The sequence below is a fragment of the Acomys russatus genome, chromosome 21 (assembly GCF_903995435.1).
Source record: "Acomys russatus chromosome 21, mAcoRus1.1, whole genome shotgun sequence".
Lineage (NCBI taxonomy): Eukaryota > Metazoa > Chordata > Mammalia > Rodentia > Muridae > Acomys > Acomys russatus.
Window position 1 is genome coordinate 29136479 of NC_067157.1, and position 144179 is coordinate 29280657.

General features: G+C 43.8%; 1 protein-coding gene and 1 pseudogene across 2 annotated transcripts; both read left to right on the forward strand.

Annotated features, from left to right (window-relative positions):
- Window positions 1-1502: 1502 nt before the first annotated feature.
- On the forward strand, window positions 1503-117512 carry Akap7 (A-kinase anchoring protein 7). 2 transcript variants are annotated; one of them, XM_051164049.1, is made up of 8 exons: window positions 1503-1650; window positions 12773-12904; window positions 18531-18670; window positions 29883-30019; window positions 34226-34386; window positions 55023-55135; window positions 72607-72754; window positions 116525-117512. In XM_051164049.1, the coding sequence occupies exons 1-8, from the start codon at window positions 1545-1547 to the stop codon at window positions 116719-116721; spliced, it is 1134 nt and encodes a 377-aa protein (XP_051020006.1). In that variant the 5' UTR covers window positions 1503-1544; the 3' UTR covers window positions 116722-117512. The 2 variants fall into 2 exon arrangements, with proteins under 2 accessions (XP_051020006.1, XP_051020005.1); XM_051164048.1 differs by lacking the exons at window positions 1503-1650; window positions 12773-12904; window positions 18531-18670; ... (2 more) ...; window positions 55023-55135; window positions 72607-72754 and adding an exon at window positions 89425-89541.
- Window positions 117513-121143: 3631 nt separating this feature from the next.
- LOC127204962 (60S ribosomal protein L7-like 1) lies at window positions 121144-139339 on the forward strand (annotated as a pseudogene).
- Window positions 139340-144179: the final 4840 nt, after the last annotated feature.

The following is a 144179-nucleotide window of genomic DNA, read 5'->3' on the forward strand; positions in this document are numbered from 1 at the left end:
CAGCACTCACTTCTTCCAGGCTTTGTATAGTGTTGGGGTTTCTGGGATATGCTCTGTTACACAAAGCCCGGGGAGGGTGGAGGTGAAGCGCACTCTCTGCAAACTGGCCTCTGGACTCTCTTACATGGTAGTTTTCAGTTTGCTGTCCCTGCTTTCCAGTCACATAAATATACCTTTAAAATGGCAAAGGGGGGGGGGGGGGAAGAATCCTTACAAAGACAAATGTACATTCTACTTCCAGACAGAAAAAGAAAGGTCACAGCATTGCTTCCTTGTCTGTAGCTCAGAGAAATGCTTCTGTCTAAGTGGTGTACCCCCTCCCTAAGCTACCCAGCCCTGTGAACCTAGGCTGGCCTTTGAAGATCTTTCTGGAGCAATCTCCCTTTCTTCTTTTTGGTTCTTTCTCTGTGATTAGATAGCCTGGTCCTTTAAAAAGACCGTCTTACATACAGATCTACAAAAAGGGGCTGCTCTTCATTACTTCCTCTCTTCCAGCTCCTAAGTGCCACAGGTGTGGAGAACTGACGGCTAGAGGTCACAGTAACCCCCTTTGGGGTTTCCCAGTGTTTGGTTTTCATGTCAACTTTCAAGTGTTTTCAGGACAGGGTCTCACTGTGTAGGTCAAACTGACCTGGAACTTGCTATGTACCCCCTATGTAATGATCATGGGGGGGGGGGGATAAGCCTTTTAGACAGGTAAAAATAGCTTAGTCAGGATCCGAACTTCACGCAAGGCTGCACCTGATAACCAGAACCCAATGACGTCACTCAGTCAAGATAACCAGACACAGCCCTAGAACCCCATGACCCCATTGGCCAGTATATTAACAGAGACCAAAAGCAACGTTCTGCTTCGCACATCTGGAGAGACGCCACTTAGATCTGACCTGTTGCTGGAGAGTACCTGCCAGGGTCCTGACCTCTGTTGGAGACAGTTATGATACATTGTCGCACAGGTGAGCAGCCTTGGGGAGATAGGCTTAGGACTCTATTTAGGGATTTGGAGTGTGAAGAAGACTTTCAGCACAACAAAGTACAACTTTTGTTATACTGAGTAGCTACAACTACTCTAGATGATTTCATCTAGCTATTCTAACTTCTAAGCTATTAAACTGCCATTAAAAATTTCTGACTGCGTCCCATTTTGGCTTTTTTGGGGGAGGAAGTAAAGCAAAGTAAATAAAAGCATCTCATTATAGTGACATACAAGGAAGGCCTCGCTCTTGTACATTTCACTCTTCCCACATATTTTGCAATGAGAACTGCGTCTCCAAAAGCTCTAGGCTAAAGCAAACAACACGGGTTCTCAAGAGACCGCAGGCCAAGGAATGCTTGTCGGGTCGCGGTCTCGCCCCTCGAAGCGTGAGACGGGAAGGGCCGCGCCGCAGGAAATCACCGAGGGCGGCCAGAGGTCGGAGCCCAGCGCGGCCCAGGGACCGCCCCGCTCTCCCGCCCCGCCCTCCCGAGCCCGGCTCCAATCCGGGTACCGGCGCCCTGGCCGGCTCGGCCCCTTCCGGCTCCTCCCGAAGCGGCGGGTGCCGGGGATGCTGCGACTGGCGGGGCTCCGCGCCTCCGCCCTCCTGGCCACCCTGCGCCCTCCGGGCCTGAGCCTCCGCCTCAGCACCGCGACCATGGAGCGCCCCGCCGCGGGTGAGAGCGCGCTCACCCTGGGACTGGCCTCCGCTCGTGGGGCGTGCTCGCCCCCCCCCCCGCTCCGCCTCCCAGGCCTCCCGTTGCCCCACGCCCCTCGCGGTCGCCCCTCCCCTCCCGCACCCCGACCCGGTGCCGCTTGCAGCCCTGCAGCCCGGTGCACCCCGGTTGTCAGTGCTGTTTGCTTGCAGCGCCGGTTCTTGGTGCACCACTCCGCACTGCAAGTGGCGAGGAGTGTGATCCCAACCAAGAGTTGAGGTTTCTTTTACCTCCTCGGATCTTGAGACCCATGGCCCAAAGTTTTGCAACACACCCTTTCTTAACTGTGTTAATCTCCATTAAAAAAAAAAAAAAAAAAAAAAGCAAATAGAAATATTAAGCACCATCTTGTATCATTTAGGGTTTTATTCGAGGTTTGGAAAGAAGCATTTTAAAACTGGCGCCAATATGCTGGCGCATGGAATGAACTTCAGTTTGGGTTAACTTTTGCTGTGTGCTGAATTTGGATAGGAATTAGGGGGTTGGACTTTGAGTGAAAGGAACCAAAAAGTAAGTAGGGGGAAATAGGCGTTCTGCCAGATCGTTATATACTAAATATATACAAAGCATAAGAATATTAAAATAGCGTGTACAAGCACGCTAAATATGTAAATAGTTTATATGTAAATATGAATTATGTAAATAGTGTAAGTGTTTATCATGTGAATGGAATGTCCGCATCTTGTGGAGGAGATGCCCAAAGAGATGTGTCCTTGCCTGAGACGATTTATTTTATTTTAAATTTTTATTTACGTAGTGTGGCTTCGCAGCTTAGGATCCTTTTAACATAGTTTACATCTTTCCACATAGTAACAAAGCCTAAGGTGTGTGTCTGTGTTCCTGGGACCTTCCATTTATGTAGTATTGATTTGACAATTTCTCCTTAATAATTTGGATTGTTCCCTTTTCATGACGAGAAAACGGAAGCATGACGGGTAAGTGGCTTGGTTGGCATGAAGATGAAGTATTTCCAGATACCTACTATGCTACTGCTTTTAGTAGCTAATCAAAGTAGCTAGACCACTGTGAATGACAGGCCCTTTCCATGGCTGTTTAAAGGGACCAGAAGATAATCTTTTGTAATAGAACCATATTTTATTATTCAGATAGGAAACCTATTTGGTGTGACTTAGTTATTTTTGTTTGCTTGACTTTGATGATAACGTTTGCTGAAGTGTAACTATGATTTGAATATTTGAATGCATTTAGATGTGTGATTTTTAGAGGCTCCTTTAAATACACACATTCATGGTTTTTCCTACAAAAGTAATATTCAAAGCTGAGTTTGAGGCCATCCTGGTCTACAAATTGAGTCCAGGACAGCCAAGGCTACACAGAGAAATCCTGTCTAGAAAAACTAAAACCAAACCAAACCAAAGAAAGTAATATTCACTTTAGAAATAATTCGGTACAGTGGTTAAAAAGCATTTAGCAGAGTGAGGTGAGGCTAGCATTCAGAAGTACTTTTCAGCTTTTATTCTTCCTTTTCCTAACTGTGGATCTTGGGAGCATGCAGTTTTCCATCTACTTTTTAATTTATGTTGTGATTGTCTGTTTTGCAATGCTGGGGATCAGGCTGGGGGCCCTGAGGACGCTAAGTCGCTGTTACCGCCGAGACTCACCCTTGACCATACATATCTGCGTGCTAGAGTCACTTTTCCCCGTCACACTCTTCGTAACGTTGTTGTCAGTCACTGGAGTGAGCATGCCACGCTTGTTTCTCTACTTGGCATTTAAATTACTCCCCCTTTCTGCCTTGGGCGAGGTTGTGAGGAGCCTTGTTTGGGTGTATATAATAGAAACCCTGATTTCAGAAAGAAGAACCTTAGGCCATCATCCTTGCTGCTGTCAGTGTCTGGTAACAGCTGCAGGGAGGGCATTGGTTCCAGAACTTGGGGGGTCAAGTGAGAGAGTTACTTGGTCCAGAGGGCAGCTCCCGCGTGCCTGGTGTGATAGTAGCTTCCCTCACAGCATAGTTGTGTAAATTGAGTGAGTTACTTACTCCCCAAAGTGCTTCTAGCTGAGCGCGCCTGGCAGCGAGTGCTCATTGAAATGTTGGTTGGTGTCGGCCGTGCTAATTTCCAGTTTCGCATCATCGTTGTTATTAGTGATTATTTCGACTTGTGAAAAAAGATAAATTTTGTTTCAGTGACAGACCAAACCTTGGTCGACTTGATTACTGTGAGCTACTGGGTTGCCATATAGCTCAGCCGGAGGATGGCCTCGAACTCCTTGTCTTCCTACCTGTCCCTACCTTCTTGGGATTGCAGGTATGACCCAACATGCCTGGCCTAGACGACTTCATTTATTTATTTATTTTGCAGTTGAATCTCAGCCTGTTACATGCCAAACAAGGCCTTCCCCATGGTGGTGCCCCCACCCCAAGCTTCATTAACTTTTAATTGGAGACAAACCTCACTAAGTTAGTTGCATAGGGTGGTTTGGAATTTACCATCCTGTCTTAGCCCATGAGCCCCCCACACACACCGCACCCCCTCCACCTCCCCTCAAAGTACCAGGGATAACAGGCCTGCGCTACCAGGCCCAGTTTAGTTAAGCAACATTACAGCGGCCAAAACAATGAGTCGATGGCTTAAATGCATGAGGATCAATTGTTCCAGGGCTGTTTTCCCAGAGTAAAGTCTTTACACCTGTGTAAGAGGAAGTGTGCCTGTGGTGAATGGAATTCCAGTACTTAAGGACCAGGTTCAAGGTTTCTTGAAATTTGGTTTGAGAAATGTGGTTCTATGGAACGATCTGCACTTCTCTTGACATGCATGAGACACGTCTTTGGTAGCTGAGGCAGGAGGATCACCAGTTCAAGACCAGCCTGTGGTATATGGAAAGAGCGAGTCTCACAGGCGAACCAACACAGAAGCTAGGATGTGGGGAAGGGCAAACCCTTGTTGGCTGTTGGTGAGAAGGTGGATTTGTGCAGTAACACTGTGGAAATCAGCATAGAGGTGCCTTCAGAACTGAAATAACAACTGCGTACGGCCCAGCTGTGTCACTCCTGCATATGGGCCAGCTGTGTTACTCCTGGGCTTATGCTCAAAGGATGCTTCAGTCAGTTAAGTATGCGATCCCTGCTATGGCATCCATGTTTATTCCTGCACTGTTCACAGGAGTCAGGCAATGTAACTAGCCTAGAGGTTCATCAACAGATGGGTGGAGAAAGGAAACGTGGCACTTTATGGTCTGCAAAATTCCGCAAGACAGAACTTTTTCAGGTGTAAAGAAAAATGAACTCACGACCTTTGAAGGAGAATAGATGCAACTGGAAATGGTTATCTTAAGAGAAATAAGCCAGACTCAAAAATAACTTCTCTCTGCCGGGCAGTGGTAGCGCACATCTCTAATCCCAGCACGCGGGAGGCAGAGGCAGGCAGATCGCTGTGAGTTTGAGGCCAGCTTGGTCCACAAAGCAAGTCCAGGCTTTCGAGAAACCCTGTCTCGAAAAACCAAAAACCAAACAAAGAAAAAAAAAAAAAAAAAAAAAAAACCCAAAGCCTTCTTTCATGTGTGGGACTTAAATTAAAATTTTATATGTAGATATATGTATGTATTTATGTATGCATGTTTGTAAGTCATGGAACTAGAAAGGGGAATCATGCTGGGTACGAAGAGATTCTAAATTGGTGAACAATATAGCACATAATGAGATAAATATATGTAACAGGAAGGCAGAGAAGGAAGATGGGGAAACAGCTGGGGGAAGGCAAGGTGGACCTGTTAGGAACAAAATAATGATGTATGGGTGACAAAGCCATAGCAGAACCCAATAATTTGCTAACCTCAAAACTAAAGCTATAATTCCAGTGTCATAAAGAGTAAAAGGGTGGGGGGGGGGTGGGAAGACTTAGTTATAGGCAGCATTCTCTTTTTGGAGTTAATAAGTCTTGTCTACAATAGTTGCCTCTATTTCTTTACAACAATGGGAAGCAGATTGTATTTTAAGTTCTTGGCTTCTGTCAGTTTTGATATAAAAAAATTGCATTTAAGTTTAATATACTTTATTTTAAAAGGTGGGGTTTTTGGCCACTATTGCATACCACCGTAATCCCTGAGAAGGAGTTCAAGGCCATCCTTGGCTACCTGTTGAGTTTGAGGCCGGCTTGAAGTATAGGAGAGCTTGGAAGCAGACATACAAACAAACGTAAAAGATGGAGAATTCTATAGAGTAATTCTTTTTCTTATGTTGGTGGGTTTCTAGGTTTGATTTTGGTGTGTGGGATTGAACGCAGGGCCAGGCACAATAGGCAAGCGCTCCGGGGCTGAGCTGCATTGTCATCCCTCCATTTCTTAGTTTTTATTTTTATGCCCTTTAATTCATCCCGTGAAAACGAGAAAACCTGCCGTGTTCACGGACTGCTATTAAATACCATTGTTTTCATGATTATCGAGACAGCTGTGCTACAATGACATAGAACCACGCCCACGTGTGTACTTTCTTTGTCCAGGCATTCAGTAAATATTGGCAGGGTACCTTTGGGTGAGCTAGCTCAGTGCTAAGAGAGGAAGAATCGGAGGGGAACCAGCTGGGCTACTGAAGGATCATTGGGGAGGGTGACCACGTTTCCTGATAGACTCTGAAAGGTCTCCGTTCACCAAGTATGCTGTTTAGGGCCGGGTAGGTAGTTTGGTTTCTTTAGAATCTCACAGAAAGGACAGACAGGTGGACAGCTGCAGCATCGTGTATTCCTGTGGACCAAAAGAATCCCTGGGTACCTGGAAGGAGTTTGAATCGCTAACATTTGGTAGTGGCGGCCTTTTGACTTCACAGTTGATGATAATGTTTTAACCGCCGTCTATTGTTTAGAGTGGATTCAAGGGATAGGAAAAGTGAGAGTTTAGGCAGTGGTTTTCACACTTCCCTTGCTCATTGGAATCACCCAGGAGCTTTTAAGGAATTCTGGAGGCTGGTCTACACTGCTATAGACTTGGTTTATCTGGCTTGTGGGGGGGCAGGGAAAGGGGCCCATCCCTTGATGGGTTTGGTACCCATCCCTTAATGGGATCTTCGCTGCCGCTGTGAGCGTCTTCTTGGCTTTATTGAGCGGACTCACTTAGCGTGAGCTCTGCTTGCTCAGTAGTGACGCTTAATTGATCTTATACCAAGAGTTAAACTGGATCAAGGACTTCTTAAAGAATGACTTAATTCACCATGTTGTTTAATGATTCTCCTTGGCAGGGTTGGAGAGATAGGTCAGTGGTTAAGAGCATTGGCTGCGCTTCCTGAAGACCTAGGTTCAATTCCCAGTACCAATATAATATCTTACAACTGCCTGTAACTCCAGTTCCAGGGCCTCCCACAGCCTCACACAGCTACAACAATGCACAGAAAACAAAACAAAAATAAAATAAACCATCAAAAAAAAAAAAAAAAAAAAAAAAAGTCAGGTGTGGTGGTGCACACCTGTAATCCCAGCAGGCAGGGAGGCAGCAGAGGCAGGTATGTATCTCTGTGGGTTTGAGGCCAGCCTTGTCTGAAAGAGTGAGTCCAGGACTACTCAGAGAAACCCTGTCTCAAAAAACAAACCAAACAAACCAAATGATTCTCCTTGCCTTCAGAATGTTATCAGAGGCCAGAAGTCGGTTTCCTCAGTTTCATATATTGTAAAGAATGTGTGCTGTAAGTGTTCGTTTTAAGTGGCAAATACTGTAAGGGGAAAACAGGCCTTAAAACACACCTAGTCTGCTGCACACCATTGCTTAGCAACACAGCCCACTCTAGAGTATGGGTTCTTTCACGGTCATGGGGCTGCCTACTGCTCCTCCCTCACACCCTCTCCCCCAGCATCGCAAGAGGGGGCCATACCTCGTGTCACTAGCCTGGGAAGAGATCAATACTCAAAATTTGAGTATGCTTTCTACTGAGTGTTCACTGCTTTCCCGAACAGCAGTCAAGAGAGAAAGTTGAGCAGAGAACAAGATTCTGACCACATTCCTCAGACTCTGGATGCTGACCCCACCCCATGCCCTGCCTCTTTGGCTGTGAGAACCTGAACCTCACCCCATGCCCTGCCTCTTTGGCTGTGAGAGCCTGAGCCCCACCCCACACCCTGAACGCCCTGCTCTCTAGAGCTTCCCTCTAGGCACAGCAGTGGGAATGGTAGCCAGCTTCTGTACCATCATGAGGTTGGAAAGTTGTACTTGAAGCCATCGTAAGTCAGAAGCTTTCCATACAGCACGTAGACATGAGAAGTGGTACTGACATGTGCGTATCATACTGGGAGTATTTCCTGTCAATACATGCTTGGATTGAGACAAAATTAGGAGAGATATAGTTGGGTTTATTATTTTTTTTTAAAGATTTATTTATTATTATACAATGTTCTGCCTGCATGTAACACACAGTAGAAGACAGCACCAGATCTCATTGCAGATGGTTGTGAACCACATGTGGTTGCTGGGAATTGAACTCAGGACCTTTGAAAGAACAGCCAGTGCTAGCCAGTGCTCTTAACCTCTGAGCCATCTCTCCAGCCCCCTAGTTGGGTTTATTTACTCCGCACATTCTAGTTGCTATGCAGTCGTCTTATGTGTTATAGGTAGTTATATATGCATGTTTAATTGCATAAGTACTTTATTATAGGTATTGCTATTTAGAGTCAAGATCTTAGTCCATAGCCCAGGCTGGCTTTGAACTCAGCATTCTTCTCTCAGAGCTATGTGTGTGCTCCCATGCCTGACTTACAAGTGCTCTTTTGTTAAAGTTTTTCTGAGTAGAAGCTGTCTGGTGGCTGATGTTTGGGTTACTTGTTAGTCCCTGTTCCAGTAACTGATAAAGTGCTGGGTTCGCTTTTACAGAGAGCAAATGCCTCTTGCTTTATATATCATATATTGACCCACTGCCATGCTGGCTCTGTGATTTGGCCACCCACTTCAGACCCAAGCACGTTTGTCTCATTCTGTCATTCAAATCCCCTTTCCTGAGTCAGGCTGGTACCCTGACTCAGTGGCTTTGGGAGAAGGACAGCAAGACAGGCCAACAATAAAGCATTGACTAGCTGAGGGGTAAACTGTTCCTATCAGAGGTCACTGTTGTTTATCTCATGGTATAAAGATGTCTATAGTTGCTCAGCAGTGAAGAGTACTGGCTGCCCCTGAGTTCGATTCCCAGCACCCATATGGCAGCTCAAAACTGTCTGTAATGTAGTCCATAGGATCCACTACATTTTTCTGGTATGCAAATGTACATGCAGGCAAAGCCCTTATATATAATAAATAGATATTTTTAGGTGGGTGTTGGTGGCACACACCTTTGGGAGGCAGAGGCAGGTCGGTCTCTGAGTTTGAGGCCAGCCTAGTCTACAAAGCAAGGTTTATTTTATTTTATTTTATTTGTGTGTGCTGGTGTCAGATCTTGGAGTTACAGACAGTTGTGAGCTGCCATGTGGGTTCTGAGAATTGAACCAGCAGGCAGTGCTCTAAACCACTGAACCGTCTCTCCAGCCCCCGCAAGTTTATTTTTTTAAGATTTATTTATTCACTATTTATACAGTGTTCTGCCTGCAGGCTAGAGGAGGACACCAGATCTCATTACAGATGGTTGTGAGCTACCATGTGGTTGCTGGGAATTGAACTCAGGACCTTTGGAAGAGCAGACAAGTGCTCTTAACCTCTACAGAGCAACCTCTGCAGCCCCTACAAAGCAAGTTTTAAGATGACCAGGACTACACGGAGAAACCCTGCCTCAAAACAAACAAAAATAAACAAATAAATAATATCCTTGGTAAAAGCAGTTAACGTGTAACGTTCTATTTGCTCACAGTAACAAGAAAAGTACATTGATACTGATTAATGCAAATGTTTGGTGACTTCCATGACGTATATGACTACTTAATGGGTGAGCCGGTAGGGCAGATCAAAGGAAGAAGTGACATACCACTGACAGTGCTTCTCCTGCGGAGAAGACTGAGCCTTCTGGGGCCAGAAATCATGTTGCCTCAGCAACACAGTTTATCGGGGACTCCTTAGCTAGTTTCTGCTGGATGTTGTAAATATTATTTCAACCATTTGCTCTGGGTCTGCGCTTCTCTCTCTGTGTTGCTTAGTCATTCAAACCCGAAAGCATGGCTGTGACAGTGTCACTATCTGGACGGAACAAACCACACAAAGGGTTTTTGACTGTGCTGTGGTTTTTGTAGAGTTTGCCCAAGAACTCATAATGCCTAATGGTTTATTAGCGTGTGTGGGTATTCGTGATTGACTGTAGTTTCCTGTGCAGTTTGGATTCAGCTTTCTCTTAAAAGGGTGGTACCTTTCAGCGCCAGCCTCCAGCCAGCCAGCTGCCATCCTCCGGAGACTGGCAGTGCCCACTCAAAGAGCACCAGGGCTTGTTGACTGTTGCTGTCCCTTCCTAGGAGGAGGGGTAGGCCCCTGGGCTCTCATCTGTTTATCCAGCCATTTCTCCCAGTCAGCTGTATGCAATCCTGCCATAATTGCATATAGTCTCTCTTGGGTTTAGGGAAGAGGAGAAGGCAGAGGAGCAGGAGTGTATATATTTAAAAGCAAGACCAGTGTTGCCTGGGCCAGCATTGAACTCATGCTGTACAGAGAGATGTGAAGTTGAGAGCGTCCTGCCTAAGTCTCAGCTGTGATTACAGACCTGAACTGTCCTGGTTTGCAGGCCATATTCTTTCTTTCTTCCTTTTTTTTTTTTTTTTTTTTTGTTTCATTATATATTTAGTTTTTATTTATTTGTTTTATTTAGTGTGTGTGTGTGTGTGTGTGTGTGTGTGTGTGTGTGTGTGTGTGTGTTGCTAGGGCTTAAAACTAGGACCGTGTTCATATGAGGGCCTATACTTCCCCAATACCCTGTAAGACTAACATTTATTTATTATTATTAAGATGATGATGACAATAATGCACAGGCGCATGCATGCATGTCTGTATAGTGCAGGATGCAGGTCCTTAAAGACTCTAGAAGAGAGTGTGATGTCTCCAGGTAGTGGGTAAGTGGCTAGATGTGGGTGCTGGGGGCCTGACCCTAGGAAATGATTCTCGAGCCATCTCTCTAACGCTGCAAGCCGCCACCTCCTTCACATTTACTTATTCTCGTTTTGTGTGTATGGCTGTCTTGGCTGTAAGTTATGTCTGTGAACTAGATGTGTGCAGTGCCTTCAGAGGTCAGGAGAAGGAGTTGGGTCCTCTGGAACTGGAATTAACAACAGCCTGTTAATTCCAGCATGTACGTGCTGGGAACTGAACACAGGTCCTTTGGAAGAGCAGCCAGTGCACTTAACCTCTTGAGTCATCTTTCCAGCCACATAAGCCTTATCTAATGGAATGTGTGCTGCAGTTACTGCATTTGAAAATAGACAATTAGAACAGAAGGAAACACATGGTTTTGTTTTTGCTTTTAAATGATACACTGGTTGAAAATTATGTACATATTCCATAATTTTGTTACGTCCAAATGACATAGGGGCATGGTGACTAATGTAGGGGAGACCACCAACAGATAAACTTAGCAATTAACGTATCTGTTCACGTCTTTTCTTCCTTAATCCTCCACCCATGACACTGTGGGTGTTCTACTCACAACAAGAAAACAAAAGCCAAACATGAAATGTGACTTTTAGTACGTGGCATGGGAGGGCTGTTACAAAACGCAGTGAGAACGATTTGCTTCTCATTGTTGAATTAAAAAAAAAAAAAAAAATGCATGTTAGAGCCATCATATATTTAAATTGTTGTTGTCTATGTGGGAGTCTGTGGTGTATGTTGTGCACACCGTGGTCTGTGTATCAAAGTTGGGGAGCAATGAGAACTGGTTCTCTCCATGTTTGCATGAGTTCTGGGATCCAACTCAGGTTGCCAGAATCTCGTGGCAAGCCTTTACCCACAAAGCCATCTCGCTGGTCTCTTGAGTTAAGTATTTTTTAACGAGATTTCCAGTGTTAAATGTAATGGTGGAGTGGAAGAGTTTATGGAGGGGGGAAAAGGCAAGAGCTTATACAAATTAAAAACAGAAAATGGGAGTGGGAAGGAGTGGGAGGTAAAGTGTAGGCAGGTATGGGAGGAGGGAGAGAGGGAGAGGGAGACTGTGGTCAAAACATGCTGTTTACATATGAAAATGTCACAGTGAAGCCTGTTATACATAATTAATATATGCTAATAAAAACAAAACAAAACGGGGTAAAACTCCCCCATATAGCTGATAGTATTGAAAATAAACATGAGAGTGAGGGGGCCTGGTTAAGTAAACCTAACTGACCTCATCATAGGCTCTGTTTCTCCAGGCTAGCATACCCTGAGTTTCTGTTCTCAGAAATAGAAACTTTGGTACAGGGAAAACCACAGAGAGTGGACATCCAGTCAGAATTGGCCAGGATATCTGCCAGTTTAAGTGGGCATGGGGGGTGGGTGGAGTGAGGGGGTTGGGGAGGTAGGGGAGTGGGTGGGATGGGATGGGGGGCCTGGGGGCTAATTCATGATGAACTCCTGATTCAGCACCACCCCATCCTCAGTGCAACTGGAACCAAGCTTCTGATTTACACCAATAGAAATGAAAATGACCTAATTGTATCTGGAATTCCCCTAACTGAGTTTAAAGAGAGCCTGCAAGCTCACCTTGTGGTCACCATTGTGCCTAAAGTGGTGATCCCAGCATGCTGGATTTATGCAGAAATAAACCCTTCTTGCTGTTTGCGTACTATCTGGGTCTGGGGTCTTCCTGCAGTGTGTCCCAGACCCTAACAAAAGGACACGGTAAACAAGCAAACAAACAAACTTTGTTGATTTGTTGTCAAAAGAGATTCAAAAAATATAGTTTTTAGGATTAAGAAAATTTACCATAAAAGATGGAAGATTATTGATTTACTTGTCATCTGTGCCAGAGTGGAAAACTGTGTTTTAGAAAAGGATTAAAGCCATAGAAGCTTCCTGTTTAATGTAAAACCGTAGCTTTACAAACAAGACTATGTTGGAAGAGCCAGTCATAGCCTTTCTTTATGGAGGTTACTATGTAGTGAATTACTTAGCCGAGTTGTTTTGATTTTAGGGCTGGAGATTAACAAATAACGATTCAGTAATACTTGTTTCTTTCTTTTTTTCCTCTCTCTCTTGTTTGTTATAGGAGAAATAAATTCCAATGAATGTGGAAGTGTGTTAAGAAAAAAGGAAGTGCCAGGGGAAGCAGAAGCCAGCACTGTGGATTCTCTGATGGACATGCCGTTTGCAACTGTAGATATTCAAGATGACAGTGGAAGTAAGTGCTTTGTTAGAAACCAGTGGGCAATACATTTAGTTAAGCCTTTCCTCTTTACATGTGTTCACTTTACATACTTTGGGTCCGTTCATATTGTACTTGTGGCGTCTGTGTCTGGCCGCTGCTGGTGCGATCAGTGACTACCGTGCACCAGGAAGAAGGACTGCGGTGCGTTTGTGGCCTTGATGCAAGCAGGATTTTTTTTTTCTCTTTCTTTTCAGCAGGATTTGGTATGGTTTTTACCATAGCAACACTATCTATCCATGTAAAATGGGGCCCAGGCCATGCTACTGAAATCTGTTCTTAATGATGGAGCATTATACCACTCTTTGATACTGTAGGTCTTAGGAGCTCTAAAACTATTTGAGTGTTAGCCTGTCTTTCTTCTGAGGGAACATGGCTTTCAGAGTCTACGCTCCAGTTTAATGCGTGGGTCCTGGGAGATAAAGGGAGAAGCAGAACTGTGTTTTCAGTTTTGATTATTGACTTTTCTTCTTGTGTGACTTTGGTCATTTAAAGTTTTTGAGTGGGACTTTAACTGAAAAAAAAAAAGCACATTTAGTTCCTCATTGCCTGCCTCATAATGAGGCTGTGCCAATCAAGAGAAAATGTGTATAAGAAATGAGTTAAAAATATGGTGATATTCTCATAGGGTATCAAGTCTCTTCTTGGCAACCTGCTGTCCTTCCTCTGAGTGCCACCAGGTCCCCCCTCCAGGGGGCATGGTCAAATGTGAGGCACCAGAGTACGTGAGAAAGTCATATCACACTCTCCACTCAACTGTGGAGAATATTCTGATCATTGGCTAGATCTGGGTAGGGGTTTAAAGTTTACCTGGTGCCTTAGGACAATATACAGGGGGAGGTAATCCCCCTCAGTCACAGTCATAGGGGAGGGGAATAATGGGAAAATGGGGGGGGGGAGGGAGGAATGGGAGGATACAAGGGATGGGATAAACATTGAGATGTAACAAGAATAAATTAATAAAAAGAAAAAAAATATGGCGATATACAAGAGTTACTTTAAAAACCTTCGTGTGTGTGTGTGTGTGTGTGTGTGTACAGTTGTATGTGCTGGTTCACATGTGTGCATATGGAGGCCAGACAGTGACATTAAGTGTCTCCTTTAATCCCTTCCTACCTTTTGTTTTGTTTTGAGACAGAGGCTCTCATTGATCCTGCAGCTCACTGTTTTAGCTGCCTGTCTCTGCTCCCCCCAAGGCCTGGGCTCACAGTCATATCCTGCTGGTCCTGGCTTTGATGTGATACACCAGGGACTAAATACAGGTCCCTATGCTTCCCCACCGAGCCGTCTTACCAGCCTTCAAAACACACTTATACCAAGAATGAAAAGAAGACATTTCACTGGGTGAGGCAGAGCCAGGCAGATCTCTGATGAACCACCAGATGTGGGTGCTGGCAACCTCTGGCCCTTCTTTGGCTTTCTCCTGTGTTTATGGGAAGTTAAATAGTGTTCTGGTGCTGTATAGACAACAGCCTTAAAATGCCAAGTGGCTGGTGCAGCTGGGTCCTTTGGCTTTCTTGGGGTGTGGAAATTGAGGGTTAAGTGCTAAGAGATTCTTGTTGATAGCAACTCTGACAGAGCCATGAGGAAAGTCATGCTAAGGAGAAAGCACTCCTCCTGACATTTTAGATGATGGGTTGTCTTTACGGGGTCTGGTTGGCTGAAATGGAGTTTTGCATTTTTTGGGGGGGTTGTTTTTATTTAAGAGGATGCTTTGCTAGAAATATATAGGAATATTAAATGTAAGAAATAAACCATAAATGTATATATGAAAGAAAATCTGATGCATGGTTAGGAGATAGAGCAGCCTGGATTACACCTTTTATGGTTGGTTAGGCACCGTCTAGTAGACACTTGAGCTTGCTGAAGAGGGCACTAGGACTCAGGTAGGTTTCTCCTCTCTATAAGAGAAGCACACTGTGGCATAGCTGGTGAGAAATCCAGGAAACATCCAGAAAATGTTCAGAGTTGCTCTTTGCCTCTGACAGTGGTGTGGGGGTTAGCATGGGAGAGTCATTTTGCTCATGGAAATAGCCCAGTCGGCTTCCCACAGGAGATGGGGGAGAGCTTCAGGTCACCGATTCTAGTCATTTGAGATGGTCAATTCTTAACAATCAAGGAAAAGTTTAAAAACTTACATTTATTTATCTGTGTGAACATACATGTACATATATATGTATATATATACATATATTTATGTAAGTATGTATGTATGTTTATGTATGAGTGTGCACACATCAAAACACATGTGTGGAGGTCAGAGGACAACTTGAGACAATTGGTTCTCTCTCTCCACTATGTAGATCCTGGGGATTGAACTCAGATCATCAGGCTTGGTGGCAATACCTCCTAAGCCATCTTACCAGCCCTTAAACTCACTTAAATCAGGATCCAAAAGAAAACATTTCACTTGAGGAGGTAGAGGCAAGCTGATTGCTTTGAGTTCAAGGCCAGCCTGGTCTACAAAGTGAGTCCAGGACAGCCAAGGCTACACAGAGAAACCCTGTCTCTTGGGAGTGGGGCAAGGGTGGGGGAGAAAAGAAAAGATTTCTTTCCTGCCTGTGAAGTTCACTTCCATAGAAAGTACCAATCCTCCTTTTATGTTTTTGAAATTTGTTTTGTTTAGATGTGTGTGTTTTCAGACAAGGTCTCACGGAACTCAGAGTGGTCTCACAATCGCTGTGTGACAGAGGCTGGCCTTGAACTTCTTGTCCTCTTGCTCTCAGAAGCACTGGCGGCATGAACACGCAGCACTGTGCTGCCTTCCTCACATAGAGCGCTAGTGTAATTATTGGAGGCTTTTGAGACAGAGGAAATTACCACTTTATTACCATTAACTAGTTAAATTATACTTAAAAATTTTAAACATATCAAACTAAATTCATCTGAAAACTTTTGTATAGAAAAGACTGTGTCTTAGTATAAACAGATATCTGTGAGTATTCAGTATCAGTTAGAAAGAGATAAATTATGCTCTGTGTCCTTTATAGAGTTAGTTGGGAGTGCAAGTACAACATACAGTAATATGTCATGCATGACACATGGCGTGTTCTAAGATTTGCTTTATTGGTTCTTTATGTGTTTGTGCTGTGAACATCATGGAGAGTGCTGCAAACTAAGATGGCTGTGATGCCATTAGGTCATTTTTTAATTAAAAAATGTTTTTATTTTTTTACGATAGTGACTCCATGAGGAGCCCAGTTGGCCTTGAATTCAGAGTAGTCCTTCTGCCTCAGCCTTCCCAAGTCCTGGAATTACAGGTGTGTATATATACTCCCAGCCTACTTGAAATAAAAAAAAAAAAAAAAAATCTGCTTAAATAACAAGAAAGGAAATATCAAAACAAACTCTAATTTATTCTCAGCATTTTAATTAAGATCAAGTGTGAAAACAACCAGACCACAATAACAGATGGAACACTTGATTAAATTAATTTCTCTTCTAATTCACTCCTTTGTAGTTTTTGAAGGAATAAATAGAGTCGAGGAAAAATTAGATAATTTACATAAGATGACATGTAGCGATTTTATTAAAAAAAACAAACAAACAAACAGAAGCCTGCCATTGAGAGTAACAGCCTTTGTCAATGACATCAAGTTTGTCAGTTTACATTAAGTGACTGCTGAATTCATTATGAAAATGAACAAGCATAACAAATGAAGTCTCTGGGTTTACAAGCTATGTTTCCATGGACGACTTTTGACTGACCAGCAGGATTGCCATAAAATAATCTGCTGAAAGATCCAGGGCGCGTGGCCGAAGTTTTCTGCATTCTGAGACTTCAAGTCACCAACTTTTAATAATTTTATCTGTAAGCTAGGTGATGGTGTAAATATTTGCTTTTCCTCTTTTCATGGGAAGCCATCAGATGGAATAACAGTCTGTGACCCCAGTGCTGGAAGGAGAATGGAGACCAGGGAGTGAGAATGCAGGGTGATTCCACTGTGTTCTCACTGTATCACTGGCAGATACAAGCAGACTCTCTGCAAACAAGAGGAAGCATGGCAGTGGCTCAGTGTCACCTGGGGTTGACCATGGCAACAGGACACTGAGTTAAGGGGAAGGAGCCCCAAATAAACTGTGAGGGTTGTAACACTGTGCCATGCGCACACGAGTGGTCACCCTTCAGAGGAATGTTTCTGGGACTTTTCCAGAGGGAACTGAATTGTGGTTTTAACTTCTTTTTAGAATCGTTGTGAACTGATAGATGTTGATCATATTCGATATAACTCACACTCCTGAATTTGTTATTCAATTCAGTGCCCAAAGTATCCGACCTTTAGCCAATGGAAAGATTATACATGGACACCAGAGACTGTCTGACACGACTCCGTTTGCTACAGTTTGGACCCTGAATGTCCACAGTGTCCTCATGTGTTAGGTCATCTGTGGGATCTTTCACTAGGAGGAAATGGGGCTAGCAGGAGGAAGTTAGGTCATAGGGAATGTATGAAATAAACAAACATAAATCAACTGACAATTCGCTTTCCTAGTGGTACAAAGTCTATAATTTCAGACACAGTGGCTACTGCATATAATCCTGAATTTGAGAGGCTAAGGAAGGCAGGGATGGGGATGGGGGGTGGGGGGTGGGCGTGGGGGGCTGGGGTAGCAAAACTCTTCCTCAGAAAACAATATAAAACAAAAACAATGGGGGAAAAAAACCTTTGGCAAGTGGTAAAGATTGCTTGTTAGTGGTGTCCAGGATGTGTAGTGAGAATTTTGTAAATTCAGTTTCTTTAAAAAACAAAGAAGTAAGCCAGTCGTGGTGGTGCACACCTTTAATCCCAGCACTCGGGAGGCAGAGGCAGGAGGATTGATGTGAGTTCGAGGCCAGCCTGGTCTACAAAGTGAATCCAGGACAGCCAAGGCTACACAGAGAAACCCCATCTTGAAAAACCAAAAGAAAACAAACAAACAAACAAACAAAAACCCACAGAGAAATGTTAAGGGAGTATGTTTTTGTTTTAATCCCAGGTGTGGGGATAAGAGGCTTCTTCACAGCAGGTGACTATGACTTGCCTCCTGCTCTAGCTGGGGTGTGGTTTTCCCAGCTGCCAGTGTGTGACCTTTTGGGATTCTGGGAGAATATGCTAGGGACCTGAGAGGTGGGGCTGCTGTTGGTGGCTGGTGGGTGGTTGGATGCTGTTGCTTGCTGTTGGTCAAGTAGTTGCTGTGTGCAAAGAAAGAAGAAGAAGAAATGAGATATCCTGGCAGCGAAGATCAACTTGCCTCAAGGAATTCGATGCTTCTAATCGGTAGGCAGAAGTCTGTCTGACCTTCTGCTTGTAAATAATGTTTTGTTTTGTTTTTTTTAAATTGTCCGGGGTGGGGGTGGGGGAAGGATACAGCTATATCTTTTCACTGTTCTGTCAGAGTTAGATAGCTGCTGCATAGACCCTATGGTCTGCAAAGCCTGAGCTGTTTATGATTCACATCTTTATGGAAGCGCTTGCCAATTCCTGCTTTCAGTTTGAAAACGAATTGTATACAGGATTGCCGCTTGTTACAGACACTGTGTGCTGTCTTCTTCCTCTCAAAATTAGGTTACCTTTGATTAAATGTGCGAGATGCTTTCTCACTCTGCTTTGTTCTCCCCTAGTCCCTGACGGGCCTCAAATAAACTCAAAGAGGAGCAAAGAAAACGAAGGCAACAAGAGTGATCACAGAAAGAAGAGGAAAAAACCCACAAAAGATTATCAACCGAACTATTTCTTGTCTGTTCCAATCACCAACAAAAAGGTGACAATTTCCAAAGAATCTACTCGTAATATGAAGTTTTATTCTAAACTATTTTAAAAATATATTAGATGTTTGTTGTCCTGCTTGCTTTAATATTCTAATAATATTTGATGACATTATAGTAGGGCCATGTGGGGAAACTCACTGTGTAGGTTATAGAAAGTTGTTTACATACAGTTTTGAAAAAAAACCTATTATTTAAATAATCACATTTAATGACAACATGGCCAGACAGAAGCCATTAGGAGACCAAATGGTAGCCAGCTAGAGAGAGTTCCCTGAAGGCACATGACTTGTGACTAGAAGCGAAGCCAGGGTTCTGTGCTTTCGATTTGTTGCTTAGAGATCATTCTGGTAAAGGGTACCCCAGTGTGCTTCGAAGAGGGTGATCAGAGTGTGATATTATCACCCAGTTGTCCTAATCTGAAAGCCATCTGCACAAGGTCTGTGTCAAGAGCCTTCCCAAAGTCTTGCTCAGTGTATTGAATCACTGAGCCTTTAGAATCAGAGAGCAGTGAATGTGCGGGAAAAGGGACCTCAGAGTCTCTGGGAGGATAGGATATGGGGCTTCTTGCTGCCTAGTCCTTTCTATGATGAGGATCATCACAGCATCATTTCTTTAAACATTCTTCACTGCTGTCGAGGCTGAATATCCCCAGCTCAGAATGCTGGAGACCAGGAATGTGAGACACTCTGGACCAGTGATGGATCTTGTATGCACATGATGGATCTTGGGGTGAGATCCAAGTCTCAAGAAGGAACGCATTGGTTTTTTTCAGTACTTGCTTTCATCCCATATCCTGAAGGTAATTTAATGCATGATGTCTAGTGTTTCTGGGTCTACAACTTGTCCGATGGTATCAGATGTGAAAATTTCCTTTTGCGTTGTGTTTTGTATTTGGAGCATTTTAGATTTTAGATTTGGGGTTAGGAACACTTGGCCTGTGCCAACTTAAGATTACATCTTAAACTGAGTATGAATCTATTAAAAATCTGAAAAAATTAGTGTTGCAGAAAGTGGGATCAGCTAATGAGATAAAACCTGGGAGGAATATTTCATTCTCAAGACTGCTTTTACATCTCAGCCTAAGGCTAGGGCACATCTGAATCCCATTGTGACTTACATATATTCTCTTTGACTAGGCTAGCAGTTCTCTTTTTAAAAATTAATTAACTTATTAATTCATTCATATTACATCTCAATCGTTATCCCATCCCTTCTATCCTCCCATTCTTCCCTCCCTCCTACTTTCACCCTATTCCCCTCCCCTATGACTGTGATTGAGGGGGACCTCCTCCCCTTGTATACGATCATAGGGTATAAAGTCTCTTCTTGGTAGCCTGCTATCCTTCCTCTGAGTGCCACCAGGCCTCCCCATCCAGGGGACGTGGTCAAATATGGGGCACCAGAGTTCATGTGAAAGTCAGTCCCCACTCTTCACTCATCTGTGGAGAATGTCTGGTCCCTTGGCTAGATCTGGGTAGGGGTTCAATGTTTACTGCACGTATTGTCCTTGGTTGGTTAGGCTTGCAGTTCTTAACCTTGGGTCATGACCCCTCTGAGGGACAAACAACCCTTTCACAGGGTCCACCTCACCTAAGGCCATGGGATAACATGGATATTTGCATTACGATTCATTAATAGTGGCAAAACTGCAGTTATGAGGCATCAACAAGAATAATTGTATGGTTGGGGGGTCACCACAACATGGGGAACTGTATTAAAGGGTCACAGCATCAGGAAGGGGGGAGAACTGCTGGTTTAGGCATTTTAATAATGTTGAGGATCAAACGCAGGGCCACATATTTGCTAGGCACCAAAGTAGACCCCAAGCCCTGCTGAGAATCTCAAATCAAATAGATAAACTCCGGGGAAAAAAAACCAACCACATTTTGTTGGGCCATTCTAAGAAATACTTGGTCTTTGAGACAGAGTTTAACTAGAGAGAAGACATGTTAAGTAAGAAGACGAAAATGACTTCATATTCACACTCGGGTTTTACTAGCAGCAAGGTAGCCCTTGGAAGTGTGTAGTGATACACAACTTGGAGTGTGTGAGCAACTGCACCACTGTCTTTAGATGCTTGTAAGCTGTTTGGGTTGGCTTTCTCCTGCTTTAGGACTATGTGTACATGGACACTACTGAGCTAGAACAGGAAGTGAAATTCTGCTGCTTGAGTGGGCGGCTGCATGGAAGCCAGGCCCTGAGGACACCAAATGGTAGACAGTTGGAATGACTTCCCTGAAGACATGTGACTGCTGGCTAGAAGAGAAGCCAGGTGTTTTTGTTGTTGTTTGTTAGTTTGTTAGTTTTGATTTGTTGCTTAGAGATCAGCCCAGCAGAGTCTCCCAAATGTGTTCAGATATGAGAGTGATCAGGGCTGTGACATCTCTCACCTCATTATCTACAGGATGGATTTGGACCATCTTGATGGAGCGGCAGGCGTCTCTTCCTCTCTAATACAGGAGAGCTGGTCCTTTGTCAAGGGCATATGAGTAGCTGCACGCCCCTGCTAGAACCTCCAAGTGCGCTCTCAACGTGTTTGATTTGAACTTCTCTGTTTTAACTTTGTTTTATTGATTATTGTACTTGAGACTGAACCCAGAGGACCTCCAAAACGTTAGGCATGTACCATGAAACTATACCCCAGCACTCTTCTTATTTTTCTGTAGAGAGAGTTGCCTGGGCCAGCCCTGGACCCATGGTCTCTCTGCTTCAGTAGCTAAGATCTATCCTAGGGCGTCTCCATCACCTTGCGGTCAATGCTTGATCCTTTCCTCTTTTAACGGTGTGTGTGTGTGTGTGTGTGTGTGTGTGTGTGTGTGCGCGCGCGCGCGTGTGCGTGTGCGTGTGCGTGTGTGTGTGTGTGTTATGGGGTGGTGTATGAACATGGAGAAGGGGACCAAGTGGAGCAAGAAAGAGAAACAATTTCTTCTACTGGGATTTGGTCCATAGGGGGATGTGGGAGGAAGGAGTCTTGTATGGCTTGGAGTTCACAGACCTGGTGACCTACCACTGCCTTCCAGTAATTAGATTATCAGAATTCCAGCTTTTTCAGGGGACAATGCTGACCTCAAGTGCTCACTCCCCAGGCTCTGTGCTGAACACACCAGCCACCACCTTCCTTCAGGCTTTCCCCATTGATAACCAGGGGGAGAGTTGTACTCCTGACCCCATCCTTTAAAGGCTTTGCTGTTCTTCCCATTTGAGCCTCTCTTGCCTTCTTGACCAGGTCACCTCCCATATTCTCATTCCAACCCATAGCTAGAGGTGTTTATAGTTTCTGCTTGTCACCTGTCATTCTTGAGATTTCATTGTTTCCCCTACAGTATGCCATATTGTATTCTCAGTGCTAAGACTCTCCTGAAGCAGGCCCATGCATTTGTACACACAGACTCCACCCCCACTGTCATTTGGGAGATTCAAGAGCATGCCCACCATACCAAGCTATAGTCAGAACTCTTCTTCTTCTTCTTCCTAAGTCTGGTGCCGAGGGATGAATCCAGGTCCTCACACACGATAGGCAAATGTTTCAGTCCCAGCCCCCAAAGTCTTAAAAATCATAAATGCAAATCCTGATTTCATAATATGATGTCAATAGCAAATTATTTTAGAGGGGGTAGGGCGGCTTATAGTTGTGGGAAAATGCAGCTTAATTTAATACTGCTGTCTTGGGAGACTTTTAGAGAGCAGCAAGTTTTTAATAGGGATATGAGGAAAAGATGTAAGGATTGGACAATAGTAGGACATACGTAACAGATCGTGTGCCAAGAGCTTTCTCTGTTTGTTTTAAAGTATCTAATGTTCATTTTTAAAAAATTTTAAAAACTTACTAGGCCGATAGGGAGGCCTGGGAAAGAAGGCCCATTTGTCACGTTGTTTCGGTGGAAGACAGTATTCAAAGTTCCAGTTTAGTGACCTGCAAACAGGCTCTTGGAATCCAGCACATTCGCAATGAATTGCTCTACTTTTTGGCCTCAGCTTCTTGGCACCCAGTTTTAAAGAAAGAGGAGGGAAAAAAAAGCATTCAGAATTACACGGCTCTTTGATTTTTCAACATGTTTTTGCTAGTTTGGAATTCCTTATTATGGAAAACTTTCATTTCATATTTTTAAGAAATAGGATTAGAAAATACATTAGGATTGCAGCAAGCTAATATCCCAACTGGTAGCATAGGAATACATGTTTTGTGATTACTAGGTAACCACATATTAATTTAAAAGAAGAAAAAAATTGATAGCTTATAGTAAAATTGTTTTAATGCCTGTGACTGTGTAATTATTTATTTGCCTGTTGCGTGTGTGTGTGTGTGTGTGTGTGTGTGTGTGTGTGTGCGCGTGTGTGTGTGTGTGTGTGTAGGGAGGGTTATGAGCTTTTACATGAGAGGTAAAATGCTTGTTGCTTGTCTCTGTAACAAAGTATCTGAGGTTATTGTCTCATAGAGGGAAATGTTATTTTGACTCCCATATTTGGAAGTTGCAGTTGTTGACTGGCTTTACTTTTGGGCCTCAGGCAAGGTAACACCTCAGGCTTAGAGCCCTTGCTGGGGCAAAACTGTTCCCCTCTTGGCAAAAGAAAAAGGATTGAATTGGGATACAGAAATCCTTTCAAGGACACTCTCTAGTGATCCACTGACCTCTGACTAGGCTCTTAAGAGTCAACTCTCCAAAGCACCACCTTGGGGAGCAAACCTTCAACACCAGGGCCTTGGGATGTGGGGACATTCAATGATCTAAGCAAGTGTAAACAAGTCAGCATTGAAAGACATGCAAGGGGGCTGGAGAGATGGCTCCGAGGTTAAGAGCACTGGCTGCTCTTTCAAAGGTCCTGAGTTCAATTCTCAGCAACCGCATGGTGGCTCCCAACCATTTATGAGATGTGGTGGCCTCTTCTGGCCTGTAGGTGTATATGCATAATAAAGAAATAAATCTTTAAAAGAAAGACATGCAAGGATCCTCAGACACTATCAAAATGAGGCGTATACCAAGTTTTTAATAAGGTTTTTGTTTGCTTAATGGACAAATTTCCTTCAGGACTTTAAAAATCACCCACTCCTGTGTTTCTTCATTTATAATGCGAAAGTTGCTAGTCTTAATGAAAGTATGGAAGATTAGTGGTTTCAGTCATCAAATCGTAAACTTTTGAAGTGATCTTATATTAAACACTTGGTAAAGATCACTTTCCTGATTAAGGCTGATTATTATTATTTTTACTTTTATTCTACTATTGCTATATTACTAGTTTTTCAAATACTTTTCATGGCCATGGACAGGCAAGGAAGTATTTGGCCGTGTGCATTTTGCTTACATGTATGTCTATGTACCACGTGCGTGTTTGGTGCCCACAGAGACCACATGAGAGCACCTGATCCTTTAGGACTGGAGTTTCTGGTGGCGGTGAGCTGCCATGTAGGTGCTGGGAATCCCATCCAGGTCCCCTGGAAGAGCAGCCAGTGCTCTTCACCTCTGAGCCATCTCTTCAGCCTCTGAGAGTATCCAACTATGAAGGAAAGTTAGGGAACATGTCTATCCCATGCAGTTTTCCTCCTTGTCTTAGAAATCGAACCTAGGCCGTCTTGTGTGCTAGGCAGGTACACTGCCAGTGAGCCCTACCCGAACTTCCAGATCTCACATACTGCTAGGTCTCTAATAACTCTTAATAAGATAACAGCTGTACCAGTGATGTGCTAACAGCTTGGAAAAATGCTAAAAACAAGATGAGGTCAAAGACATTCTTCTACTGTGGACTAGGATGTAACACGTCCCTCATGGTAGAAGCTAATTTATACCATTAAAAAAAAACTTATAAAGCCGGGTGTGGTGGCGCATGCCTTTAATCCCAGCACTCGGGAGGCAGAGGCAGGTGGATCGCTGTGAGTTCGAGGCCAGTCTGGTCTACAAAGTGAGTCCAGGATGGCCAAGGCTACACAGAGAAACCCTGTCTCGAAAAACCAAAAACCAAAAACAAACAAACAAACAAAAACAAAAAACCTTATACATGCATTGAGTCAGTTAGAAGGTTTCAAAGATATAAAGATGAATTTTCTAATTGTATTACTCTAGGCATGGGGACTACGGTTCAGTGGTGAGGTTTAATAGTTGAGTGTCCACTTTTCTCTTAACTCAGTGCATAGAGTACTTAAGATTTCAGTAAAGTTGTATCTGTAGAAGTGTTTTCAACGCTGTATTAAGTTTGACTGTTAGTCTTAGCTTTGAGAGTGGACTTTGTGCAGTTACACAGTGGTAGGGGATTATGACGGTGGGTAAGGTTTAATGGTTTTGTAGAATTTTAAACAGTGACTGTAAAAATTAGTTTCTTTTAATAACATACAGTCTCTTAAAGATTGTAATTAGGAATAAAAAGCATTTAAAAAGTCTTAAGGTGATAGCAGGGACTCTATGAATTAATTGGAAGCATCAAAGCCTCCTTTGAAATACATTGCCTGATTAGATTAGCTTTGCGGCTTCCTAGGTTTGAGCTTAATCCTACATTACAAGTGCTACATGGCTTCATGGAAATAACAGTCTTCAAAGCATATTACAGGTTTTGGTTTTTAGTTTTATAATTATCGAATACGTCCAAGGCACCGATGGCCTAAAACCATCTCACCGTGTATGGCATTGTGATACAATATGGAAGATGAGCACCAAGCCAGCTTTATTTGGCCTAAAGCTTGTTCCTGGCTATCTTCCCATGGAGAAGGTTCTGGCAGAATTTTTGTAAGTTTGTCAAAAGGGCATGCATGCCTTCAAGGAGAAGTTTTGGACCTAGATCTGCAGTCTCCCGCAGGTCCTGAGAAACCTCTTGGCAATCTCTTGGCTGCTGGTCTGCGAGCCCTCGGGTTGTCTTTACTCTTCCAGGTGGGAGAGGAGCTCCTCCTGCAGTCACGTGGTGACCTAAGCAATGGACCTTCCTTGATAGATTGGAACGTTTCCATGGTGGCCCTTTGGTGCTGGTTAAAGTACGTGCTGTGGGAGAACTGGGTTGTTTCACATTCTGTTTTTGCTGGGAATGTAGTATCAGATTCCCTGCATAATAAATGGATTTTCTCATGAATTGCAAGGCTGACCGTGAAATGCCAGAGATAGATGAGGCTTTAGTTGACCCACATGGCATACAGTCCATGTCTATGGCTGATCGTTAAAGGAAATAAAATAAAATAAAACAAAACAAAACAAAACACTGGCTTTCATCAACTAGATTGCAACAGAAGGAAAAGCAGCCGTCTGTCTACCCCTGTGAACTGTTTAGGACCTGCAGGCGCATCAGGTAACAGTGTTACGGTCCAGAACTGCCCACAATCTTGGAATTACGATTTCACTTATTGCAGAAAAAAGTCTTAGACAAACCCTCTGCTTCCTCTGCCAGCTTTTTTGCCTGGTAGGATTGGAGTGCTGCTGGCATCAATTGGTGATTTTGATACCCATGCCCACACGATTAGTGAAAGCCGTTGGAGTGTCTACTGCTTTAGGGAGTTTAGGGTAATTGAGGCAACGCCAGACTACTTGAGTATTTATACTTTACCTTGTGCTGGTTGAGGAGGAAACCCACACATGACTCGGGTTTCTATTTTATCACTTCCTGTTTGTGAGGGCCAGAGTAGCCCTCCCACTCTAGTGGGTCAAGGGACATGAAATCAGTTCTTCCTCCAGAGAGAACTTCATGTGTCCCCTCAGGGTAGAGAGCTCTTCCCTCCCACTGCCACTTGGCAGGAAGGTAGGCATTTCTGAGATTGATGCAGACCTGGGAACTGGTCTCACAGAGGTTCTCTGGATTTGATTTGAACATCTTCCCCCATGAAAAGACTGCCGAGAGGTTTGTTGATTTATTATAGTAGAGTGCAAAGCAGGGAAGGGGGCTTTACTTCCTCCCAACAGTGTGTTCATGATTTCCCGTTGATTTCCATGTGAGCTTGCCCAGGTTCACTGAAGTGTGTGACCAGGGGTGACGTAATGGAGAGTCCAGTGGGCACACGTCACGCATCAGCGTTGACCTTCATTTCAATAGTCAAGACCCTGAGAGTTGACCTGATGGAGAAGTGTCTGTACCAACAGAAGAGATTCTTTGGAAGGCTGGGCATACTGGGCAGTCTTGTTCTCTGTTACTGTGACTCTTTAAGGCCGACAGAAATCTATAGGTAAAGGGTTTCTTGGTTTAGGACCTCTTGAGATAAGACATTGCTGGGCGTGGTGGTGCACGCCTTTAATCCCAGCACTTGGGAGGCAGAGGCAGGTGGATCTCTATGAGTTTGAAGCCAGCCCGGTCTACAAAGAGAGTTCCAGGACAGCCAGGGCTATTTACAGAAAAACCCTGTCTCCAGAAACAGAGAGAGAGAGAGAGAGAGAGAGAGAGAGAGAGAGAGAGAGAGAGAGAGAGGAGACTTATGAGGAGAACATGTTGTTTTTTGTGTCCCTATAGCTTTTTAAAAAGATGGGATATGATAACAATAGAAATGTAATCTGAATTAATTCATTAAATAAAAAATTACTATTTATTTATTTTTATTGTATTTTATTTAGGTCACACATGCACATGTGTGTGTGTGTATTTGTATACATCTGGTGATCAGACCATAGCATGTAGGAGTCAACTCTCTTTTTCCATACATGGTTGATGGGGATTGAACTTGGTCCTCAGGGCTGGTGGCAGGTATCTGTACACGCTGGCCGAACTGGCCCATGTCTTCTTCTTACTGTTCTTCTAAACTGTTCGGCTGTAGTTCAATCCTACGACTCTCTGCAGGTCACCAAGCCCTTTGACAGATATCCATAAAAGTCACCTCAGTACCAATAAGAAACACTTCTGCTTTGGATCTGGTTAGCTCCTGCTTTGGTGTGTGATGTCTTTATTTACTTCCAAGTTTTTCATTTTGTCATAGGAAAGTTTTAGAGAACTAAAAAAGGATCTGCTCTTGAGCTGTGCTTTATTGAAGACACTGAACGAGGGCCATGGCTAATCCAGTGGTGTAATCAGGGAGTGAGTCATCTGTGTTTTCCCCGCTCACATGGAGTGAACAATGGACCATTCAGTCTTCTGTGGGAAGACAATGGAGTGGCCTGTATGGGCCTGTCAGCTGTGGGCCTGGTCCCTAAGCAGCTTCTGTTCAGGTTATTCCACCTGCTGGAGCTATAACGCATCTGGTGCCTTCCTTAGTTTGGGTCCTCAATGTTCCTGGAGGTCACTGACATTCCCTCTTGAGTTCTAGTTCTTGAGAGTAGCGGTTCTCAGCCTTCCTAACAGTGTGACCCTTTACTCCAGTGCCTCATCTTGTGGTGACCCCTACCATGTCATTATTTTCGTTGATACTTCACTGTTAATTTTGCTAACATTAGAAACTGTAGTGTAAATGTCCGATACGCAGATAGTCTCAGGTGACCCCTCGAAGGTGTTGGGAACCACAGGTTTGGAACCACTGTCAGAGGAAAATCTAAGTTTGAGTAAGGAACTGTTCATGAATTGGGGACACCAGCCTTAAAGGGGGCTCACTGTTCCAGTTTCCTGGATATTTATAGGGAAAATGTGGGAGTGAAATAAAGAAGCTGGTTGCACTTACAGAGTTGCCTTTTAAAATGGTTCACTTTGCTGGAGCATCCTGGTTATGTCATCATTGTATGCTAGTCAGATGCTTATGATTGGCTGAAGTTAACTTATGTTTCTATCTAACAAAACCAGAAATGACTAGAAATGACTCGAGTTCAATTTTGGTGATTTTTTTTCCCACTTAAACTTAAGTTGAAGCTATTTTTAATCTCCTTGGACAATTTTAAGGCCAGGTTGGCTCCACTTTCCCAGGGTTCATGGAGATAGGTATAGGCTGTAGGGGGATAGGAAACAGGAAATGGCCCCCTGGAGAGAGAGAGAGAGAGAGAGAGAGAGAGAGAGAGAGAGAGAGAGAGAGAGAGAGAGAGGCTTTATTCTGACCACAGAAGGCACAGTGGGAATTTGTAACAAGGAGCAGCGATAAGGTCGGCAGATAGAACATTGCTAAGGGGGAACACAGCCCTTTGACAGAGCTGCTGATGAAGGCAGGCCATAGGGAAGGTAGTCAGGGTACCAGGAACGGAGATTTTCTCAAAAGTGACTTCACAAGACTCTTACCCAGAAAGGGTCCCACAGGGACAAAGAAGAGAACCAGTGGGCCCAGTTAAGCAGCGTACTCAAATCCTGGTCTAGGACCAAGGACAATGTCTTAGGATTTCCTCGGTGCATTCCACAGATAATGTGGCTATTGTTCCGGGTAGCACAGACACCCCAGCATCAGAACAGCTTGCTATGGTCATGACCCAAGCTCCTTAGCCCTGCCTTTCTTGTTTTGTTTTACTGGATGCCGCTACTCTTGCCAGCCCAGCGTTTCCTTTTCTCTCAGCAATTCTGCTGTCCCAGGGCTTTTTACAAATTCTCCTGGGCCTTTTCTTGGGGCTTGCTATTTTATTTCAGATTACTCTCCATTTTGGTGACCTTCATGGGTTGACGAGAATAGATGGCTCTAACAGGAAATGGAGGAGGGAGAGATACCATCCCTCTTCCTGTTTCCAAAGAATAGGTACAGAGAGGGAAGGCAGATAGCAGCCCAAAGCGGTGGGCTTTCCCTGGAATGCCTACCGTCATAGTTTGGACTTCCATAGTCTGTCTCCATGGTGATGCCCCGCCCATCACAAGTTAGGAAAAAAAATGCCAGCAACCGTTCTTGTTGGAAACCTTCTTATCCCAGAGAATCTTAAAGGCAAGTGCAGTCCAACATATTCACTGTGGGACAAATAAATATTACTTCTAACAGAAATGGAATGTTGTCTGCTGATTTGACCTTTCTGTGGAAGAATAAAGCTTTTCTCTTAGGAATGATCATAGTTAGTGAGTCAGACCCATATTACAAGGACACATTTCTAAATGGATGTGTGGCCGTGGGGAGTTTTCCCACCCAGTCAGTGACCCAGTCTGCAAAGAAAGGGTGTTGTGCTCAATCTTTGTAAGACAGACACGTATTTGTGTCTTTCTACATTTATATTTCATACCAAGCTGTCCAAATCCCGTCCCTAGCAAGCATGCGAACACCTAGGTGATTGCCATGTTTGGTTGTTGTAGAATTTTGAGTTCGCTTTAAATTTGGTAGTTGGTTGCTTATGTTTCTTATTGGTTTAAATTTTTCCTTATAAATTTTTTACTTAAGTCTTTGTTTTTGTTTGTTTGTTTTTGTTTTGTATGTTTGATTAGATTACCACTGGAATTAAGGTCTTGCAAAATTCGATACTACAACAGGACAAGCGACTGGCCAAAGCCATGGTTGGCGACGGCTCCTTTCATGTCACCTTGCTAGTGATGCAGTTATTAAGCGAAGATGAAGTAAACCTGTGAGTAATGTTTTCCATGTTATTATGCTACTGTGGGTAAGAATAGAGAGCCCGAGGAGATGGGCTTCTAAAGAAATGTTCTTTACCCATACTGTTGTGATTGATAACGCATGTATGGAGGGACTTTTATGTACATGTATGTATAACATAGGCTAACCTCAGACTTGGCATGTCCAGTGTGGCCTTGGGCTTCCCATTTTCTGGCCTGAGTTGCCTGAGTGTGGAGGTTTCAAATATATCCCACTGGACTCTGTTTAAATAGTCTTAATTCAGAATTTTTTCCTCCATTGTTATCGGTGGTAACTCTTGGCTACACAGGATCACATGGATGCGTTGCCTATGTTAATTATGTAAAACACTCCAGAGTCTGAATCTAGAGTCTAAGTAGAGACTCTAGGTGAATATTCTGGAACAATAACCACTTTCTGTTAGCATCCCGACTTACACTTGCTGTCCCGGTAGATAGGGCCAGCATAAGCAAGAGACCTGAGCATGTTACCCAGCATGGAGTAGGCACCCACTCTTAGCTGTATGTCATCAGAGCTGCCATTTTCCTGGGGTAGGGTAGACAGTTTCTGGTTCAGCTTGCCTCAGCCGTTCTTAGCACCATGGTGGTCCATCCCACACCTCGCACCCCCATTCCATAAAGGTCAAATGTAAGCCACTGATTACTCTAGTGCACAATCCTTTGCTGTCACCTATGGATTTGCTGTCTTAAGTCCAAGCTTAGGCTCTTTGGGAAACCAAAGCCAGGATGAACCGCACCTTATTTCCGTTTCTGCCTTCACCCGTATGGCTCCTGAGGGAATGAGGAGCGAAGCTTGAGTTGGGAAGAGGGTGAGGGAAAGATAGAATAAGAGAGCACACCATGTATTGGTAGTTCACACTTGGCCACATTATGATGACTGTAGCTAAGTTCTTGACACAGTAGACCCCTCTGTGGATAACTAGCAGTCTTCTGGTCTTTGTGGGCTTCAAGGGAGAGAGAAGCCGAGACTGCACTTGCTTTATTTCAGCTTAGCACTCTACCAATCATAAGACAAAACCCAAATGCTTTGATACTTTTCATGGAAGACAAACCAAAGATGAGGTGCGAAGAGAGAATAGTTGAGAGGGGTCTCGTCTGTGTGTCGGGACAGCAGTGACCTGGGTCCTTGGGTGTGTCTGCAGAGTCAGCTGTTCTCTGTCTTTCCACGTAGATGTATCTGCGCATCTGCAGATCTATTTTCAGGATTGGCTCACATGGGCGTGAGTTGTGGTAGTCTGAAATCTATTGGGAAGACTGGTAGGCTGGGAGTCAGGGAAGTTCGTGTTACAGGCTAAAGCTAGGGGCACTCTGGGAATAGAATTCCTTCTGCACCCAGTTTCTTCTCTAAGGTCTTCTGCCTGCTCACATTCTGGCGGAGCAGAGCTGTCAACTCATGAGAGGTTGTGTAATCCAAGGTGTGGCCTTTGCATGGGCATCTAAATAGAAAACGGATGAAGTTTTCTGGCAAGACATTTTTTTTTTTTTAATGTGAACGATTTTTAAAAAGCCTCTCATCTAACATTTTTCTTTTTCATCCCATATTGCATAGTTTGTTAAGTATCTGGGTTATCAGCGGCTAGGCCATATTAATATTTATTCTTCAAGCCTAGTATCTTATTTTAGGGTTTAGTCAAGTACTTACTAATCAATGGGTTGGATGTTGAATATTCAGAGACATTTTTGAAAATCATGAATTGGCTTAGGCATGCATCAGGTAAGGTCTTTTTGTGTCTTCAGAGTGTAGAAGAGACAGTAGGACTATATTAGGCTAAAGCAGCCATTGGTAGATTAGGTGGTTGTCCTATTTTAATTTGAGTATAATCTTCAGTTTCAGAATTCTGTTTTGTACATGAATATACTTTTAAAAATATTTAAGAACCTTTATTTAAATTAAAGAATAAAACTAAATGTAACGAGCTCTTTTATAAAGCTCTCTCGAGAAAATATCCCACTTTTAAAAGGATCTAACAGGGTTGCTTCCCAAAAGACCCTCAGCTTCCTTTTACTCTGGATCAATAGCGTCTCATTAGGTATACACTTTGCTCTATACAGCCAGACAACCGAAAGCCTGCCCTTTTTAGCTCACCCATGTCTCCTTTACAAGCAGCCTCCAGAATTCATTATTTCTACACAGTCTTAGTCTTTTTTATGACCTGGTGTAGTTTATAGTTCCATGCCACCTGGATGTCTTGAATTTACCCCCTCCCCCACCCACTTATGGCAGGCATGCACCTGCTCTGTGGCCATGTGCTCTGCCTCCCAGGACTCAGTGAGGTATTGGATCAGAAGGGTGTAGTGTCCTGTGGCCGTGAATGCCATTAGGACGCCTGACTAGGGATATAGACTTGGAGGTTCAGGGAGGGGTGCGACAGCTAAAGGCAGTGCTGCAGCATTGCGTCGTCACCAGGACACGACAGTGAAGTACGTGAGTAGAAACACTCAGAGTTTGGGTGGGAGATTAGTTACAACAGGGAAGCACTGCAAACTCTATTTCTCCACGTATTTGTTTGGTGATGAGGATAATTCATTGATAGTTAAAAAAAACCTTATCTATTGTTATGTAGCTAGTGTTTTGCCTGCATGTACACCTTCATTCCAGATGAGGGTGACCAGATCTCACTATATATGGTTGTGAGCCACCGTACGGTGGCTGGCTGGGATCTGAACTCAGGACCTTGGGAAGAGCAGCCAGTGCTCTTGACCTCTGAGCCATCTCTCCAACCTTGATAATTTTGTTAGAAGTTTGAAAATCCTCTCCAGGCCTCCTGCACTCATTTTTTTTTTTTTTTTTAGGCAATTGCTGCCCTCTAGTGGGAATTTAATTTTTTTCTCATAATAAGGTACAGCCATCAAAATTCTTCTCAGAATGGAAGTTATTGATCATAAATTTAAAGCTGTGCAAAATTTGATAATATCTAACTCAAAATATAAAGATAAATAAGGATTTGAAACACTAAAGTGGTCATATGTCAATGTAGGCTAAAAACTATCACAAGCATTTAGGTCTAGTTGGGAAATATAGTCAAACTTACATTTTGAGTCCAATAACAGTATATCATATCCTCAAGAGATAATGCTTGTTTGTGTTTTAGTGGAAAGGATTTCAAACAGTAAGTCCTTTTAGTGAGTATTAGTACGTTTATTTTTAATAAATCTAGGACCTGGGCTGGGGTCATGATTTAGTTGGTAGAGTGCTTACCTAATCTTTGTGACACAGCCTGGGTTTGCTGTGAGGCCAGGTGTGTGCCTGTCCCTCCAACATCTGGGAGGGGGTGGCAGGATGACCAGGAGTTCAGAGCCAACCTTCACTACATGGGATTCTGCTGTCACCCTCACCCCTGGCAACACCGCCACCAAACAGAAGTTTAGCACCTTCCGCACTACCTAGCAAAGCTCTCCTGTTTAGTAGGTTGTTTGGTGGTGTAGCATTAGTTTAAAAAATAGTAAAAAAATGTAGCTTTTTGAGTTGTAGTTGTCCCCGCACAGGGTCCTAGAGCTTGGCTCTAGTACCCATACACAGTGGACGTGTTCTGCAACTGAGCTGTCCCCACACTTTGAGTTATTCTGACAATTTTTCTTGGGTAGCAATTTCTTTTTTGTTTTGTTGGTTTCATTTTTTATTCAACATCTTACCATAGTCTGGGTCTTATATGGTCTAGGTTGGCCTCAAATTTGCATTTCTCTTGTCTAAGCCTCCAGAGTGCTCTGTTTACAGGTGTGTGCTGCCACGTCTGATTTAGAAGTTTCTTGATGAATAATGAAATAGTATCTGTTTTTATGTCTTCAATAGTAATTATAATTAGGAAAAGACTTATATCACTTCTTCTATAGTTAAGCATTAATGTTGGGGGCTCAGTGGTTAAAAGCACTGGCTGCTCATCCAAAAGTCCTGAGTTCAAGTCCCAGCAACCCCATGGTGACTCATAACCATCTATAATGAGATCCGATGCTCTCTTCTGTCATGCAGGCATACATTAAATACAGTGCGTATGTATATAAATAAGTAAATCTTAAAAAAAGAATTAATGTTGGTTTTAACCATAGGTTCGATCTAAAAGATTTTGAACTTTCAAATAGTTATCATACATGTATATTTCCTTTATAAGATAGATTTCTTTGTTTTTTGGCTTTGTCTGTTTTGTTACTCATTGTGTTGCTGAAATGTTGTCTGTCTCTAGCGGCACAGATGCGCTTTTGGAACTGAAGCCTTTCATTCAGGAAATCCTTGAAGGAAGGAACTTGACTTTGCCCTTCCAAGGGATTGGCACTTTTGGAAGTCAAGTTGGCTTTGTGAAGCTGGCAGACGGGGAGCACGTCAATGCACTTGTGGAGATAGCGGGTAAGACAGACATCACCACACTCAGGATACCTCATGCTTGTGTTTCCCAATGGTTGTCATGGAGATTTGGCATCTTCTAATGTGGAGAGCCAGTATGACCTCGCTGCACATGTACTGCCTTGGGGTTGGTTGTGTAAGGCATGGCTAAAAGCCTGGGATGTTCTGGGGCTTCCAAGGGAAAATGCTAGACTGGATTCAAGTGTGAACTGTGAGTGCAAATTGTGCCTTTGCTTGTCATGGGATTTGACATATAATTGGCACTTGATATGTATCGGGAGGATGAGAGACAGAGGCCTGTGGGTACTGCCCTCTATAGTACAGAGACCCAATCAGTGCATCAGCCATGTTTTCACTTAAACAGCTCCCTCCTCCCCCTTTGGCCATTATTTGATGAGGACATGAGGGCCTGAGGCCTCATAGTTATTAGAGGCCATTTATAGCAGATGCACTCTATCATAGTACAGTGGGGATTGGATGGGTAGGTGAGTTTTGAGTTTTGTTCGGAGGTAATAGGTTCGGTGTTACGCTACAAACTACATGCAGTGCTATGTAGGGTCATCTTGTGCCGTCCTGTATGGTCACTCCTCCTTGGGCTGAAACATTCATGAAACAGTGAGTGATGGGTGGCATTGAAGAAACTCATAATTTCTTCTTTTCTTGGGTGCTGTTCTTCACGTGGAATGAGAGGGGGCCGATGATGCATACCTGAACTTACATGCCGATGGCTTAGAGGGACAAGAGAGCATGGACACTGCCAGGAGAGAGCTGGTGGTGTCTGATGCTGTACTCCCTGGTTTCTATTAGTTCATTAAGTGGAGTGGAGTGAAGTTGCTGTTGGAAGAATGAGGCCAGAGGGCTGAAGATCAGTGTAGTAGTAGCCCACAAGTGAGAATGCTGTAAAGGTCAGCAATGGTCAGAGAACAGTGTATTAAATTTTGAGAATTCAGGGAGTTATTCTTAACAGAGATTAAGGGACTCTTCTTCCTTTATTTTCACAAAGAGGAACACGTGCTAGAAGTTCAAAGACAAAGGAAAACTATTAAAGCTCCTTATAGAGTTCAGTAAGATCACTAAAGTATCAATATAAAAATATGGTAGATAATTGAGGCCGGTGACATGGCCCCATGAGTAAAGGCACTTGACAAGGAGCCCAGCTACCTGAGTGGGTCCTCTTGGCTCACTTGGTAGAAGGAGAGCACCTACTCTTGAAAGCTGTCCTCTGACCCCCATACAGTCACTGTGGCATTATGCACAAATGCAGATAAATGTAAAAAAAAATAAAAGTAGATAAATTGAATTACACTCTCTGATGGGGCATCATTTATAACAGCAACGAAGTTGTAAGAATGTGAAATAAGAAACCTACCCAAGGATATGCCAGACTTCTGTGGAGAGAACATTTTAACTGTGTCTTGGCTGGGTGTGTTTATCAAATGTTTTCTTCATTTTTTTCCTTTCCTTTTTCATCTGTTGTGAGAGCCTGTCTCCACAAGAAATATATTTCTAGACTAAGCCAGACCAATAGAAAATTGCAAGCTTACTTAGATTTAAAAAGAACCATGTCTCTGTAGATGTGATATGGCCAAGTTGCTTTCAAAATGTTTTGCCTTCATGAATTATAGAAATTTTATCTGTGTATTTAAAAGTAAATGCTGTTAATTAGATTTTAATATGTTAAGTAGCAACAAAAAAATTGATTAGAAAGGTTTTTGTTTTTGTTTTTGTTGTTGTTTAATCTTGTTTTGAGACAAAGTCTCCTGTAGGCCAGGCTGGCCTCACACTCACTGAGTAGTTGAAGATGGCCCTGAACTTCTGTCTGATCACCCTGTGTCCTTTCCAAGCTCCACCACGCCCAGTGCTCAGGTCGGACCTGGGCTTCATGTGTGCTGGACCAGTACCCTAGTAACCACACTCCATGCTAGACCAGCACCCTAGTAACCAAGCTCCATGCTAGACCAGCACCCTAGTAACCAAGCTCCATGCTAGACCAGCACCCTGGTAACCAAGCTCCATGCTAGACCAGCACCCTAGTAACCAAGCTCCATGCTAGACCAGCACCCTGGTAACCAAGCTCCATCCCCACCCGCCCTTAACTTACTTTTTAATCTTAGTATCAGAATTGTTTTCTTAAACAAATTGGTTTTTACTTGATGAATATTTAACTTGTGTTTTCTGAGATAGACTTGGTTGCCAAAAAGCTTACATTTTAGCTTATTTTAATACAGACTATGGGACACTTCGTCTGTCTTTCCCGCTTTACTATTTCTTTGTCTCATTTCTCTTATTTTGTGATCATTTATTAGGCTATACAGATTTTTGATCTTTAGAGTCATCTTAAGTCCTGTTTTGGGGTAGGATAGGACAAAGTATGTACAAATAACTGAATAGACAACAACATTTAGAAGCCAAGTAGGACGGAAAAAAAATTAGCTGGCCAAAGGGAAGGCAGCTCTCAAAGCTGTGAGGGCGCATCCTTCCAGAATTGAGGCCCACGGTCAACAAACTCAATGTAATTTTTCTGACTGACTCAAGAAAAAAAAATGCTAGACTTAAATCTTTTCTTTTGTAATATAAATACCACTGAAACATTTCTCATTGGTCACTCAATCATTGTCCTTTTAAATGAGTCAATGGGTGCTTGCAACATTAAGAATTCCATCCATTCTCTGCAAATATTCTCACAGAAATATTTTCCAGTATCGATGAAAGCTCCATTGTGTGGTGAGGAATGTGAAACCGCGCCAGCTTTAACGGGAACAGGAGCCATGGATGTTCACTTGTCATTTTAGCAAAGGCCGCTGCCCCTGTAATTCCTCTCTTTATTCCAGATGCACCAGGGATTGCTGCTTAGAAGTTTTTCATATTCTAAGAAATCTCATCAACACAAAAAGCAGAAAATGGAAGGCAAACATCACCTCTTGGTCGACTTTGCTTTGAACGTGCTACACGAGCACTGTACTGTTGCTTCTGCTCATAGTTTTCATGTATACTTAGGAGAGATCCACATGTTTTAATAGTCATGGGAGATTTTTATTTATCGTCACAGTGAAGCAAATGATTTTGTTTAGTTATGTTGTTGTTTTGAGAGAAGGTTTTGTTGTGTAGCCCTGACCAGCCTGGTACTCTGTAGCCCAGGCTGGCCCTGAACTTGATGCAATCCTCCTGCCGTAGCTTCCCAACTGCTGACATCATATCTGTGTGCCAGCTGTTCAGGGTTAAGCTTCACAATGAGAACGCCGGGCACCGGAGTGTAGTTGTTACCTCCGTTTATGGCAGGGTCCATGTAGTCAGAATATAGACATTTTTCCCCACTATTTTATTTCTTTATATTCATTGGATTACTTTTGGGTATTGGGGGTCGAATGTAGGGCCTTGGCCATGTTAAGTACATGTTTGATCAGTGAGTTCCATCTCCAGGCTCTAGATTTAGTTTTAAAGGAATTCTTCAGGGCCAGGCCACCTAAGTCTAACAGAATCTTTACCAGGATCTCTCTCTGGTCTCCCTTATTAGTTCCCCAACCCCTGAAAGAAGCCAAGGAAGACATTCAGGTAGGTAGGGCTTGGTGCAGAGTAATTCAAAGCCTTCTGAGGATGAGAGTGGGCAGTGGCCCAAGGCACTGCTGACCTATCTCCAGGCTGGCCTCGAACTCACAGAGATCCTGAGTGCTATGCTAGGATTACAGGCCTGTGCCACCACTGCCCGGCTTCAGTTAAATTCTTAAAGTATTGCACGTTTATTATTATTTTTAAAATCACTTTAGAACTGTATGCAGTGGCATATGCCTGTAATCCCAGCACTCTGGGAGGCAGAGGCAGGTGGATCTCTGTGAGCCAGCTTGGTCTACATAGGAAGTCCAGAACAGCCAAGGCTGCACAGAGAAACTCTGACTCCAAAAACAAAAACAAAAGACTTTAGATGCTACCATTTGAACTTATTACTGAAAGTTATCAGAATAAAGAATATTAAGAAGCTAGTGCAAGCCGGAGTCCAGCATTATGGACGCTGTGGCTGAAGGGCGTGAGTTAGAAGCCCGGACGACACAGTGGGAGAAATTCATGTGTGCATTTAAACCTAGAGTCTAAATTAATGAGCTTTATCCAGTGATGGGATTTAGGATATCATGCCCTAAAATAATATATTTGTGTGTGAGTGTGTGTGTGTGTGTGTGTGAGAGATGTCTTGTGTCTTTAATCATTCTTCTCCTTTGTTTTTGAGACAGGCTTACCTTGAGCCTAGAGCTCTCTGAGGTGCAAAGCTGCCTGGCCAGCGAGCACTCCAGAGATCCCTCCATCTCTGCACAGCCAGCTCTGTGTGCAGCCATGGCTGGCTTTTTCCATGGATGCTGGGGATGTGAACTCAGGTCCTGAGGCTCGGACAGTAAGCACCTACCCACTGGGCCATCTCTCCAGTGCATACCCTAGAAAATTTTTATTTATTTTAATGATTTAACTTATTTTTATTTTACACGCATGAGTATCTTACCTGTGTGTCTCCACACCATGTATGTGCCTGGTATGTGTGGGGTCAGAAGAGAGCAGCTCATCTTCCGGAACTGGAGTTACAGATGGTTGTGAGTTACCACGTGGGTGCTGAGAACTGTACCTGGGCTCCCTGGAAGAGCAGCCAGTGCTCTTAACCACCGAGCCATCTTTCTATCTTCAAAAGCATTTTAGACCAAGGATTGATTTTGAGAAGCCGGTTGGTCACTCCCTGCCCTCCTACCTTTCCTCGGAAGAAGGCTGTGCGCTTAGGAAGCAGTTTCTCACTGTCCGGCTAGGAGGTTGTCTGGCTTACATTTGAGGCTTTGTCTTTCTTACACCTGGAGGAAAGAAGTGTCCTTATCTCCGAAGGCACAGGGATACAGAGGGCCTTGCTAAGTTCTCCTGGCCTGACACCATCAGATTGCACTTTTTATCTAATCATTCTTTTTTTTCCCCTCTAGCTACAAAATCAGACCTACCTTAAAAACCACACAGGTTTACTTGGTTTGGGGGGAGTTGGAAAGAGTGTGGTCCTCAATTTCTTATGGAGGGTCCCAAGTCACGTAAAACTTCTACTAAATGCAATGGTATGCTTTCCCCTCATTGCTTGTCTTTTACTCTGAGCCCTCAACATTACAAACTAAGTGTCCGCCCCGCCCCCGCCCCCGTTGGCCTCACGTTGCGTAAGCAGACCTGCTGCTACCACCACTAACTCTCCCTATCCCTCCAACGTGTGGTTAATTTGTGTTCTGGAACCTGTGGGCTTGTGGTGGGGGCTCCCGGAGAGGCATCGGTTATTTGAACTCAGGAGCTCTGGTGTACATCTTCCTACCTTCATCTTGTTTTCCAGCTGCAGGTCCTTTCCTAGCACGAGCCTGTAGCCTGAGGGATCATAGAGATACAGAGCCTGGAATCTATATGACATTTCTTTACGTTTACAGTGTTGAAACTGCTCCAAAAAGCTCTTTGCTTAGAAACGGGTGTGGAATTTTATTTATTTATTTTTTAAGCTAAATGCAATTTTGTAAAGAAGGTTATTAGATTGAGAGATTGCTAAAACTTTAGCCTGCTCAAATTATAATGGCCTTTGCATATTTTTTGTTCAAAATGAGAAAAGTGCCTTGGTTAGCATGACAAATGATTCCAAGTACATTTATCTCATAAAAGAGAAAATGAAATTCTTTCAAATGCTCATTTGAGCATTGTGCTTTCTCTTATTTTGACTGTCATTTTCCCTCAGGCTGGAGAGGACAAATTGTCTTTCCGATTGTCTGTAAGGAATTTGTTCTGTTCGCAGCGTTTCTGAGCCTGCCCAGGCTACTGTGCTGCTGCAGGATGGTTTGGACTCTCAACTACAGGCTGCTGGTGTTGAGGGGCTTGCTGACTCTTCATCCTATGGTCTGCATTAGGCTCTCTTTGGACATGTTAGAACAACTTTGCCACGTTTCCTTCATGTACCCAAAGACCAGGCTGTCCGCCCTCCCCGTCCTGAGCCGGCGGGACTGGCAGCACCTCAGTTTTGTTTCTGCCTCTTTGCGAGCATCAGCCTCCAAGCTTCTTCCTTCTTTCCTTGTTTTTCTTGTAACCTTTCACCTTGTCTCCTTTTTCATTCAGTTGGTTTTTTTCTCCTCCCTCCCTCCCTCCTTCCCTCCTTTCTTTCTTTCTTTCTTTCTTTCTTTCTTTCTTTCTTTCTTTCTTTCTTTCTTTCTTTCTTTCTTTCTTTCTGAGACAGGGTTTCTCCGTGTAGCCTTGGCTGTCCTGAACTTTGTAGACCAGGCTGGCCTCGAACTCACAGAGATCCGCCTGCCTCTGCCTCCCGAGTGCTGGGATTACAGACATGTGCTACTGCACTCAGCCATTCACTTGATTTTCAATTGAACTTGCTTTGTGGCTGTTTTAAAATGTATTATAAGTAAATATATACATATATATATATATTTAAAGATTCATTCTATTTCACTTTGTTTTGTATGTGTGTGTGTACTCTGAATGTATGTATGTATGTATGTATGTATGTATGTATGTATGTGTACCATGTGTGCGAGTGCCTGTGGAGGCCAGAGGAGGGCACTGTACCCACTGTGTGTTAAGTTCAGGCTGTGGGTGCTGGGCACTGCACCTGGGTCCTCTGTAAGAGCAGCGAGTGCTCTTAACCTCCGAGCTGTTTCTCCAGCCCCTCTAAATTCACAGGTAGCAATTCACTTACTTTTAGCAAGCCTGTGAGGTAGGCCTCCCCGTCACGTCACCCTTGCTTGCCTGATAGAGAAAATGAGGTTAAGTGACTTGTTGGTCAGTGGCAGAGGTGTCATGTGCATTTAGCAAATTTGGCCAGGTCCTGTGCAGGGTAATTGTATGGTTATCCTTCTGTCAGCTTGTAAGTAGCTGCTGGGCTCCCCATTTTCTGGGAATGACCTTTTGCCCTCTCAGCGTAGCTATGCTTTTTTCATGTTGATTCATTTATATATTTTTTAACATATACATTCACATTACTACACATATATAAAATAAACTGCATACAGCAAGAAGAACCATAGAACAATCAGAAATTACACTCAGCAAAGCTTTTAAAAACATCTGAAAATGCTAGTTTCTGTTGGTGCGGAGGGCCAGGTACACCCCTGTCACTCCTTTGCCCTGGTATTTGGCCCTTTTACTCTTGTCCTGACTTCACAGAAGCTTCCCTCAGTGGTGCTTCATGGCATCTGGCTTTGGTATCTTCCTCTCCCCTTTCTACTGTTACCTTGTGTTTCTCAGCCTGTGCTGTGACTCCTGCTTGGGTCTCTGATAGGACACAAACTGTCTGAGCATGCTGGCCCAGAGTGAGCTTTGGGGGCCAGTCAGAACAGACTTGATGGCCCACACAGCCCGTCAGCAGAAGACAAGCTGTTCCTCCTCAGACCTCCTCCTTCTTTTCTTGTGAAATGGCGCGTTTCCAGCTCTTGACATAAGAAGAGCTGATGCGTATGAAACAGGGCAGTGTTTGGCACATGTACACCGTTAAATAGCTGGTGGCTAATTCATGAGTGACAAACATGCTGCCCCTGACAGCACATGGCGGCTACATCATTAATGACAAACACGCTGGCCTGGACAGTGCAGCACAGCACTGGGTTTTCTACTGGCACCGTGGTGCCTTTGACTATTACAATAACAGACGTCAGCTGCGGCTTAATACCTTTCTTCATGTTCCAATCCGCCAGTCCCAGCCTGGGGGTTGTTCAGCTACTTAATCCTTTTTTTTTAGTTGTTGTGTATTTTCAACCTTTTAATCAGCTCTTTTCTCTCAACATTATTGACCCTGATTGCTTCTTTCCTCACAAGCGTTTGAAGCACCTCTTTCCCCGCCTCGTCCGTTTATCTCACAATGGCCTGTTTCTGATTCTACTTGTTTCATTGCTGTGTCCACAGCGCTGGAAACTTAACATATTGTAGCAGATAAATCAGCACAAAACTATGTTCTGTAAACATAGAGGTATGCCTGTTTGACATTCAGCCTTAGACATGCACTCTCTTCTCTCATTTACATTTGTGCTTAAATCTTTGTCTAAGAATTAAGTCAGTTCCAGGAGTTGTAGCATACTCTGAGGGTGATGTACCAGAAATCTCCCCGACTTTTCCCTTGGATGAAGAGGTGACTCATCAACATCACCTTGATGAGGCTTAGAATCACCATGGAAACAACTCCGGATACCTGTGGTGGTTGGAATGGGATGCTCCCCATAAGGCCCTTTGTATTTTTGAACACTTCTTTACAGGTTGGTGGTGCCTTTTGGGGCTGCTTAGGCATGGCCTTGCTGGAGGAAGCATGTCAGTGGCGGTGGGCATCGAGAGTTTGAAGGCTGCCACATTTCCAGGTTGCTCTCTGCTTCCTGCCTGTGATTAGAGATGTGAGCTCTCCCTTGTTCCTGCTGCTGCACCTGCCTACTGCCACGCCTCCACACAGTGACGGTGATGGAGCTGTGAGCCCAGACAAGCCCTTCCTTCAATCAGTCGCCTTACTCACAGTGGCTTATCATAGCAACCGGAAAGTAACTAACATAGTGCGCCTGCGAGGGATTTTATATCTTGGGCTAATTGAGGTGGAATGACTCCCCGTGAAGATGGGTGGTACCATCCCACGGGCTGAGGTCCTAGACTGGAGTGCTGGCTGAGCTCCAGCATTCATCTGTCTGCTTCCTGGCTGTGCGCTGTGACTAGCTGCCTCTGGCTCCTGCTGCCCTGGCCTCCCCGTTGTGATGGCCTCCAGCCTCAAACTGTGAGCTGAAAGGCGCCCTTTGCCCCTAAGTGGCTTTTGTCAGGTCTTTTAGCATAGTAATTAACACGGGGCTGAGAGTGCATTTACTATAGTGTCTGTTAAGGTGCATGGTCAGGAACTCTGCTGAATGTTTTGGGGTGCAGCCTGACACTTTCTTTGTGTTCCTCTGTGGTAGGACGAACCCACTCGTTATGCGAAACTGCGGCTTTGAAGGCTTGCTTTTAAGAAGGAAATGATTTAAAATTCTGTTTGACAGATTAACATAGTAATCAACTGGAACCGAGAAGTATAAAGTTTTTTAAAGTTGAAGTTGGCCTCAACGTTATGTCTCCTTTGTTTTGGAACTGCTCAGATCCCGTGTGAAAAGTATCTAAAACCGAAATGGACGTAGGCAGTAGAAATCGGTCTCCTTAGACTAGCAACACTGACAATGACAGAGAGCCTTGGGTGCTTTTATTTCTTCGAAGTTTTAGGTGACCGGAGAGTGGTTCTGAATTCCTTTTTTTTTTTTTTTCCCAGCTGTATTTCTCATTATATGTGATGTAATTGTTCAGTAATCTACATTGATCCAAGAAAGTGTCTCACAACTGAGAATTGTGGAAAGGAATTGTTTGGTGTTGTTAGACGTATTACTTTACCACAAGTTGGTTTTTACCACTTCTGTCATAACCATAGGGTGAGACAGAGCAGGCTGTGGACCACCCAGTTTACTTTTAACCTGTGAGTTTGATTTAGATAATGTTTGTAATCATTGGTTCCATGTTTGAATGTCACCGAGTTAAAAGAAAAAGGCATTAACATATTTATAAAAATAAAAGCAATTAGTTTATTTATACTGTGGCCAAAACTGGTGAGAGAAAAATTTTAATCTGCCTCAGATTAACAGTGTGACAGTGTGACAACTAGAGAGAAGATGAAACAAAGGCGGGGCACTTTATGCATATGTAAATTCAGCTGTAGGCCCCCGTTCCTCCCCAGAACAGGGAGGGCATGAGCAGGGATTTTGAGGTAGGTCGTTTTTACTTCCACCATGCAGTTCCCTGCAGGGATAGAGTCCTCCGCCTTAGCGCCATATTCATAAATTCCCCTTAATCGGAGGCCATTCCTCAGTCTTCAAGGGGTTGAGAACCGGTGCCATCTGTGTCTGTCTGTCACTGATTATGTGTGGATCCTGTCACTAGCCCTTGAAGCGCTAATTAAAAAAAAGAACTTTATGACTGCTCGCAGCTTAAAGAGATGTTCTGCGCTGAAAGTAAACGGGAAACTAGGTTGAGGGCTGTCTGATAGCGCCCCTAGTGGAAGGATGGGTGACAGGCATAAGGATGCTCCTCTGATTCTCAGCCGCCTTGATAATCTCAGAATGAACTGTGTGCATGCGCACATGCGCGTGCTTCGCACATGCGTGTGAGCTTGTGCAGGGGCATGCAGCAGCCAGAGCAGGCTATGAGTGAAATTAAATTTTAAGAAAGTTAAAGCTATCTCAGCGCAGTTAATCTCACCACTTGGGAGGCAGAGGCAGAAGCAGGCAGATCTCTGTGAGTTCTAGGCCAGCCTGGTCTTAAAAAAAAAAAAAAAAAGAAAGAAAGAAAGAAAGAAAGAAAGAAAAGAAAAAAAGGGAAGGAAAGAAAAGAAAACTAAAGCTTCCTTCAGCATCTTCCTGTTTTAAGTTCTCTTTGGGTAAAGGCCAGTTTACAACTCAGATTAAATAAACTATTATTTTCATACTCTATGTTTCATTGATGCAGCCTAATATAATAGCATGTTCTACAGATAAGTACAACTGGTTCCTGAGTTACTCTCTGTGTACACACGACTGTAATAATTTTGTGACTGTCACTCGTCTGTCGCTCTCCGCCTTATTGCCTGGAGACAAGGTGTCACTGAGGCAGAAACTCGCTCTTTCAACGAGGCTAGCTGGGGAGCTCCTCATGGGATCTGCCTGTCCCCTCCCCTGCTGAGGCTGCAGGCACAGGCAGCCATGCTTGGTTTTTGTGTGGTGCTGGCTGTTCATTCACACTCTGGCTCTCACGTTTGCAGAGTTTTCACTGACAGAATCATCCCCCTGGCCCTGGATGAGCTTTGTTCTTTGAAGTCTGTCATCACTGGGTTCCTTGTGAGGGGTTGGTGTGGCTCCCGAGGGTCATGGTCAGTCTGTTCCTACACAGGAGGAAAAAGAGTGCAGGGAAAAAAATAGCTCTCACTGTCCCCAACCCCCAACCCCCTTGCCAAATTAGAGCAACAAAATATGCTTTAGGAGAATGGCACTTAAGCTAGGTTAACCTGTAGTCCATTATCTATCGGAACAGAAGGTGACAGTTGTTAAAAACTGACAACAGTGAAACCAGGTTATCTGTAAAATCTGACTAATTCTATCAGAAGAGCTCATCTCAGAGCTACTGTTGGAGTAGCACTCAGGAGACAGGCAGGCGCACTGTTTTACAGCTAACACGTTATAAAAACATGAAGAAATGTGGTAGTGATTATCTAAAAAGTTCCAAGTTTAATCCTTTCCTAGAGTTTAATCATGCATAATATCAGGAATTAATTTTCATAATTAAGCTGCAGTCGCCCTTGTTCTGTTTATAGAGATGACATTTTTAGAATTCCCTAGGCACATGCTGGAGGGCTGTAGACTCTGGGTACAGGGTGGAAGAATCACTCTTTACTCATTTGGAGCACACATATCACACATAAAAATACTTAACATTTAAAAGTATAATGAAGGCATGAAACCTGGAGGGAGACCGTGTCAGGGGATGAGGGGAAACTGGAGCGAGGAGGTGGTGGGTGGATATGATCGATACACATTGTGTTAACATGTAAATGTCAAACAACAACAACAAAAAACTAAAAAAAGAACCCATATATATATAAGCAACTCCATTTTAAATATGTTCTGTAATATAATTTAGTTTTCAATGTTTATAAGTGGTACAGCTGAGAAATTTAAAACAGCTATTTTTACACATCTTGTATTAAAATTATAATTTTAAAGTTATTTTGAGATGAAGATGATTAAAGCAAGATTGCTGACTTACAGGGACATGACTCATGCTATCATCATAACTACATGTGTATAGATAGCATTTAGTAACTCAGCAACCTGGTTTTGGCTATTTTTAGAGCACATTAAGACAGTAATTAAATATCATTATATTAGGAATGTTGGGGCGTTAAAATTTTATAAAGGTTATATTAATAAAGCACACACTTTAAAAATAATAGTACCTATTTAGTCTGAGTTACAAATTGTGTTTCATTCAGAAGACCTTATGGATAGACAGATGCTTGGGTAAGGTCTGGCTTTGTTCTTTTAATAGAGCTCTTTTGTAAATTTATTAAAAGCAGCCAGTACATTTAAACATGAAGAACTAGTGTGCGCTGGAGAGATGGCTCGCTGGTTGCAGAGGACCTGGGTTTGATTCTCATAGCATCTTCTGTGGTTCATAACAGCACAGGACACCAGCCTCAAGGGATCTGATGTCTTCTTCTGGCCTTTCCAGATAGCTGCACACACATGCGCTCCCGAACATAAAATCATTTGTTTTTAAAGGACTGGCTTCTGGCTTTTTATGTGTGTTGAGGTTTGAACTTAGAGACTATTGTAAATGGTTTACTGGTCCTGGCCACCTTAGTCATATGCACACCTTCTCTCTTACCGCTTTTTTTATGAGCTCCATGCAATGGGGTAGAACTCTTGTAACACACTTAGATCTTCAGTTACCACAAGGCATAATTCTTGGAGTTTTAAATGATATTATCCTGAAAATCAGAACCCATATAGGTACTATCATCATTTAAGCAAATAATTTGTTAGTTTCCCCACTTACTTTACGGATAAGGACAAGAATGATAAGATTAGTTTTCTTCAACTCAGAATTCCGCTAGGCTGGGTGTTGTGGTGCACGCATGTAATCCTAGCATGTGGAAGGCAGAGGCAGGAGGATCAGAAGTCCAAATTGATCACATAGCAAATGAGGCCAGTCTGGGCTGTGAGACCACACCTCAAAACCCAGTAACCAAACTGAAGCAGCAAAACAAAATACTAAAATACCAGAGAACACAAAGGGGCTGTTTTTGATAATGTCTGAGTCCTAATTACCAACTCTAGCCTGTGCTTGCCTGTCCTCAGTGGCAGCTTCAGTGTTGACCAGTTAGCATCCACAAGCCGTCAGGCGGGAGGGAGGCCTGAGTCTTCACTAACACCCTGAGACCTGGGTGTCAGAAGCATTGAAGTTTGGCCTTCACATGTTACCGTTTTGTTTTTCTGCAGAAACAATTAAAGATGGCATTTTCTTTCTTTTTTTTTTTTTTAAACAATCTAGAGCTCAGAATGTATATAGTCCAGTCACAGAGCTTTTGCCAAGCACACACAGATCTCCAGTTCAATCCACAGCATGGAAGCAGAAGGAGGAGGAGGAGGAAGAAGAGGAGGAGGAGGAGGAGGAGGAGGAGGAGGAGGAGGAGGAGGAGGAGGTCTAAAAGCAGTGTGCAGGAAACAGTAGCAGCTCCAGTATCTCAGAAAAGCAGACAGGTCGCTGTAGTCCTTGCTAAGGCTGTTGGCATTAGACACACAAAATGCCTGATTGGCAAACTGAGAAAGCTGCAGCTACCAGCTCCATTTGGAATAGTTTTTGTTTTTTGTTTTTTGTTTTTTTTTTAAAGAGAAAGTCAAGCTGACATGACATGATATTCAGATCCCTCTGCCTCAGCATCCTATGGCAGGACTATATATGCCACAGTGCCCAGCTGAGATTTTCATTTGTGTAAAGGAAGTGTACTTGATAAGTGAGCTACAGGGATTTTACATTAAAAAGTAAGTTTTATTTTCAGCTGGGCAGTGGTGGCACACACCTTTAATCCCAGCATTTGGGAGGCAGAAGCAGGTGGATCTCAGAGTTTGAGGTCAGCCTGGCTCTACAGAGTGAGTTCCAGGACAGCCAGGGATACACAGGGAAATGCTGTTTTAAAAACCAAAACAAAACATTTTTAATGTTTTGCCTTAATGTAAGCCTGTGTATCATTATATTCCTAGTGCCTGCAGAAGCCAGAAGAGGGCATCAGATCCCCTGGGACTGGAGCTGTGTGTGGTTGTTAGCTGCCTTGTGGATGGTGCTAATTGGCCGTGGGTCCTTTGGAAGAGGAGCCTGTGCTCTTACCTGCTGAGCCATCCCTAGTTCCAACTTATTTTAGATGAATGGAAAATAATATTCTTAATCATCTTAAATCTTTATTGCTTATAATTTATTCCTTCCAAAGGAATATGACCACACTGATTCTCTGAAGCCAAGATTATTACCCTGCTGTCAAACCAGATAAAAACACAACAAAAAGGGAAATTTATAGACCAGTTGTTCTAATGGACATAAGCACAGAAATTGTCAACTAAATACTGGCAAACTGAATTCAAGAGTGCATTAAGAAAATCATATACCATGAGCAAGTTATTTTTATTATGAGGATGCAAGACGGTTCAGCATAAGCAAATCAACAGATGGAAGTATAGCATATTAATAGGCTGAAGGACAGAAATCATGGACCACTGTCATTTAAAAAAATAACTTATTTATCTTACTTAAATTGGTGTTTTGCCTGCATGTGTGTCTGTGAGAGGGTTTCAGATCCTCTCGAACTGGAGTTGTGAGCTGCCGTGTGGGTGATGGGAATGTTCGAACTCAGGACCTCTGGAAGAGCAGCCAGTGCTCTTAACTACTGAGCCATCTCTCCAGCCCAGTACTTTCATTCTTATTGTGGTATATCTGCCATGGAGCATAATTACTAGGGTCCTAATTACAGTGTTGTCATATAAAGAGCCTCAGAGTTTGAGGAAATGGTGAAAGGGAAGGCAGGAAAGCATATGTGGTTTGCAAAACTGGGTATGTAGTTAAAAGTGAAGGATTCTGATAAAATCAGTTTAATAGTTTACTTTGCAACAATGTTTAGTAACTTCTTTATTTTTTTCTTATTTTAAAAAATTATTTGTTTATTTAACATCCCGATTACAGCTTTCCCTCCTTCCTCTCCCCCAAGCCCCTCCCTCTCATCTCACCTCCCTGCCATCCTCCTGGCCTCCCTGTCTCCTCAGAAGAGGCTCACAGAAAGGGAGGCCTCCCACGAATGTCAACCCATCTTGGCATATCAAGTTGCAGTAAGACTAGGCACATCTTCTCCTTTTGTGGCTAGCCGAGGCAGTGCAGTTAGGGGACAGGGATGCAGAGGCAGGCAACAGAGTCAGAGACAGCCCCTGCTCCTGCCGTTAGGACTTCCACATGAGGACCAAGCTGACCACTGATGCATGTGTGTCGAGGGCTTAGGTCCACCCCGTGGATGCTCTCTGTTTTGTGGTTCAGTCTCTGTGTGGACTTCTTTATTTTTAAGTATGAATTTATTGTTGCCGTACTTTTAAAGAATCCATTTTAATAAGAGCTATAAAGATAAATATAATCTAGAAAAACAGATACAGCTATGCATCAAAATGTTGGTCATTAAATTGTTTCAGTGTTGAGCAAGAGCTAGTATTATAAAGCGTATATAAACATTTGAGTGTGTGTGTGTGTGTGTGTGTGTGTGTGTGTGTGTGTGTGTGTGTGTGTAGGACACACTATAGCAGTCTTTTCTACTATGTGGGTCCTGGGCCTTGAACTCAAATTTTCAATGCTTGGCACAGTGCTTTCAGGTCCATTGAGGCATCTTGTCACCCCATAAAGCATATTTTGAATAAATTTTTCTTCAGACAACTCTTTTCATCTTCATACCTGAGATAAATTGTATTTAGGAAGCACACTGAGATGAGGTTTGAAGGGTGCCTCATATATTTGTTGTGTGATTTTCAATTTAGTGCGTGAAGGAATTTCTGTCTTACTAGGCAGAACTGACAGCCTCTTTAACTACTCATGAGCTCCCCTCCAGAATAAAAGTGAACAGAGAGGAAAAAATGACATGTGATTTTCACATTAGTGTAAACCTTTTATCTCAAAAGGGATTTATGTATAATGTCTACACAGGACCCAGGGTAAGCAATAGATTATGCTTCTACTAGGAGCAAACGCTTTAAGAAATATCTCTCAGAAAGAAGACATTTCCTTCCCCGATTCCATACACCTAAAAAGTGCAATGTACAGAGAAAATGCTCCAATGAAATTAAATGTTCTCTGTGACAAATCTTCAAGAGTATTTTCAATAAATATCATAAAATATTTTAGGCCCAGAGAGATATGAGAGAAGTCGTGTCAAAATCAGACGAAACTAAAACCAGTAGATTTAAAAACATTTTTTCAGATGCATTTGATCGTTATATCAATAAGGTAACATGTAAAAATCTAATGCAGAAATCAAAGAGTGGCTGAGATGCCCCTGCCTCTGTGTGGACTTGGCTAGCTGGAGTCTGTTCTGTCCACTGCAGTTTCTGGTAGCTCTCAGCACCAGACAGTCCTGGGCCTGGACAGTCCTGTGGAGCCCTGTGTGTTGTGCACTTGCCCTCAGGAGATCCTGTACTTATGGGCCTGTGTATGTACTCAGGAAAGAAAATCAGCAAGTGGCTTTGTGTGGCCACATCTTTCTGCTGGTTCTGTTCCCTGGGTGATAATTCTTTAACAGGTAAAGACTGAAATCCCAATCTTCAAATTATGCCTTAATCTCGTGGGCCAAACTTTAGGAATTTGGCACATTAGCCCACCACAGTATGGTTAAAACATAGAACTTTGCCGGTGTTCAAGTGGTTTTGACTTTAGGAAATAACACTTTTGTGTAGTTTAGCCTAATGCTTCAACTCTGATTAGTCTTTTTAAAATTTTTTTTATTAATTTATTCATATTACATCTCAATTGCTAGCCCATCCCTTGTATCCTCCCATTCCTCCCTCCCTCCCGCTTCCCCCCTACTCCCCTCCCCTATGTCTGTGACTGAGGGGGACCTCCGCCCCCTATATATGCTCTTAGGGTATCAACTCTGATTAGTCTTGTAACAGCTGAGAACATATCAATACAAGGAGGAGCAAAGGGATAGTAATTGTTATGAGTGCCTTGATTGCTTCATGACGCAGTCTTGCTGGGTTCTGGGCTGTCTGCTCTGCCTGGTTAGACACACCCTGGCTTCAGTGGGGACATCTGTGGCACCCAGTGGTCAGGAGAAGAGAAGAGGTTTTGATGTCTTGGGCTCCACAGACCTTAGGGCACCTCGTGATGTTTAGCATTCTCATGGCTACTAAACTCCTCCCCTATTCCAGTTAGCCAGAGCTGTGTCTATTCTCAGCTAGCAGGCACTGCTTTGCCAGCCTTTTAGTGTTTTGTTGTGGTACACCCTTTATTACTGTGGAGGAGGGAGGAAAAGCCATTTGACGCCAATGCGTGGCAGAAGGGCTTTTAGACATGTCCCAAACTCACACAACATGATCATAGTATGTGTCACAGCATACATCGGCATTTAGTAAGCATTTAAAAAGTAAACAACCACAGTGAGGGTTTCACACACAGCTGGACAACGTGAGGAACGATTGAAGTTTCTTCTCCCTTCTCCTGTTGTTCTCCATACCCTGCCCAGTCATCCTTGTGAGAAAACAGTGAAAGCAGAGAAAGATGTTGTAGTTTCCACAGTGATGTGGTGATCACATTTTTTGGGGGGCGGGCACCTGATCCTAGAGAAGATACAGTTGTAGATGTAGTTAGAGGCCAAGCAAAGGCGTGGCTTCTCCCCGTCATCATCTTGTGACCAAAACCAGCAGAAAGCCAGAAGGAGGCTGGAGCAAAGCCAGATCTCCCTGCACTCCCAGCTGTCAGCTGAGAGATGCCATTTCTGTCCTGGGTGGCCCCTCAGTCCCTTCCCTTCTCAGCCCACACTTTACTTCCCCTGTGTTCAAGAGTTGCAGGAAGGCAGTGAAGGACCTCTGACGGTCCTGGGGCTGCTTGCTGTGCCGTGCCAGGAGGGCCAGACACTGCAGAAAGCCCTCGCGCGTGTGGGAATCAGAGGGGACCTAGCCGCAGAAATCAAGCATGGATAGATGCCACGTGATACCTGAAGACCCAGATAACCTGACCCCCACCCATCATATTATGATTCCACGAATGGCCGTCTCCAAGGACAGTTCAGTCCAGGGGGAAGAGTTAGAGGAATTGTGTGGAATTTCAGAATGTTCACTCTGGTCAACATACAGTTTGTGTCACACAGAAATTGCTCTTGCCGAACCCCAACCCCCGCTTTCCTCATTATTATTAGAATAAAATTTAATGACGCTGGACCCCAGCACTGAGAATTTTGCCATCCGTAAATGAGATTTTTTTTGATTTTGTAGTATGGTAAGCGTTCAGCTGTTCCTGTTTCCAGACTCTGCTAGTCTCTCTGAACTGCAGCCATGTTCTTTTATTACCTTCACATGGGCCTTTTTTTTTTTTTTAAACAGCAAAATCCTTTATTTTCTTAGGAAAGATGATATGAGCTCATGCATCTGTTTTAAGTTCTCTGGACAAACCCTGAACTCTTACACTAAGGAAGACTCGTTTAGGAGGAGGTTGCTACCCTGGACTCTGTTTCCATCCAAATAGTTTTGCTTATTATACGCATCATTGGCAACTTCTGGTCTCCATCCAAATTGGCATCTGCCACTGAAGCATGCGCTTGGCTCCAGTACTGCATGGAAAACACCCTTCATTATTTGCTTTTACAGTTCTCCCCGTGTATGCATGTGTGTATGTGTATTCGAGTACATGGCCTTGCCACAGCACATATGTGGAGGACAGGAGACACTTTGTAGCAGTCAGGTCTCCCCAGGCTTGGTGACATCTTGCTGGCCCAACATCTTTCATTTTTAAGGAGTTCAGCATCAGGGTTTTAGAGCGAACCGTGACCAGAGTAGCAGCTAGCCCCATTCAACCCCACTTCCGTGTCCACTACTAATGAGGAAGGCTATCTTGAGCACTGACTCACATGGAGTGTCATATGTGTGTGCGTGCTGATGCACGTGCCGGTGGGTGTGTCCACACGGGGAGTCCAGAGAGGGACGTTGGGTAACTTTCCCCGCCATTCTGTTGAAACGGGTTTTGCCCGCTATCACAAGGCTCACCTGTCTGCATAGCTTCCCTTGGCAACCCTCTGTCCCCCACATTGCTGCAGCTCCAGGCCAGTGCAGCCCCTGTCCCCTGCCTCCCGCTGCTTTTTGGGTTTCACTGTGTTAGTCCTCCCTCCGTCTACTCTCGGGTAAAGAGAGAACCATAAGGCGTTTATTAACAGGTTTTCAAGAGCGGAGTTTTGCACATGCATGAAAAAGAATTCCAGCTTCCAATTTGCATGATCTAGCATGTGGCTTGTGTACTGACAGCAGGATCCGACTGCTGTGAGGTCAGTGTGTGCTGCTCTCACTCTTTCTGTCAGCTGTGTAATAGTCTTCTCGCTAAGGCGGTGTGGTCGTTTATCAGCCATATCTTTATTGGTGTAAGTCGTACCTAGCCTATGAAAACTCAGGACAATGTTTCAGTACTTTTTTGTGTGTAGAATTTGACATACCGCTATCTTTTTTTCTTTGTGTTATTCAAGTGGAGTTGCTGGTTCAAGATGCTATGTAGTTCGTGTCTTCAGAGTTATTGGCCAGGTCTGGGTCATGGTATCTCCACCACCTCTGTCCTCCTCATCCCTTCCCTCCAATTCTCTCCCTTCTGCCTTCTAGACGCACACATGTCCTTACCCTGCCTTGCTCATCCTTTCATGGTCCCCTTTCTACTGCCATGTCTTAGATGCCCCTCCCCCACCCTGAGATTTGTCCATTTGGCTACTGGAAGAGGAAGACTTTCCGAGTCTTGCACACACTGCTGCTGCTACCTCCCACCCTTTGGAATGCATGCTCCCCCAGCCCAGGCACTTCCCTTTTACACATGTGCCCTTGTACACATGTGCCCTTGTACACATGTGCCCTTGTAACATGTGCCATTAGCCCCAGACTGACTTCCGGGGAATGCTATGCCGATCCCTGCAGTTTGACCTTGAGGTAGGTGACATGCTCCTGCTCTCTGAACCCAGGCTGTTGTGGTCTCTCCTTTTGTTTTGTTTTGTTTTGTTTTTCATCCTGGAAAGTTTCTGGGCTCCATCTGGGTGTTCTCTTCTTGTACCCCCAAGGTTCTAAACTGGAGTAGTCAAAAGGCTTGGCTCACATGTTTGTTTCTTATTTTATAATGTGTGTGTGTGTGTGTGTGTGTGTGTGTGTGTGTGTGTGTGTGTGTGCAAAACAAGTCCTCTTACCCACTGAGCCAAGCCCTGTTTCTTATTTTGTTGGGAACAGTGCTTTTCTTTATCTTGCTCAGAAGTTATGGGTTTGGAAGGTAGGGGCAGACCAGCCAGTCTTTTCTTGCCATGTAAGGAAACCACCGATATGGCCATTGAGAGGCAGCGTCATGCGGGGAAAACACAGGCTTTATTTATGTGAGATGCTCTTTTCACGATGGTGTTTTGTGTACTGTACTGTGCCTTTGCAATCACTGGAAGTGTAGTTGTCACAATATTTGTTAACACACTGTATTTCTTCCTATCTCTAAGAAATAGCAAATAGCTATTTTTAAATGTTTTTTAAATTAAAAACTGTTTTTCATGCACTGTATTCTGATCATGATTTCCCTTCCTTCATCTCTTCTCAATCCCTCCCTACCCCTCCAACTCCATGCCCCCCCCCAGAAACAAATAGGCAAATAAATAAACAAAATGAAAACAAAGAAAAAAAGCATGAGAAACACACACACACACACAGAGACACACACAGAGACACACACACAGGCAACCCATAAAAAAACAAATTCGAGACCATATAAGATCGATTATCTTTTTAGCACAATTGTCACTTCTTGAATCAGCCTCTTAATGACTAAGGATAACTATGTGTTTGTCACAGTAGCCATTTTTGTGCTCTTTTTGTTTTCTTCAGAGACTGCGAAAAGAACATTTCAAGAGAAAGGCATCCTGGCTGGAGACAGCAGAAGTTTTAAGCCTCACTTGACCTTTATGAAACTGTCGAAAGCACCCATGCTCTGGAAGAAGGTGAGAGCTCATCTCTTTGTGTGGTTGGCCTTGTTTTCCAGGGCACAGCAGGCTTCTGCATGCTTGCGGGTGTAAGTGACGTCTTGTGTTTTTTTGGCGCCCTAACCTTCATGTTTCTGGGACTCCAGGTGAATGTAGTTCTATCCCAAGGAGGTGAAGATCTTAGTGTTCCTAGGAGGCTGTTACAGCTGTGCCTCATTTGCTGCGGGGCTGTGAGGAGCACGCTGACACACCCCTGGCCGCCGTGGCTTCTTTTGAGACCACTCCCAGAAGAAACCTCTAGATGGCGCCAGAGCTGTTGTGCTGCTTTTCCTGCTTATGGCTTCTGCTTCCTTGAGCTAGCTCTCTGGGCTTCCTGTGCTGCTAGCCCTATTCTGTTCTCTGGCAGCTCACCGTAGTCCGCTGTTCAAGCCCAGGCTGAAGGGTGCTCTAGGACTCTGCTTTTTGTAGGTCTTTCAGGGATTCCTAAAGACAATCTTGCGCTTCCAGCAATCGCCTCCACTCGAGACCTAGAACAAGGATACCATGGACTGGTATCCGTGGGACCCTTCCCTTCCCTGCACTTCTCCCCGTAAGGTTGGGCTACAGTGACAAGCTAAGACAAGGGTTTTTTTCCTTTAGCACTTGGTGGTTCCTCACCCTCCCCCCAACCTCCCCACGGCCACGCACACACGCACGCACCACGTACACACGCAGGTCCTCACGGATACATACAGGCACTCACTTTTCCTTGATATTTCCAGTTCAGCCTAGGAGTTCCTTAGGCTGGTCTCTGTTATACCAAAATTTCTGAAATGATCCTACAGATCAGCATCCACTCCCTGCTCGGCATTCCCTCTGTTCCTGTTAAGGCTCTATGAATGAAGATCCGCCCTGTGCTTATGAGCTTTCTACAGACTGTTGTTAAAGGTGTCCTCAAAGAGACATCTTGCGTATTTTTGATAGCTATGTGAAAAACGCATTAATATCGATGTAAGGCATGATTACAAAATACGCTTAGGTAAAATGACTATTGTAAACGATCGTTTTTGCAGCCTTGAGTAACAGCCAGCAGAGCGTGCTGTAGACTGACCACTGCCCACTTATCTTCTTGTTTCGCTTTCAATGGACCGCCTTCTTGCAGGTGCTTTCACACTTAATCCCAGAGTGACAGATCAGTGGTGAAGGTAATTGCCCTATTTCAACACGTTGCTTTGTCTTTACAATATTAACCCACGATGGGAGCATCCAGTCACATTTACCAAATGGGCATTTACATGCTCAAGGGTCTAGAGCTCAGCCTTTCAGACTGTTCCTACGTGATGCCTTGGCACTTGGTTGCTCTGAATTGACTTCCTCCCCCGGAGAGGAAAGAGGGAGGCTCAGCAGGTTTAAATGCCTCCAGTGAGGTCACATTCTTGAGGTTCAGAGTCTCTGTGTCTCAGAGCCTGTGTTATGCTCCACCTCATGGTCTTCCCTCCCTCCGGCCACCAGCCAACGCCAGTTCATTTAAATTCATTTCTATATATGGGGCGCTTCTGTTACAAACCGTAGTCATTCCGTAAATATTTATTCGGTAGCTATTACATGCCAGGGACTGGTGGCCTAGACCTAGATTGGTAATCAAAATGGAAAAGTTTCTGCTTGAACAGCATATAAACTTGAAACCAAATTTCATACTCTATAGATTAGAAGTCTTAATCTATAGGAAACAGATTACAGTAGTCTCTTGTCAGTGGAGGAGGTGTTATAAGGGCCCCAGTAAATGCCTGAAGCCACAGGTAACATTAATCACTATGATGTTGTTTCCCCATTTGTGTGTTCATCAAATGCCAGCATCACTACTATGTACTTTGGGGACATCATTAGGCAAAAGTAAGAATTATTTATGCAGGCAGAGTCGACGGCTGAACTCTGCCAAGACAGGGTAAGCAATAGTCCTCAATAGTTCCTGCCTTGCGAATAAGTCTGGCAGAGACATTGGGCCAGAAGGCCGAAGATGAGGCTCCAACGTTATAGAGAGTGTTGGGTGACTGTTCAGGCAGTAAACAGTCCCAGTCAATTTATTCATTTTGGAAGCTGCTAACCTGCACTGCTGGCTCACTCAGGAATTTCAGTCTTATTCCTTCTCAAGTCTCTGAGAGGTGTTAAAGAACAGAAAGTTTAGTTTTACAATCAAGTTTAGTTGGTTAGGGGATAAGATCTTTTTAGATCAAGATAAAGGATTTAAATTAATAGAGATGAGATATGATAGATATTGAATTTCATTCAGAAATTTAGACCCAACCAGACAGGAAAGATGTTTACTTCAAGTTTTACAAATACAAATAGCCAAATCACTATGAATGTAACATTTATAGAACTCATGATTGTCACATGGTTCTCCCTGCTGCATGTGGTTTGTCTTATGCATATGTAATAAAATAAATGTATATGAAAAAAATTGATAAAAAGAAAAGAATTATTTAAATGAGTGGAATGTGATGTTGAGATAGCCGGTCTGATAGTTGACATGGGTACTGAGTGGCTAACAAGAGGTCCCTATGTACATTGTAGCTACGCTGGCGAAGGGTTGATTCCCATCATGCGTGGGGCGGCGTAGCACAGGGTTTCACAGTGCTCAGAAGGACACACGACTCAGGACTTCTGCATTGTCTCTCTCTCTGGAATACTTGTCTACTGAGCTCTAGTGCTAACTCTTGCCTTCCCTTTTTGTTTTTGTGGCAGGGCCTCACTAAGTTTCCCCTCTGGCCTTGGAGTCATGGTCGAACCCCTTCTTTAGCCCTCCAGAATTACAGGTCTACACCCTCAGGGAAGCTAATTCTCGAATTTTCTATTCAATGCTTTTAAAGTGTGGTTAACCACAGAGAACTGAAAATTTACCTAAAAGGCAGGGCCTCTGCCTGCTTGGTGCTTGTCCGCACTTGCCATTCGCTGCAGCCTGACTGGCACGCTGCTGCTCTCCTCTGGAAACCTCCTCCTGGGCGGGAAGGAGATGACGTCAGCAGCCTCCAAGGCATCCTGTAATCCAATCAAGTTGAGCCTACAGTGGGCTATCCTGGGCTGCAATCACAAACTTCCAGTCTTATTTCATCAGATAAGAAAGTAAAAGAGAGGAGTAAGGTAATAGTTGCCTGTCCTACCTCCGTATGTGGTGCCAATCTCTTTAAGTACTTTTTTAAAATTAAATTTTAATTTAATTTTATTTATTATTATTATTAATAATTTATTTAATTTTGGTTTTCCGAGACAGGGTTTCTCTGTGTTAGCCTTGGCTGTCCTGGACTCCCACTTTGTAGACCAGGCTGGCCTTGAACTCACAGCAATCTGCCTGCCTCTGCCTCCCGAGTGCTGGGATTAGAAGTGTGAGCCACCACGCCACTACGCCTGGCTCCTTTTTTTAATAAATTATCTCAGTTGTAAAGTAATTGTGCCATACAGACAGTTCAATATATATAATCCTATACAATGGAAGTAATGAAATTTTGTTCATTTTGAGGTAGGGCTTCACCTGAGATCTCACTTGAGTCTCTTGAGCATTGGGTTTGAGATGTGTAACCACACCTTGCCACAGATAAAACTTCACTCAGTGAAGTCTAAGGCCAGATGGAATTCTAATCTCTTCTGAAACGCCCTCCCCGCCGTCTGTCAGCGCACCACGGAGTCCGTCGCCTCTGTTCACCTGCTTCACGGCTTCTGTGCTCAGTTTCCATCTCTTGATAAAAGCCTAGCTAAGGCTTATGATAGTCTAATGATTGCAGATGGCACCTGAAAAGGGAAAGCTACCAGAATGTAAACTTTGCACACCTTTAAGAAGCTAGAAACTGCCGAGACATGCTGTGCCAAAAATTAGCCAGGCAAACTCCTGTGTTCCTGCAGTGTCAGAGTTTATTGAAAAGCATTAACTTCACAGGCTTTGCAGGGTTCATTTTTGGCTGCAGTTTGTCACATGATCTCAATTTCTCTAGGCAGCTGGCAGCTGGAAAACAGGGTTTAATCCAGTCTTAATTACCGATAGTAGCACTTTGGTCAGACATTTCAAATTATATCTGTTTATCTATATTTATATATGTAGAGTATGGAAATAGATACAAAAGAGTTAAAGAGGGACATATCCAAAGAGTTCAAGTAGTTAGTTACAGAGGCCTTATGGGGGGCAGAAACAGGCAGCTGATGATACGGAGGCAGAAGCTGCGCTGGTGTAATAACGACCCAGGTTGGAAACTTGCAGCTCTGGCGTAGTCATGCTTGAACTGGGTGTTAGGATTGAGTCCAACTGTGATGGTGAAATGTAGACCTGAGGAAGCTGCAGAGCTGTAGGACGCGACTGGTCTGGATGGGAGAACGGGTAGGATGAACAGCACTGTCAGCACTGAGGCGGAGCTAAGTTGTTGCCCTGAGGACAGCAGGAAGTTCTCAGCCCTGCAGCTGTTGGTGGCCTCATCCATCTTGAATCAAGTCTTAGATTTTTATTTTTTTTAATGATACCCAGGTGAGTGTCTGGCGCATTTGATAGTTCCTGGCCTGTTGTTTTAATATGTTCATGTGCTTCTATGGCTGCAGTCTCCTTTACTAAGCTTGTAGGTGATGCTTTTTTACTTTTTAAGACTACGTTGGTCATCAGGGAGTGCCTCACGGGTGTTTCTGGATAGGTGTTGGTGTCTATAAAATGCGGCTGGTGAAATGTAGTCACCCTGGGCATGACACAGCTTGAAAACCACTGCTTTACACCTTGTGGAGTAACAAAGCAGGGAGCAGCCTGATGGCACAGAAATATGTGGGGAACGGTAGACAGGAAGCCAGCTCACTGCTGTATTGACTCCCCTTTGGTCCCTGCTTGTCTTAGAAATGACACAGTTAGCCTAATGGAAATCTTCAGAGTGCAGTGGTGATTCAAAGCGAGTGCTTCAATTAGCATTTTTCATAAGTTTTCTTCCAGATGTCTTCAGGGTTTCAAGAATGACACGGTGGAGCAGATGTCAATGGTGATGTCTTAAGCAAAGTTAATCTGACCCAGGATCTCCACACTCAGCACGTGTTGTGGGTTGAGGTGGCTGCTCTGTGCTTATGTAGCACGTCTTCACGTAGTAGCACGTCTTTATGAAGCATAGCACGTCTTCACGTAGCACGTCTTCACGTAGTAGCACGTCTTCACGTAGTAGCACGTCTGCACGTAGCGTAGCATGTCTTCATGTAGCACGTCTTCACGTAGCATGTCTTTACGTAACACGTCTTCACATAGTAGCACGTCTTTACGGAGCGTAGCATGTCTTCACGTAGCACGTCTTCACGTAGCACGTCTTTACGTAACACGTCTTCACATAGTAGCACGTCTTTACGTAGCGTAGCATGTCTTCACGTGGCTGAGCTCCCTTCAGCTGGGAATTCTGTCTTCTGTAGAAAGAAGAGAGTTGAAGAACCACGTGCTGATTCTTAAAACCACTGCTGGTCATGTTTTATTGTCCAGAGCAAATCTTCTGGTCTCTTGTGAGTTCACAGAGTTGGCTGGATCACCTTGCAGGGAATTTTTTTTTTTTTTTTTTTTTTTACGCAATTGTATAGTCATTTTTCCAAATGTGTTTGACCAGGAAGTCCTTTTTTCACTATTCATTTTATTGCACCAGTGTTTGGTAGAGTATGGTTTAAGAATTTAAAAATTATGCTTGTCTGTATATGTATGTGTTTTAGTGACTTTCCTATTGACGGAGGCAGCTTCTAAAAGTAAGTGTTTCATTTGGAGCTTAGGGTTCCAAAGAGTTAGAGTCCATGATCCTTACAGCAGGGAGCATGGCAGCAGGCAGGTAAGCATGTGCTGAGGTGGTATCTGAGAGCTCACATTGTGATCTGTAAGCACAAGGCAAAGAGAGGAGGCACTGCCAGCTTTTGGAACCTCAAAGCCACCACCCCCCAGTCCCCTGAGGACCAGTGACGTACCTCCTCAGGCCATAGCTCCTCATCAATGTGGGACCAAGCATTTAAATGTATGAGTCTATTAGAACCATTCTTACAAAAACCCACTAAAGCTTGAGTGCACGTATGCTTCTGTGTATTTATGGGGGGGGATGGGATGCAGTTTTGTGTGCATGCATACAGAGGCAAGAGACAAGAGTATAGCCTTTTAAGAGAAGAAGAAGAAGAAGAAGAAGAAGAAGAAGAAGAAGAAGAGGAAGAGGAAGAGGAAGAAGAAGAAGAAGAAGAAGAAGAAGAAGAAGAAGAAGAAGAAGAAGAAGAAGAAGAAGAAGAAGAAGAAGAAGAAGAAGAAGAAGAAGAAGAAGAAACAGCAGCAGCAGCTTTTAGCTTTTGACATTTTGGCTTTTTCCTTCTGGGACGTTGGCTAAGTAGCAAAACCAACCGGGTGCTTCTTCTGCCTCTCTGAGCTAGTCGGTTTTCACCCCTCTCTTTCAAAAGAAAGTGTAGTGTTGGGTGTCATCCTTAGAAATGATGTCCACACCCTTTGAGACAGAGCCTCTCATTGGTTTGAAACTTACCAGTTGGGCTAGACTGACTGGCCCCAGGAAAGCCTAAACCAACTGGGAAAAAAAATTCAAAGGCAGAAATAATGTAACTAGGGATGGAGATTAGTATTACTCTGAATTTTAGGAGGAATTAATTGCCATTAATTCTAAAGTCCAGCCTAGTTTCCATGAAGTCTTGGAGGGAGGAGACCTCATGTCAGCCACAGAGGATGGGTTCACCACAGCAAAGGACATGAACAGCGTGAGGAAGAAATCAATGTCAAAAAGTAGCCCCTCCTCTGTGCTCCCAGATTTCGCCATGATTCAGCTAGCCTTTGCTGTGCTTAGTCTTAGATTTTTCCTAATAGTCTGAGCTTGGACCTGGAATAGGCTGGGAGCCTTTTTGGAAGGCTCTGAACTCACACACCATAGAGCAACAGAGAGCCCTGCCTTATGCCCATAGTGGCGACTGCCAGAGACACTTGCTGGCCCAGTCTTTCAAGAGAACGCAAAGGCAGTGAGCAGGAACATAAGTGCTGGGTAGTGAGCTAGCGTGGGTTCCCTGACAGCCAGTTTGACGGGCAACTCCAGCTCATGCGCACTAACAGCATCCCCCCTGAGAGGCCAGATTGCCGATAACGTCCAAGGTGTTTTTGGTCAGAGGACTAAATGTGGCTTGAGCTTCCTTGCCTAACCTGGTGTCCCTCTGGAGTCATCTTTCCAGCTCTCCCTTCTCCACTGTGTTCCCAGTCCGTTGCACCTCAGGAGCCTCTGCGCATGGCTAGTGAGTGCCGCACTTCAGGCATGCTCTGTCTGCATCATGTGCTGTAGAATGGCGGGATGCTTCAAAGCCAAGCAAGCCAGGAGCACTGTCACTCATGGTGTCAACTTCAGGCAGGTCCCCTGCTCACTCTGGGTGGAAATAATGGTCTTGGTAGCTTAGGCTTAGTTGAAACTTTTTTGTTTTTCATTTAAAAGTACAGTGTCTTGAACATTTTTACTCAACTAGTATTTGAACCCACAGACAAAATTCTAATTTAAATTTATTTTTTAAAAAGCATTTTAGAATTTGTATAAAAAGGTATAATAACAAAGTATTCAAACTAATTAGAATTCCCTGTGGTTGCTTTGAGTTTACTAAATATAAAGGTTCTGTCAAAAATTTTACCATGAGTGATAGGAAAACAGTTTTTTTTTTTTTATAAGAAGCAATTTTCAGGGATTTTGGAATGTGCAACAGCTGGTAATTAAGTTCATTTTCCTAATCAAGGATAAAAGAGAGAATGGAACGTTATAATCTTGTAGGGGACTGGCATGCATCCACAGTGGCCAGAAACCAATGGAAGTCACGTGCAAGCAAGCCAGCTGAGGTTATTTGTAAGGTTTGTTGCTGGAGTGGCTGGGCAGGCTGGCTGGCTGCGTTAAGTATAACCACCCAAACAATGAAAGAAGCGCTGTGTTTTTCTTGAGAGGCCCTTCCAGATATGAGCCGAAATGAAGGTTGAAACACTGAAGCGTGATTAGTTTATGTTAAAATCACACTCCCACTCCTAAATAGATGAGCCGGTTTATTGTCACCATTCACTGGAGTCTTACCTTACGATGAGAGACACTTTAAAAAACAGAACAGTAGGGCCTGAGGAGATGGCTCAGGCAGTCGAATGCAAGCACGAGGACCTTAAGTTGGGTCCCCGGCACCCATATAAGAAAGCCAGCCTGGCACAGCTGTAATCCTGGCACTAGCTAGCCACATTTAGCTACCAGAGTCCTAGGTTTATCCTTGAAGCCAACCAGGCAGCAACGTTTTTACTTGTTGGCAAAGTCTGTGCCACCATCTTGAAGGCCTAAGCATAATATTATTTTTACACTGCCCTCAGGCCGATGGCCAGAGCATAAACGAATTGCCCCCTCTCCTTCCCGCTGAGTTAGATGCCTATAATTGGTTGCGCAACTTCGTTTAGAGCAGAACCAGAGACAGGTTCAGCTTCCAGCTCCTAGCCAAGCGACTGCTCGGTTGGCTCCCCCTAGTGGTCTCACGCTTTAGCATTCCTCCCTCCCTGTTTAAAACCCTCCCACTTTTCTTGAATTGCACCTCGCACCTTCGCACTGGCACCTCCGTGCCCACCAGACATTCGGGAACTGGTAAACCAGTGAACTCAGGTCTAGGAAGGGGTCACTTGCAAAGAGAACAGATGGGGAAATCCACCACACACAAGCTTCTTGTGCCCGACGTGTACAAAGTGAGAATGGGGCAGACACAGGAAGGGTAGGTCAAGCTTGGCTGGTCTAGCTTTCCTTGGTGCCATTCTCCTAGCTCGCACGATGGCACACACTGCGCATACACACTTTATGTAATTTCTTTAGCTCTAACAACCTATAATATTAATTTACCTTACTTAAGCTTTCTTTTCCTACTAAGTACATTACTTATTTTAGTACTGTAGGGGTATTTTAAAAATGGAATGAGCCTTTAGTTTTTAGAAATCTTTAAAACTGAGCGTGGAATGTATCAGTGAGCCCTCAAAGCATTTTTTTTAAAAACTGTTCTTTTAAAAAAATGAAATATAATCTGGCTTCAAAGATACACTCTGACCCCAAGTACCTTAGAACATGTATGTAGTCTGGGTAGTTATATCTGGAGCAGAGAAGGGGATTGTTAATAATTAAACATTTAAGTTTGTATTATCGACAAAACAAAGGTTACAGTGCATGTTGAAAATCAACTTACTTGCATAGCAGTCTATGTTACCAATGAATACTGAAAATCAACTTCTCACGGCTGTCTATGCCATGCTAAAGGAAAGTCCTTGGATATGTTTCTTGTTTGACCTAGAGAGAAACATTCATTTTTAAGTTGGTTTCAGGACTTAACCCAGCTCCTGGGTCATCTGTTTAATGCCTGTCATATTTAACTGCTGCCCCCTGCCCAACCATACGAAACTATATTTTGTTTGCTATAATATTCAGGGACTATTCAAGCAAATAGGATGAAAAAGCCCAATGCATGGAGTGCCTTTGCTCCCGCCTCTTAGGACAGGTGGCATGCAGCCCCATGCCACCAATTCTGTCACCCAGAGCTTGAAGAGCTGGACCGTGGGAGCCTTTTCTCTGTGAGACTGGGGCTTCCGATGTCAGTGCACGGAGGGAATTCTCCTGCACATTGAGGACGGGTTGTGTTAGCTGAAGTCAGGAGTTCTGTCGAGAAAGACGGGGGTGACGGGGATGACGGGGATGACGAGGATGACGGGGATGACTGATGGGGATGACTGACGGGGATGGCTGACGGGGATGACTGACGGGGATGACTGACGGGGATGACTGACGGGGATGACGAGGATGACTGACGGGGATGACGAGGATGACTGACGGGGATGACGAGGATGACTGATGGGGATGACGAGGATGACGGGGAGTGGAGGAGGTGGACGGGTGATGCGTGTGAGTCTGAGAAACCGATGCTCATGAGCAACTTAACACTAGAGGGATCTTGGAGAAGGCATATCTGAAAAAAAATCCCACCCTGAACTATGTAATACTCTAGATTAAAATGCAGAATTGATAGCCATCATGTGTTCAAGAAACCGATGTTCTGGAACTCAGAGATCTCTGTTGGCAATTTACAGTAAGAAGGGGCCCCTTTTAATGGGTTGGCTCGTTTGCATACCTGTTCTGTGTTTAAGCAACATCTATGGGTTCTTTTGAAAGTATATTGTTTTATGATTTTTATTTACGTGAGTGTTTATGTGAATGGATATCACATGTATGTGGCTGCCCACAGTAGCCAGAAGAGGGGAGTGAATCCTTTGGAATGGTAGTTACAAGACTTTGTGAGCCATCAGACATGGCTGTTGGGAACCAAACCCAGGTCCTCTGGAAGAGGAGCAAGTGCTTTTAACTGTTGCTCCTTCTCTGCAGCCCCTGGGAGTTCTTTCAGCCTCTCTTTCTTATTCATCTTGAATGAGAATCATTTACTGTGCAAACATAGTTATGACTTGATCTATTAATAGCAGTGCAACATATTAAAGGCAGCTATTTCAGAAAGCTAGAGGTTCCCAAAACTAATTTTGACATTGGCTTGATTGTATACGGTTGTTTCTCAAGGATGAGTAACATTCTTAGAATTTTAATATCTTAGAGTAAATAGCGCAGAACTTAGGTATCACTCTGCTCTTTTCACACTGTCTGTGGTTGTCACTTGTCCTGACCACACACTCTCTGTGTCCCCTGTCCTGTCCACTAGCTCTCTGTGACGCAGTTTCCTTATCTGGGGATAATGATTGTTCTGGTCTAAAGGCCACCGTTTGAATTTATAGGAAATACTCTTTCTTACTACTGCTAGGTGATAGACTTTTTTTTCACCATTGTTTTCAGATTGATCTAAAATAATAAAGTGGCATCATTTCTTTTTCTGTTTTCATCACTCCTTATGTTTCTATCTGTAAACTTAGTGACAGGTACCAAGTAGTAGGCAGGCTATCAGGACCTTGGCCAAGCAGGAAATGGAGTGGAGGTCAGCCTCACTGCATGGCCCGGAACTGAACGACAGGAAGAGAAGAGTGCAAGGCCCTTCTCGCCCAGGGTGGTGTTGTTTGCTGGGTTAGAATCCCCACGATGCTCCTGAGCCAGTAGCTGGGGCCATGAAAGCTCATACCTTCCCATGGTGGTCGTAAGCAAGCTGGGATGGGCCTGAGTTTGCTCAGTTGTTCTGACTGAGAGAAGAAGGCCAGGAAGCCTGTAGTTCACCAAGGGCAATTGTCAAGATGCAGATGTAACTACATGTGTAAGCATCAGGCCTTGTAGTTGTAGTAAGAGGGACATGGTGATGGGGAATTTTAAACTAATGTTTTCTTCACATCTCTATGCCAATTCCAATATCCTTATAATTTTGAGTAACAGTAGGTTAGTTTTTGTTAGGGATAGTGATCAATAAAAATAATTTTAAAAGTTTTAACAGGCCACTGAAGGAATGCAGCCCTCTCCCACTCATGAGAAGAAGTACAAATGTTACTATTGCTTTTTAAGCAGCTGTTGGCCAAAAGGTTACACTAGTTTTGTTCAGCTCTTAATTTACATTTGTAACCTTGGTTTTAGGTCATTCATTGTTAAGAATAGAAATTCATAGGAATTTATTGAGTTGTCTCACATATTTCGTTAAAAACTAATTGTATCCAGGAATAAAGAGTAGGAAACTATAGCAGAGGGCCTGCAGGTTAAGCTTATTGTCAGCAGGACAGCTCCTTCCTTTGTTTTATTTGCAGACTGTTCACATAGATTGTGATTATTATAACAAGTAACAGTAAGGACGTTATCATCTGTTGCAACAACTCTTATCCTTCATAATAAAATTACTGTTTCATTGTTCCGAGCACAGCAACTTTGTCACAGATTGTGAGCTAATGTGAGTTTTCCTGTCCCACACCTCTGACTGCATTCATTATGTGAATGCTCTGCAGTGTAAGTCTGAACAGCCTTTGGCACATTTTAAATTATGCATATCATTGAGTTGATGGAAATGATGTTGTGAGTGCTTCCAGAGTAAATAATCTCCATTATTCATCATCACATTCAGCCATCAAATGATTCTAAATATACTTGCCAGGCTCTCATAGTATTTCTGAGGAGCTGGCTGTTTGGGTGCCAAGTTAGCATCGAGTGCAACAGCTTACAATGTCACGGCATGCTGCACCGGAGGCCAACAAATGGTGTTGACCATCACTCATCATCTCTGTGGCTGAGAGGATCTACAGGGAAGTGAATCTTGAGTCATCACTAATAATTAAGACAACCTTGGAGACTTTGATATTTATTTCCACCAGGCAATTGCTTCAAAGTATAATATTACCTGCATTTACTTATAGTAGAATGTTTTTTATTGCTGACAACTTCTTACATGTAAACAGTGTATCTTGATCATTAATACCTACTCCATAACATTCGTATTTAACTTCCTGCTTCTTCTTTCAGTGTCATAGTGCATAATGAATTTGGTACTTATATTGAGCACATATGAAGCTCTTAAAACATACATGGACTCTGTTAATTTCCAGGGAGAGTAACCCTTATATGAAGTACTAGACTATCACCCTGCATACTTAGAATACCGGGTTTGCAGCATCCTTAGCTTGCTGTTGACAGAGACATCCCTCATGGAGTTTCTCTGCATTTGAAGCAATTTCAGCTCACTAGATTTCATTATAGGCTGTGTCTTTCTGGACTTAACAACTTGACGCTTTTCTTTGAGCTTTCGTAACATGTTAATGCCTTCTAGCTTTAAACAGTGGGGCACCTTGGGAAGAGTAGAGTGAGCCTGTGACAAATAGAATTGGGAGTAAATTCATGAGCCTGAATATAATGCCACCACACCCAGTCCCTGTAACTTTGAATGGTAGTATCTCTGAGAGACTATTTTGGCAGTCCTATAGATCTCTTACAAGACTAGGACCATTCTTAGCCCTACCTTAGGCGATGTCTGATTTTGATATAGTCACCAAGTTCCTCAGAGTGATGACTTTTCTTTTCTTATTTGTGTAGGTTCTGAGACAGGGTCTTCCTATGTAGCACAGACTGGTCCATTTATTATAAAATAAAAAACATCATTTGCTGGAGCTGGATGGTGAGATGAATTCAGAGTTTATTAGAAAAGAGACCGGCGACCCAGTACATTCTCCAGAGAACAAAGATTATGCTGGTGTTCCAATGTAGACAAAATTAAGCAATCCTCACATATTTCTAAATTCTTTATTAAAATTTTTATTTTGACAGGGAGCACGAGCTTCAGACTCTCCCAAGGCCTCATGCCCTTCCTGTATAAGTTATGAGCTGTGGAATTCATTCTTGTTTTACTTGCTAATAAAAGCCAACACCTTAGGATGCACATTAGAAGTTAGTTGGGAAGAAGTTTTGCGAAATAGTTGGTGCTTGTCATGTGCTACATTTCATCAGCCAAGGAGATTAGTTTACAGGCCTCTTGTGTCTCCCTCATTTCTATTGGGCCAGTGATGTGACTTGGGGGGTGAGGGTGCTTTCCAAAAAGCCTGAGAACTTGAGTTCAGTTCCCAGGTTCCACACACAGGAAGGAGAGGAACAACTCCGTCTACGTTGCCCTCTGACTTCCAAATGTACACTGTGGTTTGCCCCCTCCATATTAATAAATAAATACAAACAAAATTTAAAAAATGACATTTTATAAAAAAATGAAAAGAGAACCCAGCAACTGTGAAGTGCTGGCATTGTGATCCTGGGACCTGAAGACCTTTTTCTAAGCTGCCACTCTCTGCTGAAGCAACCGCTGCCCTCCTCCTCCTCCCTCTCACCTCCCTAAATGCACCTGTACACACACACATGTACACACACACATGTACACACACATGAACACTTGCATACATGCACATACACAGACATGCACGAATGCATACACACAGAGAGAAACATTTAAAAAGACAAGTGAAATAGTTTTCATTGTTTCAGAACTTAAAAAAAAATAGAGATAGCCAATTTTATTTAAAAACAAACAATGAAAACCTCTATTGGCTCTAAAAGCACACATCAACCCCCACACATGGATGATGAGTGACTTCACTTCTACAAAGGTCAACTGGGAAAATCAGAGTCTGAAACTAAATCATATGATCCACCAAACGAACATAAGACACATCCTGCTGTGTCTGGAGGCCTTTTCCCTTTATCCTCTCTGGCTCTTACACACTTTCTGCCTCCTCCTATTCTGCAGGGTTCCCTGAGCCCTGAGGGGATGTATTTGATAGAGAAATCTCATTTAGGACTGAGTGTTCTGAGGTCTCTCACTCTCTGCACGTTGTTCAGCTGTAGGCTCCATATTTGTTCCCATCTCCTGAGGAAGGCACTGATCTGTGGGTCTAGCAGAATGCTGCTAGGAGTCACTTTATTGTGGCATTCCTTTAGCACAGCACTTCTTAACCTTCCTAATGCTGTGGCCCTCAGCACAGTTCCTCATGTGCTGGTGACCCCCAAACATAAAATTATCCTCTTGGTACATCGTAACTGTAATTTTGCTACTGTTATGAATTGTAATGTACATTTCTGATATGCAGGAGATCTGCTATGTGGTCCCAGTAGGGGTTGTGACCCACATGTTGAGAACAGCTGCTTTTGCAGAACAGCTGTATTTGCGTTTCCCCCAGGTCCCTGCCTGTCTGATGTCAGGTCCTTGGGTTTCATCTCATGGAGTGGGCCTTAAGTGTGATCATATGTTGGTTGGTTACTCCCACAAGCTTTGTATCACTGTTGCACTAGCACACCTTGCAGGCGGGTCATCATAGTATATTGAAGGATTTGTAGCTGGGTTGGTGTTTGCCTTGGTAGCATGTAGAGTACCTTCCAGTAACATGAAACACTAGTCCCTAGTGGTGAAGGCTCTAGGTAGGTACCATCTCAACGTAGCCATGTTCAGTGAGTTTTGTAGGCATTGTCTTCAGCAGTAGGGCCTTACTTCTAGCTTGTGGAAAACAACCAATAGCCCTGGCAGTACCCTGGGTTGTTTGGAGTTCCCGCTGGAGCCCCTTTGGCCAAGAACTTAGTTAGATAAAACTCATTTCTTATAGTGGAAACTTCATTTGGAGATGAGAGATGTCCAGGTGGGGTCCCATCACCTCTGTTATTGGGCCACTTCATTCAGATAGTCTTCATAATGTATATATTTTAGGAAGTTTCTACTGGACTAGGTTCCATATGCCTTTTATCTGTCCTTTTCTGCATTCCCTGTCACAACCCTTCTTCTTCCCTCACCCTCACCATTTGGTCCTCCCATTCCAGCTGCTCCACCCTCATCCATCCATAACTGTCTAGTTAATTACCCCATCTTAGAGAGGTCCATCTTGCCCCTCCCTAATCCCCTTACTCCCTACCTCACTTCTGTGGTTATGTGCAGTGTAGCTTGCTTATTGACGGCTTAGCAACTAAAACCAACATATAAGTGAATACGTCCCACGTTTGTCTTCCACAGACCTGGGCTTTTGACCGGGTGTGTTTTGAATTGTCTGGGTTACCTCAGTCAGGTTGATCCTTTTCTAGTTCTGGCCACTTAACCTGCAAATGTCATGGTTTCATTTTTGAAAAAAAAAAATAGCTGAGTAATATTCCATTGCATAAATGTACCACATTGTCTTTATCCGTTTGTCCACTGATAGACGTCAAGGCTGTTTCCGATTCTGGCTGTTATGACTAGAGCAGCAGTGGACATGGTTGATCAAGTGCCTCCACAGTAGGATGAGGCATCCTTTGGTTCCATGCCCGAGGATGGCATAGCTGGATCGATAACCAGGAAGATCTATAACCAGCTTCCTGAGGGGCTGCCACATCAATTTCTATAGTTTTCACTTGTTTCTACAGCTGCACACGTTTGTACCCCCACCAGCAATAGGTGTGTGTTCTCCCTACCCCACATTTGCCAGCATGAGCTGTCACTTGTATTGCTGATCTTAGCCATTCTGACTGCTGTAAGAGGAATCTCAAGGTAGTTTTGAATTGTATTTCCCTGATGATTTAAAGATGTAGAACATTTCTTTAAGTGTTTCTCAGATATTTGAGTTTCCTCTTTTGAAAATTCTTTGTTTAGATTTTACCCCACTTTTAAATAGGGTTATTTGTTTTCTTATGTATAGGTTTTTTTTTTTTTTAAAGAGTTCTTCATCTAGTTTACGTAGTAGTTAGTAAAGATCCTTTCTTATCCTATAGCCTGATGCTTTGTCCAAATGACGTTTCCTTTGCCATACAGAAGCTTTTCAGCTTCATGACCACATATTAGTTGTTGTTTTTAGTGCCCGTGCTATTGGTGTTCTGTTCAGGAAGTTGTCTCCCATGTTGGTGTGTTCAAGACCACCCCCCACTTTCTCTCCTATCAGGTTCAGTGTATCTGGTTTTATGTGGAGTTACTTGATCCATTTGGAGTTGAATTTTGTGCAGGATGATAAATAATGGATCTATTTGTATTCTTTTATGTGTAGCCATTCAGTTTAACCATTACCATTTGTTGAAGACACTGTTTTGTTTTCAGTATACATTTCTGGCTTCTTTATCAAAAATCAGATGTCTATAGGTATGTGAACTTGTTTCTGGATCTTCAACTGAATTCCATTTATCAACTTATCTGTTTTTGTGCCAATACCACATTTTTTTAAAAAACTATAGCTCTGTCATACAACTTGAAATTGGGGATGGTGAGACCTCCATCAGTTCTTTGCCTTTTGGGGGATTGTTTTAGTTATCTTGGGGGCTTTTGTGTTTCCATGCAAAGCTGAAAATTGCCCTTTAAAGTTCTATGAAGAACAGTATCAGAATTGTGAGTCCAGGACAGCCAGGACTACAATAGAAACCCTGTATCAAAAAACAAACAAACAAAAAAAGTAAAAATTAATAATAATAAAAAAAAAGTAAAACGCAGAGACTGTGTCCCGGGACTCTGAGGTTTAAGTGTTAAGACACTGCATGATGTTGGGGAGGGGGGATGTTGTTTCTTCCTGGAGGACTACTGCAGTACCACAAGCGCCTGCTGCAGTTTTCAGGGACCAGCTGCCCCTGCTGTGTGCAAGTAAGGAGAGGCAGATGGAGAAAGATGCAGAAGAGTCACTGGTCTCCCTGCCCCTGCTCAGGTCTGCTTTGTCATCAGGTGATTTTTATGTAAGGGCTTATATAATGTGAGTTAATGTTGGTAGAACTTTCCCCTCCCTATAAGACACAGAGCTCCACCCCACATGGGTTGTTGTAGATGATCAGTCTGTCTTTGATACTGAGTCATCATATGTTCTCTTTCTCCTGAGACTCTGAGTGCCACCACATCAAATTAGCCCTCTTAATTCATGGCTTCAAATACAGCCCACCCCCCACATGGAGACTATTAAAAAAAAAGACAACAACAACAATTTCGGGGCATCGATTTTCAAGTGCCAGGAGGCAGTCTTGAATTGAAAACGTAATATCGGGTTCTGAGAGATTGATAGAAATATGAACTGGCTGCCCTGGAGAAATGACTGTTTGACACGATTTTGTTTTTATCATTTCAAGGGAGTGAAAAAAATCGAGCCTGGATTGTATGAACAATTTATCAACCACAGATTTGGAGAAGAAATTCTGTACCAGATAGATCTCTGTTCCATGCAGAAGAAAAAACAAAGCAATGGCTATTACCACTGCGAGTCTTCGATTGTGGTTGGTGAGTGCCGCGGAAAGCATCACCCTGTGTCTTTCCTTTTGATTTCTTAATATCCCTTCTAAAATAGGTATTTCAGGTTAGTTGTTTATTTTTCAAAATACTACTGTTTTGTTGTTGGTTTTTGTGGTGAAGTGGAAACTGCACAGAATTTTCCTCTCTCTGCTCTACTTGTACACATTATCATAATTAGATCCTGAAATATTGACTAAAATTTGTTTCAGTTAAATTTTACTTCATGAACAGAGGCTCTCTGCAGGGAGAGCCTCATGGCCACACTGCTCCCCACCAGGCAGTACCATGCCAGCTACACCTTTAGTCATGGGTGGTGGCTATGGGAAGATGACGTGTAGGTGGCATGTGACGTGCAAGACTTGTTGCTTCTGTAAAGAAAACAAGCTTGGAGGGGGAAGCAGAGATCTGTGTGTTCAGATGGCTCTGTGCTCATGCGTGAATGCTGCCAGTGGCGTGTGACGAGACCCAGTCCAGTCAGTTCCCAGGAGGAAGTGTGCTCATGAAAGGAACATTCCTTAACCAGACATCGGTTGGCTCCCACCCGCTGGAGGGTGGATTGATTTCATAGGAGCCTGCTCTGTTAGACCCAACTGTGCTGTTTCCAGTGAGACCACTGCGAAGGGGCGAACTCGAACACGGCCTGCATGAAGATGAGTACGTTTGTGAATAGTTCAAGCTCTCCAGTCAAAATATGTTCTTTCTACATCAATTCACAAAGAAAGAAGGAAGGAAGGAAGGCAAGAAAGAAAGAAAGAAAGAAAGAGAAAGAAAAGAAGAAGAAAAAAGAAAAAGAAAGAAGAAGAAAGAAAAGAAGAAAGAAAAAAGAAAAGAAAAAAGAAAAGAAAGAAGAAAAAGAAAGAAAGAAAGAAAGAAAGAAAGGAGAAAAGTCCTTTATTGGGCCTACCTATAGCCTGAAAGAATCATTGTATGCTGAATTTTAAAAATTATTCAAGAGGCAGCTGTATTTCTGGATCCTCTTTGCAGAGCTTCACAGACATCCTCGTTTACCCCCCAAAGGTCTGTTTTGAACAGAAGATTTAAAGTGTGGGTCGAGTTTTGTATTCTGAAACACTCCAGTGCTGTTATAAGGAGCATTTTTAAACTTTCGGGGCCTGCACAGGGGTTGTCTGCCGTAAGGCTTTGCTGGTGTTCACACAGAGGGGAAATGCAGATCCTTCTGTGTTGTGGGGATGTTGTGGCTTTCCTAGTCTCCTCTGTACCGGTGGTAGACCTGCCTTGGAAAGGGATGCGGGGCTTCATTCTCTGAACATACTGTGAGATTTGCATTATAAAACCGATAGTGTCCATCAGCGCAGTGGCCAGTAGGGGGCTCCGTTCCACCAGCCCCACATCTTGTCTTCTGCTTTTCTGCTTTTTTGCAGGCGGGTCACCAAATTTCCCCCACTGTAGGGAGTGCACATCCAACCATCTTTTCGGAGCCCACTCTAATACAGAGTAACTGTATTTTATTCTGCACCGACCAGTTCTGAATTTTTGTACCATTTAACTTTTAAAAGTACTTTGCTTATTGCAGATTCTTTATATTATTGTTCATCTATCATGTTCAGTGATGACAATACAAATTGTAAGTTGATGCCTGCTTCTAACATAATTGAGTTTAATATACACTAGAGATTTGTTTTTATCTTTTTTTTTAGTATGTGCCTGTACAGAGGCCTACCATCAAGGCTGGGTCTCCTTCTCTTCCTCCTCCTCCTCCTCCTCTTCCTTCTTCTTCTTCTTCTTCTTCTTCTTCTTCTTCTTCTTCTTCTTCTTCTTCTTCTTCTTCTTTCTTCTTTTCTTCTTCTTCTTTCTTCTTCTTTTTCTTTTCTTCTTTCTTCTCTACCGCCCCCTCCTTCCCTCCCACCCTCCCTCCCTTCCTCCTCCTTATTTTTTTTTTGAGGCAGGGCTTCTCAATGAGGCTGCAGCTGGAGCTCACTGAGTGGCGGGTGAGCAAGCTGTCAGGTTCCTCCTGGGTCTCCTTCCCCCACTGGGGTCCAGACACTCTCCACCACGCCTGGCTTTCCCGTGGGTGCTGGGTGTTGGAGCCGTGTCCTCATACTTGCTACTGAACACATTCAGCCATTTCCCCAGCTCACATCTGTGCTGTGCATCTCCGTGGCATAGTGCTATTCAGATAAATAAGATTAACCTGGAAATCCGGTTACTAAAAGCTGTGAGGCTGGGGTCTGGCTGTAGTATTATATTTTTGCCTTACAGATCTTTGACTATTCCTCCAGCTTGATACAGTACATACTGGAAAGTACACACTGGCAGCCCTACGTGATGTATTTGCTTGGCAAAGAGTTTTTTGATTATTTGTTTTATAATTTGAACCACTTGTTATGGTTTGAATATAAGATATCTCTCATGGGTGTGTGTGCGTACGTGTGCATGTGTAATGTGAGTGTGTGTGCGTGCGTGCTTGCACAGGTGTGAACACTTGATCCCAAGCTGGTGGCACCATTTGGGAAGACTATGCAATTTTTAGGACAGTGGTTCTCAACTTTCCTAGTGCTACCACTCTTTAATACAGTTCCTCATGCTGTGATGACCCCCAACCATAAAATTAATTTGTTGCTAAGGGTCATGATGCACAGGTAGGTTTGGGCAGTGGAGCCTAGCTGGAGAAAGTTAGGTTGCTAGGGGTGAAATTTGAGGATCTCTATTTCCTGACTTGGGCAAATGTGAGCAAGCTCCCATAGTCATGAGCTGCTGCCAGCCTTCCTGTGGACGGACTGTAGCCCCAGTGGTAAGTGTAAGAAAAGCAACTGATATACTTGACAATGTTGGGGTGATTTTGTATTAAAAGTTTGAGATTTCTGCCTTCTTGTGAGCATGCCAAACATGGCCGTATTGTTCAGTGTCCTTTGGGGCGCCTCCATTTCCTGCATGGAGTAGCAGGCTCCTGACATAGAATGGAGCTGCCTATATCACAACACTTACTGTCCTTACAACGATGCTTAACTCCCTTCCTCCCTGTGTGGCTCGGGAGTGTGTGAGTGTTCATCCTGCCCATCTGTAAGTCCCCACAATGGCCGTTCCTTCTTCATCTTCTCTGTACCTTTCCACGGAGTAAGTACTAGAGGAATTTAAGATGTGCTACCCTAGCCAGTGAGGCTCAGTCTCTGAGGACTGAAGAAAATGCCAAGGGTCTGTGTGAGGTAACTAGGGGACTCTCAGCATTTGAGCCCAAAGGTGGTGCAACAGAGCACTCATAATTTTTATTATTAAAGCAAAACAAGAGGTGACCTTTATAGCTCACATAACCGAATGAATATATGTACAGTGAAGGAATCCACCTGGCATTTTGTCTTATCATCTTTGGTCATGTGAAAGAGCAAAGGGCATTTAAAAAAATCTCTTTGTCTTTTTGTTTTTGTGTTTAAGTGCATTCACTATCATAGTTTTCCTAGTTCTTTCTAGACGGCCACTTTATGGGAAGAACGCTCTGCACTCTGTCCCATCCATAGGACATGGTAGATTTATAGCCTTTTTACACAGGCTCCCACAGTGTTGCAGGCAATGTTTCTCTAATGTTAGAAAAGACACATTTTAATTGTCTCATAAATAAAACTTTGGATGGTACTATGCCTATGTATCATTAAGCTTCTTGCAAGCCTGACTTCCCTTATCAGCTAAAATTCGAATCTAGTCTTCCTGATGTAGCCAGGAACACCCCTAGCCCAGAGTTGCTAGGGCTGTGTGGGCACTTACCTCCAGCTGAGTGTTTTAATTCTGCTCAGGCAGCTGTGTTCCATTCTCATTTCTCAGGGAAGGTAACTGACCCCTTTGTAAGACTGATGAGCAATTTAGGGTTTTCAAAGACTAGTTTACTTTCAGCGTCAGACTTAGTTTATAGGAAGCAGTAGTGAGACTTGAACGGTCTAGAAGCTTTATTTCCAGACCAGTGTATTTATTGATGATTTCCCAAAGCAGAGGGAGAAAACAATACCTTTGACTGTACTTTTTTGTTGTTGTTGAGTGGAGTGGGACTGTCCATGCCGAGGTGGTGAATCTATGCCAGTGAGAACTGAGTTGAGGGATACACTTAGGTTAATACCCAAAGTCACACACAGCCTTCTTATCTTGTGATGGGCTGTAGCGTGATGAACTCATGGTAAGTTAAAGATATTATGACTAGAAAGTGCATTTATAGATATAATATAAATGACTGTCATAGCTTAGGCTGGCTTACCTTGGTATGCAGTGTGTGGGTGGGTGTGAGCTCTCCCTGTCTCTCTGTCTCTGTCTCTGTCTCCATCTCTGTCTCTGTCTTTGTCTCTCTCTCTTTGGTTTTTTTGAGACAGGATTTCTCTGTGTAGCCTTGTCTTTCCTGGACTCATTTTGTAGACCAGGCTGGCCTCGAACTCACAAAGACTCACCTGCCTCTGCCTCTTGGAGTGCTGGGATTCCAGGTGCATGCCACTGGACCTGGCTGTGTGAGAACTCTTTATAGAAAGGAGTACTGCCAAGAGTGGAGCGGCAGCTTGGTAGGTAATTAAGAAGAGCACTTGCGGTCTTCCAAACCTGAGTTGGGTTGCCAGTATCTATGGGGGGCTCACACCTGTGGATAACTTGTTTCCCCTGCCCAGGGGATTTTAGCCCACTTCTCCCTGCATGTGCTCTCTTACACACACACACACACACACACACACACACACACGCACACACACAAAATGATCTTAAAAAAATAAAAATAAATATTCAAAAAAAAAAAAAAAGAAAAGAAAGAAAGCAAGTCTGTAGTGCAGCCAGCGTGACTCACCACTGCTTTGCACTTCAAGAAAGAGTGGAGAGAGACAGAAATCATTGGGTTTTGTTTACTCCCACTGGGTGAAAACCAGAAAGAAACTCTGAGAGCTTTCTAGAATCCTTGAGCCTAGACCTTTGTTTGAGAAACAATACATTGAAAGCGTTTAGCTTGACAGTGTTTGTATGACTCGTACCCGTACGCCTCCTTGAAGATCCACTTAGTAGAGAGAAGTATTCAGTGATAGAAACGTCCTTAGCTGACTCTCTCTTCACCTCTGTTTGCGGTAGAAAATACACTTCATTGTTTTTATCTTATGGATGAGTCGCTCTTCTAAGACCTTGCTAACTACCTTTGTGGGTAAGAAAATATTTTAGGTGCACCAGCTCTTCACAGTTGGTCCCCCTTACATACATTCAAGGTTGTCCTTGAAAACAAAGATATTTTTTTCTGTAAAAATATAAAACATCATTTACCCCTCTTCCTGGGTCAACAGTTATACTGGCTATGCTAAAGCAGTGGTGGGTAAAACTACAGTGGACAGTAGGGATTAGAACAGCTGCAATAAAAAACATTAAAATTTATTAGTTTTTGAAAAACTAAATGTGTGTGTGTATGAGAGAGAGAGAAAGAGAGAGTGAGTGTGTCAGATGTGTGTATCTCTGTCATGTCCTAGTGCACACGCTTGCCCAGGACAGCCAGTATCCTCTATCACCTGATTACCTTGGGACAGATTTCACTGAACTAGAAGCTCACGGCTTTGGCCAGGCTTGGAGGCTCTCAGGATCTTCCTGTCTATGACCACACCACTGGTGTTAAATACATGCTCACTTGTGCCCAACTGTTCATGTTGGCACTGGCCATTTGAAGTCAGGCCCTTGTGCTCTCAGAGGAAGCATGTCTATTGGTGTAGACACGTGGCCAGCCTCCCCGATCCAGCTGCTTTTAAAAAGGCGCAGCATGCACAACAATTGGCACTGCTGATGATAAGAACCCAGGCTCTGAAGCAAAATTTGGGAAGCCAGCTCTGGTGAGATGAGTAGAGAGAAAGGGCGCTTGGCTGCCATACCTGGTGTCCTGAGAGCTGTTCCAGCGACCCACTTATCTCCTGGCATTGCAGGTCCAGTGCTGTGGCACACATACGCTCCAGCCACAAAAAAGCTTAAGAGCAATGTTCAAAATCCCAACTGTATTTCCACGACCCTGCCAGCATCTTAAACTTGAAATATTTTCCCCAGTTTTTATTACTGGAGAGCATGCGCCCAAGGTAGAGATTCTAGACTCTATGATGAACTGTTTTCTCATGTCATGTAAAATTTAGAAACCCATCTTCTCTGATGTGTAGCGTGAAGCCCACACGCATTCAAATAAGGGACTGACGAGGTCTTACTTGTAGTTTCCCTGTGAAAGTAGCATCACTATCAAGATACAGAAAAGTCCCAACATCCCAGACTTTGCTCCTGCTCCGTGCCGGTCCACACTTAATGCCCAGTCTCACTTAACTGTGGAGAATGTTCTATCCCTTGGCTAGATCTGGGTAGGGGTTTGATGATGACTGCACATATTGTCCTTGGTTGGTGCCTAAGATCGACCAGAACTCCTGGGCCCAGATCCGCCCATCATAGTGTTCTTCTTGTAGATTTCTAGGACCCTCTGGATCCATCTATTTCCCTATCCCCTATATTTTTCTCACCTAGAGCTCCAATAGGATGTCCTCACCTTTATCCCACTTTCCTGGTAAGTGAAGACTTTCATGGGACCTGCCCCTTGGGCTAGTGTCCAGATATAAGTGAGTATATACCATTTGAGTCTCTCTGCTTCTGGGTTAGCTCACCCATTAAGATCATTTCTAGTTCAATCCATTTGTCCACAAAATTTGGAAATTCCTTGTTTTTAATAGCTGAGTAGTATTCCATAGTGTAAATGTACCACAGTTTCTTTATCCATTCTTCTACTGAGAGACACTTAGGCTGTTTTCATGTTCTGGCTATTATGAACAAGGCTGCTATGAACATGGTTGAGCATATGTCCCTGTTGTATGCTGGAGCATCTTCTGGGTATATTCCAAGGAGTGGAATAGCTGGGTCTTGAGGAAGCCCTAGTCCCAGTTTTCTGAGAAAGTGCCAGATAGATTTCCAAAGTACCTCACCTTATTTATTAACAAGTATAATGTTGTTGGAAAAGCTGAACTTTTTTTTTGTTTTGTTTTCAAGACAGGGTTTCTCTGTGTAGCCTTGGCTGTCCTAGACTCACTTCGTAGACCAGGCTGGCCTCAAACTCACAGAGATCCACCGACCTCTGCCTCCCAAGTGCTGGGATTAAAGGCGGGTGCTACCACTGCCTAGTAAAACATGTTTTCTAAGCAGAGGAAGGTTGGAATTCTTGGGTCACTTCTTTATATGTGCGTGAGTCAGACAAAGCTTCACAATAGGTAGCTGAGGAGACTAATGGTGTGTGGCACTCGGTACTTACCTGGCTTATCGGATGTAAACCTGGGTGCTGGCACAAAGTGGCAGCTGTGGTCCAGGCTGTTCTGAAAATCCACTCATCTGTTGGTCTGGAGCCTCGGCTTATGGCTTATTAGACATCTCAGGAGGCCTGCACTAACGATGCAGCACGTGGTGGCAGAGTAAACTCTGTGATTAGAATGACGCAGCAATAAATTACCCCGTGAGTTATTTGTGGAGCCTTCAATCTTAAGCATCTTTTCAAATAGTTAACAACAGAACTCCCAGTAAAAAGAAAAGCTAAAGTACACAAATGGATTTCTGGTAGAGGCGAGTCTGTTTTCTTTGTGTGGCTGCTGGTAGGGCGGCTGTCCTCCATCGGATGGCAGTGTGTCCCAGAGTATACAGGCAGCACAGATTGTACTTAGTGGTCTTAAAAACAAACAAACCTGACCGCGACGATGACGACACAAGTTGGGTGGGTTGGGAAGGGGGTGGGAGTGGGTTGGTGAATGTGGTCAAAATACATTGCGTGAAATTCTCAAAGAGCTAAGAATAAAAAACAATACAGGGAATTATGTAAGTTCCAGGAGATAAGGCTTAAAAAAAAAAAAAAAACCCAGCATTCTTTAGGCTGCAAAACTATATAATCATTAACTCATATCGATTTTAGTAACGTGCACTGAGCCCACATGAGTGGATGTTGTCAAGGAAGGGGGCACTCCCAGGCCCCCTCTTTACTTCTGTTCTCTTGGCTTTTCACATGTTCTGGCAAGGGGGTCACCATCTAGACGTCATGTACCTATCACCCTACGCTGAGCCCTCCAGGCTCCAAAGGATGGAGCAAACCCACAGGCACATAGATCATCCTGGCTCACCTTGGGTCAGACAAAAAAGCAGATAAGGCATAAATACCAGAGAGATTTGTGGGAGGGGAGGGTTTTCTGTGTGCAAGGCATTCATAAGTGAAGTTGTGCAAATTTTAAAAAAGAATATAGGAAATCCATATGAGACCCTGTTGCCAGCAGCTAGTGCTAGCTAATCCGTCATATCACCATGGTACCTATGAATACAATTTTTACTATCCCAACTATTTTATTAATATTTCCTAGATGTTTGGCGTATAGTTTCTGACACATGGTGCTGTATAGGTAATGCATACAGGAATACGTACTGCCAACACATTCTTGCTTGTCTAATAGCAGAGCACCTGTTTATATTTTCGAAGACCTGTGTTACTCCTCATCCTTCCTTAGATTGGTTCACAATCAACACTGCATTTCAAAAGCATGTGTGCCTATGTAGGATCCTCTGTAATGTCTGATGCTGTGGGTGCGCGCACGCGCGCATGTGTGTATGTGTGTGTGTGATTACCTTTTTCCTTGCCGTAACTAAACATCTAGCTGGAAGCAAGCCTGGGCAAGGGTTTAGTGTGGGTCACAGTTTGAAGATGCGATTCTTCACGGCTGGGATGGAGCAGTGGCAGGCGTGGCAGTAGATGGGCAGCTGCTTGCTCACTCACTGGCAGCCAGGAACCAGAAAGCCTGTGCTATCTGGCTTTCTCCCTTTTGCTCTAAAATTTCCAAAGTATTAATTTTATTGTGTGCGTGTGCATAGAGACATGCATGCAGGGTGCATGCATAGACATGTGCATGCAGGGTGCATGCATAGACACGTGCATGCCCGTGGAGGCCAAAGACTGATGGCAGGTGGCTTCCCCAATCGATCACTCAGTATTTTGAGGCAGAGTCTGTCACTAAACTCTGATCTTGCAGACTCAGCGAGATCAAGTGGCCACCAGACCCCAAGAATCTTCCTGCTCCTGTCTCCCCACTGCTGAGATTTCAGTTGTCCACTACCACACCCAGCCCTTTTACTGGATGCTAGGGACCAAGTTCAGGTCTCTATGCTTGGGCAGAAAGCACTTTGTAAGAGCGCCATCTCCCCAGGCCCCCTTTCCCCTTTTTATTCCACCAAGGCCCCTAGGGATATTCTTTCAGGGTGGATCTTCCTTGTTCAGCCAGCCCTCTCTGGACACACCCGTCAGAGATACCAGGAGCACATCTCATGGGATATTCTAAATCAGCAGTTCCAAACCGGAGGGTGGAAATCCCTTTGGGCCAGTTTGTAACAATGAAAACACACCCTGCATATCAGACATTTACATAATGATTCACAATAGTAGCAAAATTACAGTTATGAAGTAACAATGAAAATAATAATTTTACGACAGGGGGGCAGTCACCACAACATGTATTAAAGGGTTGCAGCATAAGGAAGGCTGAGAACCGGTGCTCTGAATCCAATCAAGATGACAATGACGAGTAACCATCATGGTGTGTGTGTTTGTGTGTATATGCATGCATGGATGAAGATGGTTTGTTTTAGCTATGATAAAGTTGACAAATTTATAAATCATTGAAAATAATCTGATGAGATGAAATCACAGGAGACACAGTAGCGAAGCTTGATCAGCCTTTCTCCATCTTAACAAGGGGTGGTCAAGCTGGGGAGAACACACACATGTGCGCACACACATACACACACACACGCACACACACACACACGCACACACACAGACACACACAGTGAGCAAGGGTTCCTAGACTCAGACCTTGTTCTACCCGCTGTTGCTGCTTCCCAGCCACACAGCTTTGTGCACATCGCCTAATGACTCCATCTATAACATGAGGACAGAGGATGTGACCTCCTGAGTCTCCTGTGAGGGCTGAATGAGGTCATGCAGACACTGTGAGCACCAGGCCTGACTGCACTGTGTTCAATAACTGGTGCTCATTATGGTGGCTGCTTTGTGACAAGTGTGTGTGGCTTTCCTAAGCCCAGGAGAGGACTTAAAGAAAAGGGTAGTAGAGGAAAAGAAACTACGACAAATTACCTACAGCAAGAAGAACCACGAAACAATCGGGAATTATAAAAATGTTACATTCATAGTGTTTTGGCCATTTGACCTTGGCAACCTTGAAGAAAACATCTTTCCTATTTTGGTGAGTCTAAAATTCTGAATGTAAAGCAATAACTGTTTTTTCTTAAGCCATGTCGGGAGTATAGGGAACAAGAAAGACTTCAGATTCTCAGGAGGGTCAGGGCAGCCGTGCATTGTAAAAATGTCCTTACTGACTATCTCTTCCAATGGGAGAGAGTCACATTGGTGTTTAATCTGAGGTCTGAATAACCCTTTGAGGTTTCTTCTAAGATTAGGATCAACTATTTTGTGCAAAACTGAAGCTTTGGTCACAGCTATATGGTTATTGCTCCATATCTTGTTAAATGCTAGAGAAATAAAAGTTTTACCCTCCAGCTCCATAGGAATGGGGCGAGGCATGGTGGGAGAGAGAGTGAATGGCTTTGGTTGCCATACTGGCAGGATGCATGCAGGATTCGCCGATTCTGCCTGCATTAGCGGTTCCTTCATCGCTCCCTCTGGGCAGTTGAAACGTTGCTAACTGTCGGGTGTGTGAAAGCCCCTCCTTCACTTTAGGACATCTTCAATCGGGTTTGGATTGTTATAATTTACCATTCAGTTTATTAAGCAGATCATTTTGAACCTGTCGAATACCAAGCATGTTGCCGTGTGCTGACTGTCAAAGGTGGGCAAACAGGAAGCACGCACCACGCTCTCTAGTTGCCTTTCTAGAGGGAAGTCAGGCAAACAGGCAATTACAATTTAAAGTGGTAATGACTGTAATGAAGTCAGTGGGATACTTCTTCCTGGGGTTTGTCTAAGCATATAAACACTAGCCCACAGTCTACTTCAAAGTTGTTACCATCCGAACATTTAGCTTGCCCTGAATAAGTAGTGCGTGCCAACATTTATGGTTGCATTGTTTGTACCCACTAAGGACAGACCACCGCAAGCATGACTGGTCAGGATCTGTAGATTACCGAAAGCATGGATGGTCAGTATCTGTAGATTACCGATTGTGGTCTTTGCTCTATCACTGCTGAGCACGGGCTATCCCTTGGGAATGCTGGGTTTCCTCGCTCTTCTAGGTCTATAACTCAAGATGTAGGGCTCACCCTACTTTGGATCCAGCTTTCCAACTTGCTCTGATTGGTTGAACTTCCCAGTTTTAAAGTTAACTTCACCAGGAGGGCCCTCGTGTCATCAGTCTTCTACAGCCGTCTTTCCATGCCCCACACTCTCCGCCTCTGAGCAGGAAGTGGGTTTCTTGTGTCATCTATTTCTCAACATAGAAATGGGCTTTGGCTATATATGTTGTTTAAGATTGGGCAGCACCTGAATGAAAGAACAGATGATAGTAACCACGTGGGAGGCATCCGATGGCACCAGTCGGAAATTCACTAGCCTACACTTTGGACACCCTCTGTGGGTATCCGTAAAGAGGGAGCTGGCTGTGGTGCCTCACGCCTGCAGTCCCATCACTTGGGAGGCTAAGGCAGGAGAGTGGCTGTGAGTTTGAGGCTAGCCTGAACAGAGTGAGACTTTGCCTCAACAAACATCAAACAAGCTGGGCAGTGGCGGCGCACGCCTTTAATCCCTGCACTCGGGAGGCAGAGGCAGGTGGATCGCTGTGAGTTCGAGGCCAGCCTGGTCTACAAAGCGAGTCCAGGACAGCCAAGCTAGCACAGAGAGACCCTGTCGCGAAAAAAACAAAACAAAACACAAAACAAAATAAAGGAATATTTTTATAGCCTTAGTTTTTCGACTTATCTCCCCACTGAATCTAGAGCTTACCAGTTTGGCCAGACTGACTGGCAGTGAGCCCCAGGGACACTCTTTTCTCTGCCTGTGGCACATGCTGCACTGGGGATCTGAATTCCCGTCTTTATGTTTGCATTGCAAACGCTTTACTGATTGAGCGATCTCGCTAGCCCCTCATGACTCTTGGCTACGTTGCCATTGAAACTGCGGCATTTTTTTTCTTTTAGTAGTTTCCTTATGTTTCCCACCTACTGCATCACAGAACCTCTCTGCAATGCCCCTTGCTTTAAAGGCATGCATGTTTTTTTTAAAGGTTCCCTTCCAGAATTTGGAATGATAGAGCCAGCGTTCACTCTCTGCATGTTTTATGACTTAATGTTTTTCTCACCACTATTTTGAATAACAGGCACCTTTTATTTTCTTTCTTACAAGTTTCCATGAGTTATTCAGTTTACATTTCCTTTAACTAAACAACCAAAAGGCTGAGAAACAATAATAAGTATAATGATTATTATTATTTGTACAGATATAGTCACATTAATAAATCAATCAAATTTTGGCTTTATGAGACAGGGTCTCCTTATGTAGCCCAGGCTGGCCCAGAACTTCGGCCTTAGTGCTGAGTGAAGAGATGGCATGTGCTTACTGACAGCTCTGGCTTTAGGGTCAGGATCTCACAGAGAGGGCTTCTCTTTATTTTGAGTAGGGCTTTTCCTCAAACGTGCTGTGAACAATTTCATCACAGTTTGGCATTATCTTTTTCTATTAGAGAGAGTAAGTGGGCCCAGTACCTCAAGTGACATGTATACAAGGCAGTTGCCACCCCCTATATGTTTTGTTTTTTTCTTGCCACTTTTAACCATTCTAAGAAAAATCCAGACTACTCCAGCAGATATATAGTGTCTTACCCATCATTTGCCTGCAGCCAGCCTCCTGAGAACAGCATGCAGCAAAGGCTAAGGTTTGCGTTTATGCCAGCACTCTCATGCTGTATGTGCCAGGCATGCCTCCTTACTGAGGCCAAGCTTTTTCAATTTTCTTTTTTATTTAAAAAATATTTATTTAGTGTGTATACAGTGTTCTGCTTGTATGTACACATGCAGGCCAGAAGAGGGCACCAGATCTTATTGTAGATGGTTGTGAGCCACCAGTCAGTGCTCTTAACCGCTGAGCCATCTCTCCAGCCCCCCTAATTTTCTTATAAGATAGTCCTCACTGTATAGCCCAGGCTGGCCCTAGGTATCCTTAGTATGAGGTTAGCCTTTTAAAATCTACTTATAGTGTACCTCCATCTATATACTGCTAAGGTGAGTGTGTCCTTAGGTCATCTGTGTTAGAGTTGGATCACACCATGCTAGCAGTGTTAAGAAAGCATGTGGTGGTGGAACACAGGGGACAAGACCTTAAGTGCACTACTGTGAAGATTGGTTAAACTTCATTTCTGTACATGTTCTGAAATTACATACAGTGTAATTTCTTACATTTTGGCTAAGAGCCAGACAAGTTGATTTTTATGCCCCCACCACAACATTTTCCCCCATCTTACTGTTCTGAGCTTACGCTGGAGATTGTGTTAGCTCTTGCTTCCTAGAGTTGTAAGGATTAAATGGAAGAGTAAAATATTCTACAAAGTACTGCAAGTGCCTGGCATGTAGATAATAATGGGTATTAGATATTTAAACTCCTGCCTTAAATTTCTCCATTGTTTTCTTTTTTTATTGTGGCTGATTCCCCTTTTATCAGCTTAGCTTTTCATTTGTTTGAGTTGGGTCCACCAATGTCTCCTATGGCTTGCTTTAAATTCAAAGGCTTCTTGCCTCAGCCTCTGAAGTACTGAGGTCATAGACTGGCACCGCCATAACCAGCCAGCTTAGCTTACTCTGGGTGTTTGTGGGGAAGTCTGTAATGTCACTTAGCTGTCCTTAGAATATCCTTGTGAATACTGGCACCTAGCTGTGGGCACATTTTTAGATACTGTACCCACAATCGCATGCTTTTGGAAATAGCAGCAGTGGGGGGAATTTGAAAAGGTTGAATTGATGTTATTCACCATAAGGCTGGCCCCCACTGGATGCTGTGTTTGAGTCAATGGCCTGTATCTGGAGATTGGGCTCAACGTGGTGGCACGCTGACAGGGCAGAAGGCTGCCAGAGGAGCGGGCAGGGTTGCTAGCCGGTGCTGAAAAGCCTGAGGTGTGTGCAGACACGGACATTCTGTTCTCATCTCCCTTATCCCTAAGTACTCTCTGTTTTACAGTGACATTGTAGATCTGGGTAATGCATTTACCAGTGATATTGTATAGATGCTCACATGTTAATCTTCTGTGGTTGAAGACACTGGACAGATCTTGGATTCAGTTACAGTTTTGAGATTCTAAAGGTCATATCAGATCTGGGGAGGACTTGATAAGGTGCTTGTCATGCAACATGAGGATGTGGTTTCATATCCCTAGAACTCATGTCATTTGCTTCCTGGTGTCAAGAGGTTTAGGGGCTGGAGAGATGGCTCAGAGGTTAAGAGCACAGGCTGTTCTTCCAGAGGTCCTGAGTTCAATTCCCGGCAACCACATGGTGGCTCACGACCATCTGTAATAGGATCTGATGCCCTCTTCTGGCCTGCAGGAGTATATGTAGATAGAGTACTTGTACATAAAATGTATTAAAAGAGGTTCATATATACTATTACTTTTAAGAGAATTTTATAATCATACACAAAAAAATCTTATTTTTTAGTTTAAAGTTTTGCCTCATGTATTGGTGAATCTGAAAGAAAATAGTGGAATAGTTTAAATAGGCTGACAAGCTGTGACATTACGTAACAAACTGGTTCTGACAATAAAATTTGACTTAAAAATTGCTGTGTTCCCTTAAAGTATAGACAAACTAAGCATTATGTTTTGGTTTAAAATGCTTTGAAAAATGGACATCCACTTAAGGATATGTAATGTTTTGAATATTAGTTCTAATTATGCAGAGGCCTGGGAATTTCTCTTAGTCAGATGCTTGCCTTCACCACACAGACCTCTACAGTATTTCTAACCTTGAGAAACTGAAGTGTATGTTAATGTACCCCATCAGCCACAGACATAGATAATATCATGTGACCCACCCCCTAAAATGTTCTCAAGGTGCATATGAAACCCTTAAGCATCAAAATTCTAGCCTAGTCTGGTGATGCTCACCTCCAGTCTCAGCTTCTGGAATGGCTGAGGCAGGAGATCACATGTTTGAGAGTCATCTGGGCTGCAGAATGAGTTCACGCCTATGTAGCAGGGAGGCCTGCTTCTCCCTTAACGGAGGGGGGGGGGCTCTAGGGATGCAGCTTGGTGGTCCTCAGTGGTCCTCAGTAGTCTTTAGTGGTCCTCAGTGGTCCTTAGTGGTCCTTAGTGGCCCTCAGTGGTCCTCAGTAGTCTTTAGTGGTCCTCAGTGGTCCTTAGTGGTCCTCAGTGGTCTTTAGTGGTCCTCAGTGGTCCTTAGTGGTCCTTAGTGGTTCTTAGTGGTCCTCAGTGGTCTTTAGTGGTCCTCAATGGTCCTCAGTGGTCTTTAGTGATCCTTAGCATGCCTGAGGCTCTAGGTTCAATACCAGTACTGTCAGAATTCTATGTGAAAAGGCTATTGAAATAGCATTCTACTGTAGTCAAGTCTATTTTTTTTTTTAATGCAACCCCTAGCACTTGTAAGATTGAATTTATTCTTCTAACCGACATACTCTCCTGGTTTGTGTGGCTACGAGGTGGGTGTGCTGTATTCAGTTCCACTGGAGATTTTAATTTTGTTTCCTACTCCTTGCACTGACTGGCCGGTTGATTAATGTGTGTGAGTCCCTAGGTCACGCAGGAGTGAGGGAAGAAGCTGAATGGGGACTCTGGCCCTAAGCAGGCTTTCGCTCCTGTAGAGTCAACATACGTGGCCACACCCTGAGTGAGACAACGTCAGCTTTTAAACATATACAGGAAGTCCATCATTTCCCCATAAATCTCAAATGATACCATGCTTTTTGAAATTAGTAGTTTTGTTGCCCTTGAAGTTGGCAGTCACCTTGTGGCTTCGTTGGGAACGACGCCCTTATCCCTGATCTGTTTCTCAGTGTAGCTACCTCTAGATGTGTTGGATGCTACAATCTGAAATTTCATCATATTGACTAAGGCTTTTGTAGGAGAACAAGGGAGTATTTCAACAAACAGACAGGGAACTTTAAAGATCTGTGTAAAGTGCCGATGGTAGTTGATTGCAGGCTCCCCCACCGCGCCTCTATTGTTTATACAGTTTGGTTGGTTGGGTATTTAATGGCACTTGAGACAATTGGAATTTACAGCGTTTTGCCGTGTTGGGTTCTCTGTACACAAGGCAACAAAACAAAAGTATCTTGGGCGTAAAAGAAAGCTCTTCCTCTTTAAATAGCAGACAGAAACGATGGCTTAAAAAAAAAAAAATCCTGGTTTGAATTTCCATGTGTAATTGCTGCATTGGCTTATGTGAGTAAAGACTCAGGTTTTCTCCTTTACCTTCTTAAAGACACACGCTGACAGCCTGTTTTCCACACGTGGTCCTCGTCTCAGGCTGGGGCTCGGGGTGCTGGGAGAATTAGGTGAGCATATGGCCAGTTCCCTCGCCAGTGCATCCTGGAGCATTCGCTGGAGCTGGAGGGCTAGGAGGAGGAGCCTTTTCGCGGGGCGGCGAGTTCCCTTCCTTGTCTCTCCGCGCACTGCTGTGTTCGGTGCCGGGCTCTCCGGATCTCCACACTCCAGAGCTCAGGGTTGCAGCAGCGGGCGGCAGCGGCCAAGCAGACCCGTGTAGCTAGCCGCAGCCTCCCAGTGGGGTGCCCGCCAGGAACGCTGGGGCCATGGGCCAGCTTTGCTGCTTCCCCTTCGCCAGAGAGGAGGGCAAAATCTGTAAGTATGCGGAAGCAGCGGTGCTTGCCTATAATGTGGAGGTTGCCTTAGGGTTAGCTTTTTGGGCTTTCCCCTCTGGGAGCGAGCTGTGATTCTCAACTGTGCATCTAATGCAGGTGAGAAAGTACAGTGATAGGCTGACACTGGAAACTCATTTCTGATTGTCCTCTGCCGATATTCTTACAGCCTTTTTCTCGTGCCACTATCTAGCCCAGAGTTTAGTTCTGAGTTTCTTTAAATCACTGCATCGTTCATACATTATGCGAGTCAGACCCCCGTCTCCTTCCTAGGAGCTGAACTGGCAAGCTTTGAGAGCAACTCGGTCATAGCATGCAGGGGTGCTGTTGGTTCCGAAATGACACTGACTGGACGTTTGCAGACACTTTCGCGTGTCCTCTGCTTTGTTCTTGCGGGAGGGTTCAGGTGTAACCGTAAAGCCACACCAAACGCTCTCACAGAAATCTGGGTGAAAACGGCAGGCAGATTCTGCGTCTGCTCCTGGTCTGTATAGAGTTCAGGTGGCGGTGTGTGCATGCAAAGGCTCCCCTCGGGGGACTTGCATGTATTCACTTAGGTTTTAGCTCCTGTGTAGGCTGCTGGCTTCGGAATGAGTGTGAACGAGCTGTCTTATGCTCTTTACCCTGAAATAGGGAGATCTCCTACTTCCCTTCGGATGAAATCTTTCCTGAATTTGCAGCCATGTATCTGTCATGCCAGTGTGTGCTTCTCACTTAAGTAGGTTCACAGAATTTCATATCTCGCTCGAGATTTCATGTCTAACTCAAAGATCCCCATCTGGCTTATATCTCCTGCTGAACGTTCCTCAGGAGATGGAGCAAGGGCAGGCTTGAGTAGTTAATGGATAGGCCTATGTCCATCAGTCACTTGGGAGACCAGTCAGTTTTCCCAAGAAACCTTTTTGGGAGGGCTTTGGAATAAACGTCGAGAGACTTTGGAGCATTCAGCTTTTAACAAGAGCCAATAAATGCCTCGGAATTTTACTTGTGAAAGTGACACTGCGCAGAGCGACAGATCTGCTCTTATAACCCCAAGACACAGCAGCTGCTTTCTAAGACTGAGCATAAGCGTTAGGCAGTTGGACGCTTTCTGGGTGTGTCACAATGACTTCTGGAGATCTGAGGGCATAGAGTCACTCTGTGGAGGCCGTCTCTATCTGCAAAGCCTTGGTGTGGACAGATGCAAGGACAGGAGTTCTTGCCTTCACTCTCTCGCTGTGCCTCTTGTTGCTTTGTGGGGGGCCTCTGCCTGGACGGTTGGGCTTTTGCCTCTGTCTGTGAGCAGTCTCCCTGGCTCTGCCAGAAGTCAAGTTTCCGTGCCCCGAGGAGTTGAGTCTTTTGTCTTATGCATCCGGGACCACAAAGAATGAAGTCTTCTGCTTTTAGCTGCAGTGCTTTTAATACTGGTTTCTGGGGAGTTCTCTATAAGGCTTTCTGGGTTCTTCCCCCCAAATTCTAACCTTACTAAAGGGAAAGGAAAATAGCACGCTGTGTCTGAAGGAGACATCTAGCCCAGAAGCACAGACCCAGTGCACCCATGCCCCGCCCCCTCTCCACACTCAGCCCAGCTGACCCCTGGTCTTGTAAATTCCTTCCACATCATTCTTTCTCCTGTCTTTGGTTTTGTCATCACTTCCTTTTTTTCTATACTCATTCACATATCCCATGCACACATACATTCTATTGGAGACCAACTTCCGAAGCTGTATCTAATTTCTCTGCTGCAGGGTAGTCTAAAGAGAAAACCTGTTGGGCGTGGCTATTGCATGCCTAATGGGACTTACCAAGTTGGAGGTGGGTGTTAAAACACAGCAGAGATCTCGTTGCCCAGTATGCCTCAAAAGGAGTATAAGTTAGCACTGACTGGACATATCCCATCCGTAAATTCTGTTGGTAATATGTGGGGGGAAGAATCTAGAAGAGACATTTGAGAGCGTCCAGAATCATTTTGCTCTTGTCTCCGGATTGCACAGTAACAGTCAAAGATGCAGATGCAGTTTCTTGTTGTATTCCCAGATACTCAGTAGCCTTGTTAGTTTGCTCCAAATTGCCTGCTCTTTGAGAATCTGCTACTGGCAGAGCTCAAGAGCGCTAACGTCTGTGCCCCACTCTGTCTCCCAATTCCATCATAATGGGTCATGGCTGTGAGCTGTTCTTCCAGAGGGTGGCTCAAATTAGAGAGACTCCAATGGGATGTTGATGAAAACTTATTTATTTATTTTTTGTGGGTATCTATCATTCTCAAAACACAGGTGAGTTGGAAATTCCATCTTCTGCAGTCCTACAGAGATACGGCAAGGATAGACCCAACGGTAAGAGTCAAGCGGTCTCCTCTCCTCCTCTTTTGTCCTGCTTGGGCCCTTTGGTGACGGTGCTGGCGAATGAAAGGGGCTCTGACTCAGTCGACTCATTAGCGCTACCATTTTAATCTGCTAATAGCAAGCAAGATGATTCTCTAATCAACCAGTCATGCAAGGGCCCACATCCACACTGCAAGTTAGCTGTGCACACCTGGAGCTCTTGGTAATAGGGCCAATGCTGAAATGTAGCCAAACTCAGCTTAGTTTCAACAAGACCAGAAAAGCCATTCTTTCTTGAATCCCAGTGGTTAAACAATCCCCTCCCCCAGGCAAGTTTTATATTTTTCAATGTTGGCCCACAGTAAGCAGAATATATTGAAAATTAGTTGATGATTCTTAGATGATTAGATTTTATATTCTATATAAAAATGATTCTGATAATAAAATTAATGTAAATGTGGTAGCAATAAAAAATCCTATAGCTAGATTTTAATAGAGATTTCTCTGAATTTTTATTTTTATTTTTAGGACTTTTCCTCCTGTGGATTACCTAGTTTTTAGTGATCTGGAAGGAATGTCCCTGAACATAAGTGTCATGGCATAGGTGTACTGAACACCATTTCATACCTCATTAAGGAAACCTCAATGGAAGTTTGACAATTAGACACCTCTATAAGAAATCACTCAACATTTTCGTTGTTCTTCTCCCACTGTACATTTTCCTATTTTGAAGCACACTGCCTTTGTGCAAATAGAATACTTGAATGGGCGTGGATGGTATGAAGTGCCTCTCGTGGCAGGTAGTCTCTTTCACTGCAAGTGTGCAAGCACAGGCTGGCCACACCGCTTGTTCTTAGAGATTTTGCAAGGACAAGCAGGCCAGCCACCGAAGCGATCTATCGACAACTCAGCTACTTTACAGCATTGAGCTTCTCTATCGACAACTCAGCTACTTTACAGCATTGAGCTTCTCTGATGCTGCTCTCCCAGTTTCTACTCTCCACACACTGGCTTCACCATAGTGTTTCCCACGTCTGTCCCATCTCCTCGCCTGGATGTATAGTACCTCACATTCAGGACACACTGTGTATTCCTGTAGTTGTACCAGAGTCTAAACATGTCTTACCCATAGGAACCGTGTTGTGTGTGCTTGTTGTTGAAGAGGATGGTACTGGTTTCCCATGAGGCTGTGAGTGTGGGGGCGTTTGAGATGACTAAGGTTAAGAACCACTATGGATGGAGGTGTGTGTGGCTGCAGCGGTGGCTTAATACTTAAGAGCATGCATGCTGTTCTTTTTAACTTTTGTTGAAAACAGACCTTTTTTCATACAATGTATTCTTATTATGGCTTCCCCTCCCCCAACCCCATCCAGTTGTTCTTCACTTTCCTTCCCATCCAGAGCCACGCCCTTTCTGTCTTTTTAGAAAACAGGCTTCTAAGTAATAATAGTAAAACAAAACAAAAACAGAAACAAACTATTTGCAGTAGGACAAAGCAAACAGAAGAAAAAGAGCTGAAGACAAAGCTGAAGGAACACATATACATATACGTATACATATACATATGCATGCAGAGATGCATTTGCACGCATACACAGGAATCCTATAAAAGCACAAAACTGAGAATCATAATGTATATGATAGGGCCTGTAAGGTTAAAAAAAAAAAAGTCCTGACACAGCATTATAGCCGGGCGTGGTGGCTCATGCCTTTAATCCCAGCACTCGGGAGGTAGAGGCAGGCGGATCAGTGTGAGTTCAAGGCCAGCCTGCTCTACAAAGTGATTCTAGGACAGCCAAGGCTACACAGAGAAACCCTGTCTTGAAAAACCAAAAAACAAAACAAAACAAAACAAAAAAATCCTGACACAACATTATGAGACAAAGATCTGAATATGCCATTGAGTTTATTTTGTGTTGGTCATCTACTGCTGTGTATGGGGCTGACCCTTAAGACTGGTTTGTTTCCCCAGAGTGACTCTCTTGGAGAAAACTACTTTTTAACTTGCAAGTTGTTATCAATTGGAGACAGCTTCTCGTGAAGGGATGGGAGTATGTGTCCACTTCTTCTTTTAGTTGTGGAACCCCATCTGGTCCAGACCCATGTAGGGCCTGTGCATATGCCCTCCGCCTCTCTGAGTTCCTATACAAGCACATACAGTTCTTACTGAAGACCCCAGTTTGGTTCCCTGTACTCACACTGGGCAGCTTCTAACGGTCCGTAACTTAAGCTTCCAATGAATCAAATAACCCTAGACTCTGCAGGCGCTGTACCCATGTGTATATAACCAATCCTCCAGCATACAATTAAAAATAAATCTAATAACAACAATAAAAACACAATACCTCCAATCCTCTAATACACACAAATAATGAAATACTAGTTCTTTATCTAACCAACCAACCAACCAATCAAAAACTCCTATGGGGCTGGAGAGATGGCTCAGCAGTTAAAACTACTGACTTCTTTTCTAGAGGGTCAGAGTTCCATTCCTGACACCCAATCTTAGAACTGCTTGCAACTCCAGCTCCAGAGACTCCAATGCACTCTTTTGGCCTCTATGGGCACAAAAATGCGTGTGGCATGCATGCACACAGACACCAAAATATAAAAATCTTTCTAAAAAGTATTATGATTTTGAAAGTTTATTCTTTTCCCCCATTTGTCTCTTAGAGCTGAAAGGCTAGGGGCCACAAGAATCATGTAAGTATGACTTTTTTTTAAAGGATATAACAATATTTTAATTATTTTTTTGTATTTAAAATACAGGATTTTGATTTTGTTATTTTTTAATAAATATTTTTACATATACATTTACGTTATAACACATATATAATAAACTACCTACAGCAAAAAGAACTATGAAACAATCAGGAATTATATAAATGTTATATTCGTAGTGTTTTGGCTATTTGTATTTGGCTTCCTTGAATAAAACATCTTTCCTATCTTGGTGAGTCTAAAAGTCTGAATGTAAATCAATATCTATCATATCTCATCATTATCAACTTAAACCATCTATCTAAATCTAAAAAAATCTTAACCCCTAAACAACCAAGCTTAATTGTAAAACTAAGCTCTCTGGTCTTCAACCCCATCAGAGACTTGAGAAGGAGTAAAATTAATTACCTGAGTATATAGGGAGTGCAGGTTAGCAGCTTCCCAAATGAGAAGATGACAGAGATGGTTTGCTGCCTGAACAGTCACCCAAAATTCTCTATAAAGTTGGAGCCTCATCTTCAGCTTTCTCGCCCAATACATCTGACAGACATATTTATGAGGCAGGAACTTTTGAGGACTTGCTTACTCTGTCTTGGCAGAGTTTGGCCATTGACTCTGCCTGCATCCAAGCTTGCCTATTTTTTATGCAGAATGTGTCTGTGGCAGAAACGAGGCCATTTTGCCCAGTGGCTTATTTGCCACATTTGAAGCCATCTCCATAAGGATTGATGCTCATCTTCTTTGAGGTAGGCTGGGTGTTGCCAGGAGTTAACCTGTCTTGCTGTCAAAGACTCTTTAATAAAAAAAAAAAAAAAAAATTTAAATGCCATATTCTGTAGGTCTCTGAGGTTTTTGAAGACCTTACCTAACTATTTTACCTTATCTGTTTATGAAATCATATTTATCCATTAAACCTAGGATATATATTCTTATGTTAGAAATAGACTTGTAATTGATATGACCACGAGTTGATCAACTAACAATTAACTTGTATAGCTTACTATCGTAAACACCCTGCAATAGCACTTTCAAATTATTGGAAGTAAACCTTGTACTATAATTGAGTCATATGGATACAGTACCGCACATTGAGTAGAACTATATCTAATGTGTGTGAAGAATAGTCTTAAATTTGAATTCTATACCACTGTATCTAAAATTAAGTTATTTTGCATCTATATACAAAATTCTATACCAGTGAATTAAAAATAACCTTGTGCGTAACAATTAAGGCATTAAGTTGAGGAGTAGATTCACAAATCTACTTTTTGTCCTATCATCCCTGTATATTTCTATATTCCCCCTTCTTTCTTTTTAATGCCTATCTGCAAGTATGACTTTTAATACTCTCCCTTCTTCGCTTCCTTCTCTTTCCCATCCCAACCTCCACTTTGGCTTAATTTATTGGATGCCTACCATCTTCCAGGTACTGTGCCAGGATTATTTTCAAAATGCTTACGAAGTACAATTATTAGATGTCTGCTCCCCGGCTGCCCTGCTTCAGAGGGGAAGTTGTTGGCAGCCAGAGAGATGGGGAGTTTCTCACTTATAGTCCTCTGGGGTATTGGGGCTAAAGCTGGCAGAAAGCCTGGATCCCGGGCTACTTAGTATCTGTTGCCCCGGCTGAAGCAGAGGAAGTACTGTGTTGTGTAATCCAAGACTGCACTGGGTAATGTAGTGGTGGCAGAAGTCATGTTATACAATGTAAGACATTTAGCCATAGTCAGTACTGATTTGATTTGCCCATTGCTAAATGACGTATACCCAGGAGGTCGAGTATGGAGACCTCAGAGCAGATGCCAGCAGTTAAGGCTCTTGTTTCAGCTCCCAGATTCTGTTAATTCACAGGCAGTGGGGCTCACTGGTATTTCCTTTTGTTGTAGGACTTTGGAACGTTTGAACATTATGGGTAATGCTGAATAATTTTCCTTTGGAGTACCTGGGTTGTAAGGTTATACTCAGTCCTCAGGGCTGCCATTGGCTGCTGTAAGCCACATACTGTGTCCTCTTTCCTGGACACAGGACAGAAAGGAGTGGGGGTTTCTGACATATCCAGTTTTCCAGCAGTGTGCTATGACCTCAGAAGAATTTTAAATGTTAGTCTAAATCTAGTGAAATCCTTTGAAGACAGGTGATAAATCATTTCCCATAGATCTGTTTAATTTTGGCTGTGTGTATGTGTGTGTGTGTGTGTGTGTGTTGAGTATTAATCCTTTATTCTTAACAACATGTCAAAAAAATATACCATATTTTGGCCTGTGTCACTTCCAGTAAATTACTAAATTATCATTGGAAACATTTGTTAAATTTCCAACATCCCTGCGACAGTATACTTGATATAGGAAAGTTTATATTTTTAAGTTTTTTTTATTATAATTTATTTACATTATATCCCGATTGTTATCCACTCATTCATATCTTCCCGTTGCACTCTCCCTCCCTCTTCTGCTCTCATTCCCTTCCTCTAGACCTCTGACAGGGCGTCCCTCCTCCCCCCACCATCTGACCTCAGCCTATCAGGTCTCATCAGGATAGCCTGCATCCCCTTTCTCTGTGTGTCCACAGACCGCCCTGCCACGGGGGCGGGGGGGAGGGGGTGTGATCAAATTGCAGGCAGCAGAGTTCCTGTCAGAGGCAGTCTCTGCTCTCTTCCCCCATGCGAAGGCGGAGAATGAACTGACCATTGCCTATGTCTGCACACGAGGTCTAGGTTCTCTGCTTGCAGTGTCCTTGGTTGGTGCAACAGTTTGTGCAGGCCCCTCAGGTCCAGATCCGCCAGCCTTGCTGGTCTCCCTGTGGGGCTCCTGGACCCTGCAGTTCTTTCCATCTCCCCATTCTTCCATGCCACTCTCAGTGCAACCCTCAGGCCCAGTATATGCCTGATCCCCTGCTGGGTGGAGTCTCTCAGAGAATATCTATGTTCAAAATTTTGGTCATTTAATCCATAGTAAAGAGAGTCAAAAAAGTTTCCAAGTGTTTAGTGTCATGTGGTAGACCATGGAGATGTTTGGAGACAAGCTGACCCAGTTTATAATTTTGGTTCTGATATTTACTATTTAATTTCTATGCTTATTACCCCAATTTCAAGTAGTATCTACCTGTCATGACAACTAAATAATCAAGATTTAGTTAATATTTATAATATGCCTGCCTGCTAGCCACCCTTCTTTAATATACTTGATAAATGTGGTTTCTGTACAAGAAATAAAGACTGTGTTAACTGCAGCTCAGTTTGGCACAATAGTGGTTTTATTTTTTACCTTATCTCAGAGGAGGAATTAGGACTAAGAATTTTAGCTCAATACAGCATCCTTTTTTGGAGAATTCCCTACCTGTGTGCTTGAGGTCTTGCCTCCTGTCCCGGGAGAAATATGGACTTTATACGTGGTCAATCCAGGCTTCTTAAAACCAACAGAGGGCCTGTCTTCTGTCTTTCTTTCTTCCTTCCTTCCTTTCTTTCTTTCTTGGTTTTTGAGACAGGGTCTCTCTGTGAAGCCTTGGCTGTCCTGGACTCACTTTGTAGACCAGGCTGGCCTCGAACTCACAACGATTCCTGCCTCTGCCTCCCTAGTGCTGGGATTAAAGGTGTGCACCACCACACTGGGCCGCAGGGCCTTTCTAAGAATGAAGCTAGCACAGATAATAGAGGAAGTAGAGGAAAGGGCACCCACCCCACAGCGTCTAAGACCTTCTCCAGTCCATAGGGCAGTGCACGCTTGCCCGCCCTTTGTTTAGACTCATTTGAGTTAAACTTTTATCGCCTGCAACCATAGACTTTGGACGTAATTATAGGGGACTTTATAGTGGATGTGAATCCCTGGTTCTGCCAAACTGACTTGGAATATAGCTGCGATTATACATTAACACATTGTTGTTGTTACAGATACGTTCGATTTACTGAGTTTATTATGTGCCAAACTCCAGTGTGTATTCTGTAAGAGATGCCGCTTGCCCCAACTCCCTGACTTCTTGTAAACCTTCATGCTGCCTTTGGTTGCAGTGAGAGCTGGCCTCATGTGAGGATGCTCCGTGGAGTGTTTTGTCTCACTTCCACTAACGTTGCTGCACTCATCCCTTCTGGAAAGCTCTGACCAGGTGTTCAGAAGACACGGGGATGAGTAATGCGTAGCTATTATTGTTGGAGTTTTCTTTTTAAATTCACATGACTTTTCAAAACAGAAATCTGTTGGATCCCAAGGGTTTTTGTTTCATTTGTTTTTTTGTTTTGTTTTTTTGTCCTCACAGTAGTATAAGTCAACATGAAGAGTTTATCAAGCAGGTGACGCCACGCCCTTCTCGGGACACCACACCCTTCCCAAGCTCGGAAGGTCACAGAAGCAAGCCAGGAAAGTTCAGTCAGGGCAGGTTAATTGCCACCGAGGCAGGCAGTTGTTCCCAGCTTCTCTCATAAGTGACATTTACAACTTGATATGAGCAAACACAGCTTCTACAATATACATTTCAAGGGCCCCATGATGAAAATTCGTAATGTCAGAGTTAAAAGTTAACAGAGCTTGGACGTATTAAAATAAATCTTTCAGTTGGGGAGTAGTCAAAGACAAACCTTGAAAATAGAGTGAGTGTAGCTTACACTTAAGTGTTGTGTTAACTGGGATGTGAATGCTAAGTTTATTATAAGCCAAATAAAAGATATTAGAAATGTAATTTCTTATTTCCATATACAGTTTTCCCAGCTTACTAATTTAGCTAAGGGTATTTATAAGCATAAAATATACTTATGGAGAAAATGTGGTACCAGGGAAAAAGCGATGTGTGAACAGGATGCCTGGGATAGAAGGAAATGTGGTGTTTCATCCCCCAGAGAGATGGAGTTCACCAGTGATACTTCTGGGGAAGGAAGGAGGACTCCAGTGGAAGAGAGCGGGCCACATTTGCTTACTACCCTTTGCTCCCACCCCCATGCTGACTGTGGTCAGGGAGTTGCTCTTGGCATTTGCCACGAGACTGACACCAAGCTTTAATTGGATGGCTAACATATGTCAGTCGGAGCAAAAATAAAAATTCACACTTTCTAAGCACTTTAAATGTACAGCCCAAGTTAGCTATGAAGGCAGTGTTTCAGGGGTTTGAATGCTGTAATTTGATTGCGTGTAAACTGGCAAGTGGACGATTTGGTAACCTAATCCTTTCGTGTCTGACTGTACTATAGCCAAACCTTACTTAAAGTTCTGTCACACTGGCACGTGTCCCAAGGGAAGGAGGCTTAAGACACACCCCAGGATTCCAACGCTGGACTGGGAGGAGGCTTAGTTGTCTTAGAATGTGTAGATGGTTGGAAATGTGGAAGTGGAAAGTGGTCCTTATGGATCTTTTGAGACTCATTTAGGGACAGTGCATGTTGCAGCAGCAAGTTTCTAGGCTTTGGACCTTGGAAGTCAGGTGGTTGCTGGTGAGATGGTCCCATTGGTACTGAGTCTGAGGGCTTGATTTGATCCTACATGGTAGAAAGTGAGACAGACTCCTGAAAGGCCCTTTGACCTCCACAGGTGTGCTGTGTCATGTACACACACACACACACAGGCATGTGGCACACACACCATATATAAATGTGAAAAACAACGTCAAGTGGTAATGGAATGTTAAATCTAGAAACATCCTAGTTTTGTTTACAATGTTTTGTATTAAACAATAAAAATAGGCAAATTGACTAGTAATAGGAACGTCTGAGTAGAGTCCGTATTACTACCTTGAAATATATTATGTGGCAGAAGATTTTTTTTTTTTTTTTTATTAATTAATTTATTCTTGTTACATCTCAATGTTTATCCCATCCCTTGTATCCTCCCATTCCTCCCCCCCCCCATTTTCCCATTATTCCCCTCCCCTATGACTGTTCCTGAGGGGGATTACGTCCCCCTATATATTCTCATAGGGTATCAAGTCTCTTCTTGGCTACTTGCTGTCCTTCCTCTGAGTGCCACCAGGTCTCCCCCTCCAGGGGACATGGTCAAATGTGAGGCACCAGAGTATGTGAGAAAGTCATATCACACTCTCCACTCAACTGTGGAGAATATTCTGACCATTGGCTAGATCTGGGAAGGGGTTTAAAGTTTACCTCCTGTATTGTCCTTGGCTGGTGCCTTAGTTTGAGCGGGACCCCTGGGCCCAAATCTGCCTATCATATTGTTCTACTTGTAGATTTCTAGGACCCTCTGTATCCTTTTATTTTGCTGTTCTCCCATGCGTCTCTCATTTAGAGTCCCAATAGGATGCCTTCCCCTCTGTCCCAGTTTCCTGGTAAATGAAGGCTTTCGTGGGACATGCCCCTTGGGCTAGTATGCAGATATAAGTGAGTATATACCATTTGATTCTTTCTGCTTCTGGGTTAACTCACTCATTATGATCATTTCTAGCTCAATCCATTTATCCACAAATTTCGGGAATTCCTTGTTTTTAATAGCTGAGTAGTATTCCATAGTGTATATGTACCACAGTTTCTTTATCCACTCTTCTACTGAGGGACACTTAGGCTGTTTCCATGTTCTGGCTATTATGAATAAGGCTGCTATGAACATGGTTGAGCAAATTTTCTTGTGGCAGAAGATTTTTAAATCAGAATTTCTAAACTATTATGACACCAAACATTAAGTAGAAGACCAGAACTTTTTATGATAATGTGTACATTTAGACTATTTAATTTATAGTGACTACTGAGTGTTGTTCAAATTAATGTCTTTAGGATCAGCGAACATGCTGTAAAATAGAGGGTAAATATGTAAGTTTGGGCTATTGTCTAGGTGCACTCTTCTCTAACCTGTTTTCCGGTATAAATGTTGGCGATTGTACTTCCTGGTTGTTTTAGTGATAGCATGCCAGCCTGTGCTGCTTGCTGTGTGATTATCTTTATAGCAGAAGTTGTTTTGAAACTTTAGATTTCTTCTAAGGTACTTGTACAATTGGCACATTAAATCTAAGCCAAGAACTCACAGAGATGGTGGTGTACACTCAGTACTGTGCGCACAGCCTACCTAACCTCTAATGCAGACTTAGACCTACAGATCGTTTCGTAATTGTGTATCCACAACTACACGAAGTTTGATGATAAATTAAAAGGTTCTAATAGATTATTTTGTGAGGAAGCTTGTTCCTGAAGAAATGCAGTTATAACTGCTTAACTTCGTATGTGTTTTTAACTCTGTACCCTTTGTTCCCGAACGTGTTTGAATCATCAGTAGTTGCAGAATTAAGTGAGGAGAAATACAAAAATAGCAGGTATTAGTTATGGCATAGCTAAGAAAACAGGGAGGTATAGCGGGTATTTTGACAGAGAATTTAATGGAGAAATTAGTTGACTAGATTTTTGAGGTATTATGAGTGGAGAGTGTGTTCATAGCAAGACAGAAACAGTCACTTCCAGGCTTGGAGACTTATGGAAAGAAGGGTCCTCTGCTCTGAATTCTGGGTTTAATTCTGGCACTGGCATGTGTATGTATGTCGCTCATATTCTCCCCTATTCCTCTCTCTGGCCCCATCCGCCCTCTCTGGGCATCTTTCTTCCATGTCTATCTTCCTGAAAGAGAACAAATCATTTAAAAACTGATTCGTCAGCAGTTTTGTGAATATTACTTCTAAATGCCTTGCGTCTGTTAGATGTGTGCTCTGCAGTCTTGTTCATGCTGTTTTGAGGCAATAGTGGATGTCGTTTAAGCTCCTCCTGTCATTCGTATTGAGGGCACTTGCTGCCAGTTGTGGGGACAGACTAGTGAGTGGGTAGGGAGTCAGGCATGCAGCCAGTGCAGGACAGCACTGAGAGGGATAAGTTGTTTGACCATCATCAGGGTTAAAAGGAACCAAAGGCTCCTGTCAGGACCTAAAGAGCATTGATTGAAATATCTAAAAAGTCTGAGGAATTCTGAGAAGTGTCTGAAAGCCAGTCAGGGTGAAAACAGAGGGGACAATAGCATGTGTCCAGGCAGTGACCGGCATCGGATATATCAAGGCAGAGTCTTAGTGAAGAGAAAGGACCGAGGGGAAGATGCATTCATTGCTTCACGGTGCAAACAAGGTGGCCTGCTTGATCACTGTCAGCCCTCTACTTCTCCACCCCCAGTTCAGTCATGTGTGCACACATGGGTGTCCTTGTGTGTGTGTTCACATGTGTGCACACGTGTGCATGGAGACTTTTTCTTTTCTTTTTGAGACAGAGTTCCTGGCCTGGGGCACATTGCATTTGGCTAGGACTTGTTCAAAGGTAAAAATATTTTAATTTCTCTCACTTTTGACCCATTTTAAGTAATGGATTAACAGGAAGATGAAAATAAAGTTTAAAAGATCAGGAAAAGAACACAGTTCTGGTGACACAGGTATAAGCCGTACTGTCAATATGAACAAGTCCTAACAATGGACAGTCCATCGCTACAGACACCCTGTTAGACTGCAAAGGTTGGGCAGTAAATTAATTTAATGAAAAAACTGAGATGTTTGCCTTTGAGATAATAGGAGACAAACTGTGAAGTTAAGGATGATGATTATATATTATGTTTGTGGTCATTACCTAAAGTATTATATAATGTATGTTTATAAAGTGCAAAAGGAGGGGTTGTGATATCTTGTTGTTATACTTAATTAAAATTATTTTAAGGTGTAAAACAAGTGGTGCATTTTTCATTCTGGAGAAACTTGTTCTCCAAATTTTTTTTCAAGCTAGGAAAGAGATACTTACCCTGAAAACAAGCTCATGTTCCCAAATATAGCCTTCAGCCTTCATTATGTGTAGTGATTTGGAGAGGGGACCCTCACTTTCTATAGGGCTCCCATAGAGTTATTGAGCTGGGCTATGCTGGGTCAAAGGGTAACCTAGGTGAAGGGTTTAGCAGCTCTTCAGGAGCCAGGTGAGGGGAGTGAGGATGCATAGGCAGCAGTGGAATTAGCGAGTGGTCTGATAATCTTCTTTTCTTGGAGGAAAGGTGGGAGGAAGGTACAGAAGGGGTTGGGGATGGATGTGGCCCCAGCCCAGTGCAGCAGTGGACCAGGCCTGATCCAGAAGGCTCTCTGGGCTCCTACATGGGGACTCACGATGCTGCTGCCTTCCTCTGAGTTTAAGGACACTGGGAGGCCAGTAGCCCTGTGGTCCACCTCTGTGACCTGCTCTTCTTCCCAATCTTTACTTGTTTATTAGAATTTCTTTTTATTGGTCCTGATTTTTTTTTTTTTTTTTTTTTACTTCTATCTTAACTCTGCTGCTATGTTTTTCTGCTAATGACTATATCGAGTCTTTTGGGAATTTAACGAGAAGGATGAGAGGCTGGAAAGAAGAAGCCTGGTGATAGAAGGTATAATGGTTACCAGGAAGATGAGAGCAAAGCTGAGATAACTGTCATGAATGACTGCGACATTCTGTAGCGGGCAAGTTCCGTGAGGAGGTGCATACAGCCTGAGCCTGATATTTCTTTACAGTGCTGCATGTTTGAGTTTAGTGCATCTAGAAGACAAAAACCATCGATATTTCTGGTGCAGTCTGTTCAGATGGCTGCTGGACACCTCTTGCAAGATGAACTAATTTACAGGAGCTCTTTTCTATTCCAGAACAGGCAGCATTTGGTTGTAAGCGTGTAGTCTAAGCTATACAGAATAATACCTGACGTTGCGGGAAGGCAGCTGCACGCTCTACTACACCCCACCCGCACACACACTATAGCCATCTTGTATGCCATTATTTCCCACTATTCAAGAAATAGAGGTGGTGCTCGAGCGACAGTTCAGTGTCATGGCTCAGAGTGTGCATGGCTCTTGTGCAGCACCCGAGGTCAATTTCTAGCACCCAGGTGGGAGAGCTCACAACCCTATGTACCCCAGCTCCTGTGGATCCAGAGCTCTCTTCTGGGCTCCTCAGGCAGCACCAACACTCACACGCATGTACCCCGCCCCTTCACACATACACATACCCAACTGAAAATAAAGAAAAATGTCAGCTCTTACTGTTAGGCCAAGCACCTCAGCCACTGCTTTGTGTTAAAACTAATTTTCACAGCAGCTCTGGTCTGCAGAACTGATGGTACATGTACTTTGTAAATCAAAAGAGCAAGACATAGGAAGGACAGGTGGCTTTCACAGGGACACAGGTGTGACATTCTGACCCTATAATTTTAGAAGAGGCATTAAAATATTTCATGATTATAAGTCTCATTGTAGAATGGGAAATATTATAGGAGGTATAGTTGTGTAAAGTAATAGATAGGTATTAGGATTGCGCGATGGGTCCTAGAGTCACAGCTTTGGCAGGTTTTTACTAGGTAGAGTTGGCAAGGCTAGTTTCCAGATCTTTGATTCGACATACGTAGAAATTGAGTTGAGCTTTGGATTTCCATGTGTGGGAGAAAGTCCGTCAGTACTTAACGTGAGGCAGGTTTATCATTATTAAGTGCTCTCATGCACACAGTTATCAGGAGCGGGTGGCTGTAGAACAGCAGGTGTGCAGGACAGAAGGTCCTCGAGCACGCTGTGATGGGCTTGGCATCTCATGCTCAGCGCTCCGGGGACGTGTCCAAGAGCTGCAGTGGGGCCGGACTCTGGCTCCTTCCATAGGAAAGAGCAGTACGGTGAGTCCAGGCGATCTCTGGTGTCCCTCGTCTACCCATGTTTCTATGGGGACAAGCTCATGGCCTGCAGAGGAAGCCCAGCACAGTGGTGGCTGTCCCTTGCCTGACTGCTGCCTTCTGTCCTTGTTTCTTACTGACATTTGACTGGCTGTTAGCAGCTTCTTTGTACATGGAGCTCAAGCAGTCCAGAAGCAAACACCAGCTGACGGATCACATGCATGTCCATTTATAACCACCTACTCAGGGTTCAATAAACATACACACCAGCTTAATTTTCTGCTGGAGATTTCTAATAGAAGTTTCTAGTGAATTGGTAGTCTTAAGACATCAAGAAAAGAAAAATGCTATGTTACTTTTTTCAATCATGTTTCCCCTGAAGTTAAACACATAAATCAAAGAGGTCTCCAGGCTTCCGTGTGGTGCTGTTTTCTTATCCATATTATTGCGCTGTCCGGAAAGGTGTCCAAGGACGGGTTCTGCTTTGCTTTTATTTTGCTGATTGGTTATCGTATCCTCACATGCTTTTTAGCATTTCAAGCTCACTATTTCATCCATTATTACTGATTTAAAAAAATGTCCAGTGGACTTTGTCTGTGGTTAGCCAGGGTTCACAAGCAGGTGAAAGATTGAGTTCGCCCTGGTTTTCATGTTTTCGGGTGTTAGAGGGTTTACTAGCCATCAAAGCAAAACAGCGACACTCAACCTGTTGGATGGGTTGATAGCTGAGAGACTAAAGAGACTCGCAGCCCGAATGCACTGTCCTTACTTACCTGCAAGAGGGTTAGCTTCACTGCTTGGCCGAGTTAAAGACAGCTACGATTGGATAATTAAAAACAGTTCATTTTTGTTGAAATATATGTTTTCATGCTGGGCTGTAGCCCAGTCGGTGGGATGTTCACTTTAGAATGCACCAAGCTCTGGGTTTGATACTCAGGGTTGTGTAGGGTGAACGTGGTGCACGCATGTAGTCCCAAAACTCCTGAGGTAGGGCAAGGAAGGCCTGTTCAAAGCTTATCTTCAGATATATAGGGAGTTCGGGGGCAGCTAATGTCCTAGAGGCTTCTTAAAAGCAGAAACATACACATACCCACACATACACATGTATTTGTGATGTTCTCAGCTACTCCATATATGTTCCAACATTATAGTCCCCCTCCCAAAGATGTGTCTGCTTATTTACCACAAAATTAAGACAAATGAAGAGAAATCACTTGTTAGTAGCAAATGCAGTGTCTTCTTATTAATATGTATGTGTAGACCAAACTTACATGCATACCACATAGCAGTGTTCTGAGAATTGTGTATATCTTAGGAAATGGGGGTTCGGTTGGATCCTGCATGGAAATAGATGCCCTGCACCCTTCTCAGCATGGCCTGGGAGCTCCCCAACTCCATGTGTTTCCAGCCTCATGGCTCTCCTTCTTACATCATTAGTCACCATGCGCTGGAGCAAGACTGCCATTAGCCGCACCGGCCACGCTGCTGGCATGCCACGGGGTTTGATGTCATGCCAAGCTATTCTACCTGTCACCTGGGAAATACAGACTCAATTTACAAGATCTGACTCAAGCATCACATCCTTCTGTTTACACAAGGTTTTTGAGTATTTTGTCCTAGACTTGGCCAGTTAGTTAGTAGTTTTCTCTCTCTCTCTCTCTCTCTCTCTCTCTCTCTCTCTCTCTCTCTCTCTTTCATTCTTCTCTCCTTCAATACCTCCTGACTGCAGCCTCCCCTCCCTCTGCTCCTCCCAGTTCTCCCCTCTCCCCCATACCCTCTCTGCCATCTCCCTTCAGAAAAAAGCAGGCCTCTCATAGATATCATCCAAACAGCGTTAACAACTTTCAAGGAGACTAGGCACAAACCGTCATATTAAGGCTGGATGAGGTAACCCAGTAGGAGGAAAAGGGTCTCAAGAACAGATAAAAGAGTCAGAGTCAGAGAGACCCCCCTCCCCTTTCCCAGTGATAGGAGTCCCATAGACACGCCAAGCCAAACAGCCATAACATATGTGTAGAGGACTTAGCACGGACCCCTGCAGGCTCCGTGATTGTTGCTTCAGTCTCTGTGAGCGGCCCTATGAGCCCTGCTTAGTTGGTTCCATGGGCCATGTTCTCGTGGTGTCCTCGACCCCTCTGGCTCCTACAATCCTTTCTCCCCATCTTCTGCAGAGGTCCCTGATCTCAGCCTAGTGTTTGGGTGTAGGTCTCTGCATCTGGTCCCATAAGCTGCCAGAGGACACCTCTCTGGTGGTGACTGAGCTAGGGTACATGGCCTGGAGTTTTGGATATCCATATATCCAAGGAACTATGGATTCCCCTACTTCTGCCTCTTGATTGCTAGGATTAGCGGCATGTCCCAGAATTTCCAGTCTTTGAACCCAGGCTTATGCATATTAGGCAAGAACTCTGCTAGCTGAGCCACATCCCAGCCCTTGCTTATAGTCTTTAACATTTTTATTTATTTAACATGTACAGGTATTTTGCCTACATGTATGTCTGTGCCCCCATGTGTATGCCTGGGGTCTGCAGAGGCCAGAAGAGAATGTCAAATGCTCTGGGATTGGAGTTGCGAGCATTGGGAGCTGCCATGTGGTGGCAGGAATCAAACCTCGGTCTTGGAAGAGCAGCCTGTGTTCTTAGCTGCTGAGCCACCTCTCCAGCCTGTCAGTCTTTATGTGTGTATGCGCTCCCTCTTTCCTTCAGAGTATCCGTGGCCTTTTATTGTTTGTTGCCGTGCATTTCTGATAACGTGCAGGTTTCCTGAAGGAAGGGCCACATTGGGGTCAGTTCTCCATTCACGGTGCAGCTGCCTATCACAGGCAGAGGGGGCTCAGGGGATGTCTGTGGAAGGAAAGCTGGAGGTGTGAAAGAAAGACGGGAGGGGGGAGGGAAGAAAAGAAAGGGCAGGGACAGGAAGGAGGGCTCCTGTTCTGGCAGTCGGTATGCGCTACTTAGTTCTGAGAATTTTCAGTGGAGGATGAAGTACCGTGACCGAAACCTGAATTTTCTGGTTCTCCAGTCAGTCTTCCAGTCATTGGAATGTCTCACTTCTGCCTGCTTTGCCCCAGGAGGAGGGTTCTTGGGTTACCTGCCTGGGGCGGGTGTTCGTGGTGGGTTAAGCTTCCATTTTGTAGAACTTGGGGATCCCATCCCTGTGGCTGTAGAATCCTAACCATGTTTTGTCAACTCCTGTGTCATTGTTTTTTATACTCCCCTCCCCTCAAGAGAAGCCTCTGAAAAACCGAGTGGGATAGTGTTTCTGACCCTACTTTGCAAAGCAGGAGTCCCTCCAAGCAGGGGGAGGATGCGGTCCCTGTCACTGCTGTGTGACCCGAGGACTTGTTGTCAGCCTGGCCTTCCTCTTGACATGGGTGTGCCTGTGTTGCTTATAGAGTCAAAGCAGGAGCCCTGGCTTACAATTTATGTTATTTGATTAAATTGCTTGACAACATTTGCTTGGCTGACCTGTCTTGGTGAACACATGCATTTAGAATGGGAAAGTACCCTCCTCTCTGCCTCAACTGTTTAGAATATACACTTAGAAAGAAAAGCATGTGTTATCATGAGCAGGTGTTTGCTGCTCAAATCAAAAGTCAACTGTCATGTCCATCTCTCTTAAAATAGATGGCCAATCAGATGTGTGTGGCAGTTAAGAGCCTCAGCACACATTCGGGAGGCAGAGGCAGGTGGATCACTATGAGTTCAAGGCCAGCCTGGTCTACAGAGCCAGTCCAGGACAGCCAAGGCTACACAGAGAAACCCTGTCTCAAAAAACAAAACAAAACAAAAAACCCCTAAATCGTCTAAGCATGGCTTTGATCGTCTTCAGACTTCACATTTCCTGCTGATTGAGAGATTTCTTTAAGATTTATGCTTATGACATGTCTCTTTGTCCTAAAATATTTTTCGGTGATATTCATTCTTCTGTTGATACCCCTGTGGGCCAGATTTGTATGAATAACACCTACCTCTTTTTTCATGACTCAGAATTGCACATCTTAGTGAGTTTGGCACTCAGTGACCCAGAGTGGTCTTAGTGACCAGTCAGGGACCTTGAAAACCCCTACATTCTGACTGGAACAAAAGCAGGAACTAAAATTTCAGGCAGGAACACCATGGTTTCTCTATATGGGATAGTGACTGTGATGTGGACGCATAGGTAGATTCTGCAAACAACGAAGAGCAAACCCCCAGAATCCCCACACCGGAGTCAGTGATCACCTGTCAGTCTCACATGGGTGCCAAGCTAGTTTGTGTCCTCAGAGCAGATTGAATGGGTGATGTGTGGTCCACAGAAGAGGAGAAGGGAAACAAGTTGCCTGGCTCCTGTCCACACTCACAAGTCACTCCCCAGTCAATCTTACGGAAAATATTTTGAGATTGAGCACAACAGAAAACTGTGAATCATGGGAGAGCAACCGAGAAATGATTACACACGCTGCAGTTGAAAAGTGTCTTAAAATAGTGAGGAGCCGGGAAGTCACCCTTCTGGGCGGCCACAGGCTAATGGCAGAGTGACAAGCGTGAAACTCTGCTGACCCCCGTCCAGGCAATACCGGGAAGAAACTTTCAGCATCTCGAAAAGTGAAGTCTACTTTACACACTGTAAATCTGCCCTTGTTTGTGTTTAGTCCTGTGAGCTTTAATGAGCAGCGGAGTCACAGTGACCCCAAGCAAGATCCACCACCCTCCAGGATTTGTCCACATTCCTTCCTGTTCCTCTCCCAGCTCCCCCAAGCAGCTAGTCTGTTTCCCATCTTCCTTTTCTCTAACGTCAAGTAGGAAACCACATAGTGTGTTCCCTCTTCAGTTTGGCCCCTTTCATGTTATGTATTTTAGGATTATCTGTGGTGTAGCATGCGTCAGTGTCCCATTCCTTTGTATTCCTCTTCTTTTGCATGAATGCATCGCAGCCCTTGGGTCGTCCATCAGACGAAGGGTGTTTAGGTGCTTTCTATTTTAAGGCACCTTTGAACAGAGCTCCAGACATTGGTGCAAAGTGCTTTGCTGAGCATATGCTTCCATTCATCTGTTTTCACGTAAAGTTAGAGGTGAGACTGCTGCAAAGTGTAGGAAGAACGTAGTCAACTTTTATAGGAATTTCCCCCCAGTGGGATTTTTGCATTCTCACCAGTGACAGAAGCTCTGCTTGCTTGCTTCGTGTCCTCAGCACCCCTTCACGCTTTGTGTCCTTCTGAGTCATTTGAGGGGGCGAGCAGTGTCATCTCGTTGTGATTATTACTCGTCTCTCTCTGATGACTAATGACGGTGACTGTCTTTGGCCATGCTTGTTGGCCATCCGTACATTTTTGTCATTTTGCTTTTGAGATAGGCTCACTCTACATAGCTCTGGCTGTCTGACAACTCACTGTGTAGACCAGGCTGGTTTCTGGTGAACACTATTCCTCTGTCCTTCCCACATATAAAATCAGGAACTGTGCCGGAATAGCTCATGTGCCGCTGCCACTTGTTCTCTACAGGGCTCCTGCAGAGCTACCTAGCTGGGCTGTGCTGGCCCAAGGGATGAAATCTCTGCATCCCAGTATGAGGATTAAAGCTGTGGCCTACTGCATCTGACCCCTCACCCATGGCCACAGTTAAGAACAAGCGCCCTCTTCTAAGGCTGCCGTCATTACGGTTCTAGAACAGTAGATGTGAAGTTGGAAGTAATGGGAAGATGCGGGGGAGCCCTTGTTCGGACCTAAGTGAAACCCGTTCTTCTCATTCATTTCCTCCATTAGCTTTTGCAGCCCCCAGTCAGCATTTTCAACCCTGCGGCCTTCATCTTCCTAGTCTGGGACTCAGGCGTGGGACACCCATGCCTGACCATTCTAACAAGCCTGACTGCAGGCCTCTAAGGCCATCTGAGAGCATCCAGAAGCATCACCAAGTGTGGTTCTCCCAACAGGTCTGCAGTCCTCAGTGACCGAGAGCAGTTATTTGTGGGGGGCTGCTGTCAAGGCTACATGTGTCTGCCTGCCAATTTCGGCTTTGTCGGCAGCCTGGCACATTTCCCTCACGTGGTCTTATCTCCTTGTGTCCCCAGGCCTAACTTGCCCGCGTTTGCCTCACTGACTTGCAGTTGAGTGTATGCCACACTGGCTTACGGAGGCATCAAGCCCATTGGTCTGTTGAGCCTTTCCTCTGTGGAATTTCTCAAAAGATCTTTCCAGCAAAGCTGGCATCAGTAACCACCTCTTCCACACCTTCTTTTCCCTCTTTGATATTCCAGTAACTGGTTCTATTTTGGCTTTCTTTGTTTTAACTTTTGAGATGACGTGCCTTGTAGCCAAGGCTGGTCTTGAACTCACTGTGTGGGCGATGATGATGACCTTGAACTCTGGCTCCTCCAACCTCTGTCTCCCAAGTACCAGGATTATTGGCATGGGCCACCACAAGTATCAGTGGCTTTTAATAGTTACATTTCTTCCTGGGTACAGCTTTTCAGCCAAGAGACATCCCGTCTTTTGTCCTTCCCTTTGTTGCAATCACACCCGAGAGCCCCTTAGGTCAGGCGCTGCTTCCTGGGGAATCTTGTCCCCTTCTGATCTGTTTGTCTTTCCGTGCATCCTGGTCACCTTCTAACTTGGGTAGTTTTTCAGCCTGGTACAGTATGATAGGGCCAAGCCTCGTACCAGCCTTCCTTTTGTGTGTTTGCCCTTTGAACATTCACAGACCTCTCAGCTTTTCTCCTTTTGTTTTCTCACGATCATGCAGACAGTACTTACAGGGCTCATGGTGTAATACAGTATGCTCTTTATGTGGCATGGTGACATCCATGGATCTGTGCTGCAGCCTTGGGGCTCATAGAAGCTGTTTCCTTAGTGAGTCTTTTGACACTTGATGTACAGTGACAACTGCTAATGTGCTCAGGTGTGAATGGTCTCATTTTCACATGTCTTCCCACAGTGTGCATGCATGTGTGTATGCATGCGTATGCGTGTGCGTGTGTGTATGTTTGTGTAGTCTTTCTCCCTCCCTCCCTCTCTCCACCCGCCCTCCTTTACTTCCTCTCTCATTCTTATATTTTCTGCTTCTTAAAAACCAAGTCAAATTACTACCCATTGATTTATTCTTGTCAGTATACACAGGCATTTAGATGTTAGGGGTGTGCAGGAAGGTGGTGACAGTGTCTAGAGCCTGGCATGAGAGATATGAACCCAGCTTTTGTTGGGTCAGCTCAGCTCATGTGTTAAGACCAACTGAGCCACACTACAGTATCAGAGGCAAAAGCTAGTCTGTTCAGTAGGTATGAAGAGTCAGTAAACCAAATAAATGAAGAAAGGATACTTTTGATCACGAGTTTGATGCTTTTATTAGGAACATTTTTGTAAGTATCTTATTGGAATCAAAAGAGAACTGCGCATATTGTCACACTGTGCTAGGCTGCCATTGTCAACAGGCATCAGAAAATGCCCTTTATCTGTCTCAGGGTTAGGTCAGTGTGAGAGGCTGCTGTCCTTGGCCAAGCATCAGCCAGAGGAAAAATACAGCATGCCTCTAATCTGAAAATGTCTCCGTGAGGTGAACCAAGTCTACCAATAATCAGAAGACAAGTTCTTACTGGAATGAAGATTCTGGCTTCTTAGACCCTTGCATTCTTAGAGATCTCTGTAATAAACCCGCCATGGACACACATGTGTATTCGTGCATACATTAATAAAAATGTTTACAGGGCCTCAAGTATCGTAGACTGGCCCTAAGCTCCCTATGTAGCTAAGGATGAGCTTGCATGCTCACCCTCCTGCCTGAGCCTCCCAGAGCACTAGGGTGGTAGTTAAGTGTCACCACGCCCAGTCCTCTGTGAGATGACATTAATAGCCTGAGTGGGTTTTCAGGAATCAGTGGGGAAGCTGGAGTCCAGGTCAGAACTGGAAGATTTGTTAATTTGCTTATTTACGATTGATTGGCAAAATAAGTACTTACTGTGGATTGTTAATTTCTGATCATCACTGGGAGAGAGATTTTGTCTCACTGATCAGGTTCACCAGGCAAAGTAGATGTAGATTTTTCGCATAGATATCTGAATTGTGAAATTCTCTGCTCCAATTTTAGCTTTAATTTTTACATTTACGTTTCTGGCCATGGTGTGCTATTAATATAAGATGATAATAAGATTCAAAACTGTTGCTACTACTTTCAAGGATTTCAATAAAAAATTCCCTAGGCAAAAAAAAAAAAAAAATATTGAGCTCTTCTTGTGATGAATAAATTGTGCCATATATTAGCAGAGAGGATGGTAACAGAGGTCTATTATAGTTTGTCCTCAAGCCATGTTTATGTGTGGGTACATGTGGGTGGACAAATACACGTGCACAAGCAGGTGTTATGTGCACACGTGCACGCATGCACTCAGAGGCCAGAGACAGATGTGAGACAGCTGTTTCCTTGGTCGTTTTGAGACAGGGTTCCTCAGTGAATCTGGTATTTACCAATTAGTTAGAATAGTTGGCCAGTGAGCTCCAGGGTTCCCCCGCCCGCCTCTCTTTCTCTGCTTCCCCACTGCCAGGATTGTACATGTGTACCACTGCACCCGACCTTTTATGTATGTGCTGGGGGGGGATCCAAGCTCAGGTCTCATGCTCACATACAGGCATGTTCCTGACTGAACCATGTTCCCAACCACCAGACTCACATCTTTGTGACTTAATAATGTACGCCCATAATTTATGAAAGAATTAAAATTAAAGCCAGTAGGATCTTGGTTTATTCTCTGCTATATTTCTATAGGCCGGGAGAATACAGACTATATTTTTGCAGGCATATAGATACTTACTACATGACACATACTCTTCCACATAACACATGCTCTTCCAGCTGAGCAAGGCGAGGGAGGTTTCATGGAGTAAGTAGAATTTTAATTGGAAAGGAAAGGGTGGGGCTGTGTAGTACTAGGGAATGATCTAGAAGCTTCTAACGAATTTGACCCCAGAAGTGAGGTAACAGTGGCTGTTTAGGCAAACACAGGAAGTCCTGAAATGTAAGCTTGTTTCCCTGGTAAGTGGAGACTAAAAGAGATATTTTATCTGGTTTTCTAAATGAATTATTTTTGAGCTACGGTCTCACTGTGTAGCCCTGGCTGGCCTGGAGGTTGATCAGGCTGGCCTCAAATTCACAGAGATCCAGCATCTGCCTCTGTTTCCTAAGCACTGCAATTAAAGGTGTGTGCCACCATGTCCAGCCCCAGAGGGATGCTTTAGAGAAATCTATAGGCATTTTGTCAGGTGCCTTGAAGACAGGAGAAATTGTGAAGCGCATATTGACAGTGTTCTGCAGTGAAGTGTGCTGATAAAGGCCAAGGAAGTACCAAAGATAACCATGTTTTGAGTTTGATTGACACGTGCAATAGTAAAAGCATAAAAAAAAAAAAAAAAAAAAAAAAAAAAAAAAAATAGGGCAGCCAGAAGGGAAACGAACATTTGTTGAGAAGCTTTTATATCTCGGCCTCTCTCTTTAAGAAAGGTGTTGAGCAGGGTCTTCCTCTGGGGCCCATGTGAGCCTTGAACTTGCATCCTGAGTATGGGACTACAAGCAGATCCCACAACGCCCCAGGGTATTTCAAATATCTTAACATTTAAAGTCACAGGGACATTTCACTGACAGAAACAACAAGGTACATGGTGTTAGAACTGAGAAGGGTTTGAGAGAATGAGATATCAATGGGACTTAAATCCAACCTTGTTATCTTACCAGCGAGAAAGCCGACTGGAGGTCCAGACCTGTCCACAAATTACAACCTCTGGCCTGGGTGTAGAGCCTGGGTGGGGGTGTGGAAAGTCAGCTTTTGAAAGCATCCCTTCATTCACCTCTGATTTTTCCACTTTAAATTTGAAGAGCCACTGTACAAATAGCTGCACGCAGCGTGACTAGAGATACCATCTGCACAGGGTAAGTGTTGTGCTTTAAGATGGATAGAAAATCATTTAAATATCAGGCACCATTTCCGTGAATTCTTACTAGTAAAACTCTGAACTTTTGCCTAAAGTTTAGTAGTGACATTTTTTTTTTTCTTGCTTTTCACAATATCACGATGTATCCATTCGGCAGGTTCTTCATCACTGAGCCAAAGCTTTCTCAATTCTGAACATGCTTTGCACTGTACATATGCTTAAACTTCTGATCATGGTCCTTGGTGCCATGTTGCCACATTTGACGGGGAAGCGGTTGCTGAGGCATCTCTCTGGGCTGATCTTAACCCATCCTCCTGTTCATTTGTGATGCCCATCCCTTGGAAGGATGGAGGGTGACTCCAAGCAGAATTGATCCTACATGTGCTCTGTAGACAAATAACAGGGCTCTGGAGGCAGTCTGGGGCCAGGTGTGATCCTTTGGGACATCTTTGTTTTCCAAGCCCTGTTAGATGTGAGGACAGAAAATAATATCCATCTCCCTGCTCCCACCCACTGTATCCTCCTGTCCCAGACCTGAGCATGCAAACTGTAGCACTGGCCTCGTCCTCACGAGTCCTTGGATTGTCCTGCACTGAGCTCATCTTACTGGGCAACGTCTTGTCTTCCTTAACACCAACCATCCACTTTCCAGCCTACGGTTCAATGGAGGGAGGGAGACCGCTGAGTAGATGCAGTAAGGAGAGGGTTTGGAGAGTAGAAGAGTGATGTAGGGTGAGGACACGGGAGAAGCGACTCTTGTTCAAAACAGTAAATAAGGCACATGCTTTGCATGTTTACACCTGGATCGTCACTGGCAGGACAGCAAAAATCATCACAAGACAGCGATTTCTAGGAAGTTACCACAGGATCGTAATCCTTAGGAGAATTTCCCGTCTCTTGAATGACAGCGCTAGCGATGGGGTTTTAAAAATAGAATGCTGGCTTTGCAGTCCTATTTTAAAGCAGTCATTGCTGGCAGTGGGTACCGCGTTTGTCTTGGTGTGAGTGCTGGGAGTTTATCGACAACCCGTCTCTGTGCTAAGCAGTTCAAAATGAGTGATCCTGGGCGGGAAGATGACAGGGCAATCTTGATCTCATGGTAGCATTGCAGAGGGAGCTGCAGGCCCAGATCTCCTAGGTGAATTCATGTGTCTGAGACCCCAGGTGTGGACACACAAGCAGCTCCATAGTCACCATTAACCTCCTGGTGAGAGAGGAGCACAAAGCCATGTAGAAATGGGAAGGCTGCAGTGCTGCCAGCCAGGGTGTGCATGTGTCTAATTCCGGCTAGTCAGCCTGAAGTCTTCAGAAACAGACAGGGTCCTGCTTGGACAAATGCCATAGGAAAAGGCAACCCACTCTTGCTGATTTATAGATCCCCTTCGCCAGAATGAGGGACACTTGCTCTTTTAACAAGCGGAACTAGCTGGGCCCTGTGGCCTCGTCGTTGCTATGGCGATACGAGCTCAGTGACCTCTCTTCTCTTGTGGAATGTAGGTGAGAAGGACCGAGGGGAGCCTGAGGATGCAGAACTGGTCAGGCTCAGTAAGAGGCTGGTGGAGAGCGCCGTGCTCAAGGCTGTCCAGCAGTACCTGGAAGAAACGCAGAACAAAAAGCAGCCTGCGGAGGGGAACGCCACGAAAGCCGAAGAGGGCGAGCGGAATGGCGTTGGCAGTGATAGCAACAGGAAATGAGAGGGAACCTTCCGGCTGCTGCCACTCGGCTGAGTCGCAGCCTGACGACTCGCAGTGTGCTAGTTACTACGTGTCCTGTTCAAGCCCCGGAGAGCGCCTAACACTTTTATGATTGATGCGTCGGCGTGGCTGCGACACAACAGGGAAGAATGGGGTGCTGAGACCAGCAAAAGAAATGAATTTACAGAAGAACACCACAGAGTTCGTGTGCCATCAACCATGTACAAGGGAGAGCGGGCGCTTAGGGAAAGGCCTGCCGGACTCAAAAGGCGGAGGGAGAGGACTTGCCACCGGACTGAATACTGCCGTTTACATTGCTTAGAGCATTTGACTACTTTATCTGAGGCCAAAATTTGCACACAGCTATCAAGTACTCAGTTCAGTTTGTCACTATTGAAATGATCATGAGTGAGTCCACAATGTGTCATGTTTGTCCCCGGTGTGCCATTACCATACAGTGATCTTTATTTACAGTAAATTAAGTTTCACGTAAATTATATATTTTTGGCAAAATGCAATCTTTTCTATGAAATGTGGGTAACATTTTTAAAGGTTCTTAAGCCTTATTTTGATAAGTCAGTGTGCCACACTTACTGTATATCATTGATATTTGTACCCTAAATGTATTATATAATTCCCCCCCCTTAGGCAAGAAACCAATCGGAACCCAAGACTTACTCAGCGAAGCTTTGCACCGAGAAAGGATGGAGCTGAAGTCCAAAGTGAAACAGATAAAGGACCTTTTGATGAAGCCTGAGACTCTGGCCAAGATTAGGAAGGAGCTTTTTGAAGGGAGAATTTTTAATAACGGCAATCAAATGAACGATGCTGATTTCAGTATGACTTTGCCATAGCTTTCCACTGCTGTTATGCATGGTTAAAAGGATGAACTCTCAGCCCATTAAATAGCTCTTTGGTAAATAACCAGAGTGTTCTTACAGTTTCTACAAAGCCCACAAACCAACATTTGGTAAGAAAGTAACAACTTCTTGCCAAAGAAAACATATTTTTGCCTTATCATCAATCATCATCATCATCACTACCGCCACCACCATCATCAATAGCTGAAGTTGAGTTTTTATAATGTTTGTTTTGTTTTGGTCGATTCATTTTTTTAGAAATAACTTCTTACTTAGCTGTTGTGAGATGTTCTATGGGTCCTTGCAGATAAAAAAACAACAACATAGACTGAAAAAAATCCTTCGTAGACAAAAACAACAAAACACAGTAAAACCAACAACAGTATTCTGAGGGTCACCTGCCTCCTCAATATGGCCCTTGTTACTTCAAAGCAAGTGTTGTCCGGGCTTGTGTCTTGTCACCTTTGATGAGAATCTTAAGTGTTTATAGAGCATCAGTACTTGACTGAACATTTGTAAATGTAACCATTGCAGTCACTGGTTAAGAATGTTTTTATGATGTCTATATACATTATTTTTTACTGATGAAAATGTAGTTTGTTTGTTTGTTTGTTTGTTTCATTTCCCAGTGAACAGCGTTCAGGGTTTTTATTTTCTGCTTCTCTGAAGATGAGCCCTAAGCCTCTGTTATTTACAATTTGAATAGTTTGCACTGGTTCGTTTTTAAGAGAGCATTCTTGAAATGTGTCTCCCCATGTGATGTTCACAGTAGCAGCCTTTTTTGGCAGTCATTTAAAAACGGCTGCTACCAATGGATGATGGGAAAAGAGATGATCGGAGATTGAATATGTAGCCATCTCACATCTACAATCCAGTTTGCTTATGGATTTGGGCTATTCCCCCCACCCCCGGGTAAATTCATACCTTAATTAATAATGTATTACTTTATAAGTTCCTACATTTTCATGCTCTTTAATAAATGTACTATTTACCCTTGTTGCTTTTTCTCCTCTTCTCTTCTTTCTTCTGGAAACTATTGGACCTTTGTTGGTTTTCCAAAGCCATGGGCAGGGATTTAATGTGCCCTGCCTTTGTGCTAAAGGAAGCACATTGCCACATCATTGTTGACTCTAGACTGTTTCATGATTTCAAATCAGTCAACTTAATACACAAATAACAACAGAACAGAAAATTCAAAGATAACCTAAGTAGTATCTTTAAAATAACTAATCCTGTATCACAAGTAGCAAATAGAAAAAGAGCAAATTCTGTTGTACTTCAAAGGTGACACTTTCTACAGTGGGACATTTCCTCCCTTTACTAAAAACAGTATTTCAGAAATTGAAGATGAGTAAGAAAGTCCTCGGAAACACACACACACACACACACACACACACACACACACACACACGTTCAGAATTTCTACAAATATGAGAGTAGTCGGCTGATATAAGACAGCATCTAGATGTCCTCATCCATGGAATCCCATGTGAACCTGCTCACAAAAACACTGGACCAGGAAGCAGCCGTTGCTTCTAGACGTGCACTTCACACCAATGGGTGTTCTAGAGCAAACCAGTTCGCTTTCTGAGCCTCACTTCCCAGTCTTGACAGGTGGTTGTGAGGAGCCTAGGGCAGCTTTCTTTGGGCGTTGCCTTGATGCTGCCAGCCTGACAGCAGCTGGACTGGGTCATACCATTCCACCTGGTATGGTGACATTAGATGCTTAGGTGTCTGGAGGGTGACCGCTTCTCGTCCACTTGTTGGTTGCCAGTTTCACGAAGGGAATCCCTAGGGGGAGTATTCTTGCTTAGAGCCACATTCCAACATTTTAAGAGTCAGTCAGTAGAAAGATAGATCCTACAAGGGTAAAGAATAATCAGAAAGTAACACTTTCAACAGTGGGACATGTTTTGCCAGCTTTGAGCTTGGCCTCACTTGTGAAGTCTGAGATTCTGTCAGGCCTCTTCTCGGTGTAGAACTGGAGGCTATTTTTCCTTTGCATTCACAGCTTGCTGGACTTCATATGACATTTGTGGCATCAGAAGTATATCTGATTTTTTTTTTTCAGACTTTGGAGTATTTGTGGTATCTTAGGTATGGGCCCCGTGTCTGAGTATCGTTTTCATCTATTTCATACAATGCATCTATATCTTACACATTAGCCTCAAGGTCATTTTATATAATTTTTAGTGTGCCTGCACTTTCACTGCAACTCATGCCATGAGGCCAGGTGAAGAATTTTCTTCCTGTATTGTCATCTCAGCAGTCATAATGTTTTGAATTTTGGAAACTGTCTGTTTTCTATGATTTGGTTTAGGAATGTTCAGCTCATATTAGGATCACCATCTAGAGTACAGTTAGAATTCAAATGATTTTTATGCAAAAGCCCCAAAGTGTCAGCTCCCAGAAATCTCATGTTCCAATAAGGAGGTAATGACAGCAGCTGATGTCATAATCTACATGTCGCTTCAGGTACACAGCCAATAAGACATGTTTGCTCTTTGTATACCCAATCACCCGTGCAGAAAACAACCATCTCCTTATGTCACCAGTTAAGGGTTTCATGCCATTGCCAAAGCCAACACAGACACAGCATCTCTAAGTGCAAATTGGTCAGTCGATGACCTAGTGTCAGCTACTGTTCTGAGCATTTTGTTTGTTCATTTATTTTTGGCTTTTGATATTATAATGACATCATTTTATTCTATTCCTTCCCTTCAAATCCTTCCATGTTATCCCGCTTCCCTTATTCTCTTTGAAATTCATGGCCTCTTTAAAAAATTATTACACGTATATGTGTTCACATATATACATACATATTCCTAAACACATAATGTAATATATAACATTAGTAATATACACATATTACTAAGTACGTAATATAACCTGCTCAGTCTGTATAATGTTTACCTGTATGTATGCATGTTCAGGGCTGACCACTTGGTGGGATAATTAGGTATTGTGCTCTTCCCTGGGGAGACTGTTTCTCCTCCTCTCAGCATTCCTTGGCTGTCCGCAGCTCTTGGTCTCAGGCTGAGGCTGCCTAAGCTGCCCGCTTCCATCTTAGCGTGTCTGTCAGTGTCATCCTTGTTCAGGTTCTGCTCTGGTGGCCATACTGATGAGATTTCATGGGTGTAGCTTTGACACAACTTCGTAGCAAACTCCCTGACCCTCTGGCTTACAATCTCTCTGTTTTTTTCCTTTAATGATCCCTGAACCTTGCACATGGGAGTTGTGTGGCAGGTGTATTAGTTAGAACTGGGCTCACACCTCTGCATTTTGATTGGTTGTGGTTTTCTTTAATGCCCTTCATCTGTTGCAAAGAGACGTTTCTTTGATGAGGAGTGTGTGGGTGTGTAAGGAACTATTTAGAACCCACTCTCAGTGTTCGCAAACATCGCCTGTAATCATTTTATCTTTAGAAATCTTACAGATGCATTTATGGATTCCAACTTTTCACGATAGATACAAAAGAATCTTAAAAAAAACAAAACAAAACAAAAAACAAAACCAACAACAAATAAACCCAGAAAACATTCAAAACATTCCCAGTTCCGACATGAACTTGACAGTTGTGCACACCAACAACAGCAAACCCCGCGATGGTTTCATTCACAGGTAAAATGAATATTACAGCAATTAACTTGGAGTTGGAGAGTTTAAGATTATGATGCGGTCACAGCCGCTCTTTCCTGCATCACTGTACTGGGGTGGCGAGGCTCATTTAGAAGGCAGCTTGAGAACTTCTGAAGATAAGCCCCATTATCTTCCTACAGTGTCCTGTGCTCCAAACCACTAATTTGCATTTATTTAAATGCAACTGATCAATTCAGGTGATGGTTTTAAAATGGAAACCGCATCATCTAGTCCTTATAGACCTCAGTATTAGTCCCATATTGGGAGACCGTGAAATTCCCTTGTATCAGTAACGCTAAGGACAAATAAACTAGAGACTGACAGTAATTTGGTGCGCCCTGGAATCCTGCACCACTTTCCCTTTAATGATCCACATTACTTTTGAGATGCTGACATCATATGGAAGTACCCCATATCTTAGGTGTTGCTTTTATTGACTCACATTACAAAAGTGGCAGAGTCCTGCTTGCGTTCCTGACAGCTTAGCTTACATCCTCATGATCTTTAATAGCCGTATTGTGAATTGGTATAGCAGTCCAAATGTCTCCGTACAGTTCCTGCCCCAACTCCCCTGGGCACAGTGTCTCCGCCGTGTCTTTGTACTAAAGGAAGCTGTAATTTCTTCACTGATTTTTTTTTTTTTCTCTAGCATATGTTTCATCTTACCTCTAACTTCGGAAAATATTTTTACATACACTTATGTGAGATATAAGAACTTGTAGGAGGTGAGAGGACAAAGAAACAAGAATCTAGGCAGAAATTATAGTGCTGAGAGCACCAAAAACGGCACATATGCACCAATGCAAATATCTGCTATGGTAATTGAAGTAGAGAGTACAGCATGAATATGCAGCAGTGGGGGGAGACTAAGTATATCCTTTTGAGATCCTGGAGGACAGATTTGGAAGCTGCTCTTGCCAAGTGTGTGTTTGGGAAGCAAAGGCTTGCACGAGGGCTTCTTTGATGACTTGGTAGACGTTTGTCACAGTTAATGACTGCTTGGCATCCTAGAACACCTTTCCCGTGTAAGCTCCTACATTGAGGGCCCCACTTCCCCAGGGGAGAGGCCCGAGGCAGAATCCTGGAACTGAGCATCTCATTGGTGCACCGAGATTCGAATTTGGGATCTGTGCTCCACAAAGAAGGAGGGAAATGGTGAGTTGAGAAGCAGCAGTGGGGCTGCGGGGGGTGTGGCTCAGTTGGTGATTTGCCTGCTGCACAAGCAGGAGGATTTGAGTTCCCATCACGGGAGGCATTGGTCTGTGACCCCAGTGCTGCCCTGCAGTACAGAGATAAGCAGATCTTTACGGCTCACTGACTAGACAGCATTGTCAGTTGGTGAGTCTCAGGCCCATTGTGGGACCATTTCTCAAAAGATAATATGGAAAGCCATTGAGTAAGATGCCTGACATCAGCCGACCTCCCCATGCATATGCATACACATACATGGGCATATACCCGCATGAACATATACATACATACTGCTGTCCCACAATACACGGAACAGGGTCACTCAGGGTAGCTGGCAGAATAATGGGGCCTTGCTCTCCTTCTTTGCTTCCCAGCCTGATTTTCTATGTCTTTGGGGGTGGTCTGCAGCCACTAAGTTCTGGTTCTACTTTCAACTGGCTAACGCTGGGCTAGAGGGATGGCTCAGCGGTTAAGATCACTTGTTGCTCTTGCAGAGGACCTGGCTTCAGTCCCTGCACCCACACGATGGCTCATGACCATCTGTAACTCCATTCTAGAGGTAAGGGGATGTGACTCCTATCTCCTGGCCTCTGTGGGCACCAGTCACACACAATGTACATACATACATACTCACATGCAGGCAAAACACTCACACATGAAATAGACGAACCTAAGAAAAGAAAACTGTCTAAAGCTGCCCTTACTATTTGCAATTAAATATCCAGATGAATACAAGTTATTTGTAAGCAGTACTTCCACCCAGGGCCTAGTGGGCACTTTGGATCGGACACTTCTGTTCATTATAGGAAGCCTCTGTTCCTGATTGGTACACACTAAATGCCATCAGCAGACTCCAGGAATTGTGACAATTAAGTAGCCTCATATATTTCTCATATACTCTCCAAATAAGGCCACCCAAGCCCCAGATGGGTCATACTAGTAAATCTTGCTCCCGTGGCAGCATAAGAGACAGTGCTCATCTTTCCAGCCTATCAGGAAGTCATTTAGCCTCTAAGAGCACACACTCACTGGAACTCTGGGTTCCTGGATAGAAATAGGAACTGAAAGCACCTGCATGTTTTGGGTGACAAAGACCAAAACATTGACTGCACTTTAAAAAAATGATTGAATGGACTGGTTGTGACAGTTCTTATAATGTCATCATTGCATAAATTTTCTTGGTTAACAGATTCTGAGAGAAGAAGGCAACCTCTAAAATTCTAAGACAGTATGACCTGCTGAATATTATTATTAATATTATTATTATTATTATTATTATTATTATTATTATTATTATTATTATTATTATGTAATTGTAACAACAGGGCTCCATCATATTACACTTTATAAAAGCACTTAAAATATATCATGTGCCAAATGGAAAAGTCTAATTTTCCAATAATGATAGAGCTGTGTTAGATATATAGGCATATTTTAATATAAGAAAAATATTAATTTTTCTCTCACTGGCAGAGTAGAAAGATTTTTAAGTAAAGAAATGATAAAGAGGTTTTCCTGTAGGCATTACTAAGACTTGAAGGATAGCTTCTGAGTTAAATGACCAGAGCTGAGGTCAGTGGAGGCTGCTGGAGCTGCTGAACAGCCTGACAAGCCCAGCGGAGCGTTCAGATGAAAGGGAGGGAACCGAACAAAGAGGAGAAGAGGGCCACTCTAAACACAGACTGTGGGGAATTTAGACTTTAAAAGAGAAATTAGCAGTTTTCAGTGCATTCAGAATGTCATACCTATGCTTTAAAAAAGGTCTATATAGTTTTTTTTTTTTTTTTTTTTTTTTTTTTTTTTTTTTTTACCACAATGGATTATTTTAAGAAGTCAGCGAGGGCTGGAGAGATGGCTCAGCGGTTAAAGGCTAGGCTCACAGCCAAAAATATAAGAAGTCAGCGAATATCTGACACCATGAAACAGGAAGTAAGTTGAGCAGTGATGTTGGTCATGTGACAGCTTGGCTCCCTTTTCCCAGTTCTTCATCTCTCTAAATGTTTTTTTCCTTGTGTCTTCCATGGATGGCCTTTCCCATGTAATTTCATAGTGAATCCCTCTGTCTGCTGATGGAGGGCTTGGCCAGTGATCTTGAACAGTGGGATATTAGTAGATGTGAAACAAGCCGAGGCTTAAACTATGGAGTTGCATGAGACCGACGGAACCAAATTTACAGCTCAGAGAAGACCTCTCACATGAGGATGTGTGACTGGCGACCCTCCCCATGAATGCATGAGGCTGAAAAGCAAATGGTCAGTGCTTTGCTATGCAGTGTGATCCTTTCAGAGACAAATTGGGGGTGGTTCCTGTAAGTCTATTTGAAACCCTAGAGTGAGCTTATGCAGTAGAAGAAGCCCACGGTGTGGCATGGCCATCTTGGAAGTAGCTGCGTCTCCTCTGATTAGATTTGGGAGCCTGTGCCACAAGCAGTGAGCATCCGTGCCTGGGACTTTAAGCTGTATCAAAAGTTCGCAACTAGGGCTGGGTGGTTCAGTGGTACAGAACACTCATCCTGCTTGCAGAGGACCCGGATTTGATTCCCAGCACCAACGTGACAGTTTGCAACCGTCCATAACTCCAGTTGGCCGGGGAATCCAGCATCTTCTTTTGACCTCTGTGGACACCAGGGATGCACATGGTCACAGACATGCTTGCAAGTGAAATACTCGCACACATTAAAAATATGTAAAAAAAAATCAGATATGGATGGGGAGGTGATCATACACAGAACCTAACCCCATCCTGCTGAGGTATTAGCTGTTTACAGTCCCTGTTACACAGATAGCTCTGGCTAAACACAGTAGTCACAAAACAAAACAAAAAGACATGACTGTGGGGAAGGGATTTCCAGAGAAGGGGAGAATTGTCATGGGTGGGGGTGAGAGTTATTAGAATTCATTATGAATGTATTCAATTATCAAAACCAAAAATTTAATTAATAAGAAAGACCTTTGTGAGAGAAATACTATTTCCCTCTAAGGCATGTTTGTTATGGAAGATAGTGAGTTTCTTTGTTTCTAAAAATAAAACACACACACACAAAGTTTAGAACATTCTATGTAGACATACTGGCTACATCAATGAGGTATTATATAATGTAATTTGACCTTTAAGATTTTTAAATAATATATTATTTTTTTAATTCACTTTACATCCTGGTCGCAGCCCCTCCTCCATCTCCTCTCAGTCCCACCCTCCCTCCCCTATCCCCCCTGCCCTACTCCTTGGAAAAGGAGAGTCCCCCACCTACCCACCCCAGTTCATCAAGCCACATCAGGACCAAGTTTATCCTCTTCCCCTGTGGCCTGGCAAAGCAATCCCCTCAGGGGGAAGTGACTGAAAAGCAGTCAACAGAGTCTATGCCAGAGACATTCATCTTTCCCCCCTCATTAGTGGACCCACATGAAGCCTGAGCTGCCCACCAGCCACATCTATGTGGAGGACCTAGGTCCAGCCCATGCATGATCCTTAGCTGGTGCTTCAGACTCCACAGGCTGCTCTGGGCCCTGGTCAGCCAGCTCTGTTGGTGGTCCTGTGGAGCTCCTGTCACCTCCATGTCCCTTTGTCCCTCCCCCGGCTCCTCCACCAGACTCTCCAAGCTTTGCCCAATGTTTGGCCATGAGTCTTAACATCCATTGATTGGATAAAGAAAATGTAGTGCATTTACACAACGGAATTCTACTCAGCCATTAAAAACACTGAAATCATGAAATTTGCAGGCAAATGAGTGGAACTGGAAAAGATCATCCTGAGTGAGGAAACCTAGACTCAGAAAGACACACATGGTAAGTAATATATGGTATCGTGCAAAACCAAAACATTAGTAGTTATGCTTTCTCAGTGTTGGCATTAAACATGTATTTACATCTTAGTTTATGTACTGGGGATATTTTGCCATGCTATACAAAATTATTATAAACCAATTCATAAATACTTTTTAAAAATAAAAAGCGTGTAGTTATATATTAGATAATTGATTTCATTTCAGCCATAACTGTATACTGTGTGAAGATTGCACAGCCTGGAATATAGGGTCTGATCCTTCATCACCCATGCATTTATTGAACACTTCCTGGAGACAGATGTTTGGCTGGGTGCTTGCTTTGCAAAAGAGCCATATGTTGGGATGAGGTAGTGATGATTGATAGGGGTGTATTTTCTTTCTTTCACTGCAATATCTTTGTTTCTCCATCTCTCGTTTTATTCGCAATAATATCCTGTTTTGGGTGAGATGCTACGAACAGCATGAGATATGGAAGAGGCTGATCTTTACAGATTTGACATTTGACCTCCCAGTGCCCCAGTTATTAGTATGGGCCATCCATGGACAACATAATGAAATGCTGTCTGTCCCTATGTCCAGAGAGTCTTCCGAATCTCTGTGGTACAGACTCCAGGTTCTGAATATCAGTGTATATGAGAGACAATCCCTTCCCTATAGTTGCACCAGCAGAAGGAGTGACACCCAGGAGCGCATGAAGGACAGCAACCTTGTGAAGATGAGGCATCTGGATCAAGCTGTACTTTATTCTTGGTCTTCTATACTGCAGGTGGTGTCTGCTGAGAACTACAAAACCTCATACAAGGATTCGTATAAGCCCTCTACAGCATGCGACTCAGCCAAACTTTCTATAGACCCATGGCTGTGTTCCTGGGATGACAAGGCCACTCTCTGTGTTTCTGTATGGGGAAGGACAAGTCTACTAAGGGGATGGCCATTTGTTCCATCCAACAAGTGGCCATGAGCCATGCCTTTTTTTTTTTTTTAACATTAGAGTAGTCACTAAAAACAAAAAACAAAAAATCAACTGGCCCCCCCCAAAAAACCCAAATAAGCCCATTAGTGAAAATTCCCTCATCTATCCCTTTAGGAAGTATGTGTACAGCGTGATAAATATGGATCTATTTGCATTTTTCTACATGTGGACATCCAGCTGGACCAGCACCAAGATGCTATCTTTTTTCCATTGTATGATTTTGGCGTCTTTGTCAAACATTAAATGTTCATAGGTGTGTGGATTTATTTCTGGGTCTGCAGTTTGATTCTATTCATCAACCAGCCTGTATCTATGCCAGTACCATGCTGTTTTTATTACTGCTGCTCTGTAGTACAATTTGAGATAAGGGACGGAGATTCCTCTGGAAGATCTTTTATTGTGTAGGATTGTTTTAGCTATTCTGGGTTTTTTGTTTTTCCATATGAAGTTGAGAATTGACCTTTCAAAGTCTGTAAAAAAAAATTGTGTAGGTACTTTGATAGACATTGCATCCTAAGTGAGGTAACCCAGACCCAGAAAGACATGCATGGTATATAGTTGCTTATAAGTGGATATTAGGCCTTGGACATAGATGTCCTCTGAGAGACTCTACCCAGAGTGGGATCAGGACAGATACTGGGACTCTATGCTGAACTCTGGATAGAGCGCTGAGAGTTGTAGGGAAGAGTGTGGGGGAGTGTTGAAGGTCCAGGAGGGAGCAGGAGACCATCAAGGCCTGCGGATCCCGGATCCTGACAAAAGAGGGCCTGTACCAGCCAAGGACAATGCATGCAGAGAACCAAGCCTTCCCCCTCCCCCTCTCCCCCGTTCAAATGTAACTGATGGAATGCTGATTCTCCACGTGGGGGGGGAGGGGGGACTGCTGCTGAACCTCTGACATGCACTCTGGTGCCCATGATTTGGTCACTGCCCCTTGGCAAGACAGACTAGCGGGCACACAGAGGAAGGGAATGCAGGCTATCCTGGTGAGACCTAATAGGCTGTTGCTAGACAGTTGAGTTAGGAGGGCCCCCTCTCTTACTTCCTATTCACCTCCCCTAGACCTCTGACAGAAGGGGACCTCCTCCCCCACCATATGACCACAGCCTTGATCAGGTCCTTTCCAGACAGCCTGCTTCCCCTTCCTCTGTGTGCCTGCCGGGCTTCCCAAACAAGGGGAATTGATCAAATCGGGGGCACCAGAGTTCATGTCAGAGGTGGTCTTGTCAGAGGTGGTCTTTGCTCTCCCCCACATGGAGAATGAGCTGTCCATTCACTAAGTCTAAACAGGGGTGGGGGGTGGGGGTCTAGGTTTACTGCATTCATTGTCCTTGATTGGTGCAACAGTTTGTGCAGGTCCCCCTGGGTCCAGATCTGCCTTGATAGTCTCCTTGTGGGGCTCCTGAACACTCTGGGTCCTTGCCTCCCCTGATTCTTCCATGTGATCTTCTTACTTCAGCCTCCCAAGTAGCTGAGGTCACAGGTGTGCACCACCAAGCCTGGCCATGGAGAAACCTGTGCCTCAAAGTATGGGCCAAAAAGATCATTTCTTCTTCAAGTTGCTTTTTGCCAGGTATGTGGTCACAGTGACAAGAGAGTGGGACACAATGTGACAAGAGAAAAGTACACGGGCTTATTTAAAATGTTTTATGTGACTCAGTGATTCTGAGCAAGGACATGCTGGCCATTACACATAGTTTGATGCTATATCCAGGGCTTTTGCAAAAAAGAACCAGGCCTAGTCAAGGTCCATTGGCAAGGATACTAAGAGAACCCTTAAATAGCCGTTCTGATTGGCCAAGGAAAATTTCAAGGTCTTTGAAGATAGTTGATGCTTCTGATGTTTTGATCTTGATTGAGTAGCGTTCTATTTTGCTATTTTAATGTGTGAATTCCTGGTCTGCTCCCTACACTCTTAATTTTAGTCCATGAAACTTGCAGTCCTCAATCTGTGGTTCTGTGGCTTTTAATCCTATCCAGCCATAGGTCCGTCTTAGGTTAAATTTAAAGTATCTACCAAGAAAGGCTCTGTAAAATATCTTACATAACACAAGTCTGGGAATTTAACATATCATTAAGCAGAGATGGAAGCTCCATGCTGATTTGGGGGCTTCATAGGGGGAAGAATATGGGGTCTCAGCAGAGTGAGAGAAGTCAGACGTGGTGCACTGGTCACTGTAACAGAGATGAGGCCAGCTGTGTTTGCCAGCTGGAGCATGTGAAAGTAAGGGCTCTGTTGTCCCAGAGTTCTGCGTAAGGGGTCTTATTCTTTGGATATCTATGTTCTTAGGACTTCTCTTAGTTTCCTGAGAGATAATCCTGGGTTATAAGAGATAGATCCACACACTTAAATAAGCCTTTTAAAGTAAATGCTAGCAGAAGCTTCTAGCCTTTTGAGGAAGGATTCATTTCCAACAAATACCTCAGTAATGGAGAGTCAAAGGAACAGAGGAACTTGCGTGTTCTGGAAGCCAAGCGTGGAGAAAGGAACAGGCTGGTCCTGACTGGAGGAACTTAGAACTTAGACCTTGAATTCAGATTCTTCTCTGGCCTCTTTAGAGGTCTCGGTGCCCCTTCCCTCACACTGTGTGTAGCAGGAGTTCTCTCAGTCCAGTAGTCACCTAAAAGAAGGTGACAGGAGTGGCAGAAAGCCATGTTAACTTCCTGCTCTTGTGGTTTCCTTCAGATATCAATGTGTCCCGGCCCATCTGTTTACTCTTGCTTTAACGAACTCCCAGCTTTGTTCATCTTTTCTGTGCCCTCGGCTCAAGCTTGTCTTGGTGGGAACTTCCTGAGGACCACACGGGTAGCCTGGAGCTCTAAGTCCAGTGTCGAGGATACAGTGGGACACAGAAGACTGGTGCCTGAGGCCTTAGCGATCGCCAGAGCTGACCCCAGAGTAGTCAAACTGTCACCTGAGTGACCCGGAGGAAGAGAAACTTCAGACTGGCTCTGGGTGGGTAGTGTGTGGGATGCACCTGCAGCCCAAGGTTCACAACTGTCCCCCATGGGATAGAAGGTAATCTAGGCTGTCAGTGGGATGCAAAGGACTGTCACAGCCAAAAGAGGTGGGAGAGCTGGGAAGGGTCTCTGGGGACTGCCTGAAGCACAACTCTATTCTTCAAGATCAAGGGGAGGCTTGTAGGAACCCCCAGCTAGAGGGGCATTTTTATTTCTTCTTCTTCTTCTTTTTCTTCTTCTTCTTCTTCTTTTTCTTCTTCTTCTTCTTCTTCCTCCTCCTCCTCCTCCTCCTCCTTCCTTCCTTCCTCCTCCTCCTCTTCCTCTTCCCTTCCTCTTCTTCCTCTTTCTCTTCTTCCTCTCCTTCTCCTCTTCCTCATCCTCTTCCTCCTCCCCCTCTTCCACAGAATTTTGAAGACTGAACAACGTCATCATGCAAAAGCATACCACAGTCCCTCTGTGTCTCTTCCTGCTAACAGGGTGAGGAGTGGAGGAGGTACAGAAAAGACGACAGGCTTGAGAGGCCAGATTTCCCTTTCCACTCTACTCCCACAGCTGCAGCACCCAGCTGTGGCTCAGAAAAGATACTGGCCACTAGGTCGGGTGTATTTAACTATCACAGGACCAGGCGCCCAAAGAGTGGAAGCATGATTCGTGTGTTACAGAAGGAAACTGCAGGAGCCTGTGACTCAGGGGAGGAACTCCTCATGTGAAGAACTGTAAAAATTTTATCCTGGCCCAGATTACCCACACAGAATTAAGTATAATGGGGCAGAGAAATAAAAGCAAAGCTGTATTTGGATAACATCTAAAGTCCTGTTTGTTCAACAAACTGGTCACAGCAAGAAGGCGTGACTGAATTAGACTGCTGTTGTCCCTGCTTAGGGCAACAGAAAGGACTCCCACAGCAGAGAGGCTAGAGAAACCAGTGCAGCAAGGATGGGGGCTTTTGGCTGTGTGGGCTGCCCAAGGCAGTTGCTTAAGGCTGTGTTCAGGGACCCTCCCATTCTAAGTTTGGGGAAATGTGGCAGCACAGAGTCTCTGCTTCATTTCTGGTGGAAGGGCCAAGTGTGGCCAGTCTAGAAGAGAAGGGGCCTGTGATGCTGCCCTGGAGGTCAGCTGTGTGAGTGAAGGTGTCAGGGGGAAGCGCCAGGATGTGAAGAGGCAGAGGAGGGTCCTTGTGCCCCTGCCCTTGAGCTTGATGAATTGCCTGAGGTCCAAGTGCCAGTATCTCATTCAATCCTAATCATTCTCGGATCATTCATTAGCCATTCACTAATACAATTGCTCCACCCTTATCTAGGGGCAGGGGTTCCATGATCCACAGTGGAACCTTAAAACTATGGGTTACTACACAGTCACACACACACACACACACACACACACACACGCACACACACATACACACACATATTTATACATATATTTTTACAAATATACATATATTCATATATGTTTATTTATATGTCTATATCTACTTTCCCTATCTGTATCCTATGGACAAATTTTATTTTTAAAATTATGTACAACAAGAGACTAAAAATACCCAACAAAGTACAGTAACTATACTACATAATAAGTTCTTTATCATTCATGAGTCATCCCCCCCCCTTTTTATGTTTTCAAGTGTGTGGGTTACTGTGGGCAGCTGAAACCTTGAGAGTAAGTTGTTAAGCGAAGCCAGAGTTGACCATGGGACTCTATGCTAGAAAATGAAACAGGTCAAAACGACAAAGAAGTGACATATAAAACTCATTGGAGACGATCTGAGAGTTGAGGGCTGGGGGAAGGTGTGAGAACCCCGTGGGCACACGCATGCTTGCACACACACACACACACACACACACACACACACACACACACACACACACACACACACACTTCAGGTAAGGATCTAAACCGATGCCACAGTTTGGTAGCACATTGTTAAATCTGTGGTGATGAATAAGCTTAGTAGTGTCAAGCGTGAAACTCATTCCACTTCACCTTTACCTGCAATCATATTTGTATGATCCTACAAAATTATTAAGTGCAAAAGTGGTCCCAACATCATAGTTTATGATGGCAACACCAGCAAAACCAAGTAAGCCCGAATGTTTCACTAGGAAGTTAACAGCGGTTATTCCGCCAAGGAGAATAAAATGACATGGCATGGTGGCCCATGTTGTGATTCCAGCACTTGGCAGAGGGAGGCAGGGAATCAGGAATTCAAGGCCACCTTCAGCTACAGGGATAGTTTGGGGTTACCCTGGACTATATGAGACGCCGTCTCAAAAAATCCAAACCAAGGGTCTGTAGATAGGGCGCAGCAGTTTAGATGGCTTGTTGCTTTTATAAATGACCTGTGTTCATGGAGGCTCACAGCTATCCATTCATTCCAGTTCTAGGGGACCTTATGCCCTCTTCTGACCTCTGAAGGCACCCACACATGGTGTACATATATGCATCCAGGCAAAACATTCATATGTTTACAATTAATAAGCAAATCTAAAAATTAAAACAACAACAACAACGGCAGCAAGAGAGGAATAAGGCAGACAGAGTTTATTTTAAATACAAAGCTGAGTAAATACGTTAAACAAGATATACTGTACCGGACAATATGCATAAAATATTTCCATTCATGAGTGAGATTTTAAAACTGTGCCTAAAGCATTTATATGAAAAGAACATTCTGGAAGGATTACCCTGCCCCATTCATTGAACATATTTCCTTTGCAAAGTGTGAATGAGAACCTGGAGGATAGATGAGGTTCACTTTCCACAAGCTCATGCTGGGAATTAAGCAAAGCCTGCGGGGTAAGTCTCAGATGCAGAGATTTCATCAGCATCAGAGACCAGGAAAGTGGAAATAGAGGTAAAATACATCAGGAGAGCTCAGTCTTGGGGCGGGAGGACATGGAGTCACAACCACAAGGACAAGACAGTGGGGACAGCTAGAAGGCAGGAACTCAGGGGCAGCGATGGCAAGTGGAAAGGCAGAAGAAGAAAGCTGAGGATGGCTTCTCTCCCCACAGTTTGCCATGGGGGCTGCCATTAGCAAAGAAGTTAAGGGGGAAAAAAGTGGAAAATGCCTGGCCCAGGATGGGTCTGCTGTAGGGCTTGGAAAGCCGGTGTATGTCTGCATCCACAGTAAGTAAAGCAGGAAGTCTTTCCTCTCTGATAGGGACTCTGCGTTTAAAGATAACATGCGGGCAGCTGTGCATCGGAAGTAGGGCGCAACCCTAGCTGTCATTAGTAACTTTAAAACGGGCAAAACAAACAGCAAACAAACAAACAAACAAAAATCCCTAAAGAGACTAGAGACCTTGTTACTAGTGACAACGTGGCCTTGTTAATGTCCAGGAATGCAACAAAGCACCTCTCAAAAACTGTAACTAATGACATGATGAAATTCCTTAACATGTCTCATCTTCCCTCTCTGTCTTCTTGTCATGCTGAGAATTGAACTCTGGCCTTGCGAGTGCTGAGCAACCACTTCTTTTGAGGAGGGAAAAAATGAAGGTGATAAAAGTTGAGAATTTATGGTGAGTTATACCTTTTGGTTAAAAGAAAACAAAGAACGTCTCACTTTTTACGTATCTCTTTAGTTACGGATTTAAAAGCGGTAGCCCCCAAGCCTAGAGAGATACAGCAGAGGTCGGGGAAGATGGCAGATTATGTCAGTTTGAACTCTATTTCTTAGACACGAGACACTGAGAGCTTAGCTGACCTTGAAGCGACACACCTGTAGTGATGCCAGAAGTAAGGCCGCAATAACACGGCCCACAATGCTGACACTGTGATGCCACCGTGGAGCTGATGGAGACCAGAGATGGGATGCTTAGCATCAGCATCTTCACCACAAGTGGAACCTTACTGACTTGTGGCACAGAAATAAGCATATGATATATTTAAGTCAGTTTTAAAGATTTTCTTCGAGGTAAAACTCAGTTTGGGAAAAGTATTTAAATTCTGTTTATATACCTGCATGAATTCTTGTCACCACCCTGTGTGGCTGAGAAACAAGCATGTTAATGTCTTGACACCTTCAAACCACTCATGGGTCCACCAGCTCCTTCCTTTTTAATGCTGGGAAACCTCTTACCCATCGCTACTCCTGTACACACACACACACACACACACACACACACACACACACACACACACACACAATTGACCTTTTCTAAAATGCCACATAGATAGAAATACATAGTTGGTAATTATTTGAAACTGGGTTCTTTCATTTTTGTCTAACACAGAAATGAAATCCTTACTATTTTTACTTTTTAGAACGCAAGCCTAAAGGGGGGGGGGGGTTAGAAAACCCAGGCAACAGCAGACATCCTAGGCATCCTGTTTAAAAAAAAAAAAATGGAGCCATCAATAAGGAACCACCGAAACGCCGTGTTTTCTTTCACGTGACAAAAGCTGTGTCTATTTAAGGCATGTGTCTTCCAGTTTGCTTTTTCTATTTTGAGCATGTTCAGATGCAGGTCCTCTAGAGGCATCGTGGAGAAAACTCACCTCCCTGTGTGCTCTCCCTGTCTCTGCACACGGAAGCGTGATTGCTCAGCTTATGATTAAATTTGCTTGTTAGCTGGGCACTGAGTGCAGTCTGTCCATCGCCAGTGAGGTAGTCCTCAGAGTCCCTTCCTTTGTCCTGGAGAGCTGGTGACCTGGACTGTCACAGGTATATCCAGCACAGGCTGTGTGGCTTGGCACAGTTAGGCACACCACATAATTGAGCTGGAAATCTCTATGAGAAAGGACGAAGCATGGCTCCCATCTTGAATGCCCGAGGGATTACTTTTAGCTTCCATTTTAAGGAACACGTTCTCTTTGCTGCTGAGTCCTGCGCTTTCATATAGTGAAAACCAGCATTTAGGGGAGGGATTGGCAGTGTGCTTTGGAATGTCTGTTGAGGTTAGCATATTGGGCAGACAGATCAATACTTACCGAGTAAATGAAAAAGCAATCTTGATTTCCAGCTCCCTCTTACACACACACACACACACACACACACACACACACAGAGCACATGCATGCACACAGGCATGCACTCACACGTGCACACCATTGCGTAGGGATGGCTGTTTGCAACTTTGGAGGAGGTAGCTAGGGAGCAGTTTGCAAATCGGCCCACTGTTGGTGGTTTTCACTGGTGTGCTTCCATGAAGCAGCAGATGTGTTGTGGGCTGAGGAAGATGGGCCACTGAGCTCAGATAATAGCCGTGTGAAAACCTGCTTGATTTGCTCTAAGGACTAATATCAGGCTATTTGAATGGATCATGTTTGCCAGTGGGCTCAATTCTGTGCTTCCTGGTGTTTTCTTTAAAATGTGCTAGAATTGCAAACGGTTTTGATTTCAGTTTTAATTTTCTGTTGCATTTCCTTTGAGGTCTCCCATGTTCTCTATGTGTGATTAAAAACTTCATGTCTGGCAGTATGAACAACTCATATTCCGCAAGAGTGGTGGGACAACCAGACAGCACCAAACTCTGTGTCACCACTGCTATGCCGAGCATACAGCAAAAACCCTTTCCTGTTTTGCCCTTCATGAAGGAGAGAGCTAACATACAAAACTAATGTGGAAAAACTAGACTAGTCTGAGCCTCAGTGGACAAATGAAATTAACTCTACTTTGGCTGAGTAACCCCATTTTTAAAAGCTGATAATGATAGAATGAAAGATGTGCCTTCATGGTGCAGATTTGACAGCCAGTGCAACAACAGGTGGTGCACCCTCTTGGTGCCCTCATGACACCCTGAACATATTCCCCTAATGCTGCTAACACTCCTGTTTCTCTGGCATGTCTTGGAGGCCTCTGAGGAGACAGACTCACTGTCTACAGAAAGCTCAACAGATGTGTGAGCAAATATGCACGAACTGCAGTTTTTCCTTCTTTATGGAGCCCCCAAACCAATGCATATGGCTTTGTAAACAAAAGTTTGGGACTACAGTCTGCTGTAAAAATAAGTTAGTTATTTGTCAGCTTATATCTCCCCCATCCACATGGCAGGGGCTCGGCATATTGCTCCCCGCCCACCCGCTGCTAGGGACTTTGGGGCCTCTGATTTCCTTGAGCCAGCTCTTCTTTTCCTCTGGGAAGAATGGTAGAGTGAGCTTCATCCCAAAGATAGAAAAACATGCAGTTGACAAAATATAGCCTTCCCCCCGGTTTGTGTTCCATTTCTGTGGTTGTATCTCATAGACGTGGAGTGTCTCGGCCCCACCTCAGTAACAAGGCCCGCTTTATTATCTGGACATGCAGGCACGCTGCTGAAGACTCACAGTGCCAGTGTCCAGCCTGGGTGTGGTGATGTAATCACAGATACTCCGGCAGCCGAGGAAGAACAATCACATACTTAAGTCCTTCCTGGCAGAGTGAGTTCAAGGCCGGTCCAGGTAGCCATCGTTCGCACTTGGATGTTGTTGGTGATGAGAAATCTGATGTTGATATTCTGGCCAGTTTGCTGTTGCAGGCAAGTTGAGAAGGTCTCAGATTTTAATATTTCCTGTTTGCTTTGCACTTCCAACATTTTGACTATATGCGTGGAATGATTCTTTCCTGGCCATGTTAATTTGTGGTTCTATAAGACTCTTGTGTCTTTATAATGTGAATCTGGGGGTTCGTTTGCTATTATCTCAATGAATAAATTCTGTTTCTTTTAGTGTTTTAAAATTCTAATTGTCTTGTTGGATTTGTCTCCCATGTTGGTGACCTTTCTGTACATGTGTCTGATTTTCTCATCTATTTTTTTTTTTTACTCTTGCTGGGCATTACAGGCTTTCCTCTCTAGGTCTCTCATTGGATTCATCTGATTGTACCCTTGGAGTTCTGTGATCATTTCTTACCAGTAAATTGAAGTCTTCATCTAGTTTGTTATCATTTCGTTACCTTTAATCTGAAGAGGAGTGGAGAAAGTGCTGTGTATTCAGCATCAGATTGTGAGATGTAGCCAGTGCGATGGCAAAAATAGAAACTTAAAAGAATATCGGAGGAAAGGTAATTCAATGGCTTTTGTTCACAGATAACATGATTATATACTTAGAAATTCCTATACACTGTTAGAAAGCTTACAGAATCAGTAAGAGTTTGGTAAGGTGATAGGACACAAGGGAAGGGTATAAAATACATTGTATCTTTGGTGTTTCATTAATGAGAATTGGATCACAAGTTTTAAAACTATTTACAATAGCTTCCCCAAACATGGGCAATTTAGAAAAGATGTAAAACATGTGTAAGAGCTACACAGTAAACATTGTAACATATTACTAAAAGAAATGAAAGAAGTCCTAACCAAACTGAGAGAGAAGTCAACGTTATGAGATAGAAGGCTCAATGTTGTCTAGATACCAGTGTTCACCAAGTTGACCTGCAGGTTCAGTGCATGCCCGAAGACACGGTTTGCTTTCTCTCTAGGCAGGAGAGATAGTCCTTGGAGATGTTTAGCCTTCCATTTTAGGAGCTGGGATGTAAGCATTGATTGAGCTCATGGTCCTGGGTTTATGCAGCATATAGGACATGACATTTTTACTCGTCCTCCTATTAAATTTGGTATTGTGGAAGCATGTTTATCTGTATGGAATATTTGATATAAAAGGTGATGATTCAAATCAAAGTTCCATAGAAACCATTGAAAACACACAAAAAAGATGAGTTAATGTCTAGTAAGTATTCAAGCTCAGCTGTTTCAAGTCATTTGGGGTTGTGATTAAACTTACATTTATTCTTCCTTTCTATAAAATACATGCAACCCCGCAAAAAAAAAAAAAAACAAAAAACAAAAAACAAAAAACAAAAAACCCAGAGATCATGGTTATATGCATGGTAACCCAGTGCTTCAGATACAGCTATTGGGAATGGAGTTGATAATATTTGTTTTAATCTCTGTGTTCTTACTTTCCACATGGTTGTTCATGGCCCAGAGAAATGGAAGGACAGAGCTCAAACCTCAACTCATCTGTACTGTAAGATAATTCCTACGGCACTCTTACAATTTTTTTTTTTTTTTAATTTAGAAGAGTTACCCATCGGTTTTGCATATAAAGTCCCTGGCTAGTCTGGACTGGTAGATCGTGTTCTAGGAAAGAAATAGCTGAAACATTGCCAGAGACCTCACCTGGATGACTTTTCTTCTAGAATGGAACACATCAAATTCGCAGTAATCTGACTTTATTTCCCTTGACAAGATTTAGAAGAAGAAGAATTATTCCCGAGCAGTAGCTGTAGCACTGGAGAGATGGTGGGGGAAGGGGATAGAAAAAAAAGATCCCAGCCGGGCGTGGTGGCGCACGCCTTTAATCCCAGCACTCGGGAGGCAGAGGCAGGCAGATCACTGTGAGTTCGAGGCCAGTCTGGTCTACAAAGTGAGTCCAGGACCGCCAGGGCTACACAGAGAAACCCTGTCTCGAAAACAAAACAAAACAACAAAAAAAGAAAAGAAAAAAAGATCCCTTAGGTTCCAGAAAAATCTCCTGAAGAACTGGAAGACTTATCAGGCCCTTAAAGCCACCCAGGTGAAGCAGGCACTTTCGTGAGAGAGAGAGAGAGAGAGAGAGAGAGAGAGAGAGAGAGAGAGAGAGAGAGAGAGAGAGAGAGAGAGAGAGAGAGAGACACGGAGGGAGGGAGGGAGGGGAGGGGGGAAAGGGAAAGAATTCAGGTTTAAGTGACTGGAATCATTCCTGGCGGCAGCAATGTGTCGAGGTGCATGTCCGGTGAGCCTGGAGCTTTGGAAGTGCCCGATAAGCGTTGGCCTTCATTGTACACCTGGGAAGAACTGAAGGCGGAAGTTTGCTGGTACAGAAGACCTTGCGAAACTTCACCTGAAGAAATGGTTCAGTGCCATCTTTCCTGTAGTGATGCTGTGCACAGTGCAGCCTTACGTGACCTGGGGATTTCCAAATCCCAAAGTCTGCCCGGGAACTCATCTTGAAACGGGAACAAGCAAAGATGAAGGTATGAGACTGCCCCTCTGACTGTCATCACAATGAGTGAGGAGCACCTGGGCGGTGTGTGTGTGTGTGTGTGTGTGTGTATTTGGTGTCATTCGCTTGGAAGACCTCATCCATAAAATCGCCTTCCCGGGGAAGCATTTCCAGCAGATCCCTTCATTCTTATGCCCTTCCCACCTGTCTGTGGCCTGTCATGCTACCGAGAGTAGCGTGGGATTTCGCAAGCAGATGGGCTCATCTGGGGTGAACGCATGGATCAGTTCATCTGTCAGCTGAACTAGGCCAGGAAGGACCAGGATTTCCAAAAGCACTATGCATTGGAAGTGTTTTTGGTTGTTTAAAAGGATCAAGTGTCTTCAGAGAAGATGATTTTACACATTCAAAAACTGAAGCTGGGGCCAAGAGAAAGACAACAGGAATGAACATCAAAACCACCTCAGCACAGCCCAGTTCCACGTGGAGAAGGACGGTCATTCTCCACTCCGGCCGCCCCTGTCTCTGAAATAAACGGAAGCCATGGAGGAAAGAATTGCCCTGCTTTGTCCTAAGCAAAACAAAAAACAAAGACAAAAGAAAACAAAACAAAACCCAACTCAAACAACAACAGCAGCAGCAAAAAAAGAATTATTTCCAGTGAACATATTCTAGGAGTTTTATAAGCTTTACATTTTGGAATTAATATCAAATATCAAATATAAGTTTATACATGTGAATATAAATTATATGTGACTTGAAGATTGCACATACACTTGAGCTATAGCAAGGGAAAATAATTCTGTGATGAGCCTTCTAATTTAGTAAGAGCCATTTAAAAGTTTGTGTATAGTAGATTTATTCATGCCTCCTCTCCCTCCCTCATGTCTCTGCTTGTTTATTCCTTTAGTAAGTGCCCACCATGTACCAGGCCCTGTATCGGATGTGAGGTGTGAAGTGGAGACGGACACACGGTCCTAGGTTTTGGGAAGTTCACAGCCTGGAAGGAAGGGCCTCAAAGCAAGATGGACGGTGACAGAGCAATGCCAGTCCTCAGGGCTGAGAAGTTTGGCCTCGTCAAAATCATGTTCAGTGGGGGCTCAGCAGAGCAAATAAATCTTGGGTTGAACATGGACTGATGCATTGTGGGAAGGGGTCAAATATGAAAGGAAGGAGATGACAATTTAAAAACACACACACATATTGGTAAAGTCCGTTTACACAAAATAATGTGTGAGTGTGTAGGTGTCTGTTGTGCCTTGACAGCTAGGAAGAATGTCATGGGAGAATAGCCACCAAATAATCAGTGGTGCTAGCTCAGGATGGCTGTGGCTTCAAGGGCTGGGGAGGGTTAGAGCAGACAAATCGACAAGCCTCTCTCCATTCCGTAGTGAATTAATAACAGTATACCGCGGAAAACACAGCGCCTCAAGTGAGACTTACTTCCTGATTCTCATGCCAACCTTGTAAGTTTGGGAGAATATAGACCTATTACCCTTGTTTTACAGACAGAGAAATACAGACTCCTAGGCTAATGTCGTACACAAGGCCTCTCCGGTAGTACCTAAAAGCTGATGCACACACCTGGAGACAGAACACTTCTGCTTAGCTTAATAGCAAGATCCTGAGTTACAGATTTCCAGCAAACAGTACAGCAGAGCCAAATTTAGACTTCTTGTCTGGGTTTCTCTTTATAGGTGACACCTGGCAGACTCTGCATTTGGAATTTCATTTCCACGCTGAACTGAGGCTGCAGTGAGGTGGCAGGGGAGCAGTGACCGCACATGTGAAGGTGGTGTCATGGACAAGATCCAGTGGTCTGCCATGCTGTCACAAAATCAGCTCATGCCAGAACCAGCCCTCGTGGGCAGCTGCTTCCCAGCTTCAAGTCTACAGACCAGTGGCTATTAAGGTACTTGTAATCTAGTTAATATTTCCAGGCAGTATTCTCAACCATGGACCAAAAGAGTTTGCCATGTCGGGTGTGCGATTTGCTTATAGTCTCTTTTCTTAAAAATTAGTTTACGAAGTAGCAGGTTGCTTATGACACCCTTCACATACTCAAGTATTGGTTAACCCTCCTCATCCCCATCTCAGTCTCACTGCGATACCATCTCCACTTATCTCCTTCTGCTCCTAGCACTCTGGTCTGCACTTTGATATCACACGGATTGCTTTCCCCAGCCCTCTCTCTTTAAGCATTTGTTCCTCCACCTATGGCGTTTTTTCTAGTTTTCTGACCCCTATGCTCACTGCCACATAAAAATTAGAAGTTAGGACCCACATATGAGAGGTAATGTGCAGCATTATCTTTCTGAGCCTGGGTTACTTAATGTAGGATGATTATTTCCATAGTCTTCCATTTCCAGATATATATATATATATATATATATATATATATATATATATATATATATATATATATATATTCAAATGATGTTGTATTTTCCTTTTTCTGTATCTATCCATCTTCTGTTGGACACTCTAGCTGGCCCTATTTTCCTACTATTGTGAACAGAACAGCAACAAACATAGGTGCAGCAAGTATGTCTGCTTTTGGTGTACATGCCTAGCTGCAGTGTAGGTGGGTCATCTGGTAGCCCTACATTTACATTTTGAGAATCCTGCAGTTCCCGTATTATTGCACCAGCTACTGCTGCCTCCTATTCCTTCTCAGCAAAGGTGAACAAGAGTTCCTCTCTGCTCGCATTGGTCTTCTTTATGGCAGCCATTCTGACTGGGTGAGACAGGCTCTCAGAGCAGTTTCAATGTGCATATCTCTGGCGGTTATGGATGGCACGCATACTTTAAAATGTTTATTGGCTGGCATGTGGAGCTTTCTCAGCTCCAGGATTTGGGGACCTATTCTGCTATATATAGGATCCATTATATTTTGGATTGCTCAAACATCACTTTTTGTTCAGATTTTATGTGTAATTTCACTGATGTGTGTGTGTGTGGGTGTGTGTGTGTGTGTGTTTTGTAGAGACAGAAGAACTGTAAGGAAGGAGACTCAAGTGTATGTGACTGCTACTAAAAGTGCTATACCTTAGTTATCTATTCAGCAAATATAAGTTGAGTCCCTCCAGTGTGCCCTAGCATGGAGGGTGGACAGAACAATTGTTAAATTGCGATAATTAGTGATAAGTCCTTTAGATGTGGGTATAGGTCAAAGAAGAACAACTCTAAAGTCTAGATTTGAGGAAGCTGAAAGAAGCCAGTGTCTACAAGAGGGGACGAGCCAGATGGAAGGTGTCATAGCCTAAATGACAAATCAGGTGTAGAGCTACTGGTTGCTGAGGCCCCATTGGCGGAGTGGGTGGAATATTATCCCAGAGATGAGGTCCCAGCTGTGGTAGGGATTGATTGTTTCCATTTTGAGGAATTTGATTATGGAAAGTAAGGGCAGGCAGGTACCAGGGGAAGGGTTACAGACTGAATATCCGAGTCCCTCTACAGCTTACCCACTGAGATCCTAGCCCCATTGTGATGGTAAAAGAGGCAGGATCTCAGGAGGGTGTGAGAGTAAGGTAGCAGGAGCCGATTTATCATGTGGTGGGCACCAGAATCTCCCCTCACCTCTGTGTTGAGACAGGGTCCTGCTGTGTAGTCCAAGCCAGCCTGGAGCTCACTGGGGAGTCCAGGCTGTCCTGACCCCATAGACATCCTCCTGCAGGAACCTCTTGCTCCGCAACACACAGTTTCCTGTTCTCTTGTAGACATGGGAGTGATGGTCCTCACCAAGACCATAGACCTGTGGCCACCCTGAGCTCAACTTCCAGAGCCTGGAGACATAACGTTTGTTGTTTAAACCTCCATGTTCTTGGCGGTTTGTTCATCAGCTAACACTGAGACCGAAATGAAATTGTTTGTTTTTTCTTCCTTTATTTCTGTTTTAAATTGGAAAAGAGGCAAAATGGAGAAGTTAAAGACAGGATAGAGAGAATAATTCTGAAAATTCTCATCTATCCATCTATCCATCCATCCATCCACCCACCCACCCACTCCAGCATTGAGAGATAGAACTGGGAGTCTCATACATGCCAGGCCACTGCTCTACCACAGCTGTAGCTGCCCCTTGCCTCCATTTTAATTTTGATACAGGGTCTTGGCTGTGATACCAAGGCTTGCCTTAAGCTCATTCTGTTGTCTAGGCAAGGCTTGAACTTATAAGCCTCAGTCCTTGCTCTTTTGAGTAGCTGGGTTTAGAGGCCTGAATCATGAGACCTGGACATTCATGTTAAAATGTAAATATAAACATTCAGAAGCAAAACACAGGGGAAAAAACACATTTTTTTTTTTTAAGTTTTAAATTACTTACTGTGTGTGCTTGTGTAAGTGCGTGTGCGCCAGTGTGTATATGTGGATGTCAGAAGACAACCTGAGGACTCGGTTCTATCTACCTACCTTGTAGCGGCTTTAATAGCTGTCTGAAATTTCTGGTCAATGATAAGAGAGGTGGAATTGAGTTATGGAAAGCCAGGCTAGAGAGGAGGGTGCAACACTGTTTGGTTGATCTCATCGTACCCCACTACTCCTGGTTGCATAGCGATGACACAAGAGACACGAGAGGAGGATTCTAGGACTTAGATCAAAAGTTCAGTGAAGTAGCAGGATACACGACGATTAAAAGAGACTGGTATCAGCTTAGAACCCCCAAGACACAGCACAAAGGAGATGTATTAGAGGGACAAAGAGCAGAAAATAAGATACAAAGACAGGAGATAGAGGATGAAGGAGAAGGGGCAGGGACATTTATTCCAAAGGGGGAACAGAGGACTTCCTCTAGAGAGAGAGGAGACAGACAGGACTTATGGGAAAATGGTGGTTTATAAAGGTGAAGGGTGAGGATGAGGTGTTTAATTTTAATTGGACATGTTAGGTGATTGAGGCTGGTGGTCAGCCTCAGGAGGAGGGAGTGACCATGGTGGCCAGCTTTAGGAATGTAATCTGATGATTTTTAGCAAGGTAGAGGGACTGGTGGAGAAAAGCAAGGCCTGCCAGAGTAACAGGTGCTTAAAAACCATCCACAAGAAGCTTCATGAATAAAGATCAAGCGGGAGGTTTATAGGATATTCCCAAAGAATAGTCTAGAAGTTCAGGGGAGAGCCTGGGGGTGGGGTGGGCTGGGGTGTGTGGGATG

Bases quoted from the DNA above. Each gene is read 5' to 3' on its own strand.
- Akap7 (XM_051164049.1), top strand. From the start codon at position 1,545: ATGCTGCGACTGGCGGGGCTCCGCGCCTCCGCCCTCCTGGCCACCCTG. The intron at 12,905-18,530 runs GTAAGTGCTTTG...GTTCTCCCCTAG, and splicing joins TATTCAAGATGACAGTGGAA to TCCCTGACGGGCCTCAAATA. The intron at 30,020-34,225 runs GTGAGTAATGTT...GTCTGTCTCTAG, and splicing joins AGCGAAGATGAAGTAAACCT to CGGCACAGATGCGCTTTTGG.